This window comes from Dendropsophus ebraccatus, chromosome 1 (genome assembly GCF_027789765.1).
Source record: "Dendropsophus ebraccatus isolate aDenEbr1 chromosome 1, aDenEbr1.pat, whole genome shotgun sequence".
In the NCBI taxonomy this organism is placed as follows: domain Eukaryota; kingdom Metazoa; phylum Chordata; class Amphibia; order Anura; family Hylidae; genus Dendropsophus; species Dendropsophus ebraccatus.
The window spans coordinates 148,985,877-149,130,055 of record NC_091454.1 but is presented as its reverse complement, the minus strand read 5'-3'; the positions used below and the strand labels follow the sequence as shown (position 1 = coordinate 149,130,055).

The window sequence follows — 144,179 nt, the reverse complement described above, 5'->3', positions numbered from 1 at the left end:
AAGTACATACTCAGAGGTATACAGATATATCGATCAACATAATGTGGGAATATGCTTATTGAGAATAATAGATTACTATCAGAAAACACAATATTAATCTGTAAAATACCCCCCACAGAGATAGCAATATAATGTCACTGACCTTCGCTGGTGCGTAGCCTTTGAGGCTGCTTTCTCCTTCCCGTCTCGCCTTCTTCAGGCTTGATGCATTGTGTGTATCTGAAAGTTTTGTGGGTGAGACAAGACACTCTTAGAATGAAGCTCTGGTGTGGTGATGTGGGCAGAGCTGAGGAAGGGCTCATTTAAATACATAGCTCCAGACATGTACATACAAAGTGTCAGGCTTTCGCAATCGCTTACACCTCTTTAAGTAGAAGGGATGTGAAGATAGCATTCTCCACAACTCATTATTCATTGATGAAGCTACTAAGTACTTAAACTAGTTTACAAGCTCAGTAGCTGCAAACTTCTGAAGAGCACAGGAACAAGGTAAGACAACTTCTCTGCTTCTCTTTTCTGACTGTAGTGTGTAAATTCTACAGGCGATAGATATACCACATACAGAGAGATACATAGATTGATGTAGCTTCTCAATAGCTTCGCAATGATGGAAATTGTGGCCACACATTGCCGCTGTAATAGTCACTATATTGTAAATGTAGAACATAGTGGTCATTCAAATGAATGTCTAGCCACTTCATACAGGATAAGACCTCACCTGTCAAGACAGGACTATGTGATAATTTGCAGTTCATCGTCGTTCAATGGGGTCCTGAGCTAGAGATGCCCCCCCCCCCATAGTGTTACAATTTTCTAATAACTTATATTGAAAGAGGTTAAGAGGTTTTCCTGATGACAAAACTCATTTACAGCAATGATAAGTCCAGGTCTGTATTAGTTGCTGAGGGACTGAATTTTATTTCAGTCTTTGTTAGAAAGATGGAAATCTACATGTACTTTTTAAATTCAGCTAAGCATGTACAATGTATAAAAAGTATACAGTGGTGCCTTGGATTACGAGCATAATCCATTGCGGGACCATGCTTGTAATCCAAATCACTCTTAAACCAAAGCAAATTTTCCCATAAGAAATCATCGACATGCAGACAATTGGTTCCACACCCCAAGAATAATGATGTATTATTCTGAATAAAACATGTAAAACTAATGAAAGAAACATTTAGAGACAGCAGAATATGTGATAATATAAGTTACTGTACAGTATAGCAATCAGCATGTGGTGTATAATGTATAGTAAGTGCATAACCCTGATAACACAGCAGCTGGATATGGGATATATAAGTTACTGTACAGTATAGCAATCAGCATGTGGTGTATAATGTATAGTAAGTGCATAACCCTGAAAAATAGCAGCAGTTTGTAGATACAGGATGGAACTGCAGATCCCCATAATGCAGTAGCGTAGTACAACAGGCTAGAAAAGAGAAGCAGGGCTGCTGTCAGAGGTCTGTGTGGTCACATGACAGCAATGGGGAAGGGGTGTGTGTTCAGCATGGACCAAACAGGACTGACAGAGACTGCACAGAGCATGAAGGAATGAGCAGGGCAGATGTGTCCGGGGAGAGAGGGGTTACAGCTATGAAGAGTTTACCTCCACAGTCCTGTCCCCTGATGCAAGCCCCAGCCTGAAGTGGATCTGCTATCCACAGTGCTGTAGACCCCGCTATGCAGACCATATCCCTCCCCCACTTGCGCTCCCACCCAGTACAGGGAGCTCTTAAACCAAAGCAATGCTCTTAAACCAAGTCACAATTTTGAAAAACTGTGAGCTCTTAAACCAAAACGCTCTTAAACCAAGTTACTCTTAAACCAAGGTACCACTGTATATACATGTACATTATCCAGCTAAAAATATGCAAAGTCGTCCTAGATCTTTGTGGAAAAATAACAAACAGAAAGCTTACATCTATTAATGTAGCTATACAGAACTGTGTAGTATGTAAAACCTAGATCAAGCCAACATTTTACTGTAACACTTTAGAAAAAAATTGTGGAACAGACTGCAGAACAGAACACAGAACTAAAGGCACTTACTTAAAGCATGTTGAGAATCGTGTGATCTTGTGGACAGGGACAGACACTATGGCACTTTCTTTGGGCACGCTGCTTCCCTGTTTCTTTTTTTTGTTTGTTTGTTTGTTTTTTCTTTGCTACACCCCCTAGTTCTTCTAACCATGAGCTAGAAAAGTTTAAGTTTGGTTGACTCTCTGCACTTTTTCCTGAATAGTCAGGTGAGCAGAAACTTCATTTAAAAAAAGGATGCTAGGCTAAGGGGGTATGAATATGAGGTTGTGGGGGCCTGCATCAGGCTAGGGGGGTATGAATATGAGGTTGTGGGGGCCTGCATAAGGCTAGGGGGGTATGAATATGAGGTTGTGGGGGCCTGCATCAGGCTAAGGGGGTATGAATATGAGGTTGTGGGGGCCTGCATCAGGCTAGGGGGGTATGAACATGAGGTTGTGGGGGGCTGCATCAGGCTAGGGGGGTATGAATATGAGGTTGTGGGGGCCTGCATAAGGCTAGGGGGGTATGAATATGAGGTTGTGGTGGCCTGCATCTGGCTAGGGGGTATGAATATGAGGTTGTGGGGGCCTGCATAAGGCTAGGGGGGGTATGAATATGAGGTTGTGGTGGCCTGAATCCGGCTAGGGGGTATGAATATGAGGTTGTGGGGGTCTGCATAAGGCTAGGGGGTATCAATATGAAGTTGTGGTGGCCTGCATCCGGCTAGGTGGATATGAATGAGGTTGTGGGGGCCTGCATTAGGCTAGGGGGTTGTGAATAGAAAGCTAAGGCTCACACATCTTAGAGCATCTGACTATTCAGCTAAATAGTGCAGATCCATGTCTTGGGTACAAATTAGTGACAAATTAAAATAAATCAGCTTTGAATAAATTGCAATAGATGCTACAAAATTCTGAAAAACTCAAACTTTTTATACTGATAAGCATTTTAAGATTCCAAAAACTAACAGTGTGTGAATGAGTCCTTAAGCTGGGTTCACATTGGTGGGTGGAATTTAGTTTTTTTGGTTCAGGAGTGGAACAAACCTTTTTCTGTGTTTTGGACCCCCTCCTGGTTTTTCCAATGAATATTGATCAAAAAACCATGTAGTCTCAGGGCCCTATTACACCAACAGATTATCTGACAGATTTTTTTTTGTGCCAAAGCCAGGAACAGACTGTAGAGAACAGGTCATAAAGGAAAAACTGAGATTTCTCCTCTTTTTAAATCCAATCCTGACTTTGGCTTAAAAAAATCTGTCAGAAAATCTGTTGGTGTAATAGGGCTCTCAAACTCAAGTAAATGATCCAAAGACTTGTTCCAGATATATTAGGATAAATTAAGCATAAAACCCATCAAGAAAGATTTAAAGGGGTTGTGCCATGAAGAAAACTGGGTCTAAACTGACGGATATTAAATAAAACATCTTTCCAATGTACAAGCATTTCCTAAAATGAATAACTTTAAAGCTATAGACTTAATAACCCCCCATGTGCTGCTTTGCTGTGATAACCTGTTGCCCTTTTTTATGGTCCACTGGGTATCCACTAGGTTGGGTAACTCATGCTCAGTTTTGCTGCAATCTCCTGATCTGTCCTATGAGTACTAGCAGTTCGTTTCCACTTCATGTGCAATCAAGGGGGGTTATGGGAAAGTGTGTGCACTGTTGCATGGACACAACAGACACAACTCCCCGAAACAGCTGTATGTGGATGGTTACCTAGCCTTGGTTTATCCCTTGTCATAACATTGACTTATAGGGCCACTTAATATGGTGGATTTGGTGGTTTCCTAACAGGAGCTACCCCTTGGCTGGGTCCTTCTCAGAGGGATATCTGGCTAGTCCTGTGTTTTGAGACTCTTCAATGAGGCTCCACAGGCTCTTCTTTTGCATATTCATGTTTCCCAGGGGGCAATGCACCTAGGACTTCACTGCATTGAGCGCTTTCACTAGCAGACGGCAGTGTCGTCATTTAGCTGGTCTCCCTGAGTTCAGCAATCTGTTTCTCTTATGGACACAACAGAGTCACAGATTAGAAAGGGAACGAGGAAGTGATAAGATACATAGGGGAGAAAAACAGTAGAATGATATAAGTTACTTTACTTAAAGGGGAACTATCAGCAGGTTAGCACCACCCCTGCACAGCAATCCACCCCCCTCCCCCCAAGATCATCAAGGGAAGGGGCCAGTCGCAGCAGGCCAGATTAGTGCAGCAGCCCTGCCCCCAATGCCCCTAACAGCTTACCAGGCAGAGGATTTCAGAATAAGCTGGTTAGATATTTCCCCTTTAAAAACTGCACATTTGCACAGGCTGATAAAAAATAGTCTTTTACAATATAAGATGTAACCAATTTAACAAATAGTGCACAATGTTTAATCAATTTGTTGCAATAGGAACTTAAAAAACTTGATTATATAAAAAGGTATAACGTATAATAAGCTGTTTGGTACTATAAAGTTCTGTTAAGCTTTATGTAATGTAAGCTTTTTAATGGTTTTTGAAGTATCCCTAAATATTAATTTGAGCATTTTGTACAATGGGTTCTCTAGGGCCTTTCCTAAGGACAGACTGTCAATTTCTGATGGAAAGAGCTGCATCCCTTTTTTGTTTATGTAGGCACAGGGGCCTATTTCATAAAGCTCATCTCATGAAAGTGAACGGCCGATTCACCTTTTGGGTCAAAACTGTGGGATTATAGGTTGCACTTAATGAAACATGCATACATGAATGCATTTTTTTCTTTATAAATAATATTTATTTGCATAGTGCCAACAGATTTTGCAGCGCTTTAATGTTGTGGATTCCTAAAGCCGAAACTGATTTGGTGCTTACTAGGCTGGAGAGTGAAATGTAAGGCATCAGCTTATTTCTACATTAAGGCTATGTTCACACTACGCATATGTCCGGCCGCATATTTTCGCGGCCGGACATATACGTGTTAAACTCCGGCCTCGGATTTACGCAAGTTGCAGCCGGCTACGTACGGACCACGAACTTACGCCCGTAGTCTACTTACGCTTCCCGAGCGCCCTACGTAGCGATCTGACAGCGGTCTTTTACTTGGAAATCTTCGCCTAGCCCCGGACACCCCACAGAACATTTTGGATCGGCAAAGAAAAGTGGAAAAATGAAGAAATCACCACTACGTACGGGACCGCATGTTACGCTATGGGCGTAAGTTACGGCATTTTTGTCCTCAAACAATGGTCTGGTTCATTTTTTACGGCGCCGTGTACGATCCTGGCGTAAGTTCGTACGTAGTGTGAACTGTGCAGCCGTACATCGTATACTTTCCATTGTATGCAAACTACGTAAATCTCCGCCCGCTTATTCACGGAACGCGCTACGTCCCGAGACTTACGTAGTGTGAACATAGCCTTAGGCTACGTTAACACTGTATAAATTCATTAAAGTGTCACTGTCGTGAATTTTTTTTTGCAGAAATCAATAGTCCAGGCGATTTTAAGAAACTTTGTAATTGGGTTTATTATCCGAAAAATGCATTTTTATCATGAAAAAGCAGTTTGAAGCTCTCCCCCCTGTCTTCATTGTTCTCCTATGGAGAGAGCTAAAGAAAAGACCAAAACAGGACAACAAAGAGTTAATCTACAAATCCCTCACGGGATATCTCTACTGACCATCACCAGTGACCTGTCTGAGCTCGGATTACAGCTGTCACCCAGCTCCGTGCCTGTAATCCTCTGTTATCTGCTTTCTGCTGCCGGCTAACTCCCTCCTTCCTCCTCCCCCCTCCCCTCTCCCTAGAGCAGACAGGGGACGTCTCCTGCAACAAGTCACAATTTTCAGATTTTTCAGAGTGGATGAAAAAGAGGAAGGAGGGGGGGACCTGGGAAAAGGCTTTTTACATGCAGATAATGGCAGATTTGGCTAATAAACCCAATTACAAAGTTTCTTAAAATCGCCTGGACTATTGATTTCTGCAAAAAAAAAAAATACGACAGTGACTCTTTAAACAACGTCCATAGTTGCAGGTTTGCAACCACAGCCATTATTTAATGAATTTGTTGATCGCTTTAATTGCTATGGAATCCTAGCCGGAGTGTATACACACTGTATACACTCCAGCTGGGATTCCGTTCGGCCACACAAAAAATTGACATATCAGTTTTGTGCAACCACTATTCATTGAATAGTGGCCACACAAAACTGATAGTGCAGACAATGTAAAGTGCGGCTCTAGCCGCACTTTACATTGTCGGCTATGGGTAATTGGAATACGGGCACACCTTAATACGCCCGCATTCCAAAAAAAAAAAAAAATGAAGTTCATCCAGCTGGTACTGGAGTACTGGCCGGAATGAACTTAACAGACGGGCGGTTTTTACAGAATGGCCGCTGTCATACAGCATGTGAACCCAGACGCATTTGCAGTGGATATCATGCTGTGAGTCCCACAGGGAAATCCACTGCGATATGCAATACAGTTATATCCTATTATGCGAGATCTGTTGCCAGAATGTAGCCCCATCCTTCTTAGCTAATATCTCCAGGGACTTTAAACATTATAATACATTACCTGCCTGCACTCCGGCTTACTTCTCAGACTTCGAAGGTCACTGGCGTCTCACTCAGCCAGTCAGTGCATTGTGGCGGGAAAGCACACTGATTGGCTGAGCGGGACACCAGTGACCCGGAAGTCGGAGAAACAAGTGGGAGTGCAGGCAGGTAAGATACTATCATGTTTAAAGGCCCAGCAGATGATTAGTTAAGGAGGATGTGGCTACATTTAATCCACTGCGAGAATGCAGAGCGATAGGGCATAACTGTACAGCATATGGCAGCAGACTTCACTGCAGGACTCGTATGGGATATACGCTGCAAATGCAGTACAGAACACAGCCTTAATCTCTGTATCATCTGTGCTGCAAAATGGTCCTTGGGTCACTATTTCGGAACAGCCTTTAACTGGTGGTAGTAGTGCAGATGGAGCAGTAGGGTAGTTAAGGGAGGATCCAAGAGCCACCATTAGTAAAGGGATCAGTCTACTGCTGACTACTATAGTGTTGGAATATTTAAAGGACAACTCCCATGAAAAACTTTTTCCCAGTAATTGAAGCACATTACAAAGTTATATAACACTGTAATATACTTCAATCACCTGTCTGTCCTCCTTCCCTGTCTTTTCCCCCCTCAACCCCCCACCAGGAAGTGTAAGAAACTCCTTCATACCTAATTACTGTCGTCACCAGGCTGCTCTCTCAGCTCCTTCTAGTGACGATGAGTCATCAGCAGGAGGGCTGCTCTAGGTTCTGTCACACCAGCCTCCCCCTCCCCTGCCTGGTCAGGTGACTAGGCTTGCTCAGCTCCCATTGGCTGAGCAACTGTAAGCCATCTGTCATTCTGCAACTCAATAATGACTCGTGACTGACTCCCGGCACATAACCAGCTACAGGACCCCCTCCCCCATACTCCCTCTTGCTGCCGAGTGGACTCAGTGAGTGATGTCACTTGCTTATCTTTCTCCTCACTCCCGGCATGTCAGCTACACAGACGTCTTATCTCTCCCCTGCTGCCCTGACCTAATCCTGCAGAATGTACACTACAGTGAGGTGAAAGTATGTGTGTGCAGCTTCAGTGTGTGTATATAGCAGCCTGACTGAAGAGAGCCAGAGAGGGGGTCATGTTTAGTGTATGATGGGAGTTGTAGTGAATGGAGGGGCAGGCACTTGCTGTGTCACAGCAGGGGGCTGGCTTGTCACAGCAGCCAAGTGCATCATGGGAAGCTGAAACCAGGAAGCAAGGAAGAAATGAAGAACAAGACTAGAAATCAGAAGGTACACAGACGGTGGGAAATTCAAACAGTGACAGCTCAGGAGGGATGAGAAGTATAAAAGCTAGGTTTCTGATTGGTTTTTGATTTTTTTCCTTAGCGCGGGAGTTGTCCTTTAATGATTTTCCTTTTAGCTTATCAAGTAGTTTATGAAATTCTAATTGCAGGGTGTCACACTAAATTGGGCTTTAGTTGTGATATTTATTGTGTTAACTTCTTTAAATAGGATGGCTTTAAATAGCACAGCACAACATTTTGCTACTTCATCTTTTTATCTATCTTTATGTCTTTTCTATTTTTTCTAATTTTGCTATAATATATATATCAGTGTTTTACTAAATGTTTTTATGAGCCATTTTTTGTGCTAATGCGGACTTACCAGCAGCTTTTTGATGATTTAAAGCCCTATTCCACGGAGCGATTATCGTCCATTTTCGGCCGATTTCGGCCGCTACGGACGATAATCGTCTCGTGGAATAGAGTGCAACGATCAGCCGACATCATTCATGTCGGCTGATCGTTGCAGTCGCTTGTTTTTCAACATGTTGAAAAACAAGCGACTGATACAGCAACGATCTGCTGCCGTCACTCCGTTGAATAGGAGCGTCGGCAGCAGACGTTGCTGTATCCTATGGGCGGCCCGGATGATCAGTGATCAGGCCTGGATTGGTAATCTGGCACAGCGGGCAAATGCCCGCTGGGCCGTTAAGATTACCGATCAGTGGGCCCTTTGCAGAGGCTGAGTGAACAGCGCGGCCAACCGCCGCACTGTTCACTCAGCCTCTGCCAGGGTCATTCTGGGCAGGCATTTGGTCCGGTCACCGCCTCCCCCCAAGCACACCTGAGGGCTGCTGCCTTAAAAATCCTTTTGAACTCTACCGCTGACGTCGCTTCCGGACGCGCCGCAGAGGCCGGAGATCAAAGGAGAAGACACCGCCGCCGTGCTTCAGCAGAGAATAGCTGCTGGGGACTGTAGCTGGCGGTGGCGCATTCTTCTCCTTTGATCTCCGGCCTCTGCGGCGTGTCCGGAAGTGACGTCAGACGCCAGGGGTAGAGTTCAGCAGACGTGCCTGCGTGCGGCACGTCTGCTGTACAAAGGATTTTAAAGGGGCAGAGCGGCCATTAAGCCGCAGCAGGAAGAAGAAGAGAGAAGGGCCAGAAGGGAGAAGAGGCAGCTGGAGACCGGAGCCAGGAGGTGAGTATACTTTTTTTTTCACATGGGGGCTGCATAGCCAAAGGGAGCCTATTCTATTTGTGTCACAGGATGGCAAACTATACTGCAGCACAGTGTGGGGTGTGGGGGTTGGGGGCTATGTTATGTGGGGACTGCACAGAGGGGCCAGTATAATACACTGCCCTTTTACTATGTGGGTGTGCTGCACTGGGGGCCCTTCTCTATACAGTGGTATATTATATTATACTATACTGTACTGTATGTGGGTACAGTGGGGCCATATACAGGCATAGAGGGGGGTCTAGTACAAAGAGGAGGAACTCAATATATGGGAGCACAGAGGGGGCCCAAACTTCTATAGAAGAGTGGCCTATTACTATATGGCAACACAGCACAGAGGAGGCCTATATCTATATGGGGTACAGAGGGGGCCTGATACTAAAATACTATATGGGTGTGTGCAGAGGGGCCAGACTACCATTCGGAGGCACAAACTGAGCCTAACTGCTTATACAGGGACACAGAGGGAGCACGGTTACAATTTGAAGCAATACACTTGGCAAATTTTTATATAGATGTGGATAAGGCTGGATTGAGGAGCCTAAAATGTTTGTCTGGTAGATCCTGTGAAGACGAGTCATGGCCGGAGAAAACTTCATGATGGCCGAGTCAGACAGAGAGGAAAAGGAAAGGTGAACAACTTAAGAAAAAAACATCACTTGCAATCCATGCAGAGAAGACGCCTCATGTGAGTCACAGGATATACCTGCACTATAATCATTTATATGGTCTGCAGAACGTTTATACAGTTAGGATCTACTATTATATGGTCACTGCTTAGGAAGAATATTGGTCTTTATATAGTGATTTTATTCAGTAACAGTACAGTGGTATTATAAAGTCACTGTATGGTGGTGATAGTGATCATACTATGACTGTATTACTTATCCTGTATATAGTGGTACTATTGGTAATATGTCCTTATATAGTGGATTTTATTCAGTATCAGTATGGTGGTATTGGTCATTATATGATGGTAATGGTCATAGTGCAGAGGTATTATTTGTTACTTGTAAACTGGTATTATTGATAATATTGGTCTTTGTTTACTGGTTATGCTTAGTAACAGTGTGGAGGTAACATGTATAGTGATAATACTTATCAGGGTTAATATTATATATTTGTTTGCTTTCTGTATATCCTAAATTTTTCCCTAAATTTTTTAGCTGCATTGATAGAAAAGAGATAGATAGATAGATAGATAATAGATAGATAGGAGATAGATAAGAAAGAGATATAGAGATAGAGATAGATAGAGAGATAGGAGATACATGATAAGATATGGTAGATAGAAAGATAGATCCAGTATTAAACAGATATCTAGCAGCTCTTTGATATATTTGATTGCACATACATGTACAATCCCAACATCACAACACCAAAAACATTGCCTGTCCTTAGGTTGTGTGTGGTATTACAACTTGGCTCCTATCACTTCAATGGAACTGAGCTGCAATACCACACCCAAACTGAGGAGGAGAGTAGCATTGTTTCTGGAAGAAAGCAGACATGGTTTTCCCCATTGAAAGGGAATCTATGAGGTCCGTACCAGGTATGGAGTTGTAGATCCCGGCAAACAGTTGTGTGGGAGATATAAGAGCCGTGGCCGTTAGTGCAGTGTAAACTTTTCTAATAAACCTTTTTAATTATCAGCTAATGTGTCTCGACGACAGCTATAGCATTGCCCTGTATCTCAATCAGTCAGAACAGGAGGGGCTGCTGTGGCTCGGTTCCGCCTCTGTGACACTTCAGCTGGTAATAAAAAGAAGGGTTTTAAAAGTTCAGACTGGACTAAAGGTCCTGTCACTTATATCACCCCCCTACACCTAAACCATCAAATTCACAGCAGATCATGTTATATCTTTATTTTTATGTGTTGATGATGGGCTTTGCATATTTAAGTGAAGTAGTGAGGAACTTTGACAATTGAAGCAGAATTTGCTGCAGCGTGTATTATACACCGCTATCCATAATATATCAGAGAGAATATGGTATGTGGGCTGCTGAGGTTGGAGTGCCAGGGCTGATTTTTAGTCCCAGTCCGGCCCTGTCAGTGATCACCTGGACAGCCCTCCCGCAGCTCCCCGCCGCCCCTCCTGCAATCACCCGCTCGCTGCCGCCGCGTTGAAGAGCGGCGACAGCGAGCGGGGAACGAGGAGCAAACGAGCGATGAGAGTGCTCTTTTGCTCCGCTAAAACGACCAGTGAAATAGGGGCTTTAAGTAAAGACAGTGTACAATAGGGATAATTACCCTGCATCAAGATATCTAAAGTTATCCCAATAGCAGTAGGACAGGAGAGCCCACATGTTGTGCTGCTCAACTTCATCAGAAGTTGGATATATAACTGTGTAATACAGCACCTATTGCATTCTGGTTTATGCATGCTAGTTTATTTTAACATGTATAGGTCTGTATTTTCTTTTCTTTTTTTTTTTAATTAATAGCCTGATCTACTAAAGTTATTGATCTACACTGTGTTCCAAATTATTATGCAAAAGTGTTTAGGCATGATAAGGTAAGAATTTTTTTGTTTGTCAAATAAACTCATTGATGCTGATGTGTATCAGAGCTCTTTATATCACTGAAAGCAATTGCAGACACCTTTGCTAATTAGTTTGGCAGGCATGTCCAATTAACCTCTTAAGGACCCATGACGTACCGGTACGTCATGGATCACTGTCACTTAAGGACCCATGACGTACCGGTACGCGGGTCCTTTAAGAGGGCGCCGCGGACCGACCGCATGCGATCGGGAGAGATGGCCTGCAGAAATACACTGCTGGCCATCTCTCCCTGTCGGCAAGGGGGGTTGTTAACCCCCCCCCGCCATGCCGGCGATCGCCACTATTGGCTTATCAGTTCAGATCAGCCAATAGCGGCGATCGGAACCTTTCCGGGCCATCGGTGGCCCAATGACCCCGAAAAAAATGGCGGTCGGTGCTGTCCGAGGACGGCACCGACCGCCATTACTGTAAAAAGTAATGGTGGACACGGTGCCACCGGCCCGATCGCCGTGAACGGCCGTCCGGTACCAGCTGGCCGTTCACGGCGATCAAAGTCACCAAAAGTTATAAATACCTGCTCCGGACCCCTCAGCTAGGTAGCTGAGGGGTCCAGAGCAGGTATTTGTACATTAGTCACCTGTCCCGGGGTCCTGATCGGCGTCTTCCGGGTTAGCGGCGTCCTCGTCTTTTGGTCGGGTCTTCGGCTCCTTCCGTGACGTCCTGATCGGCTTTTTTCGGCTATTTTTGGCTCCAGCGTCGTCTTTTTTCGGCTCTTGCGCTCTGCTGCCCCCTAGCGGCTGATAAGTGTAATACACGTATCAGCCACTATAGGGATGTTCAGTATGTAATAAAGGTTTTTGTTTTTTTTTCTATTTTCCGCACCCTATCGCCGCTGAGTGTTGATCAGCATCGCACGAAAGTGCGCTGCTAATCAGCAACTCCTCCTTTTTGGCGTAGGGTGTTTTTTTTCTATATCCTACTGCCACGGTCTGCTGATAAGTGCCGCACATAAGTGCGGCACTTATCAGCAACACCATTTTTGGCGTAGGTTTTTTTTTTTATACTTACTGTAAGAAACACTACATTACACCACACTACACTACATTGAATAAAGTTTGACACTACACCACTACATACCCCATATACCAATCCCTATATAAAAGTGGCCCCCGGCGTGTTTTCGGTATCGGACACATACGCTATTATTGCCTCCGACACCGAAACAGCCAGTGAGGATGAATGGGGGGATCCTTTATTCCTCCATTCATCCTCATCATCAAATGACGTATCTGGGGGTAGCGTAGCGTACGCTGCCTCCCAGACACGTCTTTTCCGCCAGTACCGTCCCAATAAGAGATGACGGTATGGCGTGAAATTCTACTAACTCTGTGAGAGTACCTCAGGGTACACTTACAGATTTAGGGTACGTGCACACTGTGGAATGGCGAAGGATAACCCTTTGTGCATTCCGCAGTTGGCAGCCGCCGGCGGACTGATGCAGGCGCGCGTCTCCACCCGTGTCATAAACTCCATCCTATGCACAGGCGGATTCCATCGTCCATCCAAAGAATGAATACGTTGGACGGAGAGCGGAATCCGCCCGTGCATAGAATCGAGTCTATGACACGGGCGGAGACGCGCGCCCGCATCAGTCCGCCGGCGGGTGCCAGCTGCGGAATGCACAAAGGGTTATCCTTCGCCATTCCGCAGTGTGCAGGTACTAATACAGTGTATGAAGGAAGGGACACCTGAATCCTGCCCCCAGATGCCCCCCCATCCTCGGAGTTAGTGGAGAGATCATTTGGGAACTGATCTTCCCACTGCTGGATAAAGGTTACCACCCGTACGGATAACTTTTATACCAGCACCCCCTCTTCCGGTCCCTCCCTGCCTGAGCTACTGTAGCTTGCGGCACGATCCGAAAATATCAGAAGCAGTAATAGAGCCCTAATATTTAGCAGCCATGGAGCAGACCCAGCGCTTCTGGATATGAAGGACCCCATATCGCACCAGGGCAACATTTTCCAGGTGACGTCCCCCACACTGGAGAAAGGGAGACCCCAGAAGAAGTGCAGAGTGTGGCGTAACAGGGGGATCAGGAAGGACACCATTTTCCAGTGTGACACCTGTCCTGATCACCCCGGCCTCTGCATACTGGATCGCTTCAAGGCGTACCACACATCATTGGGGTTCTACATTATCTAAATTCTGTCCCTTATTCCTATTTCAGGGGTCACGTTGATCCAGGGACTATTCTGATTGCCATTATGGAGTCGGGAAGGAATTTTTTCCCTGTGGCTACTGTTGTCTGCCTTACGAGGGTTTTTTGCCTTCCTCTGGATCAACACAGGTTGAATTTGATGGACACCTGTCATTTTTAACCTTATAAACTAATAATTGGCCTAATACCCCCAAATAAATTAGAATGGTCCCTTTTCCCCAGCTAAATAGATATGGCCGCCATTCCCTTTAGAGAATACCATGATGCAATTACAAAGCCTCTGTGCGGCCAGGACAGTAGAAACCCCCCACAAGTGACCGCATTCTGGAAACTACACCCCATAAGGAATCTAACAAGGGGGGCAGCGGGTATATGGCCCCCTGGTGACGGCCACATTTGGGATGTGAAAATGAAAAAAAATGGTATTTTTTATTTTCACGGCACATGTTCTACACATGTGCCCATCACCAGTGGGGTCCATATGCTCACTGCACCCCATATTAGATTCCTTATGGGGTGTAGTTTCCAGAATGGGGTCACTTGTGGGGGGCTTTCTACTATCCTGGCAGCACAGGAGTTTTGTAATTGCGACATGGCCTCCATCCTCCATTCCAGTCTCTAAATGGCGCTCTGTCCCTTTGGTGGCTTACCCTGTGCCCATATGGCACATTATGCCCACATGTGGGGTATTTTCGTACTCAGGGGAAATTACCCTGCACGTTTTGAGTTTATTTTCTTTTTTAACCCCTTGTGGAAATGGAAAAATATCAAGGCTAGACCAACATTAGTGTAATTTTTTTTTTTTTTTTTTTTTACTCTAAATCATTGATCTTGTCGTGATTTTTTCATTTTTACAAGGGGTTAAAAGATAAAAAAAAACTAAATGTGTAGAACAATTTCCCCTGAGTACAGAAATACCCCACATGTGGACATAAAGCGCCATGTGGGTGCAAGGTAAGCCTCCAAAGGGAAGGAGCGCCATTTGGTTTTTTGAGACTGGATTTGGCTGGAATGGATTTCGAGGGGCCATGTTGGATTTAAAAGTCCCTTTGTGTTGCCAAAACAGTGAGCATATGGACCCCACTGGTGATGGGCACAAATGTGGAACAATGTGGCGTGAAAATGAAATATTACATTTTTTACACTATAATGTTGGTTTAGCCTTGAATTTATCATTTTCACAAGGGGTTAAAAGAGAAAAAAAAAACACAAAATGTGTAGAGCAATTTCCCCCGAGTCCGTAAATACCCCACATGTGGACATAAAGCGCCATGTGGGCGCAGGGCAAGCCTCCAAAGAGAAGGAGTGCCATTTGGATTTTGGAGGTTGGATTTGGCTAGAATGGATGATGAACGCCATGTCGCATTTACAGAGCCCTCGTGCTGCCAAAACACTGGAAACCCCCCACAAGTGACCCCATTCTGGAAACTACACCCCACAAGGAATCTAACAAGGGGTGCAATGAGGATATGGACCGCTTAATGACGGCCACATTTGTGCCGTGAAAGTGAAAAAATGAAATTTTTCACTTTCACGTCACATTGTTCCACATTTGTGCCCGTCACCAGTGGGGTCCATATCCTCATTGCACCCCTTGTTAGATTCCTTGAGGGGTGTAGTTTCCAGAATGGGGTCCCTTGTGGGGGGTTCCAGTGTTTTGGCAGCACGAGGGCTCTGTAAATGCGACGTGGCCCTTGAAATCCATTCCAGTGAAATCCAGCTTCCAAAAGCCAATTGGCTTTTGGAGGCTCTTCCTGCGCTCGCTTGGCACTTTATGTCCACATGTGGGGTATTCTGTACTCGGGAGAAACTGCGCTACATGTTTGGTGTTTTTTTTTTTTCCTTTTATCCCTTTGTGAAAATGAAAAATTGAAGGCTAGAACAACGTTTTAGTGTAAAAAATACTTTTGTCTTTTTTCACGCTACATTGTTCGGAAAATCTGTGAAGCACCTGTGGGGTCCAAATGCTCACCGCACCCCTTGTTACATTCCTTGAGGGGTGTAGTTTTCTAAATGGTGTCCCTTTAGGGGTGTTTTTTAGGTTTTGGCACCCCAGAGCCTCTGCCAACCTGAAGTGGTACAGTCAGAAATGACCAAATATAACGGAGCCATTGAAATTCACTAAGCGCTCCCTTATATCTGAGGCTTGTTGTTGCGTCAAATAGCGCAATAGGGCCACATATGGGATATTTTTATAAACTGCAGAAACGGGAAATCAATATTGGAGTGCATTTCTCTGGTAATAGGTTCATAATTATGAAAAATATTGGATTACAATAAAATCTCTGCACAGAAAATTAAAATTTTCAAATTTCTTACACACTTAGCTTTTATTTCTGTGACTCCCCTAAAGGGTTAAAAAAACTTTCTGGATGTGATTTTGCAGAGTTTGGGGGGTGCAGTTTCTGAAATGGGGTGCTTTGTGGGGCTTTCTAACACACAGTCCCCTCAAATACACTTTAAACCTGAACAGGTCCCTAAAAATATCTGATTTTGACATTTTACTGAAAATTTGGAAATTTGCTGCTAATGTTTTACGCTTTCTATTGTCTAAAAAAAAATGAAAGATAGTTTAATAAATGCCGCCAACATAAAGTAGACGTGTTGCTAATGCTATTTAATATATAATTTATGTGGTATAACCATTTTCTGTATAAGCAGAAAAGTTTTAAAGTTGGAAAAATGCATTTTTTCACAATTTTTCACGCTATTTTGTTTTTTTTCATAAAGATTCGTTATTAGTATAGACTCCAATTTACTAGAAATGTGAAGTACAATATGTCACAAGAAAACAATCTCAGAATCGTCCGGATAGGTAAAAGCATCCCGAAGTTATTAATGAATAAAGTGACACAGGTCATATTCATAAAATTTGCTCCGGTCCTTAAGGCCATTTCAGGCCCGGTCCTTAAGGGGTTAAAGGCAAAACTGCTTAAGAAGGCTGTCCCACAATATTAAGCAGCCTACATTTTGAGCCAAAATGGGGAAAAAAAAGGATCTGTCGGCTGCTGAGAAGCAACAAATTGTTTAGTGTAGAGTGTTTAGGTCAAGGCATGACTACAATCAACATTGCCAAGTCACTTCATGGTAATCAACGCACAATCAAGAAGTATGTAGCTGATTGCCAACACACACGCTCATAAGGGAAAATTGTGGACTCTTTCCAACAAAAAAATTACGTCAGGTTAAAAGAGCAGCTGCAAAAATGCCTTGTCAAAGCAGCAGACAAGTTTTTGAAGCTGCTGGTGCCTCCAATGTCCCCTGAACAACAAGATGCAGGGTCCTTCAGAGGTTTGCAGCTGTGCGTAAGCCATTCTGTGGACCTCCTCTATTTACCGCACACAAGCAGAAACGGCTCCAGTGGGCCAAACAATACATGAAGACTGACTTCAAAACAGTTTTGTTCACCGATGAGTGCCATGCAGGGCTCGATGGTCCAGATGGATAGAGTAGAAGATGGCTGGTTGATGGACACCCCATGTAAACACGCCTACGGCGCCAACAAGGAGGAGGTGGAGTAATGTTTTGGACTGGAATCATGGGGAGCAAGATTGTAGGCTCCTTTAGGATCCCTGAAGCGGTAAAGATGAACTCCATAATGTATGTGGAGTTTCTCAAACAGCACTTCCTACCATGGTTCAAGGAGAAGAACCGTGCATTCTGCAGCAAGATCATTTTCATGCATGATAATGCCCCGTCTCATGCTGCAAATAACACATCTCTGCATCTAACTGCATCTCTGGCTGCTATGGGCATAAAAGGGGACAAACTTATGGTGTGGCCCCCCCCATGCTCCCCTGACCTCAACCCCATTGAGAACCTCTGGAGCATAATCAAAAAGCAGTGTGTATGATGGAGGGAGGTAGTTCACATCTAAGCAACAACTCTAGGAGGGTATCAGCCATCCAAAAACTGACAAATTCAATGCACAAGAGAGTTCAGAAGCTCCTTTGTGCAAGGGGTCTCCTGTGCAATTATAACATCACCTAGAATAAATTTTTGACTTGAAAACTATTTGATTTCAGTTTGTAATAATCTGCTAATGCTTATAATGTCACAAATGACCATTTTTTTGTTCTTAATACAAATAAAAAGGTTGAAAACTCTGCTGTGCATAATAACTTGCATTTTGAGTGTTTTAAAAAAATATATATATACTGTTATCATAGGCAGTTTGTTCAAAAACCTTTCAATTATACTCGAATAGTTGATGAATGGAAAATTACAATGACTACAATTCATATAGGTAATTTTGGAAAATATGAGAAAATATTATGTGCATAACACCGTGTATACCTGGGTGTGCACAAATAGTAGTGTTTTCTTCCCTGAAGCTTTGGAAGTTTTATGCAAAATAGTAGACAAAGCCAACATGGTGTTCCCCTGGTCTGCAGTTACATGTCACCATTGCTACAGAGTGAACAGAGCCAAACTGCTTCCAGACCCATTCACTGTGTAGTATAGGTGCGCAGAATAGTAGCATAGTAATATGATATTGGCCACTATGAAAATTCCCGCTATCATTGAGATGTCAATTCTATTCAGCACAGTTCAGTGTTAAAGCTCCCATTGAAAGTGCCAATAGCTGAGAAAGACCCATGTGGAAGCACCGCACATGGACACATTGGGGGGACATTTATTATTAGGCTAAAAAATTTTATGTCGTAGATGGGCCGATGCCCGAAAATATTTTCGCAAACACTGGTTTTGCTAATATTTTATTTGCATTTGGTCCCACTGCACCGAATGTGTCAAAAAGGCTAGGGAGAAAAAAACACTAAGCAGGTGGCTCAACCGAAAAATACATACAAAGACGGGGTGCCACTCAATGTCTAGATATCCATAACGATAAGCAAAAAAAGAGACAAAAGGCTAGACATAAATATAATATAAATTATCAAAAAATGAATTTTATTGCAAAATAACATAGAACACTACACAATACAATTAAAAACAATTAAAAGGTTCCAATCAGGAACGTACAAATTCATGGTCTGCCCACAAAACAGGTATTGGGCATCAGACCAACGGGGGGTAGCATACAAATAATATTGCTAACATGACCCAAGCAAAATTAGGACCAATATTATAAAATAATTTAATCAGAACCAAGGCACTGCGTGCAAAAAAACACTATTACCTAAAACACCAATATCATACAAAATGAGACCTAATCAAGTTCTAGATAAGAGGGAAAAAGTATGCAATAACACGATAATGAAACCCCAAAAGTAAATGAGGAGAAAAGAAGGAAAAAACCTAACCCCTATATCAACCCCTGTGTCAACTGATCAAACCAAAGAACTGCATTGGAACACAAATTATTAAAAAAATATATATATTTGTGTATATAAATAAATAGATATCACCCACAAATTCAAAGCAAATCTCAGTGCCTGAGTGGAGCAAGGGTCATGGAGCTAACACCCCCGAAAGAGGAATTTGTATGTTCCTGATTGGAACCTTTTAATTGTTTTTAAGTGTATTGTGTAGTGTTCTATGTTATTTTGCAATAAAATTCATTTTTTGATAATTTATATAGTGGAGTGCACTCTCTGATTTATGTCTAGCCTTTTGTCTCTTTTTTTGCTTATCAAAAAGGCTAGGGAGGGCGTAAAGGGGTGTGTGGCTGTACACAGAGGGGGCACGGCCCCTGCATGCATTGCACTTAACATTTTTCCTCTGGAACTGACGTAGGTTTCACTTTGTTCACATAGAGGGGCTACAGTGCGCACAGGATTTGTGTAGAGGCATTGCACCTCAACATAAATCCTGTCAGCCTCTTTGCCACGGGGACATTTTTAAGCCCGATGCAAAAAATTACGGACTTAATAAATGTCCCCCATTGTGTCTCCTAAAAGAAGTTAAAGTCTGCTTCCAGCTGGATTCATGTCTAGCTTTGCCTCTCAAGGGGTTCTCCGGTTTAGTAAAATATATGTAAAATCATCAAATATATGTAAAATCATCTGGAGACTAACAATTCATTCCATGCATGTTATTACCTTATCTGTATCCTTCCCTCAGTTTTGAGCCTGCTATTTCTGCTAAAGACTTATAAAACTTTGTAAAAGCTTCTGAGTCCATCTCTGCTCACATTTTTTCTGTCTTTAGCAAAAAAGCAGCAATAATATTATTATTATTTGTTTACCACAGCAGAAAGGAACCAGGCCACATCCCTGCCTGTATTCTATTTCTGATCTATGTTGAGCTAGGTGTATCTATCTCAAGTTAAAGTGTCACCGTCACCATGCTTACCGGTGTCCTCTTGTGGCTAGAGATGAGCTGGAAATTTGTTTTGCGAGCTTCGCAAATTTTGAGTGAAACCCGTTAAGATTCGCAAATCGAATCTTAAGGAATTTCAATAAAAACTGCCAAATTATAATAGCTACAGTACTTAGACTATTACAGAAGAACAAATTTATTAAAGCATGTTCTTGTAAAAGTATTCAAAATTGGAAAATAACAATAAAAAAAAGTTTCCACCATGGACAGCAGTAGACCTTGGTGGATCAGTGGCGTATTACTCCACTGTAATGAAACCCAACTTGTATGACACAGTAGGAGTGGAGTGCGAGCACTGATTACGTAAGGTGCACACTCAGTTCAATAATTAAAACAAATTTGTTTAACACAGTAGGAGTGGAGCGTGAGCACTTATTGCCCAGTGAGTGAATAATATGGACTGTGTCTTCTCTGGTCCCAATGAATTCCTATAGGCACCCAGTTACCTGGTAAACTTGACACTTGGTTGACAGCTACAACAAACAATGACTTACAATCAGCCCTCCTATCCTCTTCTCTTCTTCCCTAAATCACTCTGTTAGTTTCTCCCTGCTCTGCCTTAACTGCTGCGTATCCTCTGTAAAACAAACCACCTTATAGAGATGGGGCGGGTGAGGTGCTGACTTCACAGAGGGGCCTGCAGCTGATTGGACAGGCGCTAGGGATTATGGTTATTCCCTTTCTCCCGCCCAATGACGCTCCAGACAGTGTGGGCAGGAATTTGCTTAGCAAAATGAAGCAAATTGATGGCCTAATTCGCAGCGGATTTTGATTTATTGGATTCGCTTTGCTCATCTCTGGTGTCTTCACTGAAGACTCTTCAGCCATCTATAGAGTGACAGCCCACTAAACCAATCACTGGCTGTCTAGGATGGGACAACACCTTTAGAGACAAGAGTGACAGCCTGCTCAGCCAATCCCTGGCCTCTGTTCTGTCCCGTCCCAGTCAGTCTCTGATTGGCTGAGTGGGCTGCCACTTCTCAAGCAAGCCAATGCGGTAAAGATAAAGCAGATGGCACTGCCTAGTTATACACACAGGAGGACCAACCTTGCTCAGTCCAGGACAACCTAAGTGGTGCTCAGTCTATAAACCAAAACACAAGTCCAATAGCAATAAAAGGAGGATGGCACCCTTGCAGTGTTAAAAAAAAACTGATTTATTTGGCAGACAAAGAGGAGATGTCTGGCTTTTCCCTGTCTCTGCCTGCCAAATGACATGTAAGTATGCGTAAGTAAGTATGATGAGTGACATTTTGGAACCGCAGTAAAACAGCTAAACATGTAAAATTGTTTAGCTGTTTTAGTGCGGTTCAGTAAGAACCTGAACTTTACACTAAAGTATTGCGTACCTGCCAAACTAAACTTTTGAAACTTTTGCTCATCTCTACTAAGCACGCATTATTTCACATCCCCTTTGGTTTAGATTTTGAAAATTGCTGCTAGGCGTTTAGCACTGGTAAACAAGGGATAAAATATATTTGCATATTTTATTTAGGATGATTCAATGATGCATAAGGTAAATTATATTCAAAAGGTACTTAACATTCACACGTCTCCCTTCAGGATATGACTGGACCTAAAGGCAGCTTTGGCACATAAACACACAGCACCAAGCAGCCCACATAACATATCACCTCACATACAGGCACACACACACACACACACACACACACCAAAAAAAAAAAAATATTAAGCCACACAACACTGCTCACCCCTCCCTATAATATGAAAATATGTACACTAAACCATAAAAACCATAACATAAAGTGAAACATAGAAACACTTATTCATATGTTCAGAGACAAGTGTATGCTACTATTGTGTTACAGGTTGCAGAGGTCTCGTGGATATACTGTATACTGTTACGCTATAAAGCCTTGTCACCATTTTCCTGACAGGAATCACTAAGGTGCATGCCTCTTAGTAAAGTCACACAGCTGGACTTGTGCGAAGATTTACAGGTATAGATTTTTGCATGACTTGCGCCTGTTTTCATCCATAAACCTTGATAATTTAGGCGTGGAAGAGGCCCATGCTTCCTTTCCACTTTGCAGCACCCCCTTCCTCTGCCCACACATCAGGAGAGCAGGGGTTACAGAGATGGTAAGGATCTGTGCCTTCTCCATGGTGTACAACACCAGCGCAACGTTAATAAATGTTTCTCACAGGAGGAAAAAGTCAACTTTGTTAAAGACAGAGGTCTGGAAAATCAATCATGGAATGATGTTGTGAGAATTCAGTTAAAAGCAAAGAAAAAAAATCTTTCAAATCAACTGGTGCCAAAAAGCGCCAGAGATTTGTATTTGACTTTTATTAAAATTAAATCTCAAATCTTCCAGTATTTATCAGCTGCTGTAAATCTGGAAGGAAGCGGTGTATTTTTTCCAGTCTGCAAAGCAGGACATGTTTTCTACAGGGTTTTGCTACTGTTCGGGACAATTCCTGACATGGACATGGAGGCAGCAGCAGAGAGCACTGTGTCAGACTGGACAGAATGCACTACTTCCTGCAGGACATACAGCAGTTGATGAGTACTGGAAGACTTCAGTTTTGTTTTTTTTAACAGAAGTTAATTAAGAATATCTGACACCTTTTGATATCAGTTTATTTGAAAGAAAAAATATATTGACTGGAGTACCTCTTTAATGGCTCTTTGGTAACTTGGCTGGGGCAGTTTCAGTAACATATGTGTCAAATGTAAATTGAAATTGTTTATTAAAAAGCATAGTACCTGACAGAGGCAGGCCATACCACTTTTGTAAATCAAGAGTTTCCACTTAGATTAGGAGCAGGTAATTGATGAGGGAATGTCTGCTTGCAGTGTCATACTGCCTTGTACCATCTATTAATCACTGTGTCCTTGTTACTTTCTCATACTGTATGCATAACATGGCATTGTTAGTTTTATCTTAAATGACACAGTACGGGAAGGTTTATACTTTATCAACAGGCACTTTTTGATGTTAGGGTAACTGCTGAAGAATATTATAAGTACATTAAGTCACATTACTTCATCTGCATTGCTGAAAACCTGCCTGCAGTCCTCCATGTGTTCCTAAATTAGGTACAATCATCCTACAAAAAACCTTAAGCATTTTGAACTGAGGTAAGCTGTCTATTAAGCATGCTGACACCCAGAGGTGGGGCTTAATTGGGCAGACGAAAGTGACAGACATTGTTAGTCAGCTGGGAAGGGAGTATTTTATATTTGCCACACTGATAATGATTCCATAAATAGTACATATCATTTCTTCACCATATAAAATACAACATACCATAAATGCTGGGCAAGAAGGTCAGCCTAAGGCTGGGTTCACATATTGTAAAATGAAAAGAAGAAAGCAGCATAAAAGTAGGTATAAAAAATGCAGTTTGTTGTTTGTTTGTTTTTTATTTAATAAAGTCTATGGGAAAGAGTCAATCAATACAAACAATGGCCTTGATTTATCCAGCTGTCTTAGACAAAAATTCATTTCTCAAAATGTAATGTTATTTCACAAATATTAATTTGTGCTTGTGAAGGGATAACATACAATATGAGGATTAAAAGTAATACATGGATAAAATAAATCATTGAGACTGTACCTTAATATAATGTGTTGTTTTTTTTTGCTCTTACCAGGTCTCCTGGCCAATAGAAAATCATCATGCAAACAGCGGTTTTCCCGTTTTACTCCATGTGGAGAACACCATTCCTTTTTGACACCCGGATCTTTCAGATTATAGTAATATCCCTGGTCACTGCTGCCACTTTCATTGTCATATTGCCTGGGATCAGAGGAAAACTAGTGAGTGTGTTCTATATTATAGTTTACAGCATATCTTGGGACACTTTAAACTTGACCCTTGTTGGGGGGGGGGGACTCTGAAATCTCTGCCTTGTCCAAGTCCTTGATAAATCAGGAACTGTGGGGATCCAAGAGGCCACACATAAGTGATCTGAATACAGCTCTTTGGTGTTGTGAGTTGTACAAGGCTGTAATATGTAGTAAGGTTACTCTTTAGTGATTTATATACCTCCATATGATGTATTATTGATATGAGTCCAGAACCTAATCTAGACTAATCTCTCGAAAAGCCAAGGGGAAAGATCAGGAAATATAGTTATGCAGCTTACGTTAGCTTTCCCTTTTTCCCTCAATGAATGTATTTAGACGCTGTATACCATGTGTGACTCTATTACCAGTTGATAATGTTGAAATGTAGAATTCTCTTCAAAATAGGAAAGCATAGAATGAATGACTGACCCATTGTAACATATCATTTACAGAGGACTTTCTGGTTGGTGAGAGTGCTGACCAGTCTCTTTATTGGTGCTGTCATCATAGGTAAGTTTTATTTATTCTATTTCATTAAGCTTATTTTTAGACATAGACATTTACTGACATAAACATACATTCACAGGAAACAATTGTCTCTCTTATGGTTACCTCCTATATAGGATATCCATACCTGCACGGGAATAGAGAGGTCTTTATGTTTTACCCTTATACCAAGAGACATATAGCATATGACTAGTAAGCCTTAAAAGAACTTCTTGCCTATAGCAGGTGATAGTGTAGACCCCCTTTCCACAATCTACAATACCCACCTAGAAATAATACCTAATACCATACATAGTAAAATTACTCTAAATTAATTTTTAGTGCCTGGGAACGTAAAACTTTGTGGCAGCTATCACACGCCTGAGTAATTTTACTCACCAAAGAATAGCATTGCTGTTGTTCTCATTGGTTGGCATGCTTGGCCACCACAGAACACACACCTTTTGAAGGATCTTTTTACATTTCTATCTTTATTAGAATCTTCAGTGCTGTGGGAGCTGTGTAACAGTAAATATCCCCCACATCAGTAGAGATGTAGTCTGTAATAAGAGAGTTAGTGGTGTCCTGGGTGTGCACTGAAGTGGCTTTAAGGCCCTTTCTGTCCAGTGTGTCCCTCTAAATCAGGGATAGGGAATAGAGATGAGCATAAAATTAACGATAACTACAAATCAGTATTAGCAAGATAACAGGTATTCTCCCACAATCACAGTATACAGCCATATACCAGATATATAATAGTTTTTTTTTACAGTAATAAGATGAAAGAGCCGTTCAACTCCTTTACAGAACACAGACTGCACAAATCAGTAGTAGCAAGATAAAAGGTATTATCCCACAATCACAGTATACAGCCGTATACTAGATATATAATAGTTTTTTACAATAATAAAATGAAAGAGCCGTTCAACTCCTTTACAGGACGCAGACTGCGCAAATCAGTAGTAGCAAGATAACAGGTATTATCCCGCAATCACATTTTATTACAATGATAAAATGAAAAAGCCGTTCAACTCCTTTACAGAACGCAGACTGTGCAAATCAGTAGTAGCAAGATAACAGGTATTACCCTGCAATCACACAAATAAACTATCAGTAGATGTCTGAACACACTGCCTGTCTCACAACAGCTTCTAAATATATGTTTTTTTATACATTTAGCTCCAACCAGCAAGTGACATGAATCTGAAATCCACTATTCTTATATTCAGGAGGTTTAGTTTAGCCAGCCAATCACATTTAGAGTTTTTTTTTTTTAAAGTCCTGCTTATTCCTAGTGCTTGTCCCTCCCCCCTCCCCCTGCATGTTTATTGGCTGGAAAAAAGCGCCAGGGGATGTGGGAGGGCAAATCGAATTTTTACTGTGTTATCGTTCGAATATTCAAATACACTTGAATAGTGTGAATAGCATACTATTTGCTCATCACTAATAGGGAACCTTGGCTCTCCAGCTATTGCAAAACTACAACTCCCATCATGCCTGGACAGCCAAAGATAAAGCTTTGGCTGCCCAGGCATGATGGGAGTTGTAGTTTTGTAACAGCTGAAGAGGTTTCTTACCCCTGCTCTAAATAAATGTGTGGTGGCAATGAGAAGCCAACAACACTGAGCAAATTACAAATCCATTGAACTAGGCAGACTTGTGATGTACTGGGGAAATTGCAACATGGGTGTATATTTTTACTGCATAATATCACCTACCATTGTTTAGCACGTGCAGTTCATTTTGTAATTACTGTAGGGAGGGATGCGATAACTGCTCTTTAAAGATTTTATGGCTTTATATCTGAATATCATATGCACCAGAACGTGTTCTCAGACTTAAAGGTACAGCTACTGTGGTGCACTGCTGGTAAAAGGTGGAAAATGTTCAAAAAAGTTCAACATAGCATATAGTATAGTGGACACACTCCCAATATGTCTTTTTCGGCGCTCACACACTGCTCTTAAAGGGGTATTTCCAGTTTTTTTGTCCTAAGAATGTGCTCAGAACCTGAGGGAAATATAATAAAGTTATTTGGCAGTTCTATTTATATATTTATTTTATATTATTTATGCATCCACCATTCTCCTAAATAAAGCTCCTGGAGCCAGTGGCGTCCAATGGGAATGGATCTAGGAGAATTGTTGTAGCTGGGGGAGAAAGGATATGTCTTTTTTAATGTTTCCCCCAGGCTAAGCACATTTTTAGAAAAAAAAAATCAGTCAGAATACCCCCTTAAAGGAGAAGTTCGGCAAAACTTTTTATGAAAGTATTGTATTGCCCCCCCCCCCCCCCCCAAAAAAAAAAAAAAAAAAAAGCTATACACTTATTGCGGGAGATGCCTATAAAGTGCTTTTTTCCCTGCTCTTACTACTGCATCAAGGCTTCACTTCCTGGATAACATGGTGATGTCACGACCCGACTCACAGAGCTGTGCGGGCTGTGGCTGCTGGAGAGGATGACGGCAGGTGGACACTGAGGGACACAGGGCACTGGAGGGACACTGAGCATCCCTCTGCCATCATCTTCTCCAGCAGCCACAGCCCGCACAGCTCTGGGAGTCGGGTCGTGACATCACCATTTTATCCAAGAAGTGAAGCCCTTGATGCAGTACGAATTGGAGGGAAAAAAGCACTTTATAAGCATTTCCTGTAATAAGTGTATATTGGTAATTGGTTAATAAAACTTTCACCAGACTTCTCCTTTAAGTAAACTTCTGCTCAAATCCATTTTGACAGATTCATTTAAAAAAAATGCTGGCCCTTTAATAAACCTGGCCATGTGCTGCACAGTGAAATCTATGCCAGCTGAAAATGGGTGTAGATTTCATTAATGAGTTTTGCTATGTAATGTTATAATTCTAATAAATTTGATGGGCTGCTAGGACCACACCCCTTTAAGCCATGCTTAAGTTTGTTATTGGTATCTAGCTAAATGTGGACACATTTAGAATTTAAAGTGTAACTATTATTTCTTGCTGGTGGCAGGATATGCTGGTAAAATCCTACCACCGGCATGTCTGTTCTGGCATAAGCAGAGGATGGAATTAATCTGTCAACTTCTTTAACTGTACACAATGCAGTCACCAGCACTGCCTGATGAATTCCATCCTTGCTGCATTCCAGAACAGAGATGCCGGTGATAGGATTTTAGCAGTGTATCAAGCCACCAGCAAGAAATGATAGTTACACTTTAAGGGCCCTATTCCACCGGACGATTATCGTTTGCATAATCGTTAACGATTAACAATCTCAAACGACCGCTATTGCGAAAGACCTGAAAACGTTCACTCATTTCCATGGAACGATAATCGTTATTTAGTTTTTCTTCGCTATTTATTCGCTATTGCGTTCGTATCTATTGCGAACGACCGAACAATGTCTTATTCAATGCGAACGACTTGCGAACGTTTTGCAAACGAGCAATGATAAAAATAGGTCCAGGTCTTATAAAACGTTCAACGATTTCTCGTTCGGTCGTTAATCGTTAACTGCATTTCAACCAAGCGATTATCGTTTAGATTCGAACGATTTAACGATAATCTGAACGATAATCGTCCGGTGGAATAGGGCCCTAAGGCTACATTCCCCCTAAGTACAGATGAGTGCAAATAACGGCCATTGTTGTGAAATTTAAATAATTTAAATTCAATGATTTGTATTGAAGTCAATGCAAACAATGGCCGGCGGTTCACAATATGTAATGGCAGCTATTCCTATGGGTCATCAAAATAATGTTCAAATCATTTATTTGCGGCCATTGTTGCCGAACAGCGGGTGTTATTTAAAGTTGTTCACGCACAGTACTTGGATTTTCCTACATCCTTTTCATCATACTTTCTATTAAAGTCTATTTTTATTTCAAGACACACCCAAAAGTTATTTTTACTGGAATAATGTTCCTACAGTCGTCACTGCAATGTCAGACGGAGGAACATGCTAAACCACGGCCGTTGTTTGTACAGCGTTTGAACATGAGACTGAGGAATGCATAGAACCACATATATTATGTATGATTTCTCAATGTCTTTGCGTTTGTTTTGATCTGCAGCTGTTAATTTCACCCGTGATTGGGAAGTTGGCGCTGTGACTATGACAACAGTGTATAAATCATTCAGCAACACCATGGTGAACGCCAGTATCGGATTGTTGGTTGGCTTAAGAGGTGTGAACATAACTCTAACAGGTAACACTTTATTGTATTCCTCTATTGGCCTAATAAGTCCTCAACCTTTACTTTTAAGAACAAAAATATTTTTTTATACACAATACAACAATTGCAAAAAAAAAAAAAAACAGACTCCCCCAGACCCCAGTCCCAGCACATTTAAATGTATTATGAGTGTTGTGTCATGCAGAAGGTGGGTATACAGACCTGGTGGTCCTTGGTAAATCCCGCCATGTTTTTGTCAATGTAGTTGCTTCAGTGATAAGGCCATGTTCACACATTGTATGGTTTAGTTAAACAATGGCAGTTGCTCCCGCCCATACTTTATATTATGTTCTATGGCTAATTGAAAAGCCGGCACGCCCAAATGTGCCCACATTCCAATTAAAATAAAGTGGTGTTCACCAGGCCATCGCCAGGTGAACATCGCAGACAGCGGTCGTTGTTTGACATGGTCGTGTCAAACAACAATCACTGTTTTGCCACATGTGAACATGGCCTTAAAAGTGTCTAAACAAGCATTTGAGCACGGTAAGCACTTTAGTGTTGCTAGAGGTGATGTATGAAGCTTTAGTGTTGCTGGTAGAGATTTGAGCATACATATGCATAGTCCAATTATACTAGACTCTCTTGTAGAGGACCCCCACAGATTTAACAAACTGCAGTTTGTGGAAGTTTATGGGAGAAGACTTTTCTCATAGTTAGGTTACTGTAGGACACCTGGAAGGGCTATGCTAGTACTTGGGCCGTGTGTTCAGCTTGGCGTCCATAGAAGACTGCTTTTCATGTTTTGCGCAGCTCTGCTGTTCCTGGTTGTAGCAGTTTCCAGTATTGAACTCTCCCTGCTGATCAGCAGTAGGTGTTGGTGATCAAATGATTTTGACTGATGACTGACTCTCCCATTTAGCTGTTGGTATCTGGGCTGGGCGGTGAGAAGGATGGGAGGGCTAGAGTTTAGAAACAAGCAGCTCTGCTATTTTCCATTTCCTGTCAGTGGTGAAGGACACTTAATCATGCTGAAGGCAGTACTATTCATGATATATTAGTAAGTGCCATATAAGCACTTAGAATTGCCCCTACTTTGCCCTGGGGTGGTCATATATAAAGTTCCACCCCTTGCAGTGCCATCCAGCCCATCGCTCAGAATGGCAATAATATGGCTGAGCATGGAGTAGCATGTGACCATGTCCCTCCCTTGGCATCGTCTCTATGTACCTGTTGAGGATGCTAAGGGAGGAGCCTGGTCACATTCTTCTCCATGCTCGTCAATATTATGGCCTTTTTAAACACAGGAAAGGATGACACAAAAAGGGAATTATTTCCAATAAGATCGCCGTCAGGCACAACAGGGGCGATTGTAAGTGATTATATGGCATAAAGTTACTGATGCATGTTAAATTTGCTATAAAGTCACAAATCCCTTTAAAAACACAATTATGTTATCTTTAATAATACAGATAAATGCTTGAGCTAATTAAAGTACCACTCTGGCACTGAAAAAAAAAAGACAGCAACACATACATTTTATACTCACCATCCGGTGGGCCCCCAGCTTTAGAACCTGCACTAAAACTGACATGTCTTTTTTTCACTGGTTCTTCATTTGTGGGCCCCCAGCTGACAGCGCTTGCTTGCCCCTCACAGTGGCCCTGTCTAATAGGGGCTTTACCGCTGGCTTATTACAGAGAGAAAGAGAGATGCTCTATGGGGCCCATAAACTGGTCTTGCACTGAGGGCATCAGCTACCTGGGTTTAGCCCTATTATAATTCCTTATAGATGCAGGCAATTTGAGCTTGTGTCTTTGTAAATAAGAATTCATTGTCCATTAAAAATGGTGAGAACTTTAAAGACTGTAAATACATTCATGTCATTCAGTAACTAGTCATGGAAACAGCAGACAATAAACTACATCCTTGCAATGGCATAAACTAGGTTACTAGTACTACAATGTAAAGAATGCAGATTTATTGTCAACCTGAAATAAAGCCACGTCTCAGACAAGGAAGTACTTTGTGCCTTTTTATCACTAATTATCACTGAGTTATTTTTCCCCAAGCAAATTATACTATGATAATAACCTGTTTACCGAAGGTTTGCACAGCTTTCCATCTAGTATAAGGACATAGAGTATGTATAAGGACGTGGAGTATTAGGACATACAGTATACTGTACAAAATCAGAATTCTGTCATTGTTGTCTTTGTAGGAAATCCAGTGCACCAGCTGAATGAGACCATCAACTACAATGAAAGGTTTTCTTGGGAGTCAAGGATTCAATATGATTTAGATTACCTTGAAGGATTGGAGAGGGGTCTCCCAAGCCCTATACTATATGTAGCTGAAAAATTTTACAGCAATAGCCCCTGCAGACTTCACCAACAATATTGTGTATCCACATACTACTCCTCAGCAATAATGTGGTAAGGTTTACATAGGTTTACATTTAAGCATCACTGGGGCCGTTCCATTCTATTTACATGTCCAGGCTGAAGGGAAACTAAGCTACAGCTCAGATTAAGCATGATTTACTCATACATGTATTGCTCTGAGGGTCTTCAATGTGTGCGCAGTATACAGGAGACATCATAGCAGCTAGCCTTCACCACCAGTTCAGGGACAACTGAGAATTAGGGATAGAACCCACAGAGGAGATTGTTATTTACTGTCCAGAAATAGTGCTACACAAAGGGGGAGATTTATCAAAATGGTTTGAAGTAGGACTGGCTCAGTTGCCCCTAGCAACCAATCAGATTCCACCTTTCATTTTCCAAGGAATCTGTGAGGAAAGAAACATGGAATCTGATTGGTTGCTAGGGGCAACTGAGCCAGTTCTACTTTACAGCCCTTTGATAAATCTACCCCAAAGTGTACATACAAACAATAGCTTATCATGAAATTTTTCATGAAAGCTTAGTGACCATATAATAGTATAGAAGAGTTATAGAAAGTGTTAGGCCCTATTTGCCCGTCCGTCAATGTATTTTGTTTGTCCTATTCACACATCCATAGACAGGGCAGTAAACTGTACCACAAAAAAAAAAAGCACAGGTCCTAGCGCAGACTGCAATTGCTGCATGGACACACCAATAGAACTCTATGGGATCCGCCATCCGCAATATTTAGCCTCCATTTAATTGAAAAGAAAATAGAATTGCCTGCTTTGAATTGGTTGTAGAGGTCATGGGTCATGTTGTTCAGGAGATCTTTAAAATTTAGTTATTAATAGTAGTGCATGCCCAGCACCTGGTGTGGAGAGTCCCTGATATCCATTAGTAATGCACAATAATGATTATTGGTGATTCTTCTCCCACAACATGCTGTGTTATACATATTAATCTTCTACATTGATATTCTACAATGTACAAAAGCTCAAAGATAACTAGCTGACTGTTTCACCGTTTCGAAAATGTGACTGTATATTTACTTTATGTCTAATATAGGGCTGCATTTTGCTCCTGGATTCTCAGCAATGTCCTCTTCTGCATGCCATTTCTGGTCTATGGAATCTACATGCTATTTACAACGGCCGTGTGCATGATAGTGTCGCTCACATCATTTGCCACTGTCAGACAGGCACCTGAATGCAGCATTCACTTTGGTAGAATTGTTCTACAAACAAGATTTGGACTTTCATTCTGGTTGAGTTTTGCAACAGGTATTTTGTTTGACAATGCTATTAAAAAGCCAAAAACTATAGCACAAAGGAGCAAATTTATTAAAGTGGTTTTCCAATACCTTCTAACAATAACTTGGCAGTAGATAAAAGCAGGACAATAAGAAAACCTCACATTCCCATGCACTCCAGACTGACCAATGAGGGCAGTGATTAGCTTCAGTTACAGTGTCCTGTGTACATTGCCATCACAGGGGCACTTCCATGGGGCAGTCTGGAGAGGCCCTTTTTTATTAAAAAAAAAAAAAGGATTTGGCTTCAGACGCTAGCCTTAAAGCGTAACTGTCATGTTTTTTTTCTATTGCAGAAATCAGTAGTATAAGCGATTTTAAGAAACTCTGTAATAGGTTTTATTAGCCAAAAAAGCCTCCCTCTGTACTCAAGAAGCAATCTCCTAGCCTCCCCCGCCATCACCCCCCCCCCCCCCCGACTTCTTATCTGTGCATTATCAGGCAAACACGTCTTCATTACAGAGAAGCCAGTGAAGACGGGCTCTGCTCTCTCCATTGTAAGCCTATGAAGGGGGGAGGGTCTGAGGGAGATGAGGGAGCAGGAAGAGGTGACATGAAGGTCAGCTGTTTGTAGACTGTCTGGGCAGCTAAAACGCTAAATTCAGGGGTCAGAAAGGTCAGTGCTTATCTATGAACTTACTGAGAGAAGATTGCAGGGTGTTGTGCTTTGCAGAAATCCTCCGTGCTCAGTCACTCCTAACAGCCCCTCCCCTCTCCATAGCCACATAATGGAGACAGAAATCCTGCTTCATTTGATGTGAGGGGGGAGGCTGGGAGATTGCTTTTTCAGTCCAGAAGGAAACTCTTTTAGTACATAAAACCTATTACAGAGTTTCTTAAAATCGCTTGTACTGTTGATATTTAATGTTTTCAAAAAAATGACCCTGAAATGACAGTTACGCTTTAAGGTTCCCATACATCTGCAATAACTTGCAGCCGAATGATAGTTCAGCAGCCGGTTATCTTTCCTGTCCAGCTTCCAAGCTAACCATACATCCAAACCACTCTACCTGTAGCTTACATCTCCCAGGGCAAAGGGTCGGGCAGTAATTTTCTATCTATCTGTCAGTGGACAGTTAGAAGAGTCCCATACACCTTATACCAACTGTGAAGTGACAGACACAGCCAACATATGTATGAGGTATATGCGGACCTTTAGGCTTTGTTCCCGCAATGTAAAAATAAGAACAAATAACAGCCATTGTTGCTACAGAAAATGAATGGAGCCTTCAGAGAAAATTCATCACTCGGCTCTTTCCAGTAGCCCTATAGGAATGATTAGAGACGCGGGTCACATGCCATACCCTCAGCTAGGGCTGGGCGATATGGCCAAAAAATAAAATCTCGATTTTTAAAAATTTTTGGACGATTCTCGATTTAAATCTCGATTTTTTTGTTTTTGCTAAATAAATAGGACATTTTTCTCCCTGCAGCATCAGATATGATTTTATTGACGTTTGAGACAACTATATTGTTTCCCAGTAACAGTGCTCCTCCTGTGCCCCCATGTAGTAGACAAACACATTGTGTGCCCCATATAAGTAGTTTTCCCAAATATGTGCCCTATGTACTCTGTGCCCCCATATAGTATAGGCGATCTTCTTTGTGCCTTCATCTAGGTAGGGAGTAGTAGTGAGGGTATAGTGGATAAGGGGTGTAATAGTACAGGTAAAGATGAGGAGTGTGGTAGTAGTACGGGTATAGATGATGGGTGTAGTAGTACTACTGAGGGGGTATGGGGTGGACTGGGGGTCACTGAGTGGGTATGGGGCAGGCTGGGGGTCACTGAGTGGGTATGGGGCAGGCTGGGGGTCACTGAGGGGTATGAGGCAGGCTGGGGGTCACTGAGGGGTATGAAGCAGGCTAAGGGTCACTGAGGGGTATGGGGCAGGCTGGGGGTCACTGAGGGGTATGAGGCAGGCTGGGGGTCACTGAGGGGTATGAGGCAGGCTGGGGGTCACTGAGGGGTATGGGGCAGGCTGGGGGTCACTGAGGGGTATGAGGCAGGCTGGGGGTCACTGAGGGGTATGAGGCAGGCTGGGGGTCACTGAGGGGTATGAGGCAGGCTGGGGGTCACTGAGGGGTATGAGGCAGGCTGGGGGTCACTGAGGGGTATGGGGCAGGCTGGGGGTCACTGAGGGGTATGGGGCAGCTGAGGGGACACTGAGGGGTATGGGGCAGGCTGGGGGTCACTGAGGGGTATGAAGCAGGTTAAGGGTCACTGAGGGGTATGGGGCAGGCTGGGGGTCACTGAGGGGTATGAGGCAGGCTGGGGGTCACTGAGGGGTATGAGGCAGGCTGGGGGTCACTGAGGGGTATGGGGCAGGCTGGGGGTCACTGAGGGGTATGAGGCAGGCTGGGGGTCACTGAGGGGTATGAGGCAGGCTGGGGGTCACTGAGGGGTATGAGGCAGGCTGGGGGTCACTGAGGGGTATGGGGCAGCTGAGGGGACACTGAGGGGTATGGGGCAGGCTGGGGGTCACTGAGGGGTATGAGGCAGGCTGGGGGTCACTGAGGGGTATGGGGCAGGCTGGGGGTCACTGAGGGGTATGGGGCAGGCTGGGGGTCACTGAGGGGTATGAGGCAGGCTGGGGGTCACTGAGGGGTATGAGGCAGGCTGGGGGTCACTGAGGGGTATGGGGCAGGCTGGGGGTCACTGAGGGGTATGGGGCAGCTGAGGGGACACTGAGGGGTATGGGGCAGGCTGGGGGTCACTGAGGGGTATGAGGCAGGCTGGGGGTCACTGAGGGGTATGAGGCAGGCTGGGGGTCACTGAGGGGTATGGGGCAGCTGAGGGGACACTGAGGGGTATGGGGCAGGCTGGGGGTCACTGAGGGGTATGAGGCAGGCTGGGGGTCACTGAGGGGTATGGGGCAGGCTGGGGGTCACTGAGGGGTATGGGGCAGGCTGGGGGTCACTGAGGGGTATGAGGCAGGCTGGGGGTCACTGAGGGGTATGAGGCAGGCTGGGGGTCACTGAGGGGTATGGGGCAGCTGAGGGGACACTGAGGGGTATGGGGCAGGCTGGGGGTCACTGAGGGGTATGAGGCAGGCTGGGGGTCACTGAGGGGTATGGGGCAGGCTGGGGGTCACTGAGGGGTATAGGGCAGGCTGGGGGTCACTGAGGGGTATGGGGCAGGCTGGGGGTCACTGAGGGATATGAAGCCGGCTGGGGGTCACTCAGGGGTATGGGGCAGCTGAGGGGACACTGAGGGGGTATGGGGCAGCTGAGGGGGTATGGGGCAGCTGAGGGGACACTGAGGGGGTATGGGGCAGCTGAGGGGACACTGAGGGGGTATGGGGCAGCTGAGGGGACACTGAGGGGGTATGGGGCAGCTGAGGGGACACTGAGGGGGTATGGGGCAGCTGAGGGGACACTGAGGGGGTATGGGGCAGCTGAGGGGACACTGAGGGGGTATGGGGCAGCTGAGGGGGACTAGGCAGGCGTGGTAAAGTGTCAGGACTGCGCGGTGAGGTGCAGGGCCGGCAGTCAGGAGAGATGTGGTACCGGCGGCTCCAGCCTCTTCACAGAGCCGCGGCTGACCTCTCCCGCCCCTTACACGTTAGTGCCGCGCTGAGCTGCGTCCCGCTCTCTTCCTGTCACACGTGCAGGTCCCGTTCTGTGGAGGAGGCGGCAGGGATCGCAGCAGAAGGAGAGAACGTCGCTGCGGGTCCTGGAGCTGTACAGCGGGCAGCGACGTTCTCTCCTTCTGCTGCGATCCCTGCCGCCTCCTCCACAGAACAGGACCTGCACGTGTGACAGGAAGAGAGCGGGACGCAGCTCAGCGCGGCACTAACGTGTAAGGGGCGGGAGAGGTCAGCCGCGGCTCTGTGAAGAGGCTGGAGCCGCCGATACCACATCTCTCCTGACCGCCGGCCCTGCACCTCACCGCGCCGTCCTGCAACTCTCTCCGGACCCGACACTTTACCGCGCCGCCCGCAATGATTTTTTATGAAAATCGAATTTACGATTTTCACAAAAAATCAAATCGATTCTAACTGTCTGGGCGATTAATCGAATTAATTCGATTAATCGCCCAGCCCTACCCTCAGCTGAGTTCAACACAGAAGCCGGGGGCCAATCTGGGGATAAGCGGGGGGGTACAGAGGTCAGATCTCTTACTTATCCCCTATCCTGTGGGGGACAAGTAAGAGATCTGGTTTAAGGTGGACAACCTCTTTAAAGGGGAAGTCTGGGCAAAATAATTTTTAGATATGTTAGCAGAAGGAGTCGGCAGTTTATGTAGCATCACCAACTTTACAGAGACCTGAACACGCCATGTTTTAGTAATTTTCATAACTTTTGTTGGGAAATAACATATGTTAAAATTATTTTGCCCAGACTTCCGCTTTAAAATGTATGTTGGAGTAACTATTAATAGGCACAAGCCACAACCCCTGCCAATAACCCATCTATTTTGTCACATATAGTTTATAGTCAAACCCATTTTTGTAATTAAAGAGAACCAATCATGGACGAAAGTTAAAACATTTTTATTCCCTAATTAGATGCAAACCATAATTTTATTGACATTTGCAAATATAATTCATTATTTTTATTGCCATGTTTTTTAATTATTCCCTTTTTACTTTCCTGTCTCGAGCCGGCTCTTTTCAAAAGAGCCGGCGCTAGACAGGAAACTCCCGTCATGCAGAGTGGCAGGAAAGGTTCCCATGATCCTTTGCCTGCCGCTCTGTTAATACACAGTGATCTCGCGCTATACAGCGCAAGAACGCTGTGTATTATCTAAAGTCCCTCTTCTCTAATCTATTTATGAAGATACAGACTGCCTCTGCAGTCTGTATCTTATACTTTACCTAATCCTCTTCTTCGGTGCAGCAAGGCCGGCGCCGCCATCTTGATTACGTCGCTTGCGTTCCAGTAAAGGAATAAGGTCACACAGCAGATCTAGTAGTAGGATGTTACTTGTAGGCTTCAATACTGTAGCTCAGAGGTAATGTTTTCTTTATGGCAAGAAGCTGTTCATTCCATGTGACTGATTTTTCCTCCTCTTCTAGGTGTACTCTGCCTTATTATCAGCATAATCCTGTTGACGATACACATAACGCGGCCAAGCCTTCTACAGCGTTTATTTAACTTAAAAGACAATGAGGAACCAAACATTAAAACTGACAAAGAGGACTCGCAAGATAATAAAACTGAGGTTGTAAGCCAGATGTTATGAGAGTCTCTACTACTTCTTTGGATTTGCACTACTTGGAGGTAGATCCATATCTTAAATGGATAAAGACTTCTTTAAGAGTCCCTTTAATTAAGATAGGTCCTTAGATAAAGGACAAGAACTCAAGTCTTGCGCCTTTTGGTGAAGAGCTGTTATTCAATATGCACTACAGGTTTCGAATGACCGTTCAGTTCATGCTTTTTTATTAAAACCGTACAGATGATATTGTGGGGACATAAGGGCATGTTGCTATATTTGCAATCCATCTGAAAATCTGTGAAAAGATACATGAATGCCTTTCTGTACTTCAAATTCATCCATATGTGCATGGAACAAAGCACTAAACAGACACAATATTGTTTGAGAAAGCCGTTTACTTAAGTTTTAACTTTTTTATATATATATAACTTTTAGAATGTACAGTATGTACATAAAATGCCTATAAATTATAAGACATACGGAATCATTTCACTTGTACATTTTCTCTTGTACTAAGCTCCTGCTGAAAGTAACAGGTTTTATTTAACACTTTTTTTTTATTAATGTGTGTATGTTATGTCTAGTTCATTAAATCAGACAAAAATAATAAACAATAAACAATGCTTGTTATTGTCTCTGCTTTGCTGAAGTTCCATTGTAGAATAGAGGATACACACATTCAGCTTTATTAAGATCCTTTTACACGGGCTGTTTATTGACAATGACGGTGCTCCTAGAAACGCTGTTTCAGCTGTTGGCCTGTGTAAAAGTGACAGGACAGCGCTAAAAATGTTATCGACAGTAATAGGCACACAAACAATCCCTGCTTCCCAGCCACATGATTAATCGTACAAGGTACTGCTTGCTCTCTGATTGGCGCTTTTTGCAGCCACGTATGGCTGAGAATCTGTTCATGTAAAAGTACCTTAATATTTTAAAGGGAACATCCCAATTGAGCTGTTATGGTTCTCAGGAGCATTGTATAGGGCCTCCTGCAGTACCCACGGCACGTACCGGACACGGCTGCAGCAGGAGCTTTATACCGGAGAAAAAAAGAGTTTTATTCTCCGGGCGTGGGACAGACACGGGCGGGGAAGTAGTCATCTGGGCGGGTCCCCGCCCATATCTAGTCACCGTGCTCTGCCTGTCAGCGCACTGGGAGGGCATGGCTGACAGGCAGAGAGGTCCATTACTGGCCTCTCTGTCTGTCAATCATCCTGCGGAGCGCGCTGACAGGCAGAGCGCGGTGACAACTAGATACAGGTGGGGAGCCACCCAGATGACTACTTACCCGCTCGTGTCTGTCACGCGCCCGCCCGTGTCTGTGACGAGAATAAAACTCTTTTTTCTCCGGTATAAAGCTCCTGCTGTGGCCACGGCTGGTATGTGCCACGGCTGCTGCAGGAGCCTGCAGGAGCCCCGGCCCCCCTCTTCCCTGTGCTATAACCCCGATCCCCCCGGCCCCCCTCATCCCTGTGCTATAACCCTGATCTGCCTGGCCCCCTCCTTCCTGTATCACTACCCCGATCTCCCGGCCCCCCTCCTCCCTGTGCTATAACCCCGATCTCCCCTGCCCCCTTCTCCCTGTGCTATAACCCCGATCTCCCAGGCCCCCCTCCTCCCTGTGCTATAACCAGGGCCGTATTTGCCACTAGGCACCCGTGGTCCGGTGCCTAGGGCGGCGCCCTGCAGGGGGCGGCACCTACAGGGATCAAAATATATTTTTTTTAATAAAAAAAATATTTTTAACCCCCGCCGCCCTAGGTACCGGACCGCGGGTGCCTTGTCCGCGGCCGGGGGGGGGGGGGGGGGGCACACCGCCGCTGCCGCCACCGCCGCCACCGTTGTGCAGCCCCGGGGCATCCGGGGTGGGCTCCTTCCGGCACACGCTGCCTCTATCTCAGGCCGGCAGCTCACCCCTGCAGCCCCGCAGTGCCCGAACTTCTTCCTGCTCGGCGCGATGACGTCACGAGCGCTGCAGCAGGAAGAAGTTCGGGCACTGCGGGGCTGCAGGGGTGAGCTGCCGGCCTGAGATAGAAGCAGCGTGTGCCGGAAGGAGCTCACCCCGGACGCCACGAAGCTGCTTTGGGGGGACCTGACCGGTCTGCCTCTGCCCCCGGCTGTTCCCTCTTCCCCCCCACAGCTCCGCCCCCTGCCTGTGCCCCCATCTGCTCCCCCTGCCTGTGCCCCCCATCTGCTCCCCCTGCTTGTGCCCCCATCTGCTCCCCCTGCTTGTGCCCCCATCTGCTCCCCCTGCCTGTGCCCCCCATCTGCTCCCCCTGCCTGTGCCCCCATCTGCTCCCCCTGCCTGTGCCCCCCATCTGCTCCCCCTGCCCCCATCTGCTCCCCCTGCTTGTGCCCCCATCTGCTCCCCCTGCCTGTGCCCCCCATCTGCTCCCCCTGCCTGTGCCCCCCATCTGCTCCCCCTGCTTGTGCCCCCCATCTGCTCCCCCTGCCCCCATCTGCTCCCCCTGCTTGTGCCCCCATCTGCTCCCCCTGCTTGTGCCCCCATCTGCTCCCCCTGCTTGTGCCCCCCATCTGCTCCCCCTGCCCCCATCTGCTCCCCCTGCTTGTGCCCCCATCTGCTCCCCCTGCCCCATCTGCTCCCCCTGCCCCCATCTGCTCCCCCTGCTTGTGCCCCCATCTGCTCCCCCTGCTTGTGCCCCCATCTGCTCCCCCTGCTTGTGCCCCCCATCTGCTCCCCCTGCCCCCATCTGCTCCCCCTGCTTGTGCCCCCATCTGCTCCCCCTGCCCCCATCTGCTCCCCCTGCTTGTGCCCCCCATCTGCTCCCCCTGCCCCCATCTGCTCCCCCTGCTTGTGCCCCCCATCTGCTCCCCCTGCCCCCATCTGCTCCCCCTGCTTGTGCCCCCATCTGCTCCCCCTGCTTGTGCCCCCCATCTGCTCCCCCTGCCCCCATCTGCTCCCCCTGCTTGTGCCCCCATCTGCTCCCCCTGCTTGTGCCCCCCATCTGCTCCCCCTGCCCCCATCTGCTCCCCCTGCTTGTGCCCCCATCTGCTCCCCCTGCTTGTGCCCCCCATCTGCTCCCCCTGCCCCCATCTGCTCCCCCTGCCTGTGCCCCCATCTGCTCCCCCTGCCCCATCTGCTCCCCCTGCCCCCATCTGCTCCCCCTGCTTGTGCCCCCATCTGCTCCCCCTGCTTGTGCCCCCATCTGCTCCCCCTGCTTGTGCCCCCCATCTGCTCCCCCTGCCTGTGCCCCCATCTGCTCCCCCTGCTTGTGCCCCCATCTGCTCCCCCTGCTTGTGCCCCCATCTGCTCCCCCTGCCTGTGCCCCCATCTGCTCCCCCTGCTTGTGCCCCCCATCTGCTCCCCCTGCCTGTGCCCCGATCTGCTCCCCCTGCTTGTGCCCCCCATCTGCTCCCCCTGCTTGTGCCCCCATCTGCTCCCCCTGCTTGTGCCCCCATCTGCTCCCCCTGCCCCATCTGCTCCCCCTGCCTGTGCCCCCATCTGCTCCCCCTGCCTGTGCCCCCATCTGCTCCCCCTGCTTGTGCCCCCATCTGCTCCCCCTGCCCCCATCTGCTCCCCCTGCCTGTTCCCCCCATCTGCTCCCCCTGCCCCCATCTGCTCCCCCTGCCTGTGCCCCCCATCTGCTCCCCCTGCCCCCATCTGCTCCCCCTGCTTGTGCCCCCATCTGCTCCCCCTGCCCCCATCTGCTCCCCCTGCTTGTGCCCCCATCTGCTCCCCCTGCCTGTGCCCCCCATCTGCTCCCCCTGCCTGTGCCCCCATCTGCTCCCCCTGCTTGTGCCCACCATCTGCTCCCCCTGCCTGTGCCCCCATCTGCTCCCCCTGCTTGTGCCCCCCATCTGCTCCCCCTGCCTGTGCCCCCATCTGCTCCCCCTGCTTGTGCCCCCATCTGCTCCCCCTGCTTGTGCCCCCATCTGCTCCCCCTGCCCCCATCTGCTCCCCCTGCTTGTGCCCCCATCTGCTCCCCCTGCCTGTGCCCCCCATCTGCTCCCCCTGCCTGTGCCCCCATCTGCTCCCCCTGCTTGTGCCCCCCATCTGCTCCCCCTGCCTGTGCCCCCATCTGCTCCCCCTGCTTGTGCCCCCCATCTGCTCCCCCTGCCTGTGCCCCCATCTGCTCCCCCTGCTTGTGCCCCCATCTGCTCCCCCTGCTTGTGCCCCCATCTGCTCCCCCTGCCCCCATCTGCTCCCCCTGCTTGTGCCCCCATCTGCTACCCCTGCTCCCATCTGCTCCCCCTGCCTGTGCCCCCCATCTGCTCCCCCTGCCCCCATCTGCTCCCCCTGCCTGTGCCCCCCATCTGCCCCCATCTGCTCCCCTTGCCTGTGCCCCCCATCTGCTCCCCCTGCCCCAATCTGCTCCCCCTGCCTGTGCCCCCCATCTACTCCCCCTGCCCCAATCTGCTCCCCCTGCCTGTGCCCCCCATCTGCCCCCCCTGCCCTCATCTGCCCCCTTTGCCTGTGCCCCCCATCTGCTCCCCCTGCCCCCATCTGCTCCCCTTGCCTGTGCCCCCCATCTGCCCCCCCCCCTGCCCTCATCTGCCCCCTTTGCCTGTGCCCCCCATCTGCCCCCCGCCCTGCCCTCATCTGCCCCCTTTGCCTGTGCCCCCCATCTGCTCCCCCTGCCTGTGCCCCCAGCTGCTCCTCTGCTTCCCAGTGGCTCCCTCTTCTCCCCTTGTCCCCCCAGCTTCTCCCCTGCCACCCCAGCTGCCCCCATCCTCTCCCTGCCACCCCAGCGGCTCCCCCTGCCCCCTCAGATGCTCCCCCTGCCTCCCCAGATTCTCGCCCTGCCCCTGCCACCCCCAGCTGCTCCCCTTTCTGTCACCCCAGCTGCTCCTCCCTGTCACCCCAGCTTTTCCCCCCTGTCTCCCCCAGCTGCCTCCCTTCCCCAGTCACCCCCAGCTGCCTCCCTTCCCCTGTCACCTCCAGCTGCCTCCCTTCCCCAGTCACCCCCAGCTGCCTCCCTTTCCCAGTCACCCCCAGCTGCCTCCCTTCCCCAGTCACCCCCAGCTGCCTCCCTTCCCCGGTCACCCCCAGCTGCCTCCCTTCCCCAGTCACCCCCAGCTGCCTCCCTTCCCCAGTCCCCCCCCAGCTGCCTCCCTTCCCCAGTCACCCCCAGCTGCCTCCCTTCCCCAGTCACCCCCAGCTGCCTCCCTTCCCCAGTCACCCCCAGCTGCCTCCCTTCCCCAGTCACCCCCAGCTGCCTCCCTTCCTCAGCCCCCCCCCCCAGCTGCCTCCCTTCCCCAGTCACCCCCATCTGCCTCCCTTCCCCTGTCACCCCCAGCTGCCTCCCTTCCCCAGTCCCCCCCCAGCTGCCTCCCTTCCCCAGTCCCCCCCAGCTGCCTCCCTTCCCCAGTCCCCCCCAGCTGCCTCCCTTCCCCAGTCACCCCCAGCTGCCTCCCTTCCCCAGTCCCCCCCAGCTGCCTCCCCTCCCCAGTCACCCCCAGCTGCCTCCCTTCCCCAGTCCCCCCCAGCTGCCTCCCTTCCCCAGTCCCCCCCAGCTTCCTCCCTTCCTCAGCCACCCCCAGCTGCCTCCCTTCCCCAGTCCCCCCCAGCTGCCTCCCTTCCTCAGCCACCCCCAGCTGCCTCCCTTCCCCAGTCCCCCCCCAGCTGCCTCCCTTCCCCAGTCACCCCCAGCTGCCTCCCTTTCCTAGTCACCCCCAGCTGCCTCCCTTCCCCAGTCACCCCCAGCTGCCTCCCTTCCCCAGTCACCCCCAGCTGCCTCCCTTCCCCAGTCACCCCCAGCTGCCTCCCTTCCCCAGTCACCCCCAGCTGCCTCCCTTCCTCAGCCCCCCCCAGCTGCCTCCCTTCCTCAGCCCCACCCCCCAGCTGCCTCCCTTCCTCAGCCCCACCCCCCAGCTGCCTCCCTTCCTCAGCCCCCCCCAGCTGCCTCCCTTCCTCAGCCCCCCCCAGCTGCCTCCCTTTCCCAGTCACCCCCAGCTGCCTCCCTTCCCCAGTCCCCCCCCAGCTGCCTCCCTTCCTCAGTCTCCCCCCAGCTGCCTCCCTTCCCCAGCTGCCTCCCTTCCCCAGTCTCCCCCAGCTGCCTCCCTTCCCCAGTCTCCCCCAGCTGCCTCCCTTCCCCAGTCACCCCCAGCTGCCTCCCTTCCCCAGTCACCCCCAGCTGCCTCCCTTCCCCAGTCACCCCCAGCTGCCTCCCTTCCCCAGTCACCCCCAGCTGCCTCCCTTCCTCAGCCCCCCCAGCTGCCTCCCTTCCCCAGTCACCCCCAGCTGCCTCCCTTCCTCAGCCCCCCCCCCCAGCTGCCTCCCTTCCCCAGTCACCCCCAGCTGCCTCCCTTCCCCAGTCTCCCCCAGCTGCCTCCCTTCCCCAGTCACCCCCAGCTGCCTCCCTTCCCCAGTCTCCCCCAGCTGCCTCCCTTCCCCAGTCACCCCCAGCTGCATCCCTTCCCCAGTCTCCCCCAGCTGCCTCCCTTCCCCAGTCACCCCCAGCTGCCTCCCTTCCTCAGCCCCCCCCCAGCTTCCTCCCTTCCCCAGTCACCCCCAGCTGCCTCCCTTCCTCAGCCCCCCCCAGCTGCCTCCCTTCCCCAGTCACCCCCAGCTGCCTCCCTTCCCCAGTCTCCCCCAGCTGCCTCCCTTCCTCAGCCCCCCCCAGCTGCCCGCCTGCAGACGAGTTGTGGTCGGAGAAGTCTTCATGATGGTTGCGCCAGATGGAGAAGAAAGCAAAAAGTGAGCAACGGCAATCAGAGAAGACGTCACCTGTGAGTCTTTAGTAACTGCACTGTAATCACTTCTATAGTGTGCAGAGCCTGTGTACCATTGGGGTCTAAATGGGTCAGTGTATGGTTTGCGGTAGTGTACTGACACAGCCCCGCGTACACTACAGTACACTAGCGCAAACTTTTAAACTAGAATCAAACTACAACAGCTGCAGGCACTACAACTCCCAGCATATGCTGAGGGCTGCAGACTGTCAGTACATGCTGGGAGTTGTAGTGCCTGCAGCTGTTGTAGTTGGGCCCTAGGTGGCATATAAGAATATATAGATCAGTGGGGGCTCAGTGCAGGGAAGTGACCCCAGAACATCACTAATTGGGGATAGAACAAAAACATCTCCCCCTACCATATTAGTGATATTCTGGGGTAACTTCCCTGCACTGAGCCCCTACAGATCTCTGTATTATATGCCACAAAGCATCCAGTGTATGATGCACCTAGGACCCAACTACAGCAGCTGCAGGCACTACAACTCCCAGCATGTACCGACAGTCTGCAGCCCTCAGCATATGCTGGGAGTTGTAGTGCCTGCAGCTGCTGTAGTTGGGTCCTAGGTGCATCATACACTAGATGCTTTGTGGCATATAAGAATACATAGATCTGTGGGGGCTCAGTATATAGAAGTGACCCCAGAACATCACTAATAGGGGATAGAACAAAAACATCTCCCCCTATATCTTAGTGATGTTCTGGGGTCACTTCCCTGCACTGAGCCCCCACAGATCTATGTATTCTGATCTCCCACAAAGCATCCAGTGTATAGGACCCAACTACAACAGCTACAGGAACTAGAACTCCCAGCATATGCTGACAGTCTGCAGCCCTCAGGATATGCTGGGAGTTGTAGTACAGCGTAGACAGATGTATTGCTGGACCTTCAGGGCTGATGGTTGTCACCCACAGATTGCAGCCTCCAGGAGTCTCAGCACACTGATTTATTACAGGGTTGTCCTCTCAGAGACTACAACTCCCAGCATAGCCGGAGAGCTGTATAAATGTAGGGATTTGTCACAGATACAGATGAATTCAGGAAAGGAGCGGGGTCAGCATGTCGTGTCTCACTGGTTCTATATTGGTGGGCCCCAGGTGCCCCAGGTGCCCCAGTCCCACACTGGACAGAAGCGGCCCCCGAACTAAGACGTCCCCGGCCTCCTTCCTTCCTCCATCACGTCTGTTTGATGAGAACAGTGGGCATCAAGCAGAGCGGCACACAAGTGCCAGGGTATATACCATGTATGTAACTGGGGGGGGGGGGGCGCCTCAGCAAGCAAGGTGCCTAGGGCAGCATGAACTCTAAATACAGGCCTGGCTATAACCCCGATCCCCCCAGCTCCCCTCCTCCCTGTGCTATAACCCCGATCCCCCCGGCTCCCCTCCTCCCTGTGCTATAACCCTGATCTCCCCGGCAACCCTCCTCCCTGTGCTATAAGCCCAATCCTCCCGGCCCCCCTCCGCTATAAGCCTGATCCTCCCGGCCCCCTCCTTCCTATGTAATCTGTCCTATTCAAAGATAGCTCACCTGCACCCCTCGGTGTAAGTGTGATGCGGCGCTGGACTCCGTATCGGCACCTATTGTAAGCAGCTGTTCTCAGCTGATAGGCGCTGAGCACAGGGCAAGCAAGCACTCTCTCCTGCCTCACACACACAGCGCCTGTCAGCTGAGAACAGCTGCTTACAATAGGTGCCGATACAGGGTCCAGCGCCGCATCACACTTAGGCTATGTTCACACTTCGTAAAAGTACGGCTGTTGTAGCCATCGGCAACAACGGCCGTACTTTTTGCGGGGTGGAACAATGTCTTATTTTCAATGGGATCCCGGCCGGAGGGTATCCACATCGTAAACGATCCGGCCGGGATCCGTGCTGCGCCGCAAATAACTGACATGTCAGTTTTCTTCGGCCGCAATTCAATGAATTGCGGCCGTAGGAAACCCTGCCAGTTCACACAGTGAAGCAAGCGGCTCCAGCTGCTCGCTTTACTGTGTGCTATGGGAAGCTCTGATGCGGGCGCGCACTGATGCACCCGCATCAGAGCTCTGCGGCCGGAAAGATCATCCAGCTGGTACTTAAGTACCGGCCGGGATGATCTGGGCAGAGACCGGCTGTTCCGTGGCCGGGGTCACTGAACGCCGGTTGTTTACGTTGTGTGAACATAGCCTTACACCGAGGGGTGCGGGTGAGCTATCTTTGAATGGGACAGATTACATAGGAAGGAGGGGGCCGGGAGGACCGGTCTTATAGAGGAGGGGGGCGGGGAGGATCGGGCTTATAGTGGAGGGGGGCCGGGAGTATGGGGCTTATAGCGGAGGGGGGCCAGGAGGATCAGGCTTATAGCGGAGGGGGGCCGGGAGGATCGGGCTTATAGCACAGGGAGGAGGGGGGCCGGGGACATTGGGGTTATAGCACAGGAAGGAGGGGGGGCGGGGGGATTGGTGTTATAGCACAGGGAGGAGGAGGGCCGGGGGGATCGGGGTAGTGATACAGGAAGGAGGGGGCCGGGGAGATCAGCACCTGGCTAACTTCGTACAGAAGCCGGCAGGGTGTGATGACGTCACCAGACTGGAGGGAGAAGAGGATCCGCAAGTCGCAGCCTGGACCATCACGTGACCGGACCGGAGATCTCCTTGGGGGGCCAATAAAGGACAGGTAAGTATTTTAGTAAAGGGTTAACCTTGGTTAACTCTTTCCATTGCTAATTTATTGATTTTCCCTGGAATACCCCTTTAAGTAACAGTTCTCAAATTTATTGTGCTATATGGTGTATTTTCCGTGAATGGACCAGATGAGGCTGGTGAAAGCCCCTAAATGTCATAGCCAATACTTTTTTCTTTATTATTTCAAAAGATCTCTAAACAGCCCACAATTTAAGTTACAGTTAGTCTGTAATTTTGCTTTTCATGTATTTTTTTCTAATACTTAAAAGAACTGAGTTGGCTTGTTCGGTGGTGGCTCTATATTGTTATTTATAGTAAATGTGTGAATAAGAACTGTGGGAATTGAATTTGTTATGAAGAAAATAAGAATACTAGCAAATAAGAAACAGATGAAGGAGCTGGCTGGTTTTTACAAGAATGGAACTATTTTAAAAGGAAAGTCAAGAAGATAGTTGCTCAAAAAGCACACTAAAACGTTTAACACAGTGACATACAGTACACAGAAGACAGGCAATAGCCAAATACCTTTACAAAAGGATGAAAGGATGAACCAAATGGTCACTGACATTTATCGATGACAAACAAAAACATTACTCCTGATAGCAAAACTGAAAGACTTTTGGAGGATTGGTAAAAAAAAATTCCCATTGTGAAAACTGACAAAAAAATTCTACAAAATCCTACAAAAGTGAGTTTCACTTCCAGTAATAAAATATCTTGCTCCCGACAGACACGAATGTTGTGCATGAAAACTTTATCCAGGGAATAAACAAAAACAGTTCACAGTTTTTCTGCACACATTTCATGGAAACCATTTCATGTAATTTACTACAATTAATAATTAAAAATGAAAAACTTTTAAATATACGTATCAGAGTTTTATTTATCAGAGAATTGTGAAAAGATGAAATCATTGAATTTTTCACAAAATACATTTCACACTTTTTTTTACTATCCCCATTGTTATAGTAATTTAATAGATCAGGCAGGCTTAAATTTCTCAAAAAAAAAAAAAATGACATCATGACTGTGAAATGTCCAGCAGGGGGTGCAGTGTATGTAGCTCAGCGACACGTACAGTACGCTCAGTACCGCTATAACTCCCACTGCCCATCTCCCTCCCGGCTGTGCTGCCCGGTCCTGTGCAGCAGGGAGTGCTCACCCCGATGCACAGGGCCGAGCAGCGCGGCCGGGAGGGAGACGGGCAGTGGGACGGGTGTACGAGCCGACCACTCAGAACATGTCGTTGAGCTCCGGGAGGAAGGACAGATCATTGTATCCACCTCCGGGGCACCTGAGCCGGTCACGTGACTGCAGGGTGAGTGGCAGATAAGGAGTGCTCACCCCGCTGGGAAGGAGGGGGGACATTGCAAACACCAGGCAGCACGAGATGGGAGGGAGAAGGCACTTATTCCTCTACACAGGCTTCTACATAGACTTCTAATTCTATACTTCTACTGCTGGACACTTCATGTAAATACACCCGAGTCATGGTATCACTTTTTTTTTTGAGAAATTGAAACCTTCCTGGTTAAATTGAGGCAAATAGCACTATTTGTGCATTTCCCATAATTAGTGTACATTAGGAATATGTAATAACATATAAAAAAATAAATTCTGCCCGGAGTTCTCCTTTAATGCTCAATAAATTGAGTTGTTTCAGATATTTTGTTTCCATTTTTTCATAAACATTAACATGTCTATTGATCCTGTAATTTCCATGTCTCCTTGACTTGTCCTTCTTGGTATTGCAATTTCAATGTTGAGGAGTACAGATTGAAATATGGACTATACGAATAAATTATACATCTTTATTATTTGACCTTTTAAAGCATGAGCTGCATAGACATTACTAATGATTGCACTGATCTAGCGGATAAGCACTCACAGCGAGAATCGAGTATCTAAAATGACTAGGGAATCTAATACAGCTAGAGAATCTAATATGGCTAGAGAATGTAATACAACTAGATAATCTAATACAGCTTTGGCTGTCCCAGGCATGATGGGAATTGTAGTTTTGCAACAGCTGGAGGGCCGCGAGTTTGAGACCCCTGGGCTAGAGAATCTAATATGGTTAAGGATATGACTAGAGAATCTAATATGGGCAGCTAAGGATATGGCTAGAGAATCTAATATGGCTAAGGATATGGCTAGAGAATCTAATATGGCTAAGGATATGGCTAGAGAATCTAATATGGCTAAGGATATGGCTAGAGAATCTAATATGGCTAAGGATATGGCTAGAGAATCTAATATGGCTAAGGATATGACTAGAGAATCTAATATGGCTAAGGATATGGCTAGACAATCTAATATGGTTAAGGATATGACTAGAGAATCTAATATGGCTAAGGATATGGCTAGAGAATCTAATATGGTTAAGGATATGACTAGAGAATCTAATATGGCTAAGGATATGACTAGAGAATCTAATATGGCTAAGGATATGGCTAGAGAATCTAATACGGCTAGAGAATCTATTACAGCTAGAGAATATGGCTAGAGAATCTAATGCGGCTAGAGAATCTAATATTGCTAAGGATATGACTAGACAATCTAATATGGCTAAGGATATGGCTAGAGAATCTAATACAGCTAGAGAATACGACTAGAGAATATAATACGGCTAGGGTATCTAATACAGCTATAGAATACGGCTAGAGAATCTAAAATGGCTAGAGAATCTAATATGGCTAAGGATATGGCTAGACAATCTAATACAGCTGGAGAATACGACTAGAGAATCTATTAAGGCTAGGGTAACTAATACAGCTAGAGAATATGTCTAGAGAATATAACATGGCTAGAGAATCTAACACGACTAGAGAATACGGCTAGAGAATATAATACGACTAGAGTATCTAATTTGGCTAGAGAATACGTCTAGAAAATAAAACATGGCTAGAGAATATAATATGGCTAGAGAATACGGCTAGAGAATATAATATGGCTAGAGAATACGGCTAGAGAATCTGAGACGACTAGAGTATCTAATTTGGCTAGAGAATACGGCTAATACAGACTTTACATCACTGTTTGCAAATGAGCCTGTGGCTGTGTACTCTCTGAAGAATTCCTGAAGCTCTGCCAAGTTAGATAAGGATCTGGTGGCATGGCAGAGGCCTACATAGTGAGTCCTACATGTGCTATGAGTGCAGGGAGAAGGGATTATGCCTACAGGAGGCTACACCAATAAGTGGTTGATGCAGGAGTCAAAGTTTGTGGCAATCCTTCTGCTAGTCAGAAATGGTATAAGACATTTCAGAAACAAAAGGAATAATTACTTATCTCAATGCCCCAGCAAGTGATGAGTGAGGGGCTTATCTTGTAACATAGCCACCATCTTGAAAAATGTTATATCGGATCAGGAATTTGCAATATCTTTTGAGGATCAAAAGTTCCCGACATAGAAAGTTCTCATGCAGGTTCATAACGATAGGATCCTGCACCTTCAGCTCTGTGTTTAGCACCAGAGACAACACATTGAACACATCAAATAGCTGTGCATCAAAGGTAATATTGCTGGTTGTTGTCACAACTTTTTGTGTCAATAACACAGAGATATTGCACACTAGATTGCGGCAATCGATTTCCGAGACAATTCTGTCGTCTTTTACCTGTGGCAATTTTTTTTTCCTGCCCAAGAAAATGTATGTATATGTGGATTTGTGTTATTGTGTTTTTTTTCCCTCAAGAAATTGTGTTTGAAGCCGAAGTGTTGGTGAAGAAGGCGTCAAGGTTTATTGTGAAGTCTGCAGAACAGTACAGAGCACCGCTTACAGATAACATTAAGAAATCCAGAGGTATTGTAGATGCCTTTTGTTTACAGCAGAGGGAGCCAAATAACCACAATTAATTGTGAAAACTTGTTCACATTCCAAGAAAACTCATGTCCTGTTTACAAAATGCTGATGGTAGGTTAGGGAAACTGCAAGGGCTTTCAGCTTTTAATTGTCCAGCACTAAAGTACATATTAGCATGAATTTCCTAATATATTACATGTTCTTGCAAGAAGGGCTTCACCCTAGTCTCAGAAAATTTATTAAAGGGAAACTGTCATCAATTTTATGATGCCTGACGGCAAGTTATCTGAGCAGTCACCAGTGGCTCCTACTTCCTCCAATGTCCTTGATTGATAGTTCTTCTCCTATTTGCGTATAGGGAGAGATCTATCAATCCCGACCAGTGGGCCAGGCACAAGTAACCAAGGACTGCCTTGATGGCTTGTGGTTCAGGCAGCATGAAAGTGTTTACTTTACAGATGACCAGCTGACATGCTCAAAGCTGCAGACAGAGGCAGATAGCTGATAGCTGATATACAGGACTCAAGACTAAAAGCCAAGAAGGGAGGGAAGGGCTTAGGAAGAAAGCATGCATGGTACAACTCAACACATCCTCTACAACTCTTGAGCTTGGAAAGAAAATATAGGCTGCCCATGTCTGCAGCTCTGACCATGATATAGGCTTGGAGGATAAATCAAGAGCAGGAGAGGTTTGCCATTTGCCATGTTGCTGTTGACAAAGGTGGCGACAAGAACTATTAAGAAGGACTGGAAAGAAGTACATGGCTTATTCCAGGACATACAGCAGCTGATGAGTACTGGAAGGCTTAAGTATTTTAAACAAAACTAATTCACAAATCTGTATCGCTTATTGGCACCAGCTGATTTGAAAATAGAGTACAGAATACCCCTTTAACCCCTTAACGATCACGGGCGTACATTTACGCCGCCGCTGCCTGGGCCTTGGCCCAGGAGAACGTAAATGTACGCCCTGCCGAAGTCCCGGGGTATGGAGCAAGCTCAGGAGCTGAGCTCTCTCCATAGCCGGTGAGGACCGGCTGCTATATGCAGCCAGGCCCTCACCCTCAATCGCTGGCCGCCGCAATCGTATGACCGTCTGACCGTATGACCATTAACCCCATTGAATGTATTAATGTAAAAGTCCCCTAAGGGGACTTAAAAAGTGTAAAAAAAAAAAATCAATAAAAGTTTTAAAAAATGTCCCAAAGCCCCTCCCCCAATAAAAGTGAAAATCACCCCCCTTCTCATTTTATACATAAAACACATAAAAATAATAAAGTTAATTAACATATAATATACAGTGACGGGCATAATGGTCCGATCTATTAAAATAAAACAATATTATTCCCACACGGTGAATAGTGGGAACAAAAAACGTGGTAAAAAAGGCAGAGATTGCTTTTTTCAAATTATTTTATGTATAAAAAAATTTATAAAAATCAATGCATATGTTTGATCTAGAAAAAAATGTTACTAACAAAAACGGATGCAAAAAATGATGCCCCATACAACCCTGTAGGTGAAAAATAAAAGCGCTATAGGAGTCACAATAGGGCCATTTTAAATATACCTCTTTGCAAAAAAAAAGGTGTTACTGCTAATAAAAATAGTACAATGTTAGAAAACCTAGTAAACATGCATAACGCTGTGTTTAGACCGACCTATAGAATAAAGAAAAAATGTCAGTTTTACCATAAGGTGCATAACGTAAACATAGAAGCCCCCTAAAATTAACAGAATCCCATTTTTTGACCCAATTTCACCCCATAAATGATATTTTGGGAGTTCCTTCATTCATTTTATGGCAGATTAAAAGATGCCATTACAAAGTACACCTGCTTCTATAAAAAAAAAAAACAAGCCCTCATATGGCCCTGTAGGTGGAAAAATGAAAAAGCAAAAGTGACAATTGGTCCGGTCCTTAAGGGGTTAATGAAGTCACCCATTTTAAATGATTGATAACTAGGGATGAGCGAACCAAACCGTTACGAACCAGATTCGTTATGAACTTTGCAAAAAGTTTGTGACGAAGTTCGTTAAAATCGCAACGGTGTCGCAAAACTGTACTTTAATCAGAGAATAGAACAGGCTACAATGGATTATTACTCCTATAATCCTTTGTATCCTGTTATTATGTGAATATCAAGGTGTGTGACGTCACTCCAGGAACAGGAAGTGCCTGAGCATCCATGCTCTTTCTCATTGTGTGTCTAGACTGCAGAGAGAGAGGAGGTGTACGTTAGGCAGAGAGGGAAAACACATAGATTACATATCAAAACAACTGGATAAGTACAGGGTGAGATAGAGAAGGAGTATATATTGTTTGTGAGAGAAGCCGGAGAGAGGAAGATAAAGAGAGGAGATAAAAAAAAGAAATAGGGAGAGAAAAGTGAGAAGAGTCACTCAGGAGTCAGGACACGTAGCATTGAACCAGCTACTGTTCCGTGTTTGTTTGTGATCAGCTGTTGTAGGTGACGCTAAGTCAGCGCCTCACAAAAGCTGTCCGTTTGCGCTCTGCTGGTTGCCGTCAAACCCCTCTAGCCACCCGAACCCAAAAAAGTTAAAAAAAAACCTTAAAAAAAAGTTTGTTTGTTTGTTTGTTTGTGATCAGCTGTTCTATTTGAGGCGAAGTCAGCGCCCCACAAAAGCTGTCCGTTTGTGCTCTGCTGGTTGCCGTCAAACCCCTCTAGCCACCCGCAACCAAAAAAGTTAAAAAAAATATATATATAGTTTTTTTGGGATAACCTGTAAATTTCTGCTTTGCTGGGTGCCTCCAACTCACAAAGTAATAGTCACTGAAAATGTGTGCCTTCAGCCCAATAGATTATTTATTTTTCAAAATTTACACCAACCAAAGAACTATGTCCAAGCGTCCTACTTCCAGCACTTCCCAGGCAAGGACTGCAACGGCAGGCGGTGAGGGTAGGAGAAGTGGCAGCACCAGGCCCGGCGGCAGCCGGGGCAACAGGCGTGGCAGCAGGGTGCAGCTACCCCAGACACCCAGTGGTTCTGTAAAAACCACACAGCCAGCGGTTCTAGATTGGCTTACCCAATCCTCCACTTCCACCGCCCAAAGCTCCCAAACGAGGTTGGCTGGATCATCTGACACCACCCTTACATGGGAGGGTCAGCGACAGTCCTCTGCCCCGTCCCCTGTTATTACTATGCCACCCACATCTGGGGCACCTTCTGCCAGGGAACTGTTGGCAAATCTTGATCTGCCTTTGGATTCTCTACCACTTTTTAGTGATGATGAGGAGGAGGATGAGGTAGTCCACCAAAGGCAGCAGGTGGAACGTACAGAGACTGCAGAGGAGGTGGTGGCTGTAAACCAGGGAGGGGCATCCAGTGCCACACCTGAGATCCTGTCCCAGCCACTGGAGGACAGTAGCAGTGGTGGTGATGATGATGTCGCCGATCGGACGTGGCGCCCCCAAGCACCATTATCCTCAGTGTCATCAGGGGAGGAAAGTGAGGTGCTACCGAAGCAGCAACATCCCACTGCTGCAAGGAAGCGAGGCACAAGAGGGAGGGGTAGAAGACAACCTAACAGGCAGAGTCACTTACCTCCAAGCCTTGGTCCTGAGAGGGGAATTGATCAACTGCTGCCTCCTCCAGCTGCTCAAGTAGTCTTTTTTAAAGTATACTGGGCTGGAATAGATCTACTGCTGCCTCCTCGTCCTCAATTAGCCTCTCCTCCATAATCCTGGCCTGGAATAGATAAACTGCTGCTGCCTCCTCCTCAAGTAGCCTCTCCGCGATAATACTGACCTGGAATCAATCAACTGCTGCCTCCTCCTGCTGCTCAAGTAGTCTGTTTTTAATTATTCTGGCCTGTAATCGATCAACTGCTGCCTCATCCTCCTCAAGTAGCCTCTTCTCAATAAAACTGGCCTGTAATCGATAAACTGCTGCCTCATCCTCCTCAAGTAGCCTCTCCTCAATAATACTGGCCTGTAATCAATAAACTGCTGCCTCATCCTCCTCAAGTAGCCTCTCCTCAATAATACTGGCCTGTAATCGATCAACTGCTGCCTCATCCTCCTCAAGTAGCCTCTCCTCGATTATACTGGCCTGGAATCAATCAACTGCTACCTCCTCCTGCTCTTCTAGTAGTCTCTTTTTAATTATACTGGCCTGTAATCGATCAACTGCTGCCTCATCCTCCTCAAGTAGCCTCTCCTCAATAATACTGGCCTGTAATCGATAAACTGCTGCCTCATCCTCCTCAAGTAGCCTCTCCTCAATAATACTGGCCTGTAATCGATCAACTGCTGCCTCATCCTCCTCAAGTAGCCTCTCCTCGATTAAACTGGCCTGGAATCAATCAACTGCTGCCTCCTCCTGCTCTTCTAGTAGTCTCTTTTTAATTATACTGGCCTGTAATCGATCAACTGCTGCCTCATCCTTCTCAAGTAGCCTCTCCTCGATAATACTGGCCTGGAATCAATCAACTGTTGCTGCCTCCTCCTGCTCTTCTAGTAGTCTCTTTTTAATTATACTGGCCTGTAATCGATCAACAACTGCTGCCTCATCCTCCTGAAGTAGCCTCTCCTCGATTATACTGGCCTGGAATCAATCAACTGCTACCTCCTCCTGCTCTTCTAGTAGTCTCTTTTTAATTATACTGGCCTGTAATCGATCAACTGCTGCCTCATCCTCCTCAAGTAGTCTCTCATTGATAATACTGGCCTGGAATCAATCAACTCTGCCTCCTCCTCATATAGCCTCTCCTCGATAATACTGGCCTGGAATCGATCAACTGCTGCCTCATCCTCATCAAGTAGCCTCTCCTTGATAATCCTGGCCTGGAATCGATCAACTGCTGCCTCCTGCTCCTGAAGTAGTCTGGTTTTAATAATACTGGCCTGGAATCGATCAACTGCTGCCTCCTCCTCATATAGCCTCTCCTCGATAATACTGGCCTGGAATCAATCAACTGCTGCCTCCTCCTTAATTAGCCTCTCCTCCATAATACTGGCCTGGAATCAATCAACTGCTGCCTCATCTTCCTCAAGTAGCCTCTCCTCCATAATACTGGCCTGGAATCGATCAACTGCTGCCTCATCCTCCTCAAGTAGCCTCTCATTGATAATACTGGCCTGGAATCAATCAACTCTGCCTCCTCCTCATATAGCCTCTCCTCGATAATACTGGCCTGGAATCGATCAACTGCTGCCTCATCCTCATCAAGTAGCCTCTCCTTGATAATCCTGGCCTGGAATCGATCAACTGCTGCCTCCTGCTCCTGAAGTAGTCTGGTTTTAATAATACTGGCCTGGAATCGATCAACTGCTGCCTCCTCCTCATATAGCCTCTCCTCGATAATACTGGCCTGGAATCAATCAACTGCTGCCTCATCTTCCTCAAGTAGCCTCTCCTCCATAATACTGGCCTGGAATCGATCAACTGCTGCCTCATCCTCCTCAAGTAGCCTCTCCTCAATAATACTGGCCTGTAATCGATCAACTGCTGCCTCATCCTCCTCAAGTAGCCTCTCCTCGATAAGACTGGCCTGGACTCAATCAACTGCTGCCTCCTCCTCCTCCTCGATTAGCCTCTCCTCCATAATACTGGCCTGGAATCAATCAACTGCTGCCTCATCTTCCTCAAGTTGCCTCTCCTCCATAATACTGGCCTGGAATCGATCAACTGCTGCCTCCTCCTCAAGTAGCCTCTGCTCGATTATACTGGCCTGGAGTCAATCAACTGCTGCCTCCTCCTGCTGCTCAAGTAGTCTGTTTTTAAATATGCTGGCCTGGAATCGATCAACTGCTGCCTCCTCCTCCTCAAGTAGCCTCTCCTCAATAATACTGGCCTGGAATCGATCAACTGCTGCTTCATCCTCCTCAAGTAGCCTCTCCTCGATAAGACTGGCCTCGACTCAATCAACTGCTGCCTCCTCCTCCTCAATTAGCCTCTCCTCCACAATACTGGCCTGGAATCAATCAACTGCTGCCTGATCTTCAAGTAGCCTCTCCTCCATAACACTGGCCTGGAATCGATCAACTGCTGCCTCCTCCTCAAGTAGCCTCTCCTCAATAATACTGGACTGGAATCAATCAACTGCTGCCTCCTCCTGCTGCTCAACTTGTCTCTTCTCAACAATACTGGACTGAGAGGCGAGCAATCTACTGCTGCCTCCTCCTGGTTCTCGACTTGTCTCTTCTCAACAATACTGGCCTGGGTGCAATCAAGTGCTGCCACATCCTCCTTGTAAACTTTTTTTTCCAATTTTTTTTTTCACTATTTTGCCACTTTGATTCACTATATTTTATTAATTTTATCCCTATTTTTATTATTATTAAATTTTTTTTTTTAAAAATAATTTTTTGGGAATTTTTTCCCCCCCCTTTTTTTCATTGTAATATCAACTGCAACTAAACGAAACTATACCCTATCACACTCCCACTATTGCAGATGCAATTATTCAGCCGTTAGAGCAAGGTTTGTTTTTGGTTCGGTTCGGACCGATCCGAAATTCACAAAAGTTTTACCTATTTATAATCATAAGACAAATTGCGAAATGCTAGAAAGACCATCAACAGCTGGAACCCACATCTTACACATATATTGCATATACATCCCCTGATGGTTATGGTATTTTCACAACACATATTATGTGATGTGTTAATCTATGAGGAAAAGAAAGAAAGAACATATGTGTATTTGTTTGTACACTCTGCGGTTTCAACATACTAAACTATTCAAGCACAGTGAGTTCTCTCACATGGCTGTCTTCATTTGTTTGTCTTTATATTAAATTATGGGTTTGTAGATATGTGGCTCTTGTAGATAAAAGACCCTACCTGGTCAATCCAATCCCCTTTTCTATGAGGAATCAAGGACCTATACAGGACTTCTCTTTACAGATAAGCCACATTCAGCAGTGTATCACTCATGGCCACCCATTACAGCATATGCCAGTAGTGCATTTACAAGCTTATTTACGAGCAGCAGTATAGATTTCCTAGATCAGGTACTGAACATCCGGCCCAGTAAATTTACTAACAGTAAGCTGGTAATACATAAAGCATTGCTGGCTTATTGTTCAGAGCAATTATTCACAAGAGAACAGGGAAATTCCTTTTGCTATAATGTACATCATCACATAGCACCTTCCTTACAGGCAACATATGTAAGTGTACACAGTAAGGCTATGTTCACACTACTTATATGTCCGGCCGCATATTTTCACGGACATATACATGTTAAACTCCAGCCGGGGATTTACGCTACTTGCGGCCGGCTACGTACGGTCCGTGAACTTATGCCCGTAGTCTACTTACGCTTCCCGAGCGCCCTACGTAGCGATCTGACAGCGGTCTTTTACTTGGAAATCTTCGGCTAGCCCCAGACACCACACAGAACCTTTTGGATCGGCAAAGAAAAGAGCAAAAATGAAGAAATCACCACTACGTACGGGACCGCATGTTACGCCCGTAGTTACGGGCATTTTCGTCCTCAAACAATGGTCTGGTTCATTTTTTTACGGCGCCGCGTACGATCCTGGCGTAACTTCTCACGTAGTGTGAACTGTGCAGCCGTAGATCGTATACTTTCCATTGTATGCAAACGACGTAAATCTCCGGCCGCTTATTCACGGAACGAGCTACGTCCGGAAACTGACGTAGTGTGAACATAGCCCCCAAAAATATAGTTATAGTTTTAGACCTAAGAAATAATTAATAATGTCAACATGGATGGATGCCTGCCTTGGTAAACCCTTGTCATGTCGCAATACTCGCCACAGAGTTAGACTTTGATGCAAAAAGGGGCCACCCTGGTATTTCCCTATTTGTGTTCCAATACTCGCAACCGAGTGGGACTTAAGTGGGCTACGTGTCAGGGTGGTTTGGTGATCTCCCCACTAGGAGTCAACCCCTTGGCAAAAAGCTTTCCTCTCCTGGAGGGATGTCTGACTATTCCTGTGTTTTGGGACTCGTAACTGAGGCTCCACACACCCTTCTTTTGCATATTTAAATTTTTAGGGGGCAATGTATTAGTGGAGACTCTTGAGTGAGTACTCCATTTGATTTTTTTGTCACTGGTCTCCCTGACCTCAGCGATTGCTGTGTTTTGTTGGTCTATTTTTCATTGCCCCTGTTAGCCAGAATCCTATTCCACGTAGATGAGGGGCAACTACCCCGAAATGGCCGTCTGTGCATGGATGGATGGATGGATGCCTGCCTTGGTAAACCCTTGTCATGTCGCAATACTCGCTACAGAGTTAGACTTTGACTCAAAAAGGGGCCACCCTGGTATTTCCCTATTTGTGTTCCAATACTCTCAACCGAGTGGGACTTAAGGGGCTACGTGTCAGGGTGGTTTGGTGATCTCCCCACTGGGAGTCACCCCCTTGGCAATAGGATCCCCCTGGAGGGATATCTGGTTATTCCTGTGTTTTGAGACTCGTGACTGAGGCTCCACAGACCCCTCTTTTGCATATAAATAAAACATATTAAAAAAAAATATACATATTATAAACCGTAGCTTGTGTAGTTGTACGATCTATTAAAATATAACAATTGTCATCCTGTACAGTGAACGGCGTAAACGAAAAGAGGGGGGGGGAGCGCCAGGATCACCGTTTTTTTGTTACATTATATATTAAAAAAATTTATAAAAAGTGATCAAAATGTCCGATCTATACAAATATGGTATTAATAAAAACTAGAGATCATGGTGCAATAAATAATGCCCCATACAGTAATGCACCATAGTGCATTACGTAGACACAGGCTGCAAAAATCTATCAGATATCTGTCAGATAATCTGAGTGTGTAAAGGGACCCTAATACATGTAGTAAAGGAGAAAGGGACAGGGTTACCCAGAATCCTACTCCACACTGACGAGGGGCAACTACCCAGAAATGGCCTTCTGTGGATGGATGCCTGCCTTGGAAAACCCTTGTCATGTCGCAATACTCGTCACAGAATTAGACTTTGGCGCAAAAAGGGGCCACCCTGGTATTTTCCTATTTGTGTTCCAATACTCACAACCGTGTGGGACTTAAGGGGCTACGTGGACAGGGTTAGCGACATCCTGACCCCTTTCCATAAATAGACATCATCAATCAAACATAAGGGGTTACCTGTATTGACAAAGGGTGAAATTGAAGGCTAGGCATAAATGTGTTGAAAGTTGAAGAAATGACACTCTACGCTACTTTATAATGTAGATATTTTTATGGTTTATTCACCACTTGTCCATGCAACATTTCAGCTCACTGCTAAAATTCAAGAAAATACAAACTGCTATGATTTCCATACTGTACATACCACGGCCTCCATTCTCACACACATCAGTCATTAAACAATAAACATAATCAATAATCAAAAATATCAAAGTCAGGCAACATCAATATAAGTGTATAAGCCCTACAAAGACATGTCCACTTTCTTTCAGAGAAAGCACCACTCTTGTCTCCAGGTTTTTTAAATTAGTTTCATTGAAGTGAATAGAGCTTAATTGCAAACCACACCTAAACTAGTGGTGCTGTCTTTGGAAGAAAGTGACCATGTTTTTGTAGTGCTGGATAAACACTTTAATGATTTGCTATTGAGTTGGTGCTGTCAATTGGTTTTGAATATGCATCTGCCTGCGACGCAGTGTAGACAACAGATATGTTTAACTGGGCACAGAGTATTCTGGATTATATATTGATGTCCATGGGTCTTGACATTGAAGACATCTATATCTGTTGCACATTAGATATTAGGAAGCTGTGTTGAGCAGTGAAATGACATGCTGTCCTTTCACTACAGAATGCCAGTTCTGCCGTTTTGAGGTGCATGGATGCTCTACAATGGAACCCTACGTGGAGTAGCAATGAGGCTATCAGTTGACATGCTATGCACAAGTCATGTAATGAATACTGAGTAATATGACTAATACTTAGTATTCAGAGGTTACAAAGGAAAATACTGGTATAAGGCTTTTATGGGTAACATGTTGTGCAATTGTGACCTAAATCATTAATTTGGTTTCTCGTGTGTTCAGAACAGTAATACACATATAAAATTATATATAACATACAGCTTTATTAATATATAAAAACATGAAAATGATGTCTTTTTCAAGCTTTGTTCCAAAATGAACATACATATATTCAGTTGTTAACACCATGCTAACATCATGTAGACATAGCAGTATCCATGTATTAACACTAAAAGTTTTGTCCAATAATCATTCATATATCCATGGAAAACCCCATTCAGGGCTGTTTAGTGCATAACTCTCAGACGTTTGGAGCATCCATACATTTTTACTCCTAGATATTCCAAATGACTGTGCACATTTGAGGATGGATGATGATCGGTCCTCTCATCTTTACTTGGATTACTTCTTAGGTATCAAGTAAAAATAAATGAAAGTGTCCCTCTCAATGAAGGTTGATTCCACTATCATTTTGTAAACTAAGACCATATCTACATTTCATGAAATGTCCACAAATTCACTTTGCATTCATACATGGTCAAATGCCAAATTATTATGGCAGCATCCATTATCACACGGTTTTGATATTGTGTCCTCTTCATCATCTTCTTCTACAGCGTTAAAAATTAACTTCAGTTTTCCAGGAACCCACCAATTTAGAATAATTATTGCTGTTCCAATGATGAGGCAAAGAAGACCTGAAATGCAAAATATAACCTTATAAGACCCCAGAGAAACACATATCAAAGCACCAGCAGCCCCTCTCTTTATTATCTATGGATTTTTTTTATCTTATTTATCTAATGCCTTCTATGCATTGTGAAGATCTTCTTTGCACTAAGCACTTTGTATGTATTTTTGATGTCACACCATTGTATTGAGATGAGCAGCACCAGAGGTATTTGTTATGATAGGCTTTGCTAGCCAGAGTATTAATAAATAGGACAGCTAATTGTTTACAAGGTACAACCTGCATAGATTAAGAACTAAACCCAACACTACATCATACACTCATAGATTCCTATAGCAGCTGCCTACAACTCACCTGTGGCCAGGCTCAGCCAGAAAGAAGCCCCAAGTGTGGTTTTTAGAGACTCTGAACCAAACTGTATATTACAAAATGAAATATTTCTCACTGTGGCGAATGAGATCAATGAGAAGAGAATAAAGGCTGCCGTCACAAGGATCATGTAAGCTCCGTATATGTACACCGACATGAAGAAAAGAATATTGCAGATAATCCAGGAGCAGAATGCCATCCTGTAAAACAAGATTGTTGGCATTAGCAAAGTAACATGAATGTTTCAGATTAAAAACAATCTGTGTGTTAAATGTTATGGGTTTTTTTATTGTATTTTTTACTAGGTTCTCATGTGATGGTAGATGGTATTACTATGTGGAAACACAGTGCATGTCTTATAGCGAATTACCAGATTTTACTCACCACATGCAAGCTGTTGCATAGTGACCGGATATCCTATACTGATTAAATATGCCACACGGGTCATACTGGGTGAATTTCTCTGCCACATATAGAATGGGATTAGGGAGTCCTTTTGTCAAACCTTCATTATAATATTCGTTTAAATTTGAACCAAAACTCCAGATAAATTGCTCATTGTAGTCGATTGTCTCATTAATTTGATGAATGGGATTTCCTTTTGAAGATATAAATAAATATGTGACTTTAGAACATATATGAGACATTTACAGACAATTTAAAACACACTGTAGAGTTATAATATGAACTTTAAAGCAACAAGTAGATACATGCAATCTTTTGACCACACATGGTCAAGACAAGACAAAGACCCTATATGATCAATAAGTTGCATGTATGTTCTTTGTGATCAAATAAACAGTTAAACCTATGGATGCTGTTGGAGCTGACGGAGCAGCACATTGTTTTTCCCCACTGTCAATTATGTCCATCCAGGCAGCCCCCTGAGAGCCAAAGAGTGAAATGTGCTTCTCCGAGCCTGTTTTTTTTTTTAACAGTAGTGATCTCTACAGTGAGCTCCACACCGATGTGACATACTATATCATACGCATCATCAGTTATCTCTCGGTTATACTCAGAGTGTCAATGAGGTGATGCCGAGCTGCACAATGCATATCTATTCCCTTCTCACACCTTTCTGCCTTGACTGATTGAGGTACAGAGATTATTTTCCTGGCAGGGAAGGTGGGGGGCAGTATGCATGCTGCAGCTCAGCAATGCCTCTTAAGTTTTAATCATGATGCCTTTAAAGTAAATCTGTCATTTGTAATTTACGTTCCAAACTGTTTACACAGTTAGATAGCTGTTAATTTGAGGAGACAGGATACATTTCATAAATCTGTCTCTGCTTTCAAAACATAGAAAAATGTTTTTATGAGCTGCTTTAAGCCCAGCTGGAAGTGGTGTATTCTTTCCAGTCTGATACAGTGCTCTCTGCGGCCACCTTTGTCCATGTGAAGAGCTGTCGGGAGCAGTAGCTAATCCCCAGAGAAAATTAGATAGTTCCTGTCCTGGACAGAGGTCGCAGCAGAGAGCACTGTGTCAGACTGAAAAGAATACATCACTTTCTGCAGGACAAATAGCAGCTAATAAGTACTGGAAGGTTTTTGTTTTGTTATTTAAAGAACAATAATCTCACCTTTTAAAGTTATATTAACTCCATTAAGGCCAACATATACTCCAATGTCTGCAGTAACCGTTGCATTGCTGAATGATTTATATGTAGTTACTGCACTGACTGATCCAACCTCCCAATCAGCAGTAAAGTTTACAACTAAAAGAAAAAAAAATAGTTGAAATATAGTTTATGGTTCAAAACTATGTGTTTTCTTCTTTTTTACATTCATATTATTTGACCAGTCACAAAATGTCATTTTCTTACAATATATTTAAAGCAACTCTGTACCAACAATCTGTCCCCCCAAACCACTTGTACCTTCGGATAGCTGCTTTTAATCCAAGATCTGTCCTGCGGTCTGTTCAGCAGGTGATGCAGTTATTGTCCTAAAAAACAACTTTTAAACTTGCAGCCGTGTGTCAAACGGCCGTGGCCTAGAGGATCTGTGCCCTAACTTTGCACCACCCCTCCGTCCCTCCTCCCCACCCTCTGGATCATTAGGAATGCCACTGGCACTACTTTTCCTTAACGATCCAGCCCATGTGCCACGTTCTCACAGCTGATGAATAGGAGAATACCTGCCTGGGGCATTAGGATTAGGAGGGAGGGGGGAGGCACAGAGAGGTTGTGCCAGCCTAATGCATAGTCATTCTAGGCCATGCCAGTTTGGCACAGGGCTGCAAGTTTAAAAGTAGATTTTTAAGCCAATAACTGCATCACCTGCCGAACGGACCACGGGACAGATCTTGGATTAAAAGCAGCGATCTGAAGGTACAAGCGATTTTGGGGGGGGGGGGGGGGGGGTCAGATTGTGGGTACAGAGTTGCTTTAATACTTATTATTTGTTAAAGAGCATTTTCACAGAAAACATTCATTATATCAATTAGAATATGTGATAAATGATCATGTTATTTATAATTCACATCATCTAAACTTGTCTCAGCAATAGAACCCGGATTTTTCTTAAAGCCAATGTACCATCAAGTGTTACATATGAATAGAATGGCACTGGTGCCGCTGTACTTTTTGTGAATCGTGGCCCGGTTTCCGGGCATGGTGCCAATGTATTACCAAGCACTGGCCCGGGCTGAAGCACTGGAGATGGTCCAGCCCACCCCCTGTGGGAGAAAAACCCCTAGCCCTCTATGATGCGGCTACATTGATTCTAATGGAGCCATGTCACAGTTGGACGGGGGTTTCCTGCCACTGTGGGCGGGCCGGCCCATCTCCAGTGCTTCAGCCCGGCCATCGCTTGGCAATAGAACGAGGCTGCGGTTAAAAAAAAAAAAAAAGACTGCGTTACCAGCTTCCCCGTGCCGGCACCAATCTTTTCATATGCAACACTCAAAGCGAATGTACCTCTTGATACATTCGCTTTTAAAGGGGTTATTCAGGAATAACAAAAATGAATTACTGATGTTATCCAAAAACAGTTGTCCCATTTGTCCATGAGTTGTGACAAGAGCTGCAGCCAAACTCCACTAAATGCAGCTGGGCTTCAATACCACATACAACCTTGGGTCAGGTGTGGTGCTGTTTCTGGAAAACTACTGTGATGTTTTTTTTTTTTATGTTATTCTGAACAACCGGTTTAAGATAGAATGCCACAAAAAATAAACAATAGTGAATTTCCTCTTTCATTTTGTCACAAGCTGAATATAAAACATGAACCTTTACGAGTAACTGGAGATTGGTGATCGCAAAGCAAAACATTCCCAACATGTACTGCAAACTGATGCAACACTGGACTCGTCTAACCATTTACAATGCCATAACTAGGCTATAAAATGACACTGGCTTTATATCAAGACGGAAGTCTTGTTCAGTGTAGAAGTTGTAGAATGTAGAGAAACGGTTAAGCACTCACCTACTGTAACAACTCCAATAAAAAGGCTTATTATAACTCTGCATATCCATGACTGTCTCTGAAAAAAAAGAATTACACAATCTTGTTAGTGTCCATAAAAAGTGTATTGACGTCTATAGGAAACAGTATCACAATGTTTATCTTTATATCAGATTTCTATACAGACAATAATGGAGTAACAAAATCCCCCCCAAAAAAGAGATTTGATCCACTGGCACGTACACTCAATAGATTTTTTAATTTGCAAACTATTGGCCTACAAATGACAAAATGCCATTGTTTATCACCTGGGGCGGTACTGACATGGATATTAACTTTTGACCAGATATTTCTAAAGTTTAGATTGTACCAGGTCTCAGCGCTGGGACCTGCTGTGATCATGAGTTATAGCTGGGTAAAGTGCATGTATACAGTATATACATAAACAGATAGATAGCGGGGTAAAGTGCAAATATAGATAGATAGATAGATAGATAGATAGATAGATAGATATTTTCAAGAACTCTGCAGCACCTCCTTTAGTGAAAAAATCCAAACGTGTTTATTCCATAACGGTCAAAAGATACATGCAACGTTTCAGCCTCATCTCAAGGCCTTTCTCAAGCAGCCTCGAGATGAGGCTAAAACGTTGCATGTATCTTTTGACCGTTATGGAATAAACACGTTTGGATTTTTTCACTAAAGGAGGTGCTGCAGAGTTCTTGAAAATATACAGTGGGAAGATGTGGATTCAGCCCCCAACTGCTGGCACTCCGACCACATTTAATTTGAGTGCACTCCATTGTGAATTTTTAGATAGATAGATAGATAGATAGATAGATAGATAGATAGATAATCCAAAATAACTCACTGCTTTGCCTCTTATTCCAGGGATGATGAGGAGAAAAGCTAAGGCGAACACCAAAAACACAATGATGACAATAATAAGTGCCACACTAAAGACCCATTCCTTCCGTCCATGTGGGTAAAAAGGAAACACGCCATTGTAGAAAGTCATCTTCCTTCCAACTGGCAAATTTCTACCTGGACAGGAATTGTAATAACATATTTTAGTGCTGTGACATAAATGATTCCTATGATTCATGTAGCCAACATCCTGATAGAGTTCTGCTTAAGGTCAGAGATCTTACAGAGAATAATCACACCTCTCTTTTATTTACATATAACATTTTTTATGATGTGACCATATCTATGTGCTCAAACTGTAAAAAATAGTATGTGTAAAAACTGTGAACTATACATCTACTTACCCTCCCTAGTGATTCCCTTCTTATCCTCACAATCTACATTCCAAATGAACCTTTCAGTACATTTTTCTAGTGTAGAAGAACACCCATGCAAACATGGAGAGAACATAAAAGTTCCATGCAGATAATGTCCATGGTCAGATGTGAATGCAGAAGCACTCAGCCACAGTATTTCTATGTGCATACTAAAGAGACATTCATAGTGGCAATGATGATATCCTATGGACAGAATGTCACAGCTGCTGCCAGGGATTGGCAGTGGTGTTACCTGTTGTGTCTTTACTATGTAGGCCAGGCCAGCGTGTATGGGAGTCATGGCTGTATTGTCCTCTTTTATACATACATTATATGTTAATTGACAAGGACAGCATTCCCATTCTGCATGTCAAAAGAATGTGTCTTGGTATGTTCTGGGAAAAAAGATGTGCAAATCAGAGAGCCGCTTTGCATATCCTTTTTAGAATTCCCTATAGAGCATGAATAGCCTGTAAGTCTCCACATGCTCTTATGATGCCCTCATCAGGGGAAAACCTTACCCCTTTAGTATATACATTATGTCACTTTTCACAATGACTAGATGATAGGAACACCCATTTGTCAATTTATTCACACACTTGTAAGAGAATAACAGTGAATAAGCATACTGCAGAGTTCTCAGATAAGATCATCTAGAAATGTTACTTTATAGAGGATTTTACCGTTTTTTTTAATACTCTAAATGAATTGCCATTGATTTAAGTGGATAGTTGCGTAAACGAAGATTATATCCGCAAAATGCTACTAAAAGGGGTTTGAGTGCTGTAAAGAGTGTTTTGATCTAGAAATTAGTGGTGGTTTAAAATCATAGGCTTTAACCATGTAATCTTTTGTTTTGGATTACCCCTTTAGGCTATGTTCACTCAACGTCAAAAATATTAAAAAGGCGGCCGATTTTCATATTTAAAATAACGTCCGTTTTTGCCAAGATTTAACTGACTGCAATGCCATTGAATTGGAGTCAATGGAAAGACAGACGTCCAATGCTCACAAAGCATTGAAAAACAGACGTTTTTGCCACGGACGTCAAAATAATGTACATGAACATTATTTTTGGAAGTCTTTTGCAAACAGCGGATGTTTTTTATTTGTAGTTCACACACAGTTTTCCTTTTGTCACCGTTCTGTCTCCGTTTTTGCTATTAAATTCAATAGACTTTTCAATTAAGCCCCATCCAACGGCCGATTAGTAACCAAACTAGAATAATATGCAAACACCCGTCAGTGCATTAAGGGGAGGTCAGGCAACAAAATAACGTCTGTTATTTTAGACTCAAAATGACGGACGTCATTTTAAACGGAGATGAAAAAACGTTGTGTGAACATAGCCTTAAATTGAAAATTTCTATTATATATTTTAATATCATCATGGTATTTTTTGAATTATGTAAATCACTGGCTGAGGTGGAAATTTCCTGTGTATTGGGATAAAGAACAGGAAGGACTGGAGGAGAAACCAGCAGAGGATCCAGGCTTTTCATGCCACCATGAGAATGTTGAGACATTACAATATTTTTTCAGTCAACCCCTTTAAGCCCTGACATATATATTTATTGCCACCTGCTGAGAAATTCCATTCTCATAACTTACATTGTCATTTTGCGTAAACTGGCAGAATGTCTTCTACTAATGAAAGATTATTGGGTAATTAAAAGTGGCTTAACATTTCTCAAAAGCAAAATGGTGAGAAAAATATTAATGAAGCCTATTAAGAAACTTTAATTTTAGGAAGCACCCGAGCAATAAAAATATCAGTGCCCATTTTCTTTTAAGACTGAAATGCGGTGCTGGTACACTTTACTGCTGGTACATTAAAGGGGGTATCAGTTTTAATAAAAAAAATAAATACAGTAAATAAATAAACAAATAAAAAAGCCACTTAAGGTATTTAAAAAAAAAAGTATTCCCACGTCAGCTACACATGCCCCAATCCTTCGACTTACTTACCCAGATCACATACTCTCCCTACTCTCCTGATAAAACTCTGAACACACTGCAACATCAGTGACTGGTTGCTGTGTTTTTTCAGAATGTCATTAGGGGAGCAGGGTGAGTACATTAATATTGTAAGTGAGTCGCTGGGGGCACAGGCAGGGTGTACAGCTGTGACAGCACTGGACTGGATGAGGTGAGTATGCATTATTTTGTTATTTTACACAAGTATCAGCCTGAACATTGAGGGTGGATGAGAACCAGAGGGGGCAAGGTGAGTATGCTCCATTTAGTTATTTTGCAGACACAGAGGCCTTGTTTTATCCTTCATTTATAATCCATTGATATATTACACTCCAGCTGCCACCAAACTACAATTCTCATCATGCATAGAGAGCCAAAATCTTGCCTTTAGCTGTGCAGGCATTATGGGAATTGTAGTTTTGCAACAGCTGGAGAGCCAAAGGTTCCCCTACCCCTGCCCTAAGGTGTATAAAGTGGATAAGATAACTTGTTTCATAGGAACTTATTCTATGATGTCGTATCTCAAACCCAGGTTTATTGCATGAGCATGATTCATTTTATTAAAAGTATCATAAACAAAAAAAAAGTATAAGAGATGTTGCAAAAATGTAATGCTCTCCATTAGTAAATATAACCAAAAAATTTACATATAATTAAAGACAAAAACACATAAAAAGAAATAAAATGGCTGCCAAAGTATTCTGGGGGGGGGGGGGGGGGGGGTGAACAAAAACAACCATATGCAAGACCATGGAATATGTTTAAGTAACAGGAATGAAATAGTACATACAGTATACTATCAGTGCATAAAGCGTTGCTAACTTGTAATAACAGACTATTATTATTATTATTACTATTACAAACAACATATTAGAATCACATTCATCATTTGCCTTATTTTAGTTTCTTTGTATAAGAATAAAGTACAGAATAAATAATCTACTGCACTATGTAATAGAAGAATTCCCCCCTCGCCAGCATAAAATGATCATAGAAAAAAACTTACAAGAAAATGCAATCAAATAAATAATAAACCATCTAAAGCAATGAACAGACTGACCTTTTAAATGTGCGGATCTTGGAAGCTTTGTCAGTGTGTCAGGTCCAGTAGGTTTAGAAGAGCTGAAATGGAATTTTAAGAGCTGGCCCTTTTATACCCAGCCTCACACCAAAAGATGGAGGTGGGGGTGCTTAAGACACAGGTTACATCAGCATCATATAACGTCAATGTGTATCTTTTGTCTTCTAGAGAACAATATTCAAATAAGGCAGAAGCCCATCCCTGTTGCTACTGTACCTACTAACTTCCTTCCCAATGTCACACACACAGAATACTTCTGCCACTGACAGCAAACAACGGGAAACCTGTGCTGAGATTTACTGTGCAAACAGAGGTGAGTTGTAAACCTGCCATAGAGCCTTATTATAATTATATATTGTATAAATGTGTTATATAATGACTAGTACATACAGTATGTAAGTACTACTGTATTATGTGTTGTAGATGAATGGTTGTATGGTGATAAATGGGAAATTTTCATTAATATTCCTTTGCTGAACACATGAGGACAACCTAACACCATGTCTTACTATTAGTTTTATGAAGATTTTAGATGATTATATGTTTATCTTGGCAGATTACCAGTCTTCTCCATGGATCGAATAAATATAACTTGTGCTCTAAAAGGTCACTAAAGCATGAATGTATAAAACAATTTGTTTTATTCTTCATTGATAATGCGTTGATATATAACGTTAAGTCTAATAGAGTAGAACATTCGCGGTAAAAACGGCCATTTTTCAATGCGTTGTGTGCTTTGGACGTCCGTCCTCCCATTGACTTCAATGCATTGCCATTGCAGTCAGTTAAATAGCAGAAAAAACGGACGTTTTTTCACAGCTGTTGTTTGACGTTGTGTGAACTTAGCCTATATGTGTAAATGCAAGGATTATATATATATATATATTATGTTTATTGGGGAAAACTGTACAATTGAGAAGAAGGCTCTAGTACCCAATTGAGCCGCCTCTATCCTGGATACAAGATGACATTTGGTTGAGGTATACAGTTTTGTATGGCGTCCTGTGCCCCTTTGCCCAGAGATGTTTCAGATGTTGAGTAAGTAGACTTGTAGGTTGCAGAAGCTGGCTCCCCATAAATGCTCCTCTGGTTATAAATCTGATGACCAGGAGTCCTGCAATCTAGCAGTGACATTCCTGCAAATCCTTACTGTATGTGGGTGAGCATTATCCTGCTGAACAATGCCAGATGAAAGCCCTGCCCAGAGAAGCAACAAATGTCGTGCACATATCAGTGAGCTGTTAGTGTCCCTCATAACGCTGCCAGGGATGACCGACTGTCATATGTGATGGCTACCCAGTTCATAACAGCAAATGCAGCAATTGAGGGTTCATCATAAGACCTCCTATACTGCATACCTGACCATCCCCAGATCCCAAACAAAATCTAGATTATATGGTTCCCGTCCAAAGCAGTCAATGGCAGCAATGGTGGGACACTTAATAGGGGCTGTGACACCAAATTTTCTTCTGATAAGCACATGGGCAGAGTATGGTGTGTAATGAAGGAACAACCTGTGTCTGGATGGTCTATAGCTGCTTCTCTTTACTGGTGGTCTGACCTATTTACCATAAAGTATGTGCATGCTCTCACCTAATCACTGTTCCCAATGATTCCTAACAGCTTGGTCAGGACTGCCTCGATGGCAGGCACTATGTTAAAATGACTATTGTGCTCCCAGTCCAATGATACACCTCCTGGACAAAATGTCCATGAGTGCCTTGTAGAAGCATGTCTAGCAGTCAGCAATCTCTCACCAAGAGCTACACTAACCAAAGTAGTCCCTGAGAACTTTTGTATAGGACGGCGGAAGAAGCACCTTTATGCTCTCTCTGGAAAGACCCAGTGAGTAATCTGATCACGTCTGTAACCACTTACGTATCTTCCTGAAACATAACTGCGGGCTGAGTTTTGCAGTAATCTAATATTTCTGTCTGAGTGCTTATTTTTAATAATAGTATTATTATTATTATTATTATTATTATTATTATTATTATTATTATTATTATTATTATTATCATCATCATCGTCATCATCATCATTATTGTTAAGGGGTTATCCAGCGCTTCAAAAACATGGCCACTTTCCCCCTGCTGTTGTCTCCAGTTTGGGTGGGGTTTTAAAACTCAGTTCCATTGAAGTAAATGGAGTTTAATTGCAAACCACTCCTGAACTGGAGACAACAGTAGGGGGAAAGTGGCCATGTTTTTGTAGCGCTGGATAACCCCTTTAGCATTATTATTATTATTGTTACTATTACAATTATTACCTGATTGAGTAAAATATTCTGCAGCACAATCTCAATAAAGTTTGGGAGGGAGTAAAACTTCATTAGGTTCAGATTATGTTTTATGCTCCTGTTAGGCATCTTGAGGAAACTGAATATGCAAATAGAAATATTGTCAGCACGTAGATCTGTGTATCATTTGCATACAAATTGTACCTGAGGTAAAAAATAATTTAGCTGAGTGAGCTACAGATAGATAATAGATCCATTCCAAGGTATGAATCAATAGCATGGGGAAGGGGAGGAGATAAGGAGCCTGTGAAGACGTCATCGGAAGGACTATTGTTAGAGGTTGTGAGAAATAATGAAACAAGGGTTGTTCTAGGGGACCTATGAAATAAAAATAAGAACAAAAAAGAAGACTGAAGATGTGATACAAGCAATGTAGGCGATAGACACAAAAAGGTGTAAAGTTGTACACTTTTGTACAATTCGGGGGGGGGGGGAAATCTAAGATTCTATCTTTTATAAAACCTTTAAAAATGGAACCTACAAGGTCAAGATGTCTGTGGGTATTGATTCTCCATTAAAAAAAAAGGATGAAAAAATTGCAAACATAGTCTCCAACCCAGTTAATCAATTTTACCACCAGCAACTCCCGCATTCGCTGATGGGTTAAGAGATGTACAAAGAGGGTTCACAATGCATGGTCGTATATAGGCAAGCAAGATACCAATAGAAAGTAGAGATCACGGCATAAAAAAATGATGCCTCAAATAGCCCGAGACCAAAAAATAAACACATTACAGTGATCAGAATAGAGCAATTTTAAACACATACCTTTTTTTTAAAGGTTTCAATTCTTTAAAAGCAGTCAGATATAATAAAAGTCATACAAGTTGCCTATCATTGTAATTGTAGGGCTCATGTAGGTCTGTAGGTTAAAAAATGCAAGCGCTATGACCTTGTAAACACAAAGAGGAAAAAACTAAAGTGCAAAAACAAAAAGTGACTGAGGGGGGAGAGGTTAATAGGCATCAAACGTATACTTTTATAGCACACAGAATGTACATTTACCAAACCATAAATATTACTAATGTGTATAGAGATGTACTGAATTTATTCCTGAAATGTCGGGGGATAAAAAGGACAGGCTAATCTTAGGAGAGATACGCCATTGCCAGATGTGTCTTTTAGCAGTGTAATCCCCTTCTCCCGGGTCAAAACGCATGCATGCTTGGCCAAGTGTGCATGTCTATGCAGGAGGTGAGGTAGAATAGCTGTTGGCAGAATACGTGTTGAGCCAACAGTTATCTGAAGTGTAAGGACAGCAAAATCTCATAGTCAGACAGAAAAAGAATCCATTCAAACACCCCTATATTTCATATATGCCATGTAGGCCTATTATTAGTCTTTTTTTATGGCTTGGTTTTTAATTAAAAAAACAAACATATGTATGGCTTGGTTTTATTAAACCAGAGAAAATCTATAACTGTTGAATCACTCTTCATGCGAAAATCCAAGGATTCTTCCCCTCATTAAAAAACAATAAAAGCCAATAAAATGAAAACTAAACACATTAAAATGCGTCACTCAGAATGATCGTTTCCTCCGGACACTGACACTGATTACCTAGGGGCTAAACTTATCACCCTATAACGACAAACATTAAAAAAAGACGTCAGTATGAACTCTATGTGGGAGAAAGCTCACCTACACACGATCCCATTTAATCACCACTCTTTAAGTGTATGATTTCATGTTCAGATACCATTGAGGTGTAGTTTACCATTGGCGAACCTATGCTATTACTGAGATCACTTTGTGTCGAGGAACTATGCAGTAGTAATCTTACTGGGCTAGCTGGAAATCATTTCTCCCATTGTGACATTTGCAAATTAAACAGAGAAACAGTTTGTTATTCATGACGTAGTTCCCGTGAATGGCAAATCTCTGTTACGCAATCTGTGGTGTATTAGTATAGTGCGACAGAAGGGGCATATACTTTTACCAAACAAAATATAATAAAATACAGGAGAACCAGCAAATAGAGAGCATTAATCATGCATTGGTATTACAGAAGGAGCACCTGTCAGAAGGTGGAATGATCAACAGGTTCCACCCAACTAGATCCTATATGCTAGCTTTCTGTTACCCAGCTATTGGTTGTGTTCTATACAGAATTTTTTATTTGCTTATTTATTTTCATTTTACTATTTATTTCTTTTCAAAGCATCAAGAATTATTATGACCCGAAAACATATCTGGCTCTTCTTCATCCATGTGTGGATGTGCCTGGGTAGGTACATTTATTTTACATTTGTATAACTATCAACACTTTACAGTGCATAGAATTTTTTTTTAATAGCATTACAGTTTTAACACTACCTAATTGGTTCAAAACGTTTTTCATGTCAACTCTTTGAGCGAAGGAGCGCAACAAATTACAATGAGACACTGAGGAAAGGGGTTCCGCTCCTCAGAATTTTTGTCTGTTTTACTCAGTGTGAACGTACCCTTGCAGTAATATTTTTCCCCATAAAAATACTAAAAAAACATTAAACTATAAAACTACCTATATTTGGTAACTACATATTTGGTAACACTGCATTTAAACTGATCCACAGAAAAAGATTTATTTATTTATTTATCAAATGAAGGTTGTAACTAATAAGCATGTTAATTTTTTTATGCACATACTTCATGGCTGTTTTCTCTACTATATGTGTACTTATGGTTAATTCATTCAATAGAACACATTATTACATTGAAAGTACAGCAATATTTTTCACTCAAAATTATTCTACAGCGTGTGAGCATAGCCTCTGGCCATATTATACAGCCTGAGCCACACTGTAAACAAGTGCTGATTATCTAGATAATTATTATGATTCTTAGAAAAAAGTTAGTCATAGATAACATGCACGTTTTTCTCTTGAATCCAGTATAACAGTCGTCATGTAAAGTCATTGTAAACAGATCACTTATCTTTTACTGGTTATAATTTTTGACAGCTCACCTCACTTCCATATGCCACTCCCTACTCCCCAGCCACTGTGTGAGGCTATTAAAACTTTTATTTATAATTCTGATTGACAAAACTACTACTGCTGACAAGTTTTGAACTAATGTCCTTAGTTATAGCATATGTCATAGTCATGAACTATGAACAATCACTAATGGCAATTGCTGAACGCTGCATGATTGAGTTTTAACAGTATATTCAGACCATATTCTCTTATCTTCTGATAAATGATACAACTAACAAACTTTTGGCAGCTTGTTTCCCTGTCCTAAACATGGTTCCTTCATTCAGAAGATGTCAGATAACTTTATGACGCTTTGTTTCTGGTGTTTATTAATAATAAAACTTTTACCATTTTTTAGCAGATGCACAGATGAACTGGGAAATTCAGCGTTATGATGGGTGGTATAATAATCTTGCGTATCATAGCATGGGTTCCAAAGGTAAGTTGAGTCATTTTTAAGGGCCATTCAAACCATAAAGTGATTTAAACAAAAGAAGCAGATGGCCCTTATGGTACAAATTATATTAGCGCCCATTCAAATTGCCTTTGCCACTTTTATTTCCTGGATCCAAAGATGTCATGGAATTCAAATTAAAGTCTCCCACTTTCATTGAATTGGTTTATCATAAATCATTAATAGGTTGATCAAGTTTCTAAAATGTTTCTGGATAGAATACAGCAACTGTGCAATGTATGGCCCATGCAGCCCGTGCCACATGCAGCCCACTAAATGATTCTGCCTGGTTCACGTCCCTTTCAGCATCCCTAGAAGCTGCTAGGGATGCGCCACCACTGTATTGTTTAGTCCGCTCACTGCAGGTTTGGGTGGACTGAACATAGGGGACAGAATAGAGCAGTAGGACCTGTAAGCATCCTGTTGTTCTATTCATTGACATAGATCATGAGAGAAATAATAATAAAAAAAAAGACACGAAAAACGTGATGTTGAACTCTTTTAGTCTGGATAGGGTTACAAAGCCCTCTCATTTTAACGCACTGCTACCTGATCAACTCTGTTCTTTGTTATGGGAAAATGTTCTTTGGCATACAAATTATTTAAATTGCAAGAACATTCCCAGAACAAATTATGCTTGTAATCCAAAGTTGTATATCACTGTATATCCATGCTTATGACTCCACCATAAAAACATATTGGGTCAAAAAGGGATTTATGGTAGTTGCAATGTAAGAAACTGTGCTGCTATTATCCAATGACTAATATCAATGATCATCTCATATATACAAAACACCATCAGCCATTTTGAATAATGACAATGGGAATTTCACAGCATTCATAACTGTATACAGTGGTTTCAAACAGACAAAATTTTATTACTTAACTTTATGGTTGTGTGAAGCGTTATAGGGGTTGTAGAGCTCTGTATCCTGGAAAAGGAGCCTGACCCCTATGCTATAAAATCCTCCGCTCCTAAAAGTTTAGCTTTTAATCCTAAATTGCAGGTATTATCTATATTCTAATTGAGCTCATTTAAAACGGCTTCCCCGCACCACTCAAGCCATAGACGAACCACAGCACTCTGACTCACCGTATATTTGGCTGTGAAAAAGCACGCTGCGTCGTGCGAAACAGCTGTTGCCTGTTATCTGTCTGCATCCGATGACCAGCTAGCCGGCTGAATAAATCACTGTTGGTTGCAGTAAGAAGAGTGCTCCTATCTTTGTTTCTTTGTTTATCACTACATTATCTATATTCTTTAGTGAATTCTAGTTTAACACATTCATTTTGAAAACTGATAATCTGCCTCAGAGTAAAGTATGACAATGACCTGTATTTATCTTAAAGGGGTAATTCATAGACAAATCCCAGCACTCGCCAAATTTATATTTCAGTTTTTATTCAGCTTCACATATCCATAGAAATACGCAGGCCGCGTTTCGGCAACTGCCTTTTTCAACTGGCTCTGGTTGCCGAAATGCATCCTGCGTATTTGTATGGATATGCAAAGCTGAATAAAAATTTAAATATGGACTTGGTGAGTGTTGGGATTTCTCTGCGAAGTACTATCTTAATGTCTTTTCCTTTATCTTTAAGGGGAACTGTCATCTGCAATTCAGGTTCCAAACTGCCAACACATTTATGGTGTGTTCATGTATACAGATTTTTGGCTGCACTTGGTAAAAAGAAAAAAAAAAAGAAGCCAGTAATGGATTTGAAAAGAGGAGAAATCTCAGTCTTACCTTTATGACCTGTTCTCTGTTTATAGTCTCTTCCTGGCTTTGGTTTTAATAATTGCATTGGAAAATGTGTCTGTGTAAACAAATCCTTAGGTAGGTGTTAGGTCAAGGAGACACATGGTACCTGTCAAATATCTGTGCTTCCAGAACTTTTATTCTAATACAAAAAGTGGAGAGTCAAAGCGGCTCCTGATGTGCTGCAGGGCAGTAATACCTCCTTACTAGTTATGCCCATAACTGGAAATGGCTAGGCCCTTTATAAAACTTTTGATTCCCCCCCCCCCCCCTCTATTACAGTTCCAGGCCACCGGGCCCCCAGACGTGGTGGGCTCGGAGCAGCCACTGTGGCTTCTACGACAGTAGCTCTACCTCTGCTCCTTACTCCCCCCTCCCATACCTGAACCTGCTTGTCATGTTGTCAGTCAGGCAGCAAGGGGGTAGAGAGGAATCATTGCAGCTTACTGCAGATTAGGTCCTAGAAAAGCCACTTTGACTCCTTATATCGGAGAATAAAAGCATTTTTCTATGTTCTGGAAGCACAGTTGGATATATAAAAGGTACTGTGTGTCTTCTTTACCTAACAACTATCTAACAGTATTGGCAGTTTTGGAATGTGAATTACAGCTGACAGATTCCCTTTAAATACCAGAGCTAGAATACTATGAATAGAAGTGAAACTGACAGATCTTATTTTCAGAAATGCTATTCATGTTGTTCTTCACTAGGTTCTAAACTAATGCGCCTCATCCCGGCAAGTTACTCTGATGGAGTTTATCAAATTGCAACAGAGCCACAGCTGCCAAACCCACGGGAAATCAGTAACGCAGTCATGAATGGACCGTCTGGTCAATCATCTTCTCAAAATTTGACAGTGATGGCGGTATATTTTGGTGAGGCAACATGCAATATACAGTCACTTCTTCCAGAATGTCTTTCAGGCTAAGCTTGCATTTGTTTGCATATAATGCAAGACCAGATATTTGAAACTGAATTGGCTTTAGTGCAGAAGAATAAACATGCAAAATTACGCTATTTTCACACACAGTAAATTAAAAGCAAAATACAGACGTTTTGAGTAAAATAAAAATACAACTGTATTTTCAAAGTAATAATGTGCACTATTGAAGTCTATGGGGAATTGACAATCGGCCATAATTGAATGCGGGTATAAAAATAATGAACATGCTCATTATATACTACAGTACCTGACTTTACAACAAAAATAACTTTTACTTGTTCTCACATGTGTAAACCTTCCAATAGCTTAAATATTAAAAATTATGTCATGTGTTTTCGGTAGTAAATAAATATCAAATAGTAAAACTGTCGTTGCTTATATCAACCAATGAGAGTTGTACTTTAATTATATCTGAACTTGTTAAGAATGTATAACAGCTGAGCACTGATTGGCTTCTATGGGCAAAAAAGACAGTGTAACTTTCATTACAAATAACTTTGCAAAAATCAATAGTACAATCATTTATAAGAAACGCTCTTATAGGTTTTATTAAGTGGAAGATGTTCCTTCTGTACTGACACGGTTATATTCCAGCCCCCCCCCACTCTCCTATTTTTTATCTGTTGCACAAAAGCAAAGTAAAGATGGTTTAGCCGGTCCATTATGGTCTATGGAAGGGGGGGGGGGGGCAGAGGCGGATGAGTGCGCAGGAAGAGAAGAGAACCAGTGTTTTTCCAACAAATTGTTTTATTTTTACAAAAAAATGAAGGCCGTATTTTGGTATTATTTTATTGTGTGTGAATATAGCCTCAATATTAGTTTTTGATCACATTTTTGTGTGTGTTTAAAGCATTTTTTTTCCCAAAAGACAGAGTGCTATAGTGTAGTAAAGGTGCATGTTTTCAAGCAAAATGAGTCTTGTTAAAAAAAAAAAAAATGCCAGGAACAAATTTACACCATGTTACTGTTTAAGGCCAGTTTCACATTATGTATGAACAGCGGCCGCTGTCTGAGATGTTTACCTTGCCAATACTTTAGTACCGGCTGGGTGAATATCACTTCATGTTAATTTGGATACGGGCACATTCGGGTGTGCCTTCGCTCCAATTAACCACAGTATACAATGTAAAGGACATCTGTCTGCACAGTCTACTTTGTGCGGCTGCTATTCACTGAATAGCAGCCGCACAAAATAGACACGCAGGTTTTTGTGCAGCATAGATCAACGGCTAGTGTATACAGTGTATATACACTACGGTCGTTCATTTCTATTGAAATTAATTATTTCACAATATTAGTAAATAGCGGCCGGTGTTGCAATCTGCAACAACGGACATTATTTATGGAAAATATACATAGTGTGAACATGGCCTAAAACCGTATTTCATTCTATAGTTTAGTGAAATGTAATTATCTGTAGCATTACTGCAGACAAGGGTCTAGACAATGTTTGCCTTTTCTCTTTTAGGTTATCATGTCCTTTCAGAAATAGTGTCCACACAATTGCCAGCATGTCCACCAGAATTTCTTAATATTTATATCCCTCCTGGAGATCCAGTGTTTGATCCTACAAAGAAAGGCAATGTGGTTTTGCCGTTCCAAAGAATAAAGTGGTCTTATGATACAGGAAAAAGTCCCAACAGCCCAAGAGAGCAGGTAATAGAGGCTGAACATAGAAATAGAAACTCTAATAACGTCCCAATTCAAGTTGTATGATTACTATACTTGAAGCTGAAGTGTTGGTGAAGAAGGCGTCAAGGTTTATTGTGAAGTCTGCAGAACAGTACAGAGCACCCCTTACAGATAACATTAAAGCGACTGTGTACCCACAATCTGACCCCCCCAAACCACTTGTACATTCGGATAGCTGCTTTTAATGCAAGATCTGTCCTGGGGTCCGTTCAGCAGGTGATGCAGCTATTGTCCTAAAAAACAACTTTTAAACTTGCAGCCCTATGCCCAATGGGCGTGGCTTAGAATACCTGTGCCCTAACTTTGCACCACCCCTCCATCCCTCCTCCCCACCCTCTTCATCATTAGGAATGCCACTGAAACATTTTCTCCTGTCTGAACATTGCACAGGTGCCTTAATAATCCAGCCTATGTGCCGGGCTGACACAGGTGGGGAATAGGAGACAATCTGCCTGGAGCATTCCTAATGATGAGGAGGGTGGGGAGAAGGTACAGAGAGTTTGTGCCAGCCTAATGCATACACAATCTAGGCCATGCCGTTGGGCATGGGGCTGCAAGTTTAAAAGTAGGTTTTTTAGGACAATAACTGCATCACCTGCCAAATGGACCCCAGGACAGATCTTGGGTTAAAAGCAGCTATCTGAAGGTACAAGCGTTTTGGGGGTTACATTGTGGGTACAGAGTCGCTTTAAATAAGTGACATGGACCTCTTCTAGTGAAAACAAAATATATTATTAACCTTGGAAATCTTCTAATTTTTGAGTTTCAGTTCATTCAGTTATATTTTGACATGGCTTCATACATGTATATATTAATTGTAATGAGTGCACAGTGATACAGCAGGATAATTGATACAACATAACCTAGCCCTAACACTATCTAGCTTATTTACACCCCTGTATTATTACTGACACATCTTCCTTTAGTAAATAAATATGGTAAAAACTTTCTGACCAAAAGGTAGCAAATATATTAAAGAGTGTGTACTTTTTAATTCATTTTTGCAAATACAATCGTTTAGCAAACTTGCCTCCTTCTCCTGATATACCAGCTCTTCACCCCACCCCCACTGTTGTTGACCTCATTGCACAAATTCTTCCTGTAACCCCCCCCCCCCCCCATAGCCTGCATACATGTTTCCCTTGGTACGGTTTTATGTCTTCCATGTGTTAATAAGCTTGTAAACTGTTTATACATTTATCTTACTTTCATTCTAGTTTAGTTTCTTATGCTGCGTTTACATGGAACGATTATCGTGCGAATTTGCACAATAACGATCCAATTCGAACGATAATCGTACGTGTAAATGCAGCGAACGATCAAGCGACGAGCCTGAAATTTTTCATTTTTAGCTTTGAACATGTTCTCAAATTGTCGCTGGTCGTTCGCAAAAAAATCGCAGATCGTTCCGTGTAAACAGTCATTCCCCGATTTAACCTTTGTGCAAGATAGGCTTAAGCGATCGCAAAACAATTTTTCCATACGATATATCGTTCAGTCTAAACGCTGATCGTTATTTAAAAAAAATCGTTACTTCGAAATTGTTACTCGTACGTTCGGGCGAATTATCGCTCCATGTAAACCCAGCATTAGAAGAGCTAGTTGCTATGCTGGTTATATGACAAATAATTCATTCATTTTCCAGATTAATACAGTAACAGCATGGATAGATGGCAGCTCAATCTATGGCTCATCGCATTCTTGGAGTGATGCTCTAAGAAGTTTCTCTGGTGGAAAGCTGGCTTCTGGACCAGATGGACTCTTCCCACCCTATACTACACAGAGTCTTCCTATGTGCAGAATTCCAGATCCTTCAACAGGGATTACTGGCGACGAGGGGATATATGGTAAATGGGTATATAATATATCAGGTGCCTGTGGTTGTATCCCAACATGTATATTGTATAATTCGTTATTATACAGGAGCCCCTAGTGTATCATAAAAGTAATAATATTCATTTAAGACTCCTAAATTCAATATAGATAAGATGTTCACACATAGTATTTCCATCAGTCTTTTGATCAGTATTTTTTTCCCATCCAAAACCAGGAGTGAATTGAAAACACAGAAGCTGTGCAAATCTGTACATTATAAGGCTAGGTTCACACTACGTATATGTCCGGCTGCATATTTTTCGCGGCCGGACATATACGTATGCAACTCCGGCCGGGACTTTACGCAAGTTGCGGCCGGATACGTACGGACCGCGAACTTACGCCCGTAGCGTACTTACGCTTCCCGAGCGCTCTTCGTAGCGATCTAACAGCGGTCTTTTACTTGGAAATCTTCGCCTAGCCCCGGACACCCCACAGAACCTTTTGGATCGGAACAAAAAGCTGGCAAAATGAAGAAATCACCACTACGTACGGGACCACATGTTACGCTACGGGCGTAAGTTACGGCATTTCCGTCCCGAAACAATGGTCTGGTTCATTTTTTACGGCGCCACATACGATCCAGGCGTAAGTTCGTACGTAGTGTGAACTGTGTGCCCGTAGATCGTATACTTTTCATTGTACGCAAACTACGTAAGTTTCCGGCCGCTTATTCACGGAACGGGCTACGGCCGGAAACTTACATAGTGTGAACGTAGCCCCCATGTTGACCTACCAGTTCCACTCCTGATTTTGGTTAAAAAAAGACTGACCAAAAGACTGATGGAAATACTATGTGTAAACATAGCCTTTAATTTGTTTTATAATCAGTTGCCATTATAGATGTTAGGGTCCATTTACACAGGAAGATTATCTGACAGATTATCTGCCAAAGATTTGAAGCCAAAGCCAGGAACAGACTATAAACAGAGATCAGGTCATAAAGTAAAGCCAGATTCATTCCTGGCTTTGGCTTCAAATCTTTGGCAGATAATCTGTCAGATAATTCTCTGTGTAAATAGACCCTTAGTTATTGATCTAATTGCAAAACTGGCGAATTAATTATACTATCACTACCCTGAACAATCCGTCCTTTGGTGGTAAAATTGTAGATCATTTGGGGGGTTTTTTATAGCATTTTTAGGTTTTCTTGCTTTAACAAAGAAATATGAAAAATCATTTTAAAAAATAAAATATCCTACATGGAAAATGTTGATGTTTCTCTTTGATTCTGAACAAAAGGTTTTGGTAATGCTATGGGAAACGAAAATCCACTTACCCAAGCAGTGAGCCTTGTCTGGTTCCGATACCATAATTACATGGCGGCAAAACTGGCACAAAACCACAGTGACTGGACAGATGAAGTCTTGTTTCAGAATGCAAGGAAATGGGTAACTGCTATTTACCAGGTAATCTTTTTTTGTTATTTATATGGTGCTTACATATTTCACAGCCTTGTACAGTACATACAATGCAAATCATTCACAGCCCTTCTGGGGCTTCATCTCATTTCTCTAAATAGTACATATGAATTAAATTGTTAATAACTGACTTTATTTTTATATATTTTTCCTGTTTTCTAGAAAATAGCTTTTTATGAATGGCTTCCTACATTTTTGTCAAAACCTTTGCCAGGCTATAATGGTACGTAATAGATATGAACATCAAAAGAATAAAAGTAAATATTATGTGAATAATGTTATAAAGCCAAATGCCTAAAACTCTTCAATTAAATTATAACTAGCTACAATTACAACCTTTTTATAGACATACTTACACTAAGCAACATAAAATGTGGAAACGTCACAGTCAAGTTCCTTACCATAAACAGAGAACTAAAAAAAGTATTTTTTCAGGTCGAAGGTCAATGAAATCAAGGAAATATTTTTATATTTTTATATATACTGTTTTGAACGAATTCATTATTACTTCCACAGTGTACCTGCAGTGAGTACATAGGTAGCAGTCACAGCCAAGCCTTGCTACCTAAGAACAATATAGATAACTGTTTACCATCTGGTAAATAATTACCCGTTTTTACCATTGACCAAAAATGAAATAAAACTTTACTTTTATCAGTAAACTATGTGTATACAATAAAAAAAATCCAGCAAAAGTCCAGGTAAATATGGCTTATGATATAATATGCAGGCCTGCAGTAATAAGTGTAATGTAAGTTAAGAAGCTTTACTGAAGACTTGCTGCTTGTAGAAAAGAGATGTTGAAGTGAGATTAACATGGTTGTTATGTCACATGACATTCACATCCACTGGTGATTTCTGTAGTCTGCAATGGCCTAAACATATTTGAGCACTCTTTAAAATGTTCTTAAATAGTAAATGTTTTCCCTTATATTGTAGGGTACAAACAACATGTGGATCCAAGCATATCCCCAGAATTTTTAGCACTAACAGCACAGAAGATATATACTATGATGCCCTCAGGAGTTTACATGAGGTATTGTTTTACATTCAGGTTAACAATAGTGTTGAGCAAGCACTAAAATGTTGATTGGGGCCAGATAATACCTGTAAATGAGCAGCGATCTGCTAGATCGTCGCTCGTTTACTGGGCCTATTACACGGCCCGATAATCGTTAAACAAGGGCTGCAGGGACATAGTTGCCGATGTCCTTGCAGCCCTTGCTTAACTATTTACAATACCTATCCACGTTCCAGGGCTGCTGCTGCGGTCTTCTTCTTCACGGGTCTTGCGCGCTCTAACTTCAGAGTGGCCTGTCAGCTGACAGGCCGCTCAGCCAATCACAGGCCGGGACCACCTCGGCCTGTGATTGGCCGCGTGGCCTGTCGGCTGACATGTCACTCTGAGGCTAGAGCGGGCAGGACCCGGGGAGAAGACCGCAGCAGCAACCCTGGAACGTGGATAGGTAATGTATATCGTCAGTCGCTGGCTGCGCACCCCTATTACACGTAGCGGTGCGCGGTCGGCGCCAGACGAAAATAGGTCCAAACCTATATCAACGATCAGCCAATGATCGTTGTCATCGGCTGATCGTTGTATTTATTACATGGAGCGATAATCGGCCGAATCGGGACAATTCGTCCGATTATCGTTCCGTGTAATAGTACCCTTAGGCTGGGTCCACACTATGTTTTTGCTATTTGTTTTTTTTCATCCATTTTTCTATTGACTTCCATTATTTTTAAAAAAAGGGAGCAAAATGCATCAGCGTTGAGCCTTTTTTTAAATAATACGCAAAAACGTAGTGTGAACCCAGCCTTACTCAAGTCAAGCCTTTTTCGATGCTTCAGTGCTCAATTCCATTAATGAACCCTATTGAAATCAAAGGAAGACTTGAGCATTTAACCAGAGGCCTGGTTAACCTGTTACATTTTTTTTTTTTTTTGTTCTAATTTCTGTAAGGTATGTGTAAATTATTTGAATTAAAAAGGGTAATAGGTTTCTGCAAAATACATTACAATCCCAACGGTATACCACCAATTGCTGGCATACTGTAGGAGTTCTAATATGCCTGGTACAGCATACTGTAAAACCTAAGATGCTTGTGCAGCTTCTATCGTAATCGTAAAAAACAATAATGCAGCCATACTTACCTGTCCTCGCTCCTGCCCACACACTCTGGCGCCAGCTCTGATCCCCCTGGGTACCAGATTCAGCACCAATCAGGAGGAGCCTGGACTGGTAAGTATGTAAGTATGGCTACTAAACTGTTTACTGTATTGTACCCTTGAACGATTTTGGAGTTACCGGTGTCATAATGAATGATGATGCCAGGAGCTCCAAAACTCTTTAAATATTTGTGCTACTAATTGCTAGCTAGTAGCAAGATTACTTAAAAAGCACCCTGAGGTGCTCAGTCAATTATCAAGCACCCTGATTATGCTCTCTTAGTTAACTAAACATGTTTGGAACCGCTGAAAACTACAATTTCCTAATATATATTTTACTCTAATAATAAATTGCTGCATATGAAGTACACTGTAAACTGTAAACTGTACAACTAACTTGTATCTTTGTCTGTACAAAGCTAACCTATTCCTAAATATAATTCTAGAGATAAACACTGTAACTTTCTCAATGTGACAAATAAAGATGGTGGAAATTCCTGTGCTCTTCGCTTGTGCAACAATTATTGGAACAGAAAGGTCAGTATGATAAAGTATGAAAGTTTTGAATTAACCACAGAAGGTAGAAGCTGATATAAACTTGACAGATAGGTGTACAGTATGTGGTAAGGAAGACAAAAAAAAAGAGTTGAAAAAAACTGCATAGCATTGATGGCTGGTACAGAGGCCTTGTGGTTTCCATAGTAACCAATCGGCACCTAAACTGTGTTGTAGGGATGACAATTAGCTCCCTAACAGTACGGCACCTGTAAGTTCACTCCCTGCATGCTATCATTGTAAATGATCTTGGCATATAGAAAGTTAGGGCCCTATTCCACCGGACGATTATCGTTTGCATAATCGTTAACGATTAACAATCTCAAACGACCGCTATTGCGAAAGACCTGAAAACGTTCACTTATTTCCATGGAACGGTAATCGTTACTTATGATCGTAATTGCGATCCTTTTTTCTTCGCTATTTATTCGCTATTGCGTTCGTATCTATTGTGAACGACCAAACGATGTCTTATTCAATGCGAGCGTTTTGCGAACAAGCAACGATAAAAATAGGTTCAGGTCTGATAAAGCGATCAATGATTTCTCGTTCGGTCGTTAATCGTTAACTGCATTTCAACCGAACGATTATCGTTTAGATTTGAACGATTTAACGATAATCTGAACGATAATCGTCCGGTGGAATAGGGCCCTTAAAGTGCTGGTAGCTGCAAGCATAAAGCCTTTTAGCAGTTGACCACTCCATATGCAAGAAAGGTATATTGGGGGGAAGGGACGTTGGGAGGTTTCATAAAAAATTATACTATGTCAAATTTCTTAGCAATAAGGGAAATATCATCCATGTATTGATGCTCTACTAAGTTAATGCAGTTACAAATTGTGAGCATTATATTTCTCCTTAACTGCATTTTAATGTATCCTTTTTCATACCCTACATTTCTGTCCATTTTGTACACACTAGACAGATGTTTTTGCAGCTACAATTACAGTTTTTAAAAAAAAAAAATTAATCTAAACCTTACATTAAACTTATTTTTCTATCCCCCTCCCCTTTTTTTTTAGAACCCTAACATGAAGACTCCAGCTGATGTTGATCACCTGTTGCTGGGCATGTGCTCTCAAGTAGCCGAGAAAGAAGATCATATTATAGTGCCAGATCTGAGAGGTAAAATACAGTATAATAAAAAAAAAATTCCCAGGACCTTTATATTGATGGCCTATCCCTAATACAGGCTACCAATATCAGTAGGGGTAAGACTGCCAGCACCCCTTCTGCTCAGCTGGCTGAAATGGTCACAAGTACTGCTGCCTTTGCATACCTTACTGGGCATAGCTCAATACACTCGTATCAGGTATTACAGCTCATTCTATTCAGTGAATCTAAGCTCAAGAAAGATAGCTAGCAGTATATTCAAAGAAACTTGTAATTGGCAGTAAAAGGCAGTAATTGGAAGTATTGAGGTGTATGGACCTCCTATAGAAATCTGTGGACTGGACTTTTTTCTCGATCCAACAGTTTGTACTAATATTAATGTTATACTGGTTATAAATATCATTGCTTACCTATACAAATTGTCATTTTTTAGACTACTGGTATGGACAGATAAAATATTCTCGAACAGACTTGGTAGCTTCCAGTATCTTACGTGGGAGAGACATGGGACTTCCTAGTTATAAGAAATTGAAAGAGCACTATGGACACAATTTAGATTGGGGCGATATAAAAAACACCACCATAAGAGAACAGGTTAGTAATTTGTTCTATCTAATACACATAGATAGATAATATATGTAAATTTGCAATAATGTTGTATTGACAGAAGAATCAAACAGATTTTACCTATTGGTACACAAGATAGAAAGGACCTGCCTTGAAAGAACACATATCACAAGATATTGAATGTTTTACTTTAGGCTATGTTCACACTTTTTTTTTTTTGTCATATTCATGACCGGACGTCATTTTGAGGTGAAAATACGTCCATATTTGGATAATTGTGGCCATAAATAATGATCATGCCCTTCATTTACAGCTGCAGTAATCAAAATACAACTGTATTTTGACCTCTAAATAACTTCAGTCCAAAAATGCAGAACATGTTGTCTTGAAACAAGTTCTATTACACCAAACAATTATCGGCCAGAACGGCCGGTAATCGGCCAAGTGCGGACAATAATCGTTTGGTAAAATAGGGCCATAAATCCTCCTTTAAACCGCCTTTAAGGGTCTAGTCTATAAGAATATCATAGGTTCCTCTAATGGCCCCTTGTTCTGATGAATAGGGTCATGGCCAGCAGAAACCAACTACATTTGGAGCTAATTTTGAGGACAATCACTTAAAAAATTGTTGCAAAGTTATGAGCAGGTTGCAAATATAGGGATTTTTCTCTTACATTTTGAAATTTTATAGTCTCTGTGGAGTGTAAATTTACTTGGCAGCCCTTTGAAACATACATGTTTGTATTATTAAACAGCTGAAAGCATTGTACAACAATGACATTGAAAAGCTGGAGCTTATTCCCGGAGTATTGTCAGAGATTGAAGGAAATTCTAATACCCTTATATCTGATATCATTATAAGTCAGTTTAATCGAATAAGAGAAGGGGACAGATTTTGGTTTGAAAATAAGAAAAACGGGTAAGTGTTTGATTATGTACACTATTACATTCATTGCAAAACTTTTGTTAGTGGTGGTGTGATGTACTGTATGTATTAGGCTAGGTTCACATTGCGTTTTTGCAGTCCATTCCATGTATCTGTTTCATGGGAAAAATGGGTTAAAAACTGATCGAAACACATCAGGGTTTCTTTTTAGCCAACAAAAAAATGTGGTTTACCACGTTTTTCGGCTTATTATTAGTAACCATTTAAAAACAGACCTATTAAAGGTTGAATTACCATACAGGATACAATAATATTGCTGAATAGTCCAAAGCCAAGACTTATATAATCATAGGACATATGCCTCACCTGCACCGAACCTTCAGCAGGGTCCCCTTCCAGCAGCACCACTTTCAACTGTATCTTCATCCTTAGGATGTAGATACAATAGAAAACTGTGGTAAAACAGAGAGCCACCTGCTCCCTGACCTGCTATTCTTCTGCTGTTGCATATTAGCTTCTGGGGTTGCATATAACATATAAAACCTAGCTACCTCTAAAAGATCGATTTGTAAGTGTATTTGTATGGCTTACAAACTAGCTTAATAAAATTTACCTGTAGGTTGGATTACATTGTCAATGTGACAGCTCCTTTTCAACTAGCAACTAGTCTACATTGCCTATTACATACATTTTTAGTACAAAAATCAACCTCCTTTTGCTAATGTACTTTCTTAGAACTTTTGTATCTTTTTACATATTAAAAGGCCACATAAAAGTGTTTCTTGTACCATGATTCTTCCCTTTTTTAATTTGGTGCACAAGTGGTCATTTTACTCTGACCTACTACATACCACCCGACGTATATGAGGCTCTAAGTAATGTATCTTATAGTTTCTGTCATTCTAACATGAGCTGCAAATTGATGTAAATTTTTCCACAGTTTATTTACAGATGATGAAATATCAGAGATTAATAAAACTACCTTCCATGATGTACTTGTTGCTGTTACCGATGCATGGGAGAACACAACTCAGAAGAATGTCTTCGTCTGGATGGGTGGTGAGATTCTAAAAAAATTTGTGTCCAATTATCAATTAAAATGGTAATGACTAATATGGCCTAGATGGATTAATGTGTCTAAGCCAGAATTATCTCCAAAATGTGACTTTTCTCTACATTTATTAAGCTTTTTAGAAACTTTGGATGCACTTTTTTGGCAGGTCAAAAAAGGAGGCATGATCTCAGGAAAAAAGGGCCTGGCTTAACCCCTTAAGGCCATAGCACTTGCATTTTTCCACCTAGAAACCCACATGAGCCCTTATTTTTTGCGCCACTAATTTTACTTTGCAATGACAGGCTGAATTTGTGCATAAAGTACACTACAAAAGCAGAAAAAAAATAAATGTGTGGTGAAATTGAAAAAAAACAACAACGCATTTTGTTAATTTGAACTGACTTGTTATGCATGTTGCTCAAGTCGTTACGATTACAACGATATGTAACATTTATAACTTTTCTTTTATCTGATGGCCTGTAAAAAATTCAAACCATTGTTAACAAATATATTTTCCTTAAAATCGCTCCATTCCCAGGCTTATAGCGCTTTTATCCTTTAGTCATGTTTTATCCTTTGTGCATATGCGACTTTTTGATCGCTTTTTATTACAATTTTTCTGGATTTGATGCAACCAAAAATGCGCAATTTTTAACTTTGGGATTTTTTTGCGCTTATGCCGTTTACCGTAGGGGATCAGGAATGTGATAAATTAATAGTTTGGGCGATTACGCACGCGGTGATACTAAATATGTTTATTTATTTTTATTTATAACCTGGGGAAAGGGGGTGATTCAAACTTTTATTAGGGGAGGGGGCTTCTAGTATATACACTCTGATCTCTCATTGAGATCTTTGCTGTATACTTATACAGCATAGATCCATGACATAGGCACTCGTCTGCTTTCGGCTGCTACAGCCGAAAACAAATGAGTGCCGAGCCGGGATCAGCGCCATTTTAGTGGAGACCCCAGGCAGCAGATACGGAGATCGCTCCTCCAGGACAACGTTCCGGGTGGAGCGATCTCCCCACTAGACACCAGGGAACGGCTGCATACGGTAATCGGACGCAGCTGTGAACTTTGACAGCTGCATCTGATTACCTGATTAGCGGGCACGGCGATCGGACCGTGCTCGCTAATAGCCGCGGTCCCAGGCTACATTCAGCACCCGGGATTGCGGCGGTTCAGAGCAGGGTCGCCGCGCGGCCCCATTCTGAACGCCCTTACCCACAATAGGGCAGAAATATACGCCCTTTGTCGTTAAGGGGTTGAAGGAGAAGTCTGGCAAACATTTTTATTAAAGTATTGTATTGCCCCCCCCCCCCCATAAGTTATACAAATCACCAATATACACTTATTACGGGAAATGCTTATAAAGTGCTTTTTTCCCTGCACTTACTACTGCAGCAAGGCTTCACTTCCTAGATAACATGGTGATGTTATGACCCGACTCCCAGAGCTGTTCGGGCTGTGGCTGCTGGAGAGGATGATGGCAGGGGGATGCTCAGTGTCCCTCCAGTGCCCTGTGTCCCTCAGTGTCCCCCTGCCATCATCCCCTCCAGCAGCCACAGCCCGCACAGCTCTGGGAGTCGGGTTGTGACATCACCATTTTATCCAGGAAGTGAAGCCTTGATGTAGTAGTAAGTGCAGGGAAAAAAAGCACTTTATGAGCATTTCCCATAATAAGTGTATATTGGTAATTTGTATAACTTTTGGGGGGCAATACAATACTTCAATAAAAATTTCACCGGATTTCTCTTTTAAGGTCAGACACTGTGTACTACAAAATGTGGCTCAAAATTCTGGCACACATCAATCAAATTAATAGCTGGTCTAAACTAGCTAAAAAGAGTAGACAGCCTTTAGATATAACAGATATGGCCTGCACCACATTGATAAATCTGGAGCATTTGAATTTTGTCTACCCATAGGCCACGTTCACATGGCCTGAGACACCAGCCGTTCCGTGACCCGGCCAGGTCACAGAATGGCCGGTGTCAGAGAAAATAATCCTGCAGTACCGGCCGGATGATCTTCACTGCTGCTGAATTAGAATGCGGCACATCCGTGCGCGCCTGCATCCGAATTCTCTGCTGCCCACAATGGAGCGCGACCAAAGCCGACGGCTCCATTGTGTGAACTGAGAGGGTTTTCTGCAGCCGCTATGCAGAAGACATGTCAGTTTCTTGCAGCGCTGCTAGGGATCCCGGTCGGAGTGTATACGATGTGTATACGCTCCGGCCGGGATTCCCTCAGGTGCAGTACTATGTAAGTATCGTAGAAAATCACAGCCGTTGTTACAATGGCCGTGATTACTTTGGTACTTATGTAGTGTGAACATAGCCTAAGTGTGCATATAGATTAGTATTAGGAAAGCTGGTATAATATGTGTACCATTTTGAGGAGGTTTTTGGAAACATACAATATAGCTGCCTGTCTTGCCTCACTTTTCCCATTCTCGTTTTTTTCTGTCTACTCCCAAAATGTTTTGGAACCATGTAGAGCTGCATACTGGGCCTCTTGAGTCTTTTGGTCACATTTTTCTATTACCTTTATTATAAAACAATAGAATACACAGGTAAGAGATAACATAAACTATATTTCTTCTCTTAGGTGATCCATGTCCTCAACCAAAACAGCTAACATGTGAAGATATGGAGGAATGTGTTCCACTTATGGTCACTGACTACTTTGAAGGATGCGCTGTTGGATTTGGAATCACAATTGCAGCTCTATGCTGTTTCCCTATTGGTAAACACCTTTATTTCTTAGAAATCGCTTTATCTTGTCCGAGTTGTCTTAAATACTGGTCTGCAGTTCTTACAACTGGTTTTTCAAAAGGAGTCTTAAAGCTACTCAGTACCCACAATCTGTCGCCCCCCCCCCCCCCCAAACCACTTATTCCTTCGGATAGCTGCTTTTAATCCATGATCTGTCCTGGGGTCCAATCGGCAGGTGATGCAGTTATTGTCCTAAAAAACAACTTTTAAAATTGCAGCCCTGTGTCAAACTGCTGTGGTGTAGAGTATCTGTGCCCTAACCTTGCACACCCCTCCGTCCCTCCTTCCCACCCTCTTCATCATTAGGAATGCCACTGGCAGGATTAGCCTCTGCAGTGAACACTGCACAGGTGCCTTAACGATCCAGCCCATGTGCAGTGCTCACACAGCTGATGAATAGGAAAATACCTGCCTGGGGCATTCCTAATGAAGAAGAGGGCGGGGAGGAGGGATGTAGAGGTTGTGCTAGCCTAATGCACAGAGGTACAAGCGGTTTGGAGTGGGCAGATTGTGGGTACAGAGTCACTTTAAGGGTTGTTGGGCTGAATTGGGCCCAATAAATATAGCACATGAGATTGGGTAAGTCTACAGCATTCTGCTTTCCGACGCTTACTCCTGACATTTCAAGTCTCAGGTGAAAGTCTTCTGAGACAGGTAGAGGCAGCTCTACGATGTTGCGTGTGCACTTAGTTTCACCCACATACAATAATCGTGACTTAGACCGGCCCCTCCGCATCTCAGAATGGGGTGAGAGGAAAGCCTTAAGCACCAGGGAACCATTTTTAGTCAACTTCTTCTCCTCAGACAATTTACTATACTACTATACTACAACTGTTGCCAAAAAGTTATACAGATTTGATCATTTGAATCTTTCCATTACGTATCAGCTAATTTAAGTTTTGTACTTTAATGTTCTCTTGTACTTTTTGAGGTACTTCAGATATGTTTGAAAAAAAAATTAATAAAAATATATTTAAAAAAAGTGATGTTTTCTAAACCATATATTATGTAATGTGTTCCTTTCAGTGAGTTTAATTATTGCATTGGTGGTTGCAAAATATCGGAAGCAAACTTTTCTCAAAATGCAACCAAAGACTGGAAGCTCTGGAGTCAGTAATTTAAATAACAGAAGTGGATTTGCAGGTACTGTGCTGCTGTTAATACAAATATTTACATGTGTTAGGTACTGTCCCAGTATAATAGTCCTCATAGGTGTTAAAGAACTTAAGCTCACCTTGCCTAGCATCTATATGGGCCAGTGGTGCCCATGGCTGTATCCATGTATCCAGGACTTCCTAGGGCCTCATCAAACTACGTCAACCACTGGTATTCAAATGCCAAACTAGCATACTTGAGGGTACTCGAGTCACGCTAATCTCTAATGTCTAGTACTAGCAATCATAGGGAAATAACAGTTTCTCATAAGGTCAAAACAGACTCCCTCTTTGGTGCCAACAACACCTTCACCTTTCCGGCTCCAGCGCTGATGCAGGTAGCACAGCTTTGGTCCCCTGGTCCCAGCAACTTCTGGGTTTGAGTGGGGACCTGGGACGTGACGTGCCAGGCAAGCTCAGCCAGTCAGCGGCTATAGCTGGTCCCATCTTGGCTATGTACCAGGTAGCAATAAAATGGTCTCTTAAAGTGTCAATGTCATTACAACTTTTAAAATCTAAATCATCAGGGGATGTTCTTGATTGATTCTTGATTTTATTTCTGTCTTTCTATTTCATACAATGTGTCTTTCTAGCTTCAGAATGGTGTGGAGGGAATGAGCCTTTCCAAGATGTTTTTATTCAACTGCATCAAAACCACACTATTGAAGTTGTAGATGGTAAGAAATCTAAGACCCGGACAATCAAATTACAGAATCGTCAGAATGTAGAGGTCACCCTCTCAAATAATGATGGCAGCAGAGTTGTTCGTATCAAGATCCCCAAAGAGTATGATCTGGTAAGACTATGAACTTACTGTATATAATGTTCATGCAAAATGTGCTCTAGGTTTGAGGGTCCAGGATTAGAAAAAAAAAAGATCTTATATATCTTATAGAGGGTGGTTTAAATTATGCTTAATAGGTAAAAGAGCTAGTCCTTGTACTTGTAGTCTTTGGCTATGTTCACACTATGTATAACAACGGCTGTTGTTTGACACTTCCGTTGTTTGCAGTGTTAAACAACGGATGCTGTTTTACATGTTCATGCAGCTGATACTGCCATATCGGCCGCAGAAACATCATTTTATTTCTATTTGGACTGTGGGCACATTTGGGTGTGCCTGTAATCCAATTAACCATAGAACCCTGTGCATGTACAACTGTCAGAACGGCCATACTTTGTGTGCACAAAAAATGAACAACGGCTGTTGTTTGTGCACTAGCGGACAAAAATATTTACAAGTTAATTACTTGTGCAGCCGTTGTTCAATAAAGCAGGTGAACAACATTATTTTGTGACAGCCGTTGTTTTAATCGTCAACAACGGCCATTCTTGTCATAAAAACTACATTGTGTGAGCATAACCTTTTAGTTTATGGGGTCACCTTTCAGTTGAGATCATGTTTCTCTTCAACCCAATTCCCCCCTAGTTATTAGCAGCTACAGTACTAAGGGGAGACATTAGGACCCAATCGATAATAGTCCCAATACCATGATCACTATGATCACATGGACAGACTTTGCTGTGTCCTGTTGCTTATATAGGTAAAGTCCTACCTCCCTTTTTGGAACAGTCCAGACAGCAATAATATAAATGGTTTTAAAACAATCTGCACAAGTTGGATGTTAAAAGTTGGATTAGAGTTATGATTTATGATTTTATGAAAAGGCATACATATGTACACTACCGTTCAAAAGTTTGTGGTCACATTGAAATGTCCTTAGTTTTGAAGGAAAAGCACTGTACTTTTCAATGAAGATAACTTTAAACTAGTCCTAACTTTAAACAAATACACTCTATACATTGCTAATGTGGTAAATGACTATTCTAGCTGCAAATGTCTGTTTTTTGGTGCAATATCTACATAGGTGTATAGAGGCCCATTTCCAGCAACTATCACTCCGGTGTTCTAATGGTACAATGTGTTTGCTCATTGGCTCAGAAGTTTAATTGATGATTAGAAAACCCTTGTGCAATCATGTTCACACATCTGAAAACAGTCTAGTTTGTTACAGAAGCTACAAAACTGAACTTCCTTTGAGCAGATTGAGTTTCTGGAGCATCACATTTGTGGGGTCAATTAAAAGCTCAAAATGGCCAGAAAAAGAGAACTTTCATCTGAAACTCGACAGTCTATTCTTGTTCTTAGAAATGAAGGCTATTCCATGTGAGAAATTGCTAAGAAATTGAAGATATCCTACAACAGTGTGTACTACTCCCTTCAGAGGACAGCACAAACAGGCTCTAACCAGAGTAGAAAAAGAAGTGGGAGGCCGCGTTGCACAACTAAGCAAGAAGATAAGCACATTAGAGTCTCTAGTTTGAGAAACAGACGCCTCACAGGTCCCCAACTGGCATCTTCATTAAATAGTACCCGCAAAACACCAGTGTCAACATCTACAGTGAAGAGGCGGCTGCGGGATTTTGGGCTTCAGGGCAGAGTGGCAAAGTAAAAGCCATATCTGAGACTGGCCAATAAAAGAAAAAGATTAAGATGGGCAACAGAACACAGACATTGGACAGAGGAAGACTGGAAAAAAGTGTGGACGGATGAATCCAAGTTTGAGGTGTTTGGATCACAAAGAAGAACATTTGTGAGACACAGAACAAATAAAAAGATGCTGGAAGAATGCCTGACACCATCTGTTAAGCATGGTGGAGGTAATGTGATGGTCTGGGGTTGCTTTGGTGCTGGTAAGGTGGGAGATTTGTACAGGGTAAAAGAGATTCTGAATAAGGAAGGCTATCACTCAATTTTGCAACGCCATGCCATACCCAGTGGACAGCGCTTGATTGGAGCCAATTTCATCCTACAACAGGACAATGACCCTAAACACACCTCCAAATTGTGCAAGAACTATTTACAGCATAAGCAGGCAGCTGGTATTCTATCGGTAATGGAGTGGCCAGCGCAGTCACCAGATCTGAACCCCATTGAGCTGTTGTGGGAGCAGCTTGACCGTATGGTACGCCAGAAGTGCCCATCCAACCAATCCAACTTGTGGGAGCTGCTTCTAGAAGCGTGGGGTGCAATTTCTCCAGCTTACCTCAGCAGATTAATAGCTAGAATGCCAAAGGTGTGCAATGCTGTAATTGCTGCAAAAGGTGGATTCTTTGACGAAAGCAAAGTTTGATGTAAAAACAATGTTATTTAAAAAACAAATCATTATTTCTAACCTTGTCAATGTCTATTTTCTATTCATTTCACAACGTATGGTGGTGAAGAAGTGTGACTTTTCATGGAAAACACAAAATTTTTGGGTGACCCCAAACTTTTGAACGGTAGTGTAGATTTTACGTTGTCTTTCAATTAACTGTACACCCTATAGGATTGTATACTCCTATACTAACCACAGTGATGGCTGGTCCCTCAGCCCACTACACTATCTCCTACAAAAAGGACACTGTTATAATCAATATAAGTAATCTTTATTATCAAATTTCATAAAAACATGATTTCACATCTTCGTGAGCGTGCACACACTGCTAAACCACAGGTAGTATGATTAATATGTGAATTTATTTCTCCTTATGTTTACAATATTGGGCCACTGGGTTTCTGTGTAATACTTTTCAGCAAGGGGATTGTGCAATGAATCATTACTTTTAGACTGCTATACATCTTGTTTACTGATTCTTGTGCAATACTGTTCTTAATTTCCTGTGGATTATTATTTTTGTCCTAATGTGCATGGCTATTTGGCTTCTTTTATTAATAATATGTGAAATCATGTTTTGATTAAATTTAATTATAAAGGTTACTTATATTGATTATAACAGTGTCCTTTTTGTAGGAGATAATACCCTATAGGATTGACAAAAAGTAGATGAAGCCTACAGTTCCACAAAATTTTAAAGTAGTATAAGTTAGTGTCTGTTTACTTCCTACTTGTATGAATTAAAAAGAAATATTGAAATACAAAGGATAAATCATTTTTTATAATTTCTTCATTGTTGTTTTCTCTGTAATACGTAAAACGTAGTTTCAAGCAAATTAAAAATGCAGTAACTTGGGTTACAGTGCTATGAAAGCCTTGCGTGTCTACTTTAATAAGAATCAGGAAGCTACAGCCATTAAACTTGAAGCTTGGTGTGAAAGAATGCATAAACATGTTTAAAACCTTAAAATCTGAAAGTTGTTAACTTTTCACCAGTCACACGGAAATGCAATTTTGCCTCTTAATAGCTCATAAACATTATTTCTGTCATAGGCTATGTTCACATGACGTCAAAAAAGAGAAAAGACGTCCTTTATTGCCCTGATTTAATTGACTTCAATGCAATGCATTGAAGTCAATGGAATGACAGATGTCCAATGCGCACAGTGTATAAAATGACGGCCGTTGTCTGTGTGAACGGCAAAATAATGATTATTTCAATTATTTTCTGACATCTTTTGCAAACACCGGACATTATTTTTTAGTTTTTCTTTCTTCATCGCCCTTTCACCATTTTTATTAATAAAAATTCAATGGACTTTTCAATTAAAGACACACCCAAAGGCCAACTAGTCCATCTAAACTAGAATAATGTACCAACAGCCATCATGCACTGACAGTTGGCCTAACAGAGAAATGATAAACATCATTTTGAACTCAAAATAATGGACATTATTTTTTTTTTCAAAAACAGACAGGAAAAAACATAGTGGGTACATAGCCATAAGGCAATACAGAGGGGAATGGAGAGAGCTCAGGACTTAAATCCTCTCCATACCCAGTGACTCCTGTCTGCTTTCAACAGCAGGGGGGTGCTGCTAATAGCCAGTGATTGCTCTGTAGGCTACAATATTTAGATGCTGCTATAAAAAGTTGACAGTGCCATTTAATTGGCCTTACTAAATGGTGGCACTGTGGTTTAAATTAGCCAGTCTTTTGTCAGGTCAATCCTGCTTCAAGGCCACATAACTGCGAAGAATTGCATTTTTCAGTCCCATCATATTGAATAGGTAATGCCAACAGAAAATGACAATTTAAATATTAACCCCTTCGAGTCAGCAATACATATATATAAGTTCCTGTTGCCGATGCACCGTGCAGCAAAAACGTATATATACATTCCTGACAGAGAGGGGCTTTAGATGTGTGTGGGACCGCTGCAGTGTAAGCGGCCCCGCAAACGTAAGTGTCCCCAGAGCCAAGGATAATGACAAGCAGCTTCAATCCCGCAACTGCCTGTCATTAACCCCTTAAACGCTGTGATGCATAGCAATCGCTGCATTTAAAAAAGTCAGTGATGGGTTAAGGGGGTTATCCAGTGCTACAAAAACATGGCCCCTTTCCCCCTACTGTTGTCTCTAGTTTGGGCGGGGTTTTGAAACTCAGTTCCATTGAAGTAAATGGAGCTTAATTGCAACCCCCCCATGAACTGGAGACAATAGTAGGGGGGAAAATGGCCATGTTTTTGTAGTGCTGGATAACCCCTTTAAGCACCTGTCACTGGCTGATCGTGACCCCCACAGCCATGCTGTACCATCACTTGTACCGACAGGTGGGGATAAGACATTTAGCTCTGTCCTGTCAGATGGGCGATCTGTGCATAGAGTCTGCACAAAGTTTAAAATACCTCCTTGCCAATTATAAAAATATGTAAAATAAATAGACATATTATATATCTTAGCGTGCCGAATTGTCAGATCTCACAAAATATAACAATATCGTTCCTGCATGCTGAACAGTGTAAACAGGGAAAAAAAACATCAAAATTGCTAATTTTTTTAATTTTATATCAAAAGTTATGTATAAAACATTTCTTTTACACCAATATGATACTAATACATACTAGAGATCATGGTGCAAAAGATGACACCCCAACCAGTTTGGTTCTGTAAAAAAAAAATGCCATTATTAAATGGAAAATGTTATTATTAAATAGAAAACAGTTATGGCAGGAAAGAAGGAAATTTAAAAAGGCCGAAAAAGACATTTCCAGGGTCGTTAAAGGGTTAAATGTCTGTGATGTTGATATGTTCAAAAATATTTTACTGATACTAAATGTGACAGCATAAGTAAGGCTCTTTTTACACTGTATTTTGCATAAATGTCAGATAAAATGTAAGGGTAATTCCTGGATGTATATCTCCATCATATAGCTACGATAGGTAACACTTTTCTTTCACTATAGGCTGGGTTCACACTACGTATATTTCAGTCAGTATTGTGGTCCTCATATTGCAACCAAAACCAGGAGTGGATTGAAAACACAGAAAGGATCTGTTCACACAATGTTGAAATTGAGTGGATGGCTGCCATTTAATGGCAAATATTTGCTGTTATTTTTAAACAACGGCCGTTATATTGAAATAATTGCAGTTATTTACTGTTATATGGCGGCCATCCACTCAATTTCACCATTGTGTGAACAGATCCTTTCTGTGTTTTTAATCCACTCCTGGTTTTGGTTGCAATATGAGGACCACAATACTGACTGAAATATACAAAGTGTGAACCCAGCTAAAAAAGTAAATATCACTATGGGACAGCACAGCAGCCTGTACCCTTCCATACTACAAATAAAAAGATTTTCTGTTGTCTTTTGTGTCAGCAGATATACATAGTAAGATGTACTGCATGGAAAGAAAGAAAAGATAGAAAATATTCACTAATTTACCAAAAGCATATTAACTGCAAACTTTGCTCTGGTTGTGAACACAAATGATATTTAGAAACAAAATCACATTTGTCATATTTCCATTTATAAAACCTTTGCTGCAGTTTCACAAATGATTTTCCATTTACTACAGTAGTCCATCTCCATACTTCAAAGTTATAGAAAGCTTGGGGAAGATTTATCAAGCACGGTGTAAAGTGAAACTGGCTCAGTTGCCCCTAGCAACCAATCAGATTCCACCTTTCATTTTCCAAAGAGTCTGTGAGGAATGAAAGGTGGAATCTGATTGGTTGCTAGAGGCTGAAACTGAGCCAGTTTTACTTTACACCATGTTTGATAAATCTCCCCTTGTTTTCTTATTAATCTGTTTTATTTAAATAATTTTAAAAACCTACTAAAACCTTACTACAATAAAATAAACCAAAGCTTACATTTTTGCTCAGGTCATGAAGGATTAACTACCTTTGAACCACTTCTTATTTTTATCACAGGTTCTATTTTTTAAAAGCAGTGAGGATCGAACAACTTTCACCCAAAAGCTTGAGGAATTTTTCGTTGAAAGTGAAATTTCTTATACTGTTACGGCAATACGAGAAAGAGACCTCTTAAATGAATCAATTTCCAAGAAAATGAGGCAAGAGATGCTGGAGACATTTTTTAGACATTCGCTTTCCCATGTAAGAAATCAGTCCTATTTTACTTCATGGAAAATCACCCTTCATGTGTACAATTATCCCTCTTATAGGGGTTATTCTCGTTTACAAAAATTAAAAGAAAATCAGATGCATAGAGAAAAAAATGGCAAAGTGATGTAAGCTTCTTTACAAAATATGTATGTAGTACACATCTGATTTTTTTTAAATATACTTTTTATTACATTTTTACACAAATATTTTATACGTAACAACATATATAAAGATCATCCAAAATGGAATCAGAAAAAACATATACAATAATGATATGAAGCGTCACATCTGATTTTACCTTCTTTGCTTTGTGACGCTACCACTTTATAACCCCTTTAAATATCTCAGATCCAGCAAGTTTTGGATGCTGCCCTGCTGGTTTGGATGTTGCCTTGCCAATCTGCCTGGGATGAGCTAAAAAGGCATAAGGCTTAATAAATATGTACAGGGCAATTATGTTAAACTAGAAATGACATCTATAAATACTGGCTTTGCAAGCTACAATGTAGTCACAATAACTTATAATAACTATATTTATTATGGTGGCATTGTGTCTATGTATATAAAGTATGGTCCTCTCTTGGCACTATTAGGCAAAATGTTAGTGCTACATATTAACACTATACTATACTACACTATACTACCTCACTACATATTAACACTATAAGCACTGCGGAATCTGTTAGCGCTATACAAACAAATATTATTTACTGTTTAGCATAGTGGTAGCATTATAAGGCAATGTGCAAATGTATTGTTTGGCTTTCTGTGGGTATTAATCTTAGTATAAATAGGGCTATGTTTCCACAACGTCTTTTTTAAAGCAAAATAACGGCAACTTTTTGATAATGTCCGCCGTAAATAATGATCATGATTACTATTTTCACTTAGGTGTTCGACATTGAGAAGAAAGATGCAGGAGTAATTCCCAAACAGGACATTTCAGAAACTCTGAAGTGTGAGTTGTCAAGGGAAGAGTTTGCAGATTCATTGGGGCTCGATCCTAACGCCCATTTTGTGGAAGCCATGTTTTCTATTGCTGACAAGGATGGGAATGGCTACTTGTCCTTCCATGAATTTTGTCATATATTGTGTATATTATTGAAAGGTAAGGATGGTTGTTAAATTATGTAGTTGCTTATATATTGAAGTATGTATACACATACAAGGGTCTCCAGGTATCTAGCCTTTTTTTTTACATTTGTACTCAGGCAGTCTGAAAATAAAAAAGATAAAGTACTGAACTTACACACACTGACATTGAATCCTGCAAATTTACCGGAAATGACAGGAAAACTAAAAATAGTCCCATAAACGTACAGCATGTAAACCAGCATCAAATAACATAATGATGTTACTGCCGATGGCATGGTTCACTAAGTTGACTCTGGATGAGACAAAGTCCTCATGATTTAACAGTAAGAAAACGTCCTATAACTTTAGAAATATTCATAGGAATCCTCTTTATGTTAAACTTAGCCTGAGACAAAGAGATGTGCAGAGGTTGCAGTCCAACAACGTTCCTCATTCTCTTCTATTGGAGTGAGATCATCTCCTTTTGGCTATGTTCACACAACGTCAAAAATATTAAAAAGGCGGACGATTTTCATATGTAAAAAAAAACGTCAGTTTTTGCCGGGATTTAACTGACTGCAACGGCAATGCATTGAAGTCAATGGGAAAACAGACATCCAATGTGCACGGACGTTTTTGCCGCGGGCGTCAAAATAATGAACATCACCATTTTCAGACGTCTTTTGCACATAGCGGTATTAGTTGTTCACACACAGTTTTCCTTTTGTCACCGTTCTTTCTCCGTTTTTACTATTAAATTCAATGGACTTTTCAATTAAGCCACATCCAAAGGACAATTAGTAATCCAAACTAGTATAATGTACAAACACCAGTCATTGCCAGGGAAGGCCAGGCTGCTAAATGACGTCCGTTATTTTAGGCTAAAAATAACAGACGTAATTTTAAACAGAGCTGAAAAAACATTGTGTGAACTTAGCCTTTCTATTATTGCTGTAATTTAATTGATTTCAGTGCAATGCATCAAAGTCAATGGAATGACGGACGTCCAATGCACACAGTGTATAAAATTACAGATGTTATCTGCATGGACGTCCAATCAATGATCATGACAATTATTTTCGGACATCTTTTGCAGACACCAGACGTTATTTTTTGTTGTTCACACACAATTTTTCTTTTTTCACCATTCTTTCACTATTTTTACTATTAAATTCAATGGACTTTTCAACTAAAGACACGTCCAAAAGACAATTAGTCCACCTAAACTAACAAAACAGCGAAAAGACAGACGTCATTTTGAACTCAAAATGACAGACGTAATTTTTTCTTTTCAAAGATGGAGAGGAAAAACCGTTATCGGAACATAGCTTAGGGCTGCACAGTCCTCTCCTCCCTCTTTGTCTTTCTGAGGAAATGGCTTCATAGACTTGTATTATGTGACCATCACATCACGTGGCGCAAAGTCGAGAGAGAATGCGCTAAGCGCTACTTCTCTCAATACATTCTCCTGATAAGTCTAAACAGTCAGACCCTGACAACTAAAACTTTTCACATGTCTCTCTGATATATCAAATGTTCTTTTCCATGACAGTGCCTCTTTAAGTATTCCAATTTGACTTTAAACTATTTCAACACAGTATCATGACTTGCTATCAGAACATTGAGTAGCTACAAAACAATCACTGGATGTCAACAAAAAGACAGACACAACAGACATTATACCTCATGAACTACACACAATCAGATTGTTATGAAAAGATGCCAATCTCAAAGCAAACATGCCAGGTTATTTATTTTTCTCTGGTTCAGATAAGATAAGAAGATTAATTATAGTTATAGTCTATGGCCCTCAGTGTTGCAACTTGGGAATTTTTAGCAAGCTTTCTGCATATTTTTATAGGATAATTTCAGACATTTTTTTTTATTCTAGGCTCTGTGGAAAGCAAGTTAAAATTTATGTTTTCAATGCATGATGTTAATGAAAGTGGAGTCCTCACAAGGGAAGAGCTCACTGACATGCTTAGGTTTGTATATTGCCTGAATCATTCTTTCACTCACCTAATTTACCAGTAATTAGGTACCTAATTTACCAGTAACCATGTATACAGGTGACATACCACTAATATGATTGTATAATTAAACTATATTGCAGACATTTGAATAGTTTTTTTTACTACCACTACTACTACTACTAATAATAATAATAATAAAAAGAAGAAGAAGATAAAGAAGAAGAAATGAATAAATAGGCATCTAGAAGACAAAACAGTATCTATAATATGTTAAATTCTGCTCCTGATCACAGGAAAAAGTGTAGGCGCTCTCTGGGTGTAGTAGTATATTCCCAAAATTAGAAGACACCAATCATAGGCTTATCGTCATACAAATATGCTCTCAGCCTACTGTGTTGTCACAACTCTAATTAATGATTATCCAACCCCAACTCCACTGATCTATGGCTGCAAGCTGGGTTGTTAATGCGCTATTCTTCCTACAGGGCCCTGTGTCCACTCAAATACATTGACATAAAACCAAACCCTCTCTAAGTCAGATTGTAAAATTAATCCTTTCTTTCTTTAAAATAAATATTATATAAAACCCAACACATTTCAGCTCTGGCACAGAACCTTCATCAGGGACATACCAAATGCTTAAGACAAACCGCATTGGCCCGGATTAATTAAAGTGTATAAAACAAATACTTGTGTAAACTGCCTATAACAACCAATCACAGGTCAGCTTTTAGCTCTGGTAAATTAAAAGCCGAACTGTGATTGGTTTCTATTTGGCAATTTACACCCATTTCTGTTTTAGAGGCTAACTCTGGACCAATGTGTTTTTAAAATGAATAAAGGAAAGATATGTGTCGTAATCTTACATGGGAACTAACTATTATGTCACTGAGGATACCAAAAGATATATTTTACTGTTGGATTAGTGAAATGGGGCCCTAAATCTGAGTAGTCTGTAGTCTGTACAGTCTGTGTAGTCAATGAGGTCTAGCCATTTTAATATGTCATCTAAGTTCTGTAGAGGGTGGTTCCCTCCCAATTCCACTTGGCTAAGTGAAGAGAGGGCTAGCTAGATGCAACCTCTATATCTCATATGACTAACAATGCATTTTAAAATGGCTGTGTACATATATATCCACTTTTTTTTCTCTTTTAGGTCTTTCAACCAGATTTCTAACTTTCTTTCAAAAGATCAAACTGAGCAGGTCATCGAGAGCATGTTTATTGAGGCTGGGCTTCAGTCCACAGAAGAAATCACATGGGAGCAGTTTTACTCTATGTTTAAGCAACATTCCAATGTTTTAAACCAAATTACATTTCAAGGTAAGGTAACCAGGAATCTTCTATTGATATATAATGAAGCACCTATTAAATAGGTATTCTGGCAAATAAAGATGGTTTCTTTAAAGTTATATAACTTTGTAATATAACTTTATTAAAGAAAATGTAAGAACTGTTTTCTTTTACATTTATACAGTACATTGAGTGGCAGGAGCAAGGGATCACACACCAGATATGCTGCCACCAATGGCTGTATCAGGAACTGCAAAGCTGCACAATTCCTTTTCTCAGCACAGCTTGTAATACAGCTATTCTGATGCATATTAGCATAAAAATAGACATTACACTTGGTGCAGTAGCCTGTGTTACTAGCTGCAGTCGCGCTACAGTGAAGCAGAAGGAGCAGTGATTGTTATACTCACTTACTTTGCTTCACTGTGCCATGTTTCCCCAAGACTAATGTGTATTTTAAAGCATTTCTTCATCATGCAACCTACATGACCAAAACGCAAGGGGGGACATTTACCAAGGAGTCTAATGTGTGCAACTTTTCTAATGTGAGTTGGTGTGTTTTTTTTGTTCCAATATATTGTGTGTGGTTTATGGAAAAGTCGCACTTTCATAGTAAATGCGTCCGAGTAAAAAGTCGTTAAAAAAAGTTGCAAACACATTCACCTGATACTGACCAGACTCCTGCACCATTTTATGCGACTTTTTAAAAAGTCGGAAATTATAAGTTGGGCGCTAATTCCAGATTGCATACTCAAAACAGACAGACTAAAAAAAAAGTCACATCTAAAAAATATTCGCCTCTTAGGTGAAAAATCCAATTATTCACCTAAAAATAGACGCAAAGCCCTCGAAAAATTTCCTCCAAGGTGTCATTACACTTCTGTCCCAAATCTCCATATAGGGCAACCAGCAGTTTTGAGAGGTTTTGACCTGTTTTTCCATTGACTTTCATTATAAATAAACTGGATCAAAATGCATCCTTTTGTTTAACGGACACAAAAATAAGGTCTGCTAAGTTTTTGTGTAAGTTAAAAAAAAGAGGATGCATTTTGATTTGTTTTTCTTTTTTTTATAATCAAAACCAATAGAAAAACGCACAAATGCATCCGTTTTTTTTTTTTTGCAAAAACGTAGTGTGAACCCAGCCTTAGGCTATGTTCACACAACATTTTTTCAGCTCCGTTTAAAATGACGGCTGTTTTTTTGAGGCTAAAATAACGGACATTATTTAGCAGCCTGTCCTCCCCTTAGTGCAATTACTGGTGTTGGTACATTGAACTTTGGGTGCAGCTTAATTTAAAAGTCCACTGAATTTAATAGTAAAGACGGAGTAAGAACGGTGGAAAAAGGAAAACTGTGTGTACAACTAATTAAAACGTCCGCTGTTTGCAAATGACAAATGACAAGACAGCCACCTTGCGCTGATATTTTTTACTTAGTGGGAACATAGCTTATAACTGTTGTGGTGAATCTTTTGTACTGTATACTCTATTTAAATGTAGTTATATTATTTTATTCTTAAAGGATCAGCTGTTCAAGTAAAGAGCCACAATAATACTAACAGGATTTCATTTATCAACAAGAGAACCAACAATCTTACTGACAGGTAACACAGATAACCAGCATTTATTAGAATACTTGTAATGGTTTTAGTGCAGCTTTATGTTTTAGTTCTGAAAGAACCAATGAAACATGTACTGACTGGTTATCTTTACAGTAGTGGTGAGAACCATGAAGACATATTAGCCGCGGAACACCAGGAACTTCGATACAGACATGGTAGAACGTAGGTGTAACTCTCATATAATGTCTTGACATAAATTATGTAGTAACATTTGAGAACTATGTCGCTATCATCATTATTATTATTTCCTGATTAGGAATAAATACGAGGTGAACAAAACACATGTATTTACTACAGCAAGAAGAGGAAAATATGAGTCAAGCAAAATCCGCCAAAAGATACAACAATTTAAACGTTTAATTGAGAACTACAAGCGTCATATTGTATGCATGGTAATATTCTATGGAATATCAGCTGGAGTCTTTGCAGAAAGAGGATACTGTGAGTAAGATACTTTAGCAATGACTTCTATCTATCTATCTATCTATCTATCTATCTATCTATCTATCTATCTATCTATCTATCTATCTATCCATCTATCCATGATGTCTGTAGAAGGTAAACAATGTAATTGTAAGTTCTTTTCTTTTTTAAATGTATTGCCATATTGCATATATCTGCTGAATCCCATACTACACAGCAAAGCTAACAAGTAGCTACAGTAAAGAACAGTCAGCCATGTGTCCCTGCTTTAACTGTGTCAAAAGTATATGTCCAGATTTATCATTATGTGGGCAAAGAGAAGGTCTCTTTTCTACCAGCAACACTGCTTATGGATAAACCTTCGTAATATTCATGCAGTTCTGTAACTGACAGAAGAAGACAGAAAACAAATAAAGCCAGCACTTGTTTTATGCAGGTGTGTAGGCTAGTATACCTATACAGAGAGTGTCGGACTAGCATTTGTATCCTAGATCAAGTGCCTGAGAGGGCCAAAGGCCTCTCTATGGCAATGCTCACACATAGTATTTTTGTCAGTCTTTTGGTCAGTCTATTTTTTTTTCAACCAAAACCAGGAGTAGGTTTAAAAACAGAAATTGCAAATCTTTTCCCTATAATTTTGCCTTGTCAGTTCCACTCCTGATTTTCGTTGAAAAAAGACTGATAGATAGAATAGATAGAAATACTATGTGACGTCAAAAATACTATCACATTAAGAAGCCCTGATTCCAGATTTCCAGGAAACAGCTACCTATACTTTTCTTTGACTGTATTTTTTAGGTACACATCTCTCTTTCTGACATCTAGTATAAAAAAGATAACTATTTGCTAAATGAGTGAAGGTTTTATCAACATCTGTAACTCCTATATTCCACAGATTATGGTTTTGCATCTCCAGGAACTGGAATAGCTGATACTACATATATTGGTCTTATAATTTCTCGAGGTTCAGCAGCCAGTATTTCATTTATGTTCTCCTATATGCTTCTGACCATGTGCCGAAATCTTATAACCTTTCTACGAGAGACCTTCTTGAATCAATACATTCCATTTGATGCTGCAGTAGACTTCCACCGGATGATTGCCATGAGCGCTATTGTCCTTACCAGTAAGTTTGTTTCATTATAAAGTAATTTATACGTAGAACCAAGCAAATTAATAATCATAGTACTTGTTCAATTCTATTTCAGTTTTTCACTCAGTTGGCCATTTAGTCAATGTCTACATCTTCACAATCACTCCTCTTAGTGTGCTCAGCTGCCTCTTCCCGACCGTGTTCTCAGACAATGGGTATGTTATACTATAGCATTATACTGTAACTTTAAATTACTTTATAGGTCTTAAAGAACATTACAGCCCATAACTACATTTTGATAAAAGGGGTTGTCTCATGAAGACCACGCCTGTTTAATTTGGTATCAACCTATTCATAGTCACTGAATAAATAATCCATCAATTATAGCACACGGTGAACAACAAAAAAGTCTTATGGTTAGCTTGATGGAAATTAACATTATGAAATCACTTTTTATGCAATCAACTTATAAATAAATATATGTGGAGATAATAATAAGGAACAGTAAACTTAACTTATGAAAGCATTGGTTTATGATTTCCTTATTTTCACAGATCTGAGTTTCCAAAGAAATATTACTGGTGGTTTTTTGAGTCTGTACCAGGTGAGTCATCTTGAAATGCTTACTGTGGACCCTCTTAGAGTATAGTCCACAATCAGCTTGCGGACCTTATATCACGGACATTTACATGCCGCCTTGCTCTTATATCTGGAGCACTAGATTGGAATAATACTGACATCTATGGATTTAGAGTAAGGGTCCTTTTACACGGCCCTACATTGGGCTGTGCAAGCATGCAAACAAGCACCGATCAGCGAGATTGGTGCTCGTTTACAGTGCCTTTACACAGCACAACAAATCAAGTGGCCGAGCTGCATGAAAAATTCTTGTATCCATTTTTATTCATTTGTATCCATATCGTATCCATTTTTTATTATATAGAACATGTGAAAATGTCTTTTTATTTTCATGTCAGAAAGAACCGTCTACAGCTTTGCTCACAACAAATGTAAAGTTTCCGAACATCTCAAGTATTTGTCACTGACATAAAATAAGGTTACCGTTCTCATTTTATCTACAGGTTTGACTGGAGTCTTGCTCCTCGCAATCTTCGCACTCATGTATGTGTTTTCTACCCATTATTTTCGACGTGTCAGTTTCCGTGGCTTCTGGATAATACATCATCTCTATGTGCTCATCTATGTTTTGGTAAGATTTTAATACAATGGGATATAACAGCAATGGCTATAATAAATATAGGAGAAGGTTTAGCAGGTAAAATTTGTGCATGGACAGAAAAGTGTGCAAAAGGATTGATATTCCTGGAGATGTCTGAAATATGGAAAATGATTTGGCTTTACTAGATAAATGGTTAAAACAATGTACCTGGGTAAAGGAATCTTCTGTCTGAGTATTGCACTGGCAGATCCGTGTTTAAAAGGCTATCCAGGATTAGAAACTGCACAGATTCTTTTTTGTAGAAACAGCACCACTCTTGTCCCCAGGTTGTGTATGGTATTACTATTCAGCTCCATTCACTTCAATGAAACAGAGCTGCAAGACAACACCAAAACTGAGGACAATGGGGACATTTATCAAACTAATTGCGCCTGTTTTTAGTCTAATATATCTAGTTTGCGCTCAAAATAAATCTAATATGAATGTATGATGCTTTTTTAGACAAGACTATCCAAATTAGATGCGATTTTTGAATTAGATTTTTTGTTGTTAATTAGATCGAAAGTGCGGCAGAATTTTGTTTTAGCTAAATTTATTAACTGCGCAATTTTTTAAAAAAGTCGCATATATTGGCGCATCGCTATGTCTGCTCCGAACCAGGTGAATTTATTAGACTAATTAAAAGACCAATATTTTTAAGACACATTTACTATGCTATTAGACAATTTACATAAATTTGACTAAACACATTAGATTGGAAATTATGCCAAAACATCTTTGACAAAATCGTGTTTTTAGATTTGTTAGTAAATCTCCCCCAATGTACCTATTTTTAATCAATTACCAATACAGATAATTTTTATGCATCTAGAATACTGTGTCCAGTTCTGGAGACTTCACCTACAAAAAATACTGATAAACTAGAACCGTACTCATCTATTAGGCCGGCCTTGAGATTGTTCTTAAACTCTTGTTCCCTGAACTACTGTATCTTGCATCTTGGCCTTGTCTACTCACATAAAACCTTAGGCTGCTCCCACCTTTTTATTCCCATTAAAACCAGATGTAAACAGATGCCATGATGATCATAGTCATTGGTTTTTTTTTTTGGAAGGGTAAATGTATGAACATTGCTTATTGCTTTGATGTTTCTTTAACAGACTATCATTCATGGCAGTTTTGCACTCATCCAACAACCAAGATTTCACATTTATTTTATTCCTCCGGTTATTATCTTTGTGGGCGACAAACTAATTAGTTTGAGAAGGAAAAAGATAGAGATAGAAGTGCTGGATGCAAAACATCTTCCCTCAGGTACTGTATTTGGTAGAGGTGGGAGTCTTCATTTAATAATTCTTGACATTCTTGGTGTTCTGATAATGTATCTGAACCAGAGATTAACCGATTACCATTCATAAATTTTTCAAAACCTCCAGTGACTAGCTGTTATTGCATAAGATATCTGTAACTAGAACATCTCATTTAAGGCTCAAAAGATGTTCACGAGAAAGGGAACCACTGTTATGATATTTGTAACAACTTAGCAACACTTTACCACATTTTTTTTATAGGATATATTGATTATAGTTTAGTTTTTTTTCCCTTGGCGGGCAGGAAGCTTTTTCTTTGGATTTTCAATTACAGTAAAGCAAAGTGCAACCATGAAAACCTGTGCAGTTACTTAAATACTTCTGCCCATAAAAGGTAGAAATTAAAGGGGCATTCCATTTTAATTAAAAACTAAATTGCAGCCTGCTAAGGCTGTAAAATAACCAGCTGCAACATAGTCACCTTACAAGGTTCAGTGCTGACACTCAATTCTGCCCAGGTGCCTGTGTTTACTTAGCCTGATGTTGTGTTCTCCTGACTGTAGAATTCCAACTGAACTGCAATCTCAGAAATTGGCCTCAGTTATTGACTGCAATGGCTTTAAAGTTGTTGTTTGAGGAGCAGAAGACGGCTAAAGCTTTCTGCTCCCTGGCGTTCACTTCCTGAGATTTAAAGAGGCCGGGCTTGGTCCCAATTATTGTGTGAGGGCAAAACTACACCCTTATGCAATGTCAAATAGCTGCTCAGTGTTTCCGATATAATGGAGTCTCTAAGTAGCTATTAGACATCACCTATGGCAAAGCCCAGAGGCAATAATAGGGACTCCACATGTCGTTGGGGGGGGGGGGGGGGAGCTCCAGGGAGCAGAAGGTTTTAGCAGTCTTCAGCTTCTTGAACAACCCCTTTAAAATGTCATCAGAAGAGCAGAGGTAGTATATCATCAAGGTAAGGAAACACAAGGACCATTGTAGACTGTACCAAGTGAGGTAAGTATTCTGCAGTTGTGTTTTTTCCCAGGGCTGGCATGCTGCAGGTTAATGGATGTGAATGTTGCTTTACGATAATAGGAATGTTTAGAATGTTTATCAACAACTAAAAATACAATACCAAAATATTAATGAAAAAAATATATATAAAAGTATGACTGTATAAATGGTTGAGTCACTTTAGCTTGAAAAGGTGAGCCTATGAATTATTGAAAACATATACAGAATAGTAGCAATAAAGATCCAATCAGTTATTAGCTTTAAGTTTTCAAATTTGAATCTATGTGCAAACATCTATCCATGAATAACCTTGTTTCTGTATTTACTGCACTTTAAAGGTGTAACTTATTTAAAGTTTCAACGGCCTTCTGACTTTGACTACAAGTCTGGACAGTGGGTTAGGATTGCCTGCTTGTCTCTTGGCACAGATGAATACCATCCCTTCACATTGACATCTGCTCCTCATGAAGAAACATTAAGTTTACATATAAGAGCAGTAGGGCCATGGACAACAAGTTTGAGACAACTTTATTCATCTCCTAGCACAGCAGATGCAAAGTTTCCAAAGGTAGGCATGAAAGTTCTTCCAGTGTTGGATAAAATGTACAGATTTAGTGTAAAATTTAAAGTAACTCTGTCAGCGCTTGGATATGATCCAAACTACTGACAGTGTGATATAGCTGATTATACACATAAGTAAATACTACTTTTGTGTCATCTTTCTGTGTTATTAAACAGAAAAGATTGCACTATAGATCTTCTATGAAGGGTTGAAGGGGCATTTACCAATTGCATCAGCACCAGGGTCTGGGACACCTTACTGCTCTCGCCCCCCCCCCCCCCCCCCCCCCCCCTCTCCTCTGCACCATTGATTTATGTGAACTTAGGAATCTCAAGCCATGTGTATTATATATAGCCATATATATAGCCATATTTGCATTCAATACCCCATAATGACAGTGTGAAAACAGTAGACTTTTTCATATTTTTGCTAATTTATTTATAAAGGAAAAAATGTAATTTGCCAAAGATATAAGTAATCAGACCCTTTGTTTTTGCACCTTGATTGGAGTCACTTGTGGTAAATTCAGTTGACAGACATGATTTGGAAAGACACAGCCCTATCTATATAGGTCTCACAGCTGACAGAACATATCAGAGCACAAAACCAAGCCATGAGGGGAAAGAACTGCCTGTCGAGCTCAGAATTGTGTGGAGGCACAGATCTGGAGAAGGGTACATTTTTTTTGCAGCAGTGAAAGTCCCAAAGAGCACAGTGATCTCAATAATTCTTAAATTGGGCAGCACAGTGGCTCAGTGGTTAGCACTGTAGCCTTGCAGCGCTGGGGTCAAAAGGTCCAAGGTTCAAAGGACCAAGGGCAACATCTGCAAAGAGTTTGTATGTTCTGTCCGTGTTTGCGTGGGTTTCCTCCGGGTACTCCGGTTTCCTCCCACACCCAAAAAGTGCTGCGGAATCTGTGTGCGCTATACAAATAAAAGCATTAAATTGAAGAGGTTTACAACAACCTAGACCTGGCTGTCCCACCAAAATAAATAATCAGAGGACAATGGCCTTGGTAAGTGAGGTGAACAAAAACCCATTAGTCATTCTGATTGAGCTCTAAAGATCTTATGTGCAGATGGGAGACCAGAAGGTCAACCATCACAGAAGCACTGCAGTGGCCATAAAGAGGCCTCTCCTAACTAAAAGGCATGAAACATGACCTGGAGTTTTCAAAAAAAAAACAACTGAAAGGGCTCTCAGACGGTGGGAAACAAGATTCTCCTTTTTTATGTACATAAATATGATCCTCACAGTAAAGCATGGTGGTGGCAGCATCATGCTGTGGGAATATTTTTCAGTGGCTGGAACAAGAAGACTGGTCAGGGTTAAGTGAAGGCTAAATGGAGCAAAGTACAGAAATATTCTTAATAAAATCCAGAGTGCTTTGTACATCACACTGGGCCAAGGGTTTACCTTCCAAGAAGACAATGTCCCTAAGCACACGGCCAAGACAACACAGTAGTTACTTAGGGACAACTATGTCCTTCAGTGGCCCTGTCAGAATTCTGACTTATCAAAACTATCTGGTGAGATCTGCAAATGGCCACCCACAGTCACCATCCAACCTGACAGAGCTTGAGAAAATCTGCAAAGAAGAATGACAGAAAATTCCCAAATGCAGGTTTGCAAACCTCATGGGATCATACCTAAGAAAACTGCAGCTCGAATCACTGCCAAAAGTGCTTCAACTAAGTACTGAGTAAAGGTTTTGAATAGTTATGTCACTGTAATATTTCAGTTTTTCCTTCTTAATAAATTAACAAAGATATTTAACATTTACTACCATTTTCACTTTTTCATTTAAGGGTATAGAGAACAAAATAATGGGAGAAAACTTCTATTTATTTATTTATTTATTTAAAATAAATTACCATAAAGCTGCAACATAACTAAATGTTGAATAAAATGAACGCGTCTGAAGAATATCTGAATGCATTATTACACTGTCAGCAGCTTGTATCATGTCCAATAGGTGACAGATTCCCTTCAATAGTGAAATATTTTAAATGGAGGGATAAAAGTGTAACTTCTGGACCTATAAAAATATATTTTTTTCACTTAGCGTACTTACTGTAGTTTATTTAAAGTGATTGCATCTATTTTGTTGATAAAGCTGTTTTCTTATTTTGGTACAACTATTATTTAGCTATTCTTGGATGGACCATTTGGAGAAGGGCACCAGGAGTGGAACAAGTTTGAAGTGTCTGTCTTAGTTGGAGGAGGAATTGGGGTTACACCATTTGCTTCAATACTTAAAGATCTGGTCTTCAAGTCGTCAGTCAATGCAAGGATACAATGCAAGAAAGTATGAGTATAATAATAGCTTTTTGTTTTCTATTATGTTTATCATCACATGGAGCATCTCTGGGAGTTCTATTAGATTTTATATTGTAAAATATAGTTAGATTTCCCTCAGACATTTTACACAGCAACTGAAAAAAAGGCCCCAAAACTGTTTTTCTGGCAGTTTTTTGGCATTTTCTCATTTTAGTGTTAATTCCTATAGGTGTTTTTATCTCTGGCATTTTACCCCTTGCATTTTTTTTTCTTTACAAGTGATGTAATTCTAGGATTTCTATAGAAGAACTGGGGAAAAAATATAATATGCATATAGATGTGACTTTTCTTCTGGCATTTTTAACCCCTTATAGAAGTCTGTTATGAAAAACACTAACATTTCTAGAAAAAAAAAAGTCCAAACGCACAGCCTATTGCTATTTCACAAAACTGCAAATGACCTGAAAAAGGCCCAAATGGTCTGAAAAAAAAAAACAGATTATGGCTAGACTCTCAATTATTTTTTCCTGGACAACCCCTTTAAGCAGTTAATTAAAATTCTAACAATCTGGCGTCGATGGGATTTATGAAGAATCCCTAAAATGTGAGCAAACAGATACTATGGAAAATCTTGGAGGGACATTACAGAGGGTTATATAAATTTCGAAAATATCAAAACATAACACAAGTTTCTGGATGACATCCTGATGCCTCTAAAAGTTAATCAGTTTTTTTTTTTTTTTTTAAACTTGTCCTGTATAGTAAAAGCGCCTTTCATTTTGGACAAAAATTAACATTTTCTGGATCAACATATTGCATAGATTCCACTACAAAAACAGAGTACACAGTACAGTACAGGCTTATGGGTAGTTGGCAAATAACTCTGCATGGACATTCTAGATCAGCTCTAGAGGTATTTCAGGGGGCTGTTTGCTTCCAGTAACTGGAGCTACTATGTCAACCGCATCTCAAACATGACATTATAATTCAACTGTAGTAATCTTGTAGTAAACTTTGCCATGGTGCACATAAATGATTTTCATGTGCATATAGATGACTCTTCACTGCACCTTATAATGTGTAACCCATAGGATCCATAGAATACTGAAAAATATTATTTGTGAACATAAAAGGAAAACTAATGCCTTTGAAATGAAAATTTTGCAGTATGTTCCCCATATAGATGAATGTGAAAATGCTACAATGGTAAATGCATGGAAGCTGACTGTAGAATTAATACAAAAACACTAATGGCTATAACTCTTGTCTGAAATGTAAATGTCATGTTGTCTCCTAGATTTATTTCATTTGGGTAACACGGACACAGCGGCAGTTTGAATGGCTGACAGAAATCATTCAAGAGGTGGAAGAGAACGATAAAAATGAGCTTTTGTCAGTCCATATATACATCACACAACTTAGCGAAAAGTTTGACTTCCGCACAGCCATGCTGGTAAAAGTGCTGCTCTTTATATTTCTGTCCTTCATGTTTTAAAATAACCTAAAAAATATTTCCATAGACATATTAAACATAACATACAACTCTTTTCTTACCTAAAGTACATCTGTGAGCGACACTTTCAGAAAGCTCAGAACAAGAGCTTAATGACCGGGCTGAGATCTATCACACACTTTGGGAGGCCGCCTTTCCTGGGATTTCTGAATTCCTTACAAGATGTCCACCCTGAGGTACTTTCTAATTTGCATTGTTGATCAGTGTTGGTCCGTAATCATTACTAACAGCAAAAATGTAACGCTTCCATTTATCACCATCTGAATACCACATACTTAAAGGGGTACTTTGAAAGAAAAAGAATGTTTTTAAATCAACTGGTGGTATAAAGTTATACAGATTTGTAAATTACTTCTACTTAAAAAAAACCTCAAACCTTCTTTATCAGCTGCTGAATGACTTGTAGGAAGTGATGTATTCTTTACATTGGGTTGCCTCTCTGTAGTCACTGCTGCCACCTCTATCCATGTAAGGAATTGAGATTCCTGGAAAACAGGGATAGAGCCATAGAATCCATGTTTTCCAGGACTCTCTAGGGCTTCAGCTACCAGTAATCAAATGGCGCACCCTTGGGTTTGGACAAAGCCGAGCACGCTCAAGGTTAGCTCATCTCTAATCAGAAACTCTGAAAAGTAGTAGGGAATCCCCAGAGAAAAGCTCAGCTGCTATGGACAGTTACTGACATTGACTAAGGGTCCATTTACACAAATCTTTGACAGATTATCTGCCAAAGATTTGAAGCCAAAGCCAGGAACAGACTATAAAGAGAGATCAGGTCATAAAGAAAAGCCTAAAATTTCTCCTCTGTTCAAATCCATTCTTGGCTTTGGCTTTAAATCTTTTGCCGATAATCTGTCAGATAATCTTTCTGTGTAAAAGAACCCTAAGCTGGTAGCAGAGCAACGTGTCAGACTGGAAAGAATACACCCCTTCCCGCAGGACATACAGCACCTGATAAGTACTGGAAGGCTTGAGACTTTTTGAATAGAAGTAATTATGTATAACTTTTTGACACCATTTGATTAAAAATATTTTTTCTTCCTGAGAAACCCTTAATGACCACAATACGTCTTTTGTCTACGGGGAAAAAGTAGCCTGGTACTGGTCTCCTGTGCAGAATAACACAGGAACTTGGTTGTTGAGCAGGGTTCATGTCAATTCTGTGGGAGTACATAAAGCCACCCACCATCTGATTATTTATTTACTTTTTAAAGTTGAGCACCATGTATCATTTTCTTTATACTTCACAATTACTTGCTACTTTGTGTTGTTCGATCAAATACAATCCAAATAAAATCCTGTACATTTAAGTTTGTGAGTGTAACATGTAAAAATATGAAAAGTTTAAGGCGTATGAAACCTTTTAAGGCACTGCATGTAACACTTGGACACAGTAATGGTGGACTTAAGATCACAAAACAATGACTTTACATTTCAATTGCAAAAGTGTTTACTGGAACAAACGTATGCTGATCGAGACATGTAAACCTCTTTTTCATTTGTTTTACCTCAAAGGTGAAGAAAATTGGTGTGTTCAGCTGTGGTCCACCTGGAATGACTAGAAATGTTGAAGATGCCTGCAAGAAACTCAACAAAAGAGACCAAGCCTATTTTATGCATCACTATGAGAATTTTTAGCTTACTATTACCTAAATAAGCAGTGGTTTGTACCATGATGCCATTATATTGTCACTATAAATGGTTAGTTAGCAGTTTCTTCCCACATATCTCCAGCCAAATCTCTAGTTAAAGCAAAACATTGTAACTATTAATGCTATAATTTGATTATATAATAGGATTACATAACATTACAGAAAAAGTAAAGCTACCATAATATATAGTATGCAGAAGAGTCAGGTAGCTGTGACATTCATTATGCATATCGTCTTTATTTCAAGATCTTAAAATAACAGTATGATCAATACAAAAACATAAAGGGCAACAGCTGGTTCATGTTTGCTTAGTTTCTTCCCATCCCATCAACAAGCAAAGAACTTACAAAATAATGGATGCCCTTTATGTGTTTGTATCCAACATGATGTAAATTTAAGATGTTAAAATAAAGGCAATTTTAATGACTTGGTGAGTGTTGTGGCTACTTTACTTCTACTTATGCTTTTATTTGCTCTGTGATTATACTGTTGCTGGGAACCTGAAGATCTGCCAGGGTTTCATTAGGAATCTTGTGATTGCCAGTGTTTGCTTATCGGTCCTGTATTTCTACAAATAGTATAGTAAATAATATATATATTGCTGTTACTGAATCATGTATCCTCTTGTATGCTCTTATGGTTGTTTCTAGTAAAATATTCTAATAAAGACATTTATTCAAAAAACAAGTATGATTTTTTTTAGTGCTACTATAATGTAGCTATAGTTAGTTCAAAGGAGAGTTGGAGAAGACCTCAGTAAATGTAATACATGGCAGTAGTTTAAATAAATGATGTAACTAGCCATCCAATACATGCAGTCCAGTCTACCAGAGATGCAGCAACTTCACTCAGCTCTCGGGTCTAATAGGGGCAGCAGATGGGGAAGGGGGGGGGGGGGGCTTTTTCTTTGCCAAAAAGACATAAAGACACTGCTAAACATAATGGAAAAGTTGCCAATATTTAATCCATAGCATTTGCACACCAAAATCCAGCTGATTTCTGCTGATTTGCGGTCTCTGATTTTTTGACGTATATGATAATATTGTTTAAGATGACAAATCAATGTATTAACATTCTGAAGTGGCAGATTTTGCTCTGTATGCACAACTATGAATTTATTGCAGACCCTGACTTCCCATTAAATAGAAAATCTACAATAAATGTGCAGTGTTACCAACATCTATCAGTTTCCTCAAATATTTTGTACAGATTCCTTTTGGTACTATATAAATGAGAGTTTTCACTTTGCTGCTACTGTAAATGCTGTGGATTACTTAAACACACATGCAGTCTATGGTGCAGGGTGAGATACATATTTTGATGCTGTTTTTTTGTGACAAAGCCAGAAGGGGATCCAGTAGGAAGAATTATATTTATAAATTTCATGAGTTCCTATGACTCAGGCCCCCTTAAAGGAGAAGTCTGGCGAAAATTTTTATTGAAGTATTGTATTGCCCCCCAAAAGTTATACAAATCACCAATATACACTTATTATGGGAAATGCTTATAAAGTGCTTTTTTTCCCTGCACTTACTAGTGCATCAAGGCTTTACTTCCTGGATAACATGGTGATGTCACGACCCGACTCCCAGAGCAGTGCGGGCTGTGGCTGCTGGAGAGGATGATGGCAGGGGGACACTGAGGGACACAGGGCACTGGAGGGACACTGAGCATCCCCCTGCCATCATCCTCTCCAGCAGCCACAGCCCGCACAGCTCTGGGAGTCGGGTCGTGACATCACCATTTTATCCAGGAAGTGAAGCCTTGATGTAGTAGTAAGTGCAGGGAAAAAAAGCACTTTATGTGCATTTCCCATAATAAGTGTATATTGGTAATTTGTATAACTTTTGGGAGGCAATATAATACTTTAATAAAAATTTTCGCCAGACTTCTCCTTTAATATTACAATGGTTGATCCTATAAACAGCAGAAGATTCTAGTGGGTTCTACAATAGCCCTGAGAAGTGTGGCTACTCCAGTAAAGTAAAGGTGTGTCCTGTCATGCCCATGCCTGTTCGGACCTCCAGGTATAGGGCTGAGACTGCGCTCTAAGCCATTATTTACTATTTGGATTCTATGTTTCATTTTTACCATTTGAACACTGTCTGAACACAGCCTAGTTGACAGAAAAGGTAGCCATCAGCCATCTTCTCCTTTGAACATGGCTAGTGTTCAGGATCTTGTTAACTGAATGGAGGGAGTGGCAAGCCTGGTAGCTGAGTTAAGGCTCTATTCCACCAACAGATCTGACGACAGATTATCTACCAAAGATTTGAAGCCAAACCCAAGAACAGACTATAAACAGAGATCAGGTCAGAAAGGAAAGCCTGAGATTTCTCCTCTTTTCAAATCCACTCCTGGGTTTGGCTTCAAGTCTTTGGCAGATAATCTGTTCAGATCTGTTGGTGGAATAGGGCCTTTAGCTAACCAGGTTGTCCTCACAGAAAACAAGGCTAAGGCTGCTGAGGCTCCTCCTCATACCATGGCATCTGACCTGGTTACTGTCAGTGTCCCAAAGCCCACAATGCTGCTCTTGGATCATTTCTTGTGTGACTGAGAAAAGTTCAACATTTTTTCGGGAACCATGCCATTTATATTTTGAGATTAATCATTTGGCTTCCTAATCCAAGATGGTGAGGCTAGTTATTTTCCTTCTGCAGGGGTATCCCCAAGCTTGGCCCCTAACACCCCCTCCCCCCAGGCTGAGAACTGATCAGATGTGGGGCAATTTATTTGTAGCCCGATCATCTTTGGCTTGAGTCCCAGCTCCTGACCATTTGCTGAAGATTATTGTGTGGAATTATGCAAATACTTTAATAGCAGGTTGGTGGAACCTGCTTTGAGGGCACTCTTCAAGCATGGCCTGTCAGATAGTATTAAAGATGCTTGGGTAGGCCATCCTGATTCCTCCTCTTTAGAACAGACCTTGGTGGTTAAAAATTGTTTGCAGACTCCTAATTAGGTGGAGGGAGAAAGTAGGCCCTGACCTCTTCCTTCTCCTCCTGGAGAAGAACCTATGTCGCTGGGAGCAACCGGATCTTTGGGTCTGGGACTGCTCCGCCAAGCCAATTCCACCTGCAGAAAATGTCAGTGCCTAAGTGGCAATTGGGAGGGTCACTCAGAGAGGCAAGTAACATCCAAGAATTAAAATTTTTATATTAGTTGTCCTTGTCATCATGGCCACATCTGCCATGAGGCAAAGTGAAGACTTCGCCTTAGGCGGCAGATCACACACCCCTTAAGGGGGGCGTCACCATCCTCCCCTGCACTGTGAGCTTCCATGGTTACATCACATGGATGAACACTAACCATGCCCAGACTGGCTGTGCTGTGAGCGCTGACGACCCAACCCCATTACAATGCCCATGAGGAGGAGGAGAACTGCTGCTCAAGGTCTAGGCACAAGGCACAGCATACAGGGGGTTACTGGGCAGTCCTGTCCCCCTGCAGGAGGAAACTCCACCCACACACTGCCTGGTAATATACAGGAGAGGAGAAGAGGGCTATGTAAGTACCTCTATGTACTACAGCATTGTGTACATGTGCCTATTTGTATATGTGTCTTTATGTGGATATATGTACCTGAATGTGTGTGTATATGTGACTGTATGTGTTTTTGTAAATGTACTGTATGCGCATATATGTGCCTGACTGTGTGTGTGTGTGTGTGTGTGTGTGTGTGTGAGGACATTATGACCATTTGGCCACTAGGGATGGGGAGTTTGTGAGAATAATAATAAAAAACAGTGTGGAGCCTAAGATGTTAGTTTTACAGATTCTGCAGGGAAGAGCCTTGGCTGGAAGAAGTCAACACACCAGTCTATGAAGAAGGTGATGCAAGAGCACAACTCTATTAACACGTCCCCTGTGAGACACTGGATGTAACTGGACTGTAATTACCCCAATACTGTAGTAACTGTATGTCCATACTGTATAAAGTGCTTTGTATTCATTAAAAGCCATTATTTGATGGTAGTAATATGTGGTCATGGTGTAGCCATAACAGTATGATGATGTAAGAGTATGTAATAATACTTATTTATTCCATGCACTGCAGGTTTTCTCCATGAAAACCTGCTGCACAAACTTTTCAGTGTACCTACCCCTGTATAAACAATAGATATTTTGTTTATATGTTTCTGGGAAGGGGGATTTTGTAACCAGCCATTGGCCACATGGCACGAGAGGTCCTGAGTTTTGGCTACATTCTGGGTTTACTGCAGGGTGATGATGAAGAGCATGTGTAGGATTGGTATCTGTTTGTTATATGGTCACTGTATGACCATATTATTATTTATACTTTGTGGTAGCATATACCTGTCCTTGGTTGTGTTATTTGGCATATATTATTCTTTTATTTTTCTGTGCCAATTGTGTGGTTGCATAGCTGAGCGAGTAAAAAAGAAAGTCACTAGCCTACTTGTTGATCTGCTTTACCTACTGTAGTTGTTAACCCTTCTACTAGTTCTTGCTATGTGAATAAACACTGTGAACCTGTCCCTAGTTGAACCCTATCAAACTGGCTCTATGACAGGTACATTTACTGGCATGAACCTTAGTATACATTTAAACCTTGGGTCTAGAAGTCTTGTCTTTCTTAATGCTAGTAAGGACTTCAATCAGATGGGTGTACCTGTGGTCAACACTCTGCAGAATGGCTTTAGTGAGATACAGTATTTATCAGGTGGGTGAGGATCCTTTATGTTAACCCCAAAAGCATTGGTGGGGGATAGATTCTTGTTTTTTGATATGTAAAAGAGCCAGAGTGCTTCTTATAGGCCCTCTTTGTCTTACACTGGTACCCCAGTAGTTAAAAGGGTTGGCCACTTTATAGTAAAATGATTCAGTGTACAGTATTAGTAACTGTACTCACTGTATATACTGACAGCAATTCCCTGTGTACCTCATAGAGCTAATATCACATGCCCCTCCTCCAGGTTGTGCTGTCCTGCTCTGTGGTGTTTCACTAAGTACAGTTACTAATACTGTACACTGAGATATTTTACTATAAAGTGGCCAACCTCTTTAAGCTCTGCCTGTGTCAAAGTGTTACTGACTTTTGTATATGGCTTAAACAAGAAGATTAGGTGATACCCAGAAAATGCCTTCTAAAAGGGGTTATCCAGAGCTATAAAAACATGGCCACATGGAGCTTAATTGCAAACTACACCTGAACTGCAGACAAGAGTGGTGGAAAAGTGGCCATGTTTTTGTAGTGCTGGATAAACCCCTAAAGTTTTTTAAGACCTGGATATTTCCCTCCCCACTGCACATTAAATAATAGATACTTATAGTCAGCACTCAGGATCCCCAATTAGCTGTGACAAGTCCTGTATACTCCTGTTTGATATCACAGCTCCATCTGAAAAACTATGCTCCCTTCTAAAACGGACACCAATATACATACCTGAGGATAAACACAGAGTTAATAGAGTCACTGTCCTGGCTTTGTTATGTTTCATTTGTTATTTAGCAGGAATGCTGTAACTTTCTCTGTTAATAAATTAGCCTTATTAAAATGTCCCTTCTCCCCAATGTTCTTTAAATACTAGATTCTAAAATACTGATTTCTCTACTGATTTCTTTTGCCTAGAACAACAAAAGAGCAAGATTATCCTTGCAGCACACATGGGACTGGGTGGAGCTGTTCTGCCTGACCTGCCAGCCTAATGGTGCTTTTAGACGGAACAATTATCGTTCGAATTTGCACGTTCCGTCTAAACAGTCGTTCACCGATTTACCCTATGTGTGAGATAAGCTTAAGCGATCGCAAAACGATTTTTCCGTACGATGTATCGTTTCGTCTAAATGCTGATCGTTAAAAAACACATTGTTCATTCAAAATCGTTAATCGTGCGAATTATCGCTCCTTCTAAAAGGACCATAACACTTTGTGGTGCAGACCTTACATTTACTGCACTGGGACTCTTCTAAATATATGGGAACTGTGGAAAAAGTGGCTAATAATTCTCTACAACCAATTCTTACCCTTTAATCCTAAAGACCCTATTATACGGTGCGATGGAGTGCAGCAAACGAGAACTGTCAGCGCTCATTTGCTCCTTGTTCCCTGCTCACTGCTGCCGCTATTACACGCGTTGGCAGTGAGTGGGTGAGTGCTGGAGGGGCTGCGGGGAGCATGTAATCGCTAGATCGTCCAGGCAGCCCATAGCAGATACCAGTGGTGTGCTGCCGCCACTCCTATTTCACGGAGCAGTGGCAGCAGATCACTGCTATCTAAGTAATTTGTCTTTCAACATGTTTAAAGACAAACAACTGGAACATTCAGACTACATTGGTACATGTCAGCTGATTTCTTCTATTACACAAGATGATTTTCGTCCAAATACGGGCAATAATTGTTTAGTGTAATAGGGCCTTAACTTTCAACTCTCACTCCATACTAGACACACATGTGATATCTTCAAGCATTTCTGGGGTGGGTGATCCCAGGGGCTTTTATTTCTTACAGTGTTGTAGGGTGGTTACAATGCAAATGTAATGTGACGTTACACTAGTCATTTTAGTAGAAACAGGAACAAATGAATATACAGGGTTTGTGCTAAAATATTACTTTTAGTTATCTTGAAAGGAACCAGTCACCAAGACAATGCTTTCTAATCTATCGCCATCATGTTATAGAGTAGAAAGAACTGAGCAAATTGATATATATATATATATATTTGTAGGAAAAGATTCAGTATAACTTGTAACAAGTTGAATCCCTGGTCATTCTGTGTTAAGGAGTCCAGTGAACAATGTACTGTAACTCAATGGACTGGACTCTTTAGCATGGAAACATCCAAGAATTCAAGCAATAAATTACAAGTTATACTTAATCTTTTCCCACAAACATATATATCAATCTGCTCAGCTCCTTCTGCTCTCCAACATGATGCCAATAGCTTAGGTAGCATTTTCATGGAGACAGGTTCCCTCTAAAGCTTTCAAAAGTTTTACTTTTACTGTGTGTGTACATATATGTTATGACCATATACACTCACCAGCCACTTTATTAGGTACACCAAGCTAGTAACGGGTTGGACCCCCTTTTGCCTTCAGAACTGCCTCAATTCTTCGGGGCATAGATACAACAAGGTGCTGGAAGCTTCCTCAGAGATTTTGGTCCATATTGACATGATGGCATCACACAGTTGCCGCAGATTTGTCGGCTGCACATCCATGATGCGAATCTCCCGTTCCACCACATCCCAAAGATGCTCTATTGGATTGAGATCTGGTGACTGTGGAAGCCATTTGAGTACAGTGAACTCATTGTCATGTTCAAGCAGAAATTGAGACTCATCAGACCAGGCAACGTTTTTCCAATCTTCTACTGTCCAATTTCGATGAGCAAATTGCAAATTGTGGCACCCGGTGTGGTCTTCTGTTGCTGTAGCCCATCTGCCTCAAAGTTGGACGTACTGTGCGTTCAGAGATGCTCTTCTGCCTACCTTGGTTGTAACGGTTGGCTATTTCAGTCACTGTTGCCTTTCTATCAGCTCGAACCAGTCTGCCCATTCTCCTCTGACCTCTGGCATCAACAAGGCATTTCCTCCCACAGAACTGCCGCTCACTGGATGTTTTTCTTTTTCGGACCATTCTCTGTAAACCCTAGAGATGGTTGTGCGTGAAAATCCCAGTAGATCATCAGTTTCTGAAATACTCAGACCAGCCCTTCTGGCACAAACAACCATGCCACGTTCAAAGGCACTCAAATCACCTTTCTTCCCCATACTGATGCTCGGTTTGAACTGCAGGAGATTGTCTTGACCATGTCTACATGCCTAAATGCATTGAGTTGCCGCCATGTGATTGGCTGATTAGAAATTAAGTGGTAACGTGCAGTTGGACAGGTGTACCTAATAAAGTGGCCAGTGAGTGTAGTACTAGCATACAATCTTGGAGATCTTTGGGGATATCCAGGCTAGTCTTTCACAAATACACATGCTACTGAACTTTATACTGTATACTACATAGCGTCTGTTACACAACTGCATAACTGTCCAGGTTTAAACCTAAAACTTCCAATTTACACCCTTAATGCTACTCGTCACTTTGTACTTACTTTCCTTTTCTCTGGTCCTGCTCTGAAGTTAATGGATGCTGTGAGCAAGTGGACCATTTTCTTAATGATATATGGGATCTCACAGCAGATCCTGAAATTTTCCTGCATAAAGGCCCTATAATCGTCTCGTGTAATGGAAGGCAACGATCAGCCGACATGAACAATGTTGGCTGAGCGTTGCAGTCGTTTGTCTTTCAACATGTTGAAAGACAAACAATTGTGATAGCAGCGATCTGCTGTGGTTACTCAGTGGAATAGAAGCGGTGGCAGCAAACTGCCGCTATCATCTATGGGCTGCCCGGACGATCTAGCAATCACCCGGACAGCTTCCCCGCACCTCCTCGCAGCCTCCCCTGCACTTACCCGCTCGCTGCGGCCGCGTGCAACAGCGGCGGCAGCGAACGGGGAACAAGAAGCAAACGAGCGATGACAGCGCTCATTTGCTTCTCTAGTCATCGTGTGAAATAGAGGCCTAAGGAGAAGCCCGTCAATGATTGCTTCTACTAATAAAGGAGAACGGTTCATTGGAACAAAATATTTTATGTTGACTAAGGCATGTTGACATTCTTTTTTTTAGGGTATGTTCACACTAAGTAAATGTTCCCTGGTAGAACCCTCAATTCTTTGCGCGGAAAGCGGCTGGAGCGGAGGCACGCGAGCCCTCTCATAGACAGTCTATGGCACACTGAGGAAGGCGGGATTACGCTGCAGAGAGTTCCGGCGTGGAATTCTGCCACATTCACCATTTACTCAGTGTGAACATATCCTACCTCTTTTGAAAGATAAAGAAACTTGGTGCGTTCAGCTGTGGTCCACAAAGACTAAACAAAAGAGAACAAGCCTATTTTATGCATCACTATAGAAAATTTTAACTTATTATATAAGTTTATAGTGTCCTGTACCATGATGCCATTACATTGTCATTACATATGCTTATGTTGCGTTTACACGGAACAATTATCGTTTGAATTTTCGTGTTACGATCGCATTTGAGCGATAATCCGCAAACGATCAAGCGATAAGCCAGAAATCGTTCATTTTGATCTTTTAATAGTTCTCAAATTGTCGTTGGTCACTCGCTAAAAATTTGCAGATCGCTTCGTGTAAACAGTCTTTCACAGATTCATCCTGTGTGTAAGATAGGCTTAAGCGACCTTAAAACGATCGCAATAACGATTTTTTAAAAAAAAAATTAAATTGTTGCTTCAAAATCGCTAAACGATCTATTGGGCGAATTATCGATCTGTGTAAACGTAGCATTAGTTGGCAGTTTCTTCCCACAAATCACCAGCCAAAGTATTACTGGCAATGCTATAAAAGAACATGCCAACTATTAATGCTATAATCTGACTTTATAATAGGATTACATAATATTACAAAAAATAGAAGGTAAATTACATTATAGTATGCGGAAGAAAGTAGCTGTGACACTCACTACACAAGCATTCACCTTTATTTTATTTCAACATCTTAAAATAACAGTGTGATGCATACAAATGAAGGGCAGCAGCTGATTCATGTCTGCTAAGTTTATTCCTTTCCCATCAACAAGCAAAGAACTCACAAAATAGCTGATGCCCTTCATGTGTTTGCATCCCTAGCACTGGAGTTTTCAGATGTTGAAATAAAGGAGATTTTCTGAGATGTTCTGGAGTGTTGCAGCTTCTTTACTCTTCCTTATTGCTGTTATTTGCTCTGCGATTACACTGTTGCTGAGAACCTGGAGATCTGCCAAGGTTTGATAAGGAATCTTGTGACTACCAGTCTTTGCTTCTCTTTCCTGTAGTTCTACAAATAGTATAGTAAATTATATAATGAATAGAGATGAGCGAACCTCGAGCATGCTCGAGTCGATCCGAACTCGAACTTTCGGCATTTGATTAGCGGTGGCTGCTGAACTTGGATAAAGCCCTAAGGCTATGTGGAAATCATGGATATAGTCATTGGCTGTATCCATGTTTTCCAGACAACCTTAGAGCTTTATCCAAGTTCAGCAGCCCCAGCTAATCAAATACGGAACGTTCGGGTTCGGATCAACTCGAACCCAAACCCGGAACATTTGCTGAAACATCTTCTACATCTATAGAAAATCTATCGGTCTATAGAAAACCTACAGCCTGCGATTCTCTCCTCCACTTCACGAGCTCGCATCACGTGATTGTGTCATCTATAGAACACTATGTAGCAATGATGTGTATCCTGGCGGGAAGAAGGGGTGGTCCCTGAAAATGGCCGTTCCTAGGTAGACACGCCTGCAACTTTTCTTCATGTCTCCTCCATGTTGTTGAATATCAATAAAATAGGAAGACGCCGAACTGGTGAGTGCAAGAGTTTTTCTTTCCCGTATTTAAAGACATTTCTTTTAAAAACAGGTATGATTTTCTATTTTTGCCAGTATACTGTAACTATAGGTTAATGGATTTACTTAGTTCTACCAGAGATGCAACAACTTTACAACAGCTGTCAGCAGGTCTAGTAGAGGAGCACCATACAGGAGGACCTATTATCTGTACAGTAGGATCAATCACAGTGAAAAATCCACAGCATTACCACACCATAATCAGTTTGTTTTTTTTTTGCTGTTGATTTGCCACTACAGATTGGGTACAATATATGTTGATATTGTTCAGATGGGGTTACCCATCTCAACTAATATAATTAAACTTGTAGGGCTCATTGAGTTGTTTTTGCAGATACATTCATTTAGCAAACTTGTCTCCTTCTCCTTTTCCTTCTATTGTTGACAGCTTGTTGTCTAGGTTGCTGACCACCACTCAAAAGCCCAAAAGCAATGGACTGGCTGGTGGGTGTATATACAGTGGTTTGCAATAAATTAGAATATCAACTATTTTTTTTCAGTAATTTAATTTAAAAAGTGACCTCATATATTTCATAGAGTCATTACATACAGAGTGAACTTTTTCAAGTGTTTATTTCTGTTAAAGTTAATGATTATGGATTACAGCCAAAAATAACTTGAAAGTCAGTATTTCAGAAAATTTGATTACTTAAAACCAGCTGAAAAAAAAATAGTATTAGTCTTACCGGTAAGACGTTTTCTCCGAAACCTTCACGACGGCACCACAGGAGTTAACTCATGCCCTAGGGACAGGAAAAGCACAAACACGAGAGGTTAAAAGCCCCTCTCCTTCCTGCTAGCACCAGTGCATTATAACAATTTCTGAGCACCATGTGAGTATTATATTCAACAATACAATATAGGGAGGGATGTTGGTGCCGTCGTGAAGGTTTCGGAGAAAACGTCTTACCGGTAAGACTAATACTATTTTCTCTCCTCACCTTCACGACGGCACCACAGGAGAAATACCAACAATTTCCCCTAGGGCGGGGCCACAGCCTGAAGACCTTTCTTACCGAACCAGGTCTTCACTGAGCTGAAACTGCCAACCACGATGCATGGCAATAGTAGTAGACCAGGTGAAAGCTCTGCAATCTGATCTAAAGATGTCTAAGCCTTCTCCGCCCAAGAAGTGAACGCAGCCCTGAATGAAAGGGCCTTGATCAATAAAGGTAAAGGTAAGTCCTATACCTATGCTTCCATACAGCATTCCGGATTCCACCAGCTAGAAACTGCTGGAAATCTCTTCAGTATATTCTTCCTCTGGAATTGAATGAAGATCAATCCAGGTGTTACAGGATTCCAGGAACTATATTACAGTTTCCCTACAGTCCAGGAATAAAACTTCCATCCTTAATCATCTTTGAAGTTGATACAGAATGATCATAAGACCAAGAAAGATGACACCACCACGGAAACAAATCGGGATCGGTGTGACACTATTTTGTCCGTCTGGAAAAGACAGTAAGAGTCACGGATAATCGGTGTGCGGGTCTCCGATTCGTCTTATCTAAGATTATGGTCACAGGATGACTGTCTTGTAGAACAGGAACTTGAGACTGTACTCCAAATAGGTTTTGAAGGAAGACTATTAAGGTCTTCAAGTACAATGTTAAAATCCCAAGGGAAATGTCGATTTAAGTTAGGATTCCTGTTTAAAAGCGTTCCTCATAAGTTCTAAACACACCTATGATTCATGATAAATATAATGATAAATAGCAGATATGTGGATACAATGATTAATTGCAAATGATAAATGATAAATAGCAGATGATGTATCATATAATGATTAATAGCAGATATATGATATGATGAATAACAGATGATATATGATATAATGAGTAATAGCAGATGATATATGATAAATAGCAGATAATATATCATATAACTATAAATAGCGGATAAGGTTGCAACATGCAACTTAAGAGTGGCCGACTTGAGACCTTCTGATATATCCTAGAAGAGAACGGCCTCATTTTCCTAGACTGTAGGAATCACAGCCTCAGAGAGGCCTCTGCTCCTAAACATAGACTTAGGATTCAGGTTGACATCTTGAGTCTTGACAGATCTGGACGGAACTGGTCCCTGAAGAAGTAGAAGGCGAAGGCTCAAATCCAAAAGTTGAAGAGCCCAGAGGCTCCAGGACCCGCCTCCGTACAAGGCCTGACTACACCTTCTGGCCGAAATGGTACCGGATAATGACAGTCATTTCCACTGATAGGATTTCCTGTAGTGTCGAAGGAAAGAGCCAAAAGATAAAGGAATGTATACAAGACTGAAAATCAAGGCTGTTCAAGTACATCCACCGCCACTGGAACATCGCTTGGAAAGAACTTCTAAACCTCCTTGTTCTGATAAATCTGTGAACAAATCAGAGGCAGACCCAATTGAGGGATAAAATCTGGACCTTCCTCCTTGAGACACCCTTCACTCATGAAAATGGATTGACTGCTAAGATAAACCATGTGAATCGTAAGATATGTGGCTGTTGGGGATAAATATGTCGCTCCCCTAGGTGAAGATCCAATCTGAATGGATTGAAGTGGATTCTGCTCTGCACTATCCTGGTGTCTCAGATGTGCCACAGCGGTACTGTTGTCCAATAAAATGTGACTTGTTAGATTCCAAATATTATTCGCCTGCTGTAAGGCACCAGACTGCCTGCAGCTCTTTAAGGCCTGAAGACCTTGCTGCTGTCCTTGGAGATAGCAGCAACTGGCCAACGTCTGTGACTAATCTTATCTTAGGAAGAGGGATACAAAGATAACCCCTTCTTCAAGTAAGCCATGTAGGCCAGCATATAGAGACCACCAGACCTGTGGAAAAAAAGATACCTGTGCCTGATTCAGAATGACAAGTCTATTGGTTTATTACAGTAAGAATCTAGAATGAGTCTGATTCTAAGGTGTCACTGGAGAATAAGTAGTCATGGATTCCAAATGGACATGGTCCTCAAGTGTAACTAGGCCTCCTACATTGGGAAGAGTCTGGTCTTCTCCACCAGAGATACCCAATCTGAGGGGAGAGAGGACATTATTACCTAGGAATCCGGAGGATCCCCAAATATATTTTGGGTGTCTGGGTTGAGATCCGATTACTGATTGTTTATCGGCCACCCCCAGGAATAAAGATCATCACTGGCTGTCGTTATTTTCTGAACAGCTTCTATGTGGAATCTGTCAAAGAAAGAAAACTACTACTAAAGACAAGAGTTGAAACATAGTAGAAGCATCTCTTAAGTCGATTAATGCCCTCATAGCATCCTATAGATTAAGTTGAGTAGTAGACTACATGGATTCCATCTTGAATCCTCTGTATCAGATAAATTTTGATGGGTTCCAGGTTTATACTAAGCCTGTATGTTCCATTCAGTTACTAAATAAGGAATAGCTGAAAAGTGCCCCTTCTCTAACTCTGGCACTGGGACAGAGGTCACAACACTGGGCTTTATCAGCTTCTAGACACTGTAGAAGAGTCCTGATTAAAGGAGCTGAGAAGGTAGGTGGATTAGGAAACATTTGGGGGGAGAAGATGACTATATTGAAGTCCTGGAGAATAACGTCCAGGATCCAGCTGACTTGGGTGACACAAATCCAAGCCTCCTGAACTCCAGAATCTCCCCCCACCTCCAGGATAGTGACCTGGTGTAGTCCTGGGAGGCCTTGGGAGAGGTCCATAGACCTCCCTCCTATAATGTTCCTGAATTCTATGGTGCTACATTGAACCCATACTTCTTAACTACTGAAGGTCTATTAGAACAGAAGAATTTACCAGATACTATCAATGGCAAACTGAAGACCTTGCATAGAATGGGATTTCAGATTTTTTTTTTTTTTTTTTGTGTGTGTGACTAATGGCAGAAGAGGTAGAACCCAATTCCTGGCAACCAAATGGACCATCACTGCTGAGGAATCAGCCAAGAAGGCTAAGGAATCGCCACAAAAGAAAAGACACATCAATAATGTGCTCCCGAGGGAACACATATACATATACATATATATATATATATATATATATATATATATATCCATCTATCTTGATGGTCGTCTCTGATTGATTCCCATATGTACTGCACAAGAACACATGTAGCAGCAACATCTCTCACAAGAGAAAAGTAACAGTCTATAAGACTTGTACAAATCCTCCTGGCCTCAGTTGAAGAGCCTACAAATGGCAAGGTGATTGCTAGTAACTAACCACCTGGGTGTCCAAATTCCATTCTTCCCAGGTTTTGTTAATCATCAGTGATGAGGCCTGAAAGGTCTGCTGAATAGGAACTAGCTTCCACACTAGCTTTCCCCAGCCAACAACTTATCTCCAATAGATCACCCCTCTTGTGTATCCTCCATGCCCAGTGGAAGTCTGACAGAGAGAAGGTAAGATCAAATGGCAAAATATATTCCCTAGACTCTGTGTATCAATCTGATAGAGCAGAGAAGCCTAGAGATAAATTACTGGATTCAAATAATTGAATCAGAAAATGTACAAGACTCAAACCTAGAAGCAAAAGGACAGGCCCTGTGACTCCTAAATTTTAACAGGTACCTCTGGTACGCTGAAAGCTGCTAAAGCCATAAGAAGGTATAGCAATAGGTGTAGCAGCTGCCATATCATCCTTCATTATCTGACCGAACAGATAGGAAGGAAGATGAGGAGAGAAAAACAGCGCAGAGGATGACAGTTACATTAAGTTATGCAAGTGTTTAACAGGTGAAATGCAACATCTGATTGGCCAGATCTTCCATCCATTTAAACATCCTCTATAATGATGACATTAAAAACAGGATGTTTTATGTTCTTGTTAATAAAGGAGAGAGGCCCGCATAGTAACAGGTAAATCTTCTAAGATGAGTAGCTCCTTCTCGCAAAATAAAGCTAGGAGCAAAACCTTATCCATACCTACATATATAAGTATATATATCACAGTCCTAAGCACCAAGGTGAATACAGCACACTGGTGCCCACACAGAGTAATTATATATCACCCTGAAAGGTATAGGGAAGAAGAGAGGGAGATAGAAAACTGGGACAGTCAGAACTATACAAGCTGACCCCTAGCACTCTCCCCCAAGTTTAGCAGACTTTAGTTGGCACACTTACCACCGGCAGCGGCAGAGGAGGCTTGTCTGCAGCAGGATTCCTAATAGGTGATGCAGTGGATCAGACCTCAGAAGACTGATGACACACAACTCTGCAGATTTTCCAAACTTGCCACCCGGCGTCCTCGGAAGACCAGGAGTTCTGTCTCTTCCGGCACATGGCGTCAGCGAGCTCCCCCCACTGAAGGCACTGCTGAAAGACTAGGCCTTAGGCTTGACCTCCGCCGAACGCCCGTACATTGCGGCCGGAAGTAGGCCACAAACGCCGACCACTAGGCCACAGCGCCTGCCACAGCACGACCAGTCCCGGGACGCGCGTATACAAAGGAGAGGTCCGGAGGTTGCAGCAACGGAAACTCTCTGCGCGCCCCCGCCACGTCAGGGATGGCGCGAGGAGAACCAGCGGGCCATCCCTCACCCCAGATCCGAAGATCAGCCAGCCGCCTCCATGGGAAGGAAGGAGGTTAAACCCCGATCGATCCCTGCTGGTAAGGGTAAAATAAATCTTCAAACAGGGGGATCTTCTCATCTTCACCATGGATCCCCCACCCCTTTGTGCCTGCCCTACAGGGACAGGAAAAGCACTGGTGCTAGCAGGAAGGGGAGGGGCTTTTAACCTCTCGTGTTTGTGCTTTTCCTGTCCCTAGGGCATGAGTTAACTCCTGTGGTGCCGTCGTGAAGGTGAGGAGAGAAAATGTTTTTAACACAGAAATGTCGACCAAATAAAAAAAGTCTGTACAGTAAATGCCCCCAATACTTGGTCAGGGCACCTTTTGCATGGATGACGGCATCAATGCGGCGTGGCATGGAGGCGATCAGCTGATGGCACTGCAGAGGTGTTATTGAAGCGCAGGCCTTCAGCTCGTCACCATTGTTGGGTCTGGTGTCTTTCATCTTCCTCTTGACAATACCCCATAAATTCTCTATGGGGTTAAGGTCTGGCGAGTTTGCTGGCCAATCATGTAAAGTGATGCTGTGGTTAGTAAACGTGGTATTGGTACTTTTGGCGGTGTGGACAGGTGCCAAGTCCTGCTGGAAGATGAAAATTCTATCTCCAAAAATCTTTTCAGCACAGAGAAGCATGAAGTGCTCTAAAATTTCCTGGTAGACGGCAGAGTTGACTTTGGTGTTGATGAAACACAGTGAACCTACACCAGCAGATGACATGGCTCCCCAAACCATCACTGATTGTGGAAACTTCACACTAGCCCTCAAGCAGCTTAGACTGTGTGTCTCTCCACTTTTCCTCCAGACTTTGGGACCTTGATTTCCAAATGTAATGCAAAATTTACTTTCATCTGAAAACAGCACCTTGGACCACTGATCAACAGTCCAGTTCTTCTTTTCCTTGGCCTAAATAAGACGCTTCTGGTGTTGTTTATTGGTCAGGAGTGGCTTGACACATGGAATGCAACACTTGTAGCCCATATCCTGCAACCGTCTGTATGTGGTAGCTTTTGAAGCACTGACTCCAGCAGTAGTCCACTCTTTGTGAATCTCTCCCAAATTTTTGAATGGCAATTTCGTTACAATTCAGTTATGACTGCGGTTGCTTGTGCACCTTTTTCTACCACACTTTTTCCTTCCACTCAACTTTCCATTAATATGCTTTGATGCAGCACTATGAGAACAGCCAGCTTTTTTAGCAATGAACTTTTGTGGCTTTCCCTCCTTGTGGAGTGTGTGAATGACTGCCTTCTGGACATCTATCAAGTCAGCAGTCTTCCCCATGATTGTGTTGCATACTGAACCAGACTAAGGGGCCTTTTTATAACACTTAGGAAGCCACTGCAGGTGTTTTGGGTTGATTATTCTAATTTTCTAAAATGCTGACTTTTGGTTTTTTTTCTTGGCTGTCATCCATAATCATCAACTTTAACAAAAATAAACGCTTGAAAAAGTTCACTCTGTATGTAAAAACTCTATAGAATATATGAGGTCACTTTTTTGAATTGAAATACTGAAAAAAAATTTTTTTTGTTGATATTCTAATTTATTGCAAACCACTGTAGCTATGATATAGGTGAATAGAGATATAGGGGGAGATTGATCAAAGGGTGGAAAATATACACTGGTGTAATCTGCCCACAGCAACCAATGACAGCTCAGTGTCTAGCTCTGGTAAGATGAGAGAGTTGCTGTGATTGGTTGCTGTGGGCAGTTTACACCAGTGTATATTTTAAACCCTTTGATAAATCCGATACATAGGGGGACATTTATGAAGTCCGGCGTTTTTTATGACGGGCTTACGAATGTCCCCGCAGCTCCGGAGCTCAGGGGCTTTAGGTAGAGGCGCATTGCCTCTACATAAATCCTGATCGCACTGAGCCTCTCCTTGCGAAAATTTTGAAACCTACGCCAGTTCAGAGCTGGCCTAGGTTTTAGTGTAATTTTTACGCCGGAAAAATGATAAATGCGGCGCACGCAGAGGGTGTGCCCCCCTCTGCGTGCTCCCGCACCCCCTGTCTGCCCCTTCTCCTCCCCACTGACAAATGTGGCGCAGATGGGGCAGATGAGAATTATATATATATATATATATATATATATATATATATATATATATATGTATATATAGTGGTACCTCGGGTGTTGAACTTAATTGGTTCAGGAAGGCAGTGTGAGAACCGAGCAGTGTCTTCCCATAGGAAATAATTTAACTGTGTTTAATTGGTTCTAGCAGCCACCAATAATTACTGTACCTACAGTACCCATATGTTATATTGAAAAGTACAGTGTAATCACTACAGTACAGAACAGAACAGCACTATACTGTATATAAAACAAGAAACATTCAACAAAACCATTAATTATAGTACAGCAGTCACCAACTCCTCACTCATTCTTTACGGTATAGAGTCCCCCCCATGCCAGCACTGTAAAGGATGGGAGATGGTGGTGCACTGAATGTATTACTACTGTATTGCATATGCACTCCAGCAGTCTTATACGGTATTGTGCTGTATGTGAGGCCTCACCAGTACTAAACTCACCTGGTTCAACCCACAATCCACACTCACAAAAACGTTGAGATACTAACAGTTAAATATACACCAGAGAGATCACTGTTTTACAACAGAGTGGTGGTCAGATAAGCGAATTTACAGTAATAACAAAAGGGAGTCACTTTACTATCTTGGAAATCTGCTCCCTTTTAACTGACTGTTACTCCTCCCCAGGTGCTTAGAAAAGCTGGATCCAGTCCTAGATAATTTCTCCCAGTTTCCCAGGACGGGATCCAGCTTTTCCCAGCACCCTGGGAGGAGCACCACAGGAGTGATATTGAGTTACAAAGCAGCAGACTGATGAGCAGATTTCCGACATGAAGTGATTTGCTTCGTTATTATTGTAAATTTGCTTCTTTCTAGTGGTCAGTAACCTAAACAACAACTTGTCAACGATGGGATGGAAAGAGCAGATATATCAAAAGAAGGCAATTTTCTAAATAAATGTATTTGCAAAAATATTTGCCATGGCAAGGGCTACAAGTTTAACTTATGTAAGTTGAGATGGGAATAAGAGTTGGAAGAGTACTAAAATGCTTGAATGTCAGTTACTCGAATTGAGTATTTTTCAATGTTCGAGTGCTCAATTCCAGTAACAAATGTCATTAATGTTAAAAGGAGACTCAAGAATTTTTTAAAGGGGCCTCCTACTCTGGTATCTGGTGCACCTAAACACCTAAATGGAAACACCACAGAAGTAGAACTGGCACAGCAGGGTGAGCATGCTTAGATGCATTAAAGACTCCAAGGCTGCTATTTGACACCACTTTTACATACTGACAATAATCCACACTCAACCCAATAGAAAGTCCAAATTAAAATGGTGAAAAAAAATAGTAAACACTTTTTCCTGTACATTTACTTGTAGAGAAACCAAAAAGAAAAACAAAAACTCCTTGCACATCCCTTAACCCTTTAAGGACATGGCCCATTTTCGTTTTTACGTTTTCGGTTTTTCCTCCTTGTGTTTAAAAGGTCATAGCACTTGCATTTTTCCACCTAGAAACCCACATGACCCCTTATTTCTTGCGTCACTAATTGTACTTTGCAATTACAGGCTGAATTTTTGCATAAAGTACACTGCGAAACCAGAAAAAAATTCAAAGTGTGGTGAAATTGAAAAAAAAAACGCATTTCTTTTATTTGGGGGAAATGTGTTTTTACGCCCTGGGGTAAAACTGTGTCATTCGCCCTGGGGTAAAACTGACTTGTTATGCATGTTCCTCAAGTCGTTACGATTAAAACGATATATAACATGTATAACTTATATTGTATCTGATGGCCTGTAAAAAATTCAAACCGTTGTTAACCAATATACATTCCTTAAAATCGCTCCATTCCCAGGCTTATAGCGCTTTTATCCTTTGGTCTATGGGGCTGTGCGAGGTGTCATTTTTTGCGCCATGATGTGATCTTTCTATCGGTACCTTGATTGCGCATATACGACTTTTTGATCGCTTTTTATTACATTTTTTCTGGATTTGATGCGACCAAAAATGCGCAATTTTGCACTTTGGGATTTTTTTGCGCTGACGCCGTTTACCATACGAGATCAGGAATGTGATTAATTAATAGTTCGGGCGATTACGCACGCGGCGATACCAAACATGTTTATTTATTTATTTATTTGTTTACTTTTATTTAAAACCTGGGAAAAGGGGGGTGATTCAGACTTTTATTAGGGGAGGGGGCTTTTTACTATTAACAACACGTTTTTTTTTTTTTTTTACACATATACTAGAAGCCCCCCTGGGGGACTTCTAGTATATACACTTTGATCTCTCATAGAGATCTCTGCAGCATAGATATGCTGCAGAGATCCATGAGATCGGCACTCGTTTGCTTTCGGCTGCTGCAGCCGGAAACAAACGAGTGCCGAGCCGAGGACGGCGCCATCTTGGACGCGTCCCCGGCCGGCATCAGTAACGGAGATCGCTCCTCCGGGACAAGGTCCCGGAGGAGCGATCTCCCCCACTAGACACCAGGGAAACGTTGCCTCCGGTAATCGGAGGCAGCTGTCAACTTTGACAGCTGCCTCCGATTAGCTAATTAGCGGGCACGGCGATCGGACCGTGCCCGCTAATAGCAGCGGTCCCGGGCTACACGCGGCACCCGGGATCGCGGCACTTCAAAGCGGGGCCGCCGCGCGGCCCCGCTTTGAAGTGCTAATGAGGACATAGGACGTACCGGTACGTCCTATGTCCTTAAGAGGTTAAAAGCTAGCCCAACTCTCACCTTAGTTCCTGTAATTTTTAACAAGCATAGATACCGTAGTCGAGGGGAACTCAAACTACACCCACCAGTAACTGTCATTGCCTGTGTGTGACATGGTCAGACCAATGCTGTTTAAATTTTAAAGGTTGTACTCATAGACTCATCAAGCCTATGCACCAAGTGCAAGGGCTGACAAAAATCTAAAGGAAAGAGGTACGCCAATACACTCTTCAATAAACATAAAGGAGGGCCTCATGCACACGCTGTAAACAGCCTGGTGGTGACCCACATTATAATTTGGGGGCAGAGCCTGGTGATGACCTCCTACAAAATTTTGGCTGAAATCCTGGTGGTGAATTTAAATGAAAATTGAGTTACATTTTTAATTTGAAATTGAAATATTATGACCCTTGTAAAACCGCTACAGGATAGTGATGCAAAGATGTGGCGATAAATAACAATACAGTAGTCTTAGGAGGCAGGGGGGCTTGAATGAGGACACTTTCAGTCCTTTATCAAAAGCGTAACTTCTGCAGCTTTGTGGGCAAAAGCCTGTTGTGACCCTCCTTATAATTGTGGGAGAGAGCCTAGTGTGATCCTGTTATAGCTCTGCCTACAGGTTCTGAAGAATTCTAGCCTGTTCACCAGAGGGTATATATAGCCACCACCTTCACACCTTTGTGCTAAGTTGTTGGTGTGTTTTAGTTAGCAAATCACGTCTGTGCTCCCTGGCTATCTACCACTTCCTCGCTTTCTAGCGTCCTTCTAGCCGTTTGGATCTTGTTCTATTTCGGATTCCCAGCTCAGCTCCAGTCTAAACAGCGGCTGCTCATCTTATTTTGAGGTGTGACTGCAAAAGAAGAGCATCTAGTTCCAGGCTCTTGTACTCCATCAGACGGTGGTCACCGCTGGACCTTCTCTGAGGGTAGTGACCTGGGAGTTTCCGTCAGCGAAGCCCATCCTGCGTTGTAGAGGGCTGTGGTAAAAACCGGGGGCACCTTAGACTCCGCTCCTTGGAGAATGTACGTCAGCACTCCTCTGTGATCCAGAGCATCCACCTTCTCGTACCAGGTACATTCGTTACTTGATGGATCCCTCCTCTTCTGAAACGCTCTGAGATATTGGAAGGTCAATGCTTGGGGCATCCATACGTGTGATCTCCTCTGGTGACTCCTGAATTATTATTTCACGATCAGGGAAGGGACCTAAGAGGAGTTCCTGGGAGAATCTCAGTATGAAATCAGTCATCACTGTGGAAAACTTTGTGGTGAAAAAATGACTAACTGCGTTATCCACCATCTGCATTAACACCTATTCATGCTGCTGCGGAAGTAATAGTGGCGGAGTGTGCATCCCTGCTAACTGGGAGCGGTGGCCAAGGATCCCGCAATAGCAGCAGCAGGCTCTCTTTCACCATGCCTAGGACCATGATCTCTGACTGCACCCTCAACGCTACACCTATGTCCTCGTATCTTTCCTCTAGTCTTGCCTGTGTATTGTAAGCAGATTAAACAGAGTATTTATAGAAAGGTGTGTACTCACTCAGCAGCACCACTACACGGTACAACTGTTTACATAGTATAATACCAGTACTATACTGTGTGCTTTTTATTTTTTCCACACAGGGATAACACTAGTTCTAAAACGATCTTTTGGGTATTGTGGATTACTGCCTAGCTGTCTGTATACAACTTTAAGCATTCCCTATAATACTTTTATGTTGTGTGGACAATTTGCCTTGTGTTTGGTGTTTTTGTGAGCTAATCACCTACCTAACTAGTAACACTAAGCCCTCCCACTTGCTGTATCCCTGCTCCAGCAGTTCTACCTGTTAGCTAACAGACTGCAAGTGAACCGAGAATAAGGTGACTTGAGTCTATATACACCCTGGTCAGCTGATGCGAACAGCCAATTACCACTATGCCAGCAGCCAACATGTTTATTAGTATGTTTATTAGCCAATTTATGCCGTTCGACATGTAGGGAAAAGATTATCAGTTTTACTCAACCACCATGTGGTACTCATTTGAGTGTCTAGCACCACAAACACATACGCATATACAAAAGATATCTATATATGTTTCCACTTTGTTCTTGGGTATTTTTATTGACACTTGGATAAAAGTATATGTTTTGAACCGGAGGCCTATGATTTTTTTTTTTCATTTTGCCTTTAAAAATTGTTTCTTCTACCTACCATAAGAAATGTTCTGATAAATTTTTGAACATATGTGGCATATAGTGACTTCTTCACATACCAGAGATTAGAGAGTTACTTCTTTAATGCCTTGTCCTATGTTCTTGCTGATCAGCAGGGCGTCCACCCTTCAGCAGCTCACGCAGCAAGCTCTGCCTTGTTCTGGGGATGCATGGCCTTGTTCCCAGATGTTTCTACATAATGAGCGGCAGCGTATTGTCTTTAGTGCCTACAAAAACAAAGGCCTCTATCCATCCACTAGTCTGACAAGCCTTACCAGACATAGCCATTCTTGTTTATGTTCTTTACAAAACATGGGGGATTGGTTATTTTCATATCTATGTCCATTCTGTTTATATGTTGATTTTATCACACCATTTGGGTACAATGGTTTATGTGTACTTTTATACATTTTATTATTGTTTATCAAGCAATAATAGACCTATTCGGAATTAAGGTATGCTTTGAGGACCGGTACCTTTCTATAATTTAATTTTTTTTTATACAATGGATGATGCACGCCAGTTCACCTCAGCTACTTTATTCTAAGGACTGGTGGGCTGCACCTAAGCTTTATTCTCTAGGCATTCCATCTTCTGTCATGCCATCTCCATTGCTAGGTAATTATGAAGGATGTTTAGCCAGTGATGTATGAAGATGCTAATTTAACTTTTATGTAATTTGTTATTAATTGATCGGAGCCCTGAATCGAGCATATCTATTCCCCATTCAGTGACCATAAGCATGCATAGGATGAATCAAACCAGGTTGGAAATCTGCTTTAGCTAACTATAAGAGCTAAATGGAGAAATGACTGCCTCATTGTATTCTATGGACTAAAGAACCTATGTATTCAGGTAACAAGTAACTAATCTTTTCTATGCATCATGTATTTATAAAGAACAGGGATGGGGAACATTCGTCCCTCCAGCTCTTACAACACTCCAATTTTCAACATGCCTAGACAGCCAAAGCTTCACACACTTTGTAAGGACTATTCCATGGTACAAATATTGGGAATCATTGAGCTAACATTATATTCTATTGTGTTATCCATAAACAGGAGTATCAGGAGCCCCTACTATGGTCCATACAACATAGTGTACAAAATTATGACATATGCAGTCTCCGAGATATACTTTAACTGGCCTCAAGTCCTAACATCAGTCACTTTACCCAGCACCGCTTACAGTATTATTACCAGTGGCTGGTAAGGTCAATAACATAAAAAGACACTAAATCTAGCGGTAAAGCTTTGCAGTGTGGAAAGAAATGACACATAGAGCACACCATGTGAATGTTGTTGTGGTCAAAATTCATCACTAAAGTGCATATTTTAGAATGATCTGAAAATGTACAATGTATTAACCCCTTAAGGACAGAGACAAATTTTATGAATATGACCAGTGTCACTTTATTCATTAATAACTTCGGGATGCTTTTACCTATCCGGACGATTCTGAGATTGTTTTCTCGTGACATATTGTACTTTACATTTCTGGTAAAATGGAGTCGATACTCATAACGAATCTTTATGAAAAAAAACAAAATAACGTGAAAAATTGTGAAAAAAAGCATTTTTCAAACTTTGAAACCTTTCTGCTTATACAGAAAATGGTTATGCCACATAAATTATATATTAAATAGCATTAGCAACATGTCTACTTTATGTTGGCGGCATTTATTAAACTATATTTAATTTTTCTTAGACAATAGGAAGCTTAAAACATTAACAGCAATTTTCCAAATTTTCTGTAAAATTTCAAAATCAGATATTTTTAGGGACCTGTTCAGGTTCAAAGTGTATTTGAGGGGCCTGTATGTTAGAAAGCCTCACGAAACACCCCATTTCAGAAACTGCACCCCCTAAACTCTGCAAAAGCACATCTAGAAAGTTTTTTAACCCCTTAGGGGAGTCACAGAGATAAAAGCGAAGTGTTTAAGAAATTAGAAAATTTTTATTTTCTGTGCAGAGATTTTATTGTAATCCAATATCTTTCATAATGATAGACCTATTAGCAGAGAAATGCACCCCAATATTGATTGCCCCGTTTCTGCAGTTTATAGAAATACCCCATATGTGGCCCTATTTCGCTATTTGACGCAACCACAAGCCTCAGATATAAGGGAGCGCCTAGTGAATTTCAACGCCTCCGTTATATTTGGTCATTTTTGACTGTACCACTTCAGGTTGGCAGAGGCTCTGGGGTGCCAAAACCTAAAAAACAACCCTAAAGGGACAAAATTTAGAAAACTGCACCCCTCAAGGAATGTAGCAAGGGGTGCGGTGAGCATCTGGACCCCACAGGTGCTTCGCAGATTTTCAGAACAATGTGGTGTAAAAAAGGAAAAATTTAATTTTTTACACTAAAATGTTGTTCTAGCATTAATTTTTACAAGGGGATAAAAGAAAAAAAAAAAAAAACACCAAACATGTAGCACAGTTTCTCCCGAGTACGGAAATACCCCACATGTGGACATAAAGTGCCAAGCGGGCGCAGGACGAGCCTCCAAAGGGAAGGAGCGCCAATTGCAAGCTGGATTTTACTGGAATGGATTTCAAGGGCTACGTCGCATTCACAGAGCCCTCGTGCTGCCAAAACACTAGAAACCCCCCACAAGTGACCCCATTCTGGAAACTACACCCCTCAAGGAATCTAACAAGGGGTTCAGTAAGCATATGGACCCCACTGGTGACGGGCACAAATGTGGAACAATGTGACGTGAAAGGGAAAAATTTCATTTTTTCACTTTCACGGCACAAATGTGGCCGTCATCAAGGGGTCCATATCCTCACTGCACCCCTTGTTAGATTCCTTGAGGGGTGTAGTTTCCAGAATGGGGTCACTTGTGGGGGGTTTCCAGTGTTTTGGCAGCACGAGGGCTCTGTAAATGCGACATGGTGTTCATCATCCATTCTGGCCAAATCCAGCCTTCAAAATCCAAATGGCGCTCCTTCCCTTTGGAGGCTTGCCCTGCGCCCACATGGCGCTTTATGTCCACATGTGGGGTATTTACGGACTCAGGGGGAATTGCTCTACACATTTTGTGTGTTTTTTTTCTCTTTTAACCCTTGTGAAAAATGATAAATTTAAGGCTAAACCAACATTATAGTGTAAAAAATGTAATATTTCATTTTCACGCCATATTGTTCCACATTTGTGCCCGTCACCAGTGGGGTCCATATGCTCACTACACCCCTTGTTACATTCCCTGAGGGGTGTAGTTTCCATAATGGGGTCACTTGTGGGGGGGTTCAACTGTCTTGGAAACACAGGGGCCTTTTAAATGCAACATGGCCCCTTGAAATCCATTCCAGCCAAATCCAGCCTCAAAAAGCCAAAAGGCGCTCCTTCCCTTTGGAGGCTTACCCTGCACCCGCATGGCACTTTATGTCCACATGTCGGGTATTTCCATACTCAGGGAAAATTGCTCTACACAGTTAGTGTTTTTTTTTATCTTTTAACCCCTTGTGAAAATGAAAAAATCAAGACAAGATCAATGATTTAGTGTAAAAAAATTAAAAATTTTTTTACACTAAATGTTGGTCTAGCTACACAAAACGTGTAGGGTAATTTCCCCTGAGTACGAAAATACCCCACATGTGGATATAATGTGCCATATGGGCAGAGGGCAAGCCACCAAAGGGACAGAGCGCCATTTAGAGGCTGGAATGGAGGATGGAGGCCATGTCGCAATTACAAAGCTCCTGTACTGCCAGGACAGTAGAAACCCCCCACAAGTGACCCCATTCTGGAAACTACACCCCATATGAAATCCAACAAGGGGTACAGTGAGCATATGGACCCCACTGGTGACGGGCACATAAGTGGAACATGTGCCATGAAAATAAAAAATACAATTTTTTCATTTTCACGGCCCAAATGTGGCCGTCACCAGGGGGCCATATCCCCACTGCCCCCCTCGTTAGATTCCTTATGGGGTGTAGTTTCCAGAATGGGGTCACTTGTGGGGGGTTTCTACTGTCCTGGCCG

The 144,179-nt window shown here is 42.0% G+C and overlaps 4 protein-coding genes across 11 annotated transcripts in view; 2 read left to right on the top strand and 2 right to left on the bottom strand.

Annotated features, from left to right (window-relative positions):
* The window catches only part of LOC138800082 (dual oxidase 1-like), a 105,959-nt gene extending 105,681 nt beyond the window's left edge, over positions 1-278 (bottom strand). The window contains exon 1 of the mRNA XM_069981891.1: positions 143-278. The gene's annotated coding sequence lies outside the window, so the exon portion shown is untranslated. The remainder of the gene's footprint in view (positions 1-142) is intronic.
* A 100-nt stretch (positions 279-378) lies between these two features.
* Positions 379-37,969, top strand: LOC138778788 (dual oxidase maturation factor 1-like). 3 transcript variants are annotated; one of them, XM_069956522.1, is made up of 8 exons: positions 379-489; positions 21,890-22,021; positions 23,683-23,848; positions 24,331-24,388; positions 28,415-28,549; positions 30,738-30,951; positions 31,972-32,186; positions 37,234-37,969. In XM_069956522.1, exons 3-8 carry the CDS (start codon positions 23,708-23,710, stop codon positions 37,398-37,400), a joined length of 930 nt encoding a protein of 309 aa, XP_069812623.1. In that variant the 5' UTR covers positions 379-489; positions 21,890-22,021; positions 23,683-23,707; the 3' UTR covers positions 37,401-37,969. The 3 variants fall into 3 exon arrangements, with proteins under 3 accessions (XP_069812623.1, XP_069812631.1, XP_069812636.1); XM_069956530.1 differs by lacking the exon at positions 21,890-22,021; XM_069956535.1 differs by lacking the exons at positions 379-489; positions 21,890-22,021 and adding an exon at positions 23,379-23,412.
* A 21,792-nt stretch (positions 37,970-59,761) lies between these two features.
* Positions 59,762-69,563, bottom strand: DUOXA2 (dual oxidase maturation factor 2). 4 transcript variants are annotated; one of them, XM_069981865.1, is made up of 7 exons: positions 69,270-69,563; positions 65,821-65,993; positions 64,971-65,028; positions 63,125-63,259; positions 61,930-62,143; positions 61,531-61,745; positions 59,762-61,183 (listed from the first exon to the last, which is right to left on the bottom strand). In XM_069981865.1, exons 2-7 carry the CDS (start codon positions 65,965-65,967, stop codon positions 61,014-61,016), a joined length of 939 nt encoding a protein of 312 aa, XP_069837966.1. In that variant the 5' UTR covers positions 65,968-65,993; positions 69,270-69,563; the 3' UTR covers positions 59,762-61,013. The 4 variants fall into 4 exon arrangements, with proteins under 4 accessions (XP_069837966.1, XP_069837972.1, XP_069837977.1 ...); XM_069981871.1 differs by lacking the exon at positions 69,270-69,563 and adding an exon at positions 66,486-66,512; XM_069981876.1 differs by lacking the exon at positions 69,270-69,563 and adding an exon at positions 66,221-66,279.
* LOC138800046 (dual oxidase 2-like) lies at positions 69,493-117,910 on the top strand. Of its 3 annotated transcripts, none has more exons than XM_069981856.1 (34): positions 69,493-69,603; positions 73,751-73,816; positions 74,908-74,985; positions 77,468-77,632; positions 79,169-79,356; positions 81,038-81,239; positions 82,510-82,676; positions 82,851-82,911; positions 83,628-83,724; positions 85,304-85,394; positions 86,435-86,537; positions 86,959-87,119; positions 87,848-88,011; positions 88,919-89,037; positions 91,648-91,785; positions 92,841-92,957; positions 93,562-93,764; positions 100,069-100,254; positions 101,155-101,371; positions 103,229-103,322; positions 104,467-104,633; positions 106,128-106,209; positions 106,321-106,389; positions 106,484-106,668; positions 107,546-107,776; positions 107,859-107,958; positions 108,298-108,347; positions 108,826-108,953; positions 110,084-110,237; positions 111,577-111,806; positions 113,950-114,108; positions 115,378-115,533; positions 115,641-115,769; positions 117,109-117,910. In XM_069981856.1, exons 1-34 carry the CDS (start codon positions 69,525-69,527, stop codon positions 117,229-117,231), a joined length of 4,659 nt encoding a protein of 1,552 aa, XP_069837957.1. In that variant the 5' UTR covers positions 69,493-69,524; the 3' UTR covers positions 117,232-117,910. The 3 variants fall into 3 exon arrangements, with proteins under 3 accessions (XP_069837957.1, XP_069837963.1, XP_069837955.1); XM_069981862.1 differs by having other exon boundaries at positions 74,905-74,985; positions 106,324-106,389; XM_069981854.1 differs by having other exon boundaries at positions 74,905-74,985.
* Positions 117,911-144,179: the final 26,269 nt, after the last annotated feature.

Bases quoted from the DNA above. Each gene is read 5' to 3' on its own strand.
- LOC138778788 (XM_069956530.1), top strand. From the start codon at position 23,708: ATGCAAACAGCGGTTTTCCCGTTTTACTCCATGTGGAGAACACCATTC. The intron at 24,389-28,414 runs GTAAGTTTTATT...TTTGATCTGCAG, and splicing joins TATTGGTGCTGTCATCATAG to CTGTTAATTTCACCCGTGAT. The intron at 32,187-37,233 runs GTATTTTGTTTG...CTCCTCTTCTAG, and splicing joins CTGGTTGAGTTTTGCAACAG to GTGTACTCTGCCTTATTATC.
- DUOXA2 (XM_069981865.1), bottom strand. From the start codon at position 65,967: ATGACTTTCTACAATGGCGTGTTTCCTTTTTACCCACATGGACGGAAG. The intron at 65,029-65,820 runs GTGAGTTATTTT...CTTTTTTTTCAG, and splicing joins CTGGAATAAGAGGCAAAGCA to AGACAGTCATGGATATGCAG. The intron at 63,260-64,970 runs GTGAGTGCTTAA...TTTTTCTTTTAG, and splicing joins TATTGGAGTTGTTACAGTAG to TTGTAAACTTTACTGCTGAT.
- LOC138800046 (XM_069981854.1), top strand. From the start codon at position 69,525: ATGTCACACACACAGAATACTTCTGCCACTGACAGCAAACAACGGGAA. The intron at 86,538-86,958 runs GTAAAATACAGT...GTCATTTTTTAG, and splicing joins TATAGTGCCAGATCTGAGAG to ACTACTGGTATGGACAGATA. The intron at 106,669-107,545 runs GTGAGTAAGATA...TATATTCCACAG, and splicing joins CTTTGCAGAAAGAGGATACT to ATTATGGTTTTGCATCTCCA.